This window comes from Cetorhinus maximus, chromosome 16 (genome assembly GCF_964194155.1).
Source record: "Cetorhinus maximus chromosome 16, sCetMax3.hap1.1, whole genome shotgun sequence".
Classification (NCBI taxonomy): Eukaryota; Metazoa; Chordata; class Chondrichthyes; order Lamniformes; family Cetorhinidae; genus Cetorhinus; species Cetorhinus maximus.
In genome coordinates, this window is record NC_135894.1 from 105,654,911 (window position 1) to 105,799,089 (window position 144,179).

Here is a 144,179-nt window from a genome sequence, read left to right on the forward strand (position 1 = left end):
TCCATTCCCCCTCTCTGGTGTATGCCTCAGGCTTAGTCAGATGGTTTTGAACCTTGGTGCCCTATTTCACCGAGCTGAGATTCTGACCCCATATCCTCACCAAATGGCCCACTTCCACTTCCTTAATATTGTCCAAAACTGCCCTACCTCCACTCACCTGCTGCTGACACCCTCTTTAACGCCTTTGTGATCACTAGACTGACTATCCCAATGCACTTCCGCTGGCCTCCTACATTCTATCCTTCAGCTCATCCAAAACTCTACAACCTGAATCCTAACTTGAATTAAATCCTGTTCTTTGCGCTTGCTGATCTACATTAGCTCCTGGTTAAGCAATTTTTCCATTTTAAAATTTTTATCCTCATTTTCAAGTTTGCAAATGGAATGTTGGTGTTTATTGCAAGGGGAATGGAATATAAAAATGGGCATGTTTTACTACAGTTGTACAGGATGTTGGTGAGACCACATCTACAGTGCTCTGTACAGTTTTGGTCTCATTTAAGAAACTATATAAATGCATTAGTAGTTCAGAGAAGGATCACCTGACTGAGACCTGGGATCGGGTGAGGGGGGGGGACACGGGGCGGGTGGGGGGGTTATCTTATGAGGAAAGGTCGGACAAGCTGGGCATGTATCCATTGGAATTTAGAAGAATGAGAGCTGGTCTTATTGAAACATGTAAGGTCCTGAAGGAACTTTACAGGGTGGATGCTGAGAGGGTGTTTCCCCTTGTGGGAAAGACTAGAAGTCGAAGACACTGCTTAAAAATAAGGGGTCTCCTATTTAAGGCGGAGATGAGAAGAAATGTTTTCTCTCAGAGGGTCATGAATCTTTGAACTCCTCAGAGCAGTGGAGGCAGGGTCAATTAATATTTTTAAGGCTGAGGTAGATAGATTCTTGATTAACAAGGGGGAGGGGGGGTTCAAAGGCTATCGAGGGCAGGTGGAATGTGGAGTGGAGGCTACAATCAGATCAGACACAATCTCATTGAATGGCAGAGAAGGCTCAAGGGGTCAGATGGTCTTCTCCTGCTCCTAATTCACATGTTTGTACAAGTCCCTTCCATGGCTTCACCCTATCCCTATCTCTGTAATCTTGTCCTGCTCTCCAAAGTTCTCTGCACTCCCTCCAGTTTTGCTCATGAAATCGGAGTTTTTTCACTTCACCAGTGTTGGCTGTTTTCTGCTGCCTGGACCCCAAGCTCTAGAATTCCCTCCTCAAACTTGTCTCACTTTCCTCCTTGAAACCTACCTCGTTGGCTAAATTTTAGACCACCTATCCATTATGCCACAGTTCAATGTCAATTTTTTAAAATATAATCCTCCTGTGAAGCACCTTGGGATGTTTTACTACATTAAAGGTGTTATATAAATATGGGATATTGCAGGAAATCAGCTAATAACTGGAACCCACAGGATAGAAACTCAAGTTCTAGTGGATTGTGGAGCCATTAGCCAGGGGAACATGTCCTGATTGCATTGGTTCTTTATAACTTGGTGGATTGTTCACCCTGGGTGCTGCTCCCTCACTAAGCATGTGACTAGGATCAATGATACTGAACCAGTGGAGTCACAGGTTCCACCCCCTGTATAACATGAATTTTAAAATCCAGCTGCTGCATTCAAGTTTCCAAGGTCAATTTCCTGCCACCGACCCACATAATTGCCAGATTTATTGAATTCAGTTTCGTAACTTGGCCGGGTGGGATTTGAACCCTCAATCACTGCAATTTCTGTAACCATAGCCAAACCATCTCCACACTGCCAGCAGACCGAGGCCACAACAGAAATATTCCAAAATGAAGAACATGTGAACATAGAAATTCAGTGACAAGTTGCATTACACATTTCGAGTTTGGGGGTAACAATGTGAGTAACCTCGGCCACATACAATGGTGGGCCCAGACTCAAGCCTGCACTCAGCTTAGTCGATGAATGTGAGGATTCTGGAGTTAAAAAGAGCACAAGGAAAATGAGCCAGAGCTCCTGAATTTTCAGAGCTTCTGGGTAGAAATTACACATGGAGTGGGGCAGCATTCAGCTAATTTGTGGCAACTACCAGATTCAAACCTATCTCTGCTCACAAGTAAAAATGGCAAAATATCACAGGCTTCCAACAACTACTTCACTCCATTTCCAAATTATTCCTATTTAGAAAGCAGCATTCTGTTCTGACTTCCAAGAAACAAATTAATTTTAAAGCTACTTAATCAGAATGTACCCTTTACAAGGTCAGAGTTTATCAGTATAGTGTGTATGGTTAACAAAGAATTAATATGTCACCAATTTACCAACAAAACAAACATAACTCAGCATCACAAGCATAATTGAGTAAGCCAAACCCACAAAAGTACAAGAGCTGCTTTATAAATTGTCCAAGTCACTTTGACAAGGAACTCCCAACTCCGGGGTTGGGCAGGGGGGGTTGAAGAGGGAGGGGACAGGGACTCTGACATTTCCCCCCCCACCCCACTGGAGCAAGGTACTCTAACATGAAAAGAGACCTAACCCCCACTCCTGAAAGACACCGTGACTGGGACCATTTATAACTGACAAACACAGGGAGCACCACCTGACAGTGGCACAGCCTGACACCTTTCGTCCAACACCATCAGCACTCTCAGATAATGTATTCAGAGTGGAACAGAACAGGTGAATACACCAAATTAATCTGTATTAAGACCATAAGACGTAGAAGCAGAAGTAGGCCATTTGGCCCATCCAGTCTGCTCCTCAACTCCACTTTCCTGCCTTTTCCCCCATAACCCTTGATTCCCTTACTGATTAAAAACCTGTCTATCTCAGCCTTGAATATACTTAACAACTCAGCCTCTACAGCCCTCTGCGTTAAAGAATTCCACAGGTTGACTACCCTCAGAAGAAATTCCTCATCTGTTTTAAATGGGCGATCCCTTACTCTGAGATTATGCCCTCTAGTCCTAGATTCTCCCACAAGGGGAAACAACCTCTCAGCATCTACCCTGTCAAGCCCCCTAAGTATCTTATATGTTTCAATAAGGTCGGCTCTACAGGCCTAACCTACTCAACCTCTCCTCATGAGAAAATCTCTCCATACCCGGGATCAACCTAATGAACCTTCTCTGGACTGTCTCCAATGCCAGTATGTCTTTCCTTCGATAAGGGGACCAAAACTGTTCACAGTATTCTAGGTGTGGTCTAACTATGCCTTGTATAGTTTTTAGAAGACTTCCCTATTCTTATACTCCATTTCTCCTTTGAAACAAAGGTCAACATTCCATTTGCCTTTCCTATTACTTGTTGAACTTGTATGCTAGCCTTTTGGGATTCATGAATGAGGACCCCCCAAATCCCTCTGTGCTGCAGTTTTCTGCAGTCTTTTTCCATTTAAATAATATTCAGCTCCTCTATTTTTCCTGCCAAAGTGCATAACCTCCCATTTTCACACATTACATTCCATCTGCCAAGTTTTTGCCCCCTCACTTAACCTGTCTATATCCCTCTGTAGACTCCTTGTGTCTTCCTCACCACTTCCCTTCCCACATATTTTTGTCATCCGCAAACTTGTCGATAGTACATTCACTTCCCTCATCCAAGTCAACATATATTGTAAATAATTGTGGCCCCAGCACTGATCCCTGTTGCACTCCACTAGTTGCAGGCTGCCATCCTGAAAATGCTGCCCTTATCCCAACTCTGTCTTCTGTTAATTAGCCAATCCTCTATCCATGTTAATATACTACCCCAACACCATGGGCTCTTATTTTATTAAGTAGCCTTATGTGTGGTATCTTATCGAACGCCTTTTGGAAATCCAAATATATTACTTCTACTGGTTCCCCTTTATCTATCCTGCTTATTAACTCCTCAATGAACTCAAATAAACTTGTCAGGCATGATTTCCCCTTCATGAAGCCATGCTGACTGTTTGATTATATTATGCTAAATGCTCTGCTATTACATCCATTATAATAGACTCCAACATTTTCCCAATGACAGATGTTAAGCTAACTGGTCTATAGTTACCCATTTTTTGTCTCCCTCCCTTCTTGAATAAGGGTGTAACATTGGCAGTTTTCCAATCCTCTGGGACTTCTCCAGAATCTAAGGATACTTGAAAGATTACTACCAGTACCACTATCTCTGTAGCTACTTCCTTTAATATCCTAGGATGCAACCCATCAGGTGCAGGGGACTAATCAGCCTATAGCCCCATTAGTTTCCCTAGTACTTTTTCTCTAGTGATAGTTATTGTATTTATTTCCTCCCCCCACCCCTCCCCTGCCCCTTGATTTAATATTTTTGGGTTGCTGTTGGAGTCTTCTACCATGAAGACCGATGCAAATTATTTATTCAACTCCTCTGCCATTTCCTGGTTCCCCATTATTTCCCCAGCCTCATCCTCTAAGGAACCTATGTTCACTTTGCCTCTCCCTTCCTTTTTATATATTTAAAAAAGCTCTTACTGTCCATTTTTATATTACTTGCTAGTTTACACTCAGAAGTTTATTTTCTCCCTCGTTTTTTTGGTCTTTTGTTGGCTTTTTAAACTTTCCCAAACCTCTGGTTTACCATTAATCTTTGCCACATTGTATGTTTTTGCAGGATAGATGGAGCATTCTTACTGCCTGTCACTGTCCCCCACATCGTCACTGTCCTGCCATTCCTCACCCCTCCCCCGCCATCTGTCGCTACTCCCACCTCTCCTTCACTGTCTGTTCCCATTCCTCACTGCCTGTCACCAGTTTCCCCACCAGTCGCTCACCTCAACGTTGTTCCCTTTTGCTCACCCACTAACCACACATTGCTGTTAACAAGATCTCACACTGGCCTGGCAGCCTCAGCCCAAGCATGCCCATACACCTCTTCTCATTTTACTGTACCTGATTAACAAAATCATTGCTTACAGGTATAATCAGTAGCACATTTACAATTTAGATTAAATTCTGTTGCTGAAATGAGCGTTCAACACAGACCAATTTCACCATCTCTTTAATCTAGAAGCAGTCCGTTAATAAGCAATCCTTCTGAAACAAAGAATCCAGTGAGAGCAGCAAGGTACATTCAACAGAGGTTAAACCCCACATATCAGGCAGCTTTCACTCACCCCAGTTTCAACTTCCAGTCTCAGATTACTACATAACTAAATGCTGCAGAGTTTAGCTACAATTGCATCCCTGTCTCCCTTTAGTTTTGCCTAAAGCACCAGCCAGGCTCCCACACCCTAAACTCAACATTCAGGTGTGGTTTTCCACTAAGTAACTACCCTGGTCATTCAGTTGTGCATTGGAGGCCGGTGTGAAAATTGGCCATCTCATGGTCCTAATTGCCCTTAAATTGCATTAAGTGCAAGAGATGCAGGATAATCTACCTTTAGCTCAAAATACTTATGGATTGCTCCTCAATGAGGAGTTTTCAGAGCAGTAAGCTCACTTTAGCATCACTGAGTAGCACAAGATACTTACTTCAGTAGCAGATCTTTCATTCCAATAGTAAGATTCCAGCAGAATGTGCAGCTGAATCATTCTATAATAGCACATCAAAACAAAGTGTAAAACAGGACATCTCCCTAAATCTACTCAACACTAAACATACTGTAGAGTAAACTGGCCTCATCTCACACACACACACACACAGGAAGAGGTGAGTGAAAACTTGGAACTGGTACTGCAGGTCAGGTAGCATCAGCTCCATTTTTATTTTAAAAAGGTTTATTGAACATCAAAAGGAAAAAAGAGGTTTTATTTTAAACCTGAACATAAAAAGTATTAAATTCCAATTCTATGTTGCATGTGGTACTTCTAAACTAGCTGTCATGTAGACTGATGCCAGACCCTTAGAATCTTCCAGATCGCTCCCGATCCTTGGATCGCCTCCGGTCACGGTCTCTATCGCGCCCTCCACGGCCTCCACGTTCCCGTGACCTAGATCGCTTACGCTCACGAGATCTTGATCTTGACCTGTGTCTGTTAGAAAGCACAAAACCATCATAAAGATTTCACAGCTTGGGCTGCGTCAGCACACAGCCCCAGACCTAGCCCTCCCACCACATATCCCGTAACCCGGGAACGAGGAGGATACTGCTTGGCAGTGCACTAATAAATCCAAGCACGTCATTCCCACCAGAAACCATGAGTCAGTCACAGCCTCTACCCTCTTTCTCCCCAACTCTCATCACCGCTCCCTTCCCACAGTCCTGAATCATTCCCAAACTATCATGGTCTCTTTCCACACTTTAGGAAGTATGTTAAGGGCTTGGAGAGGGTGCAGAGGAGATTTACCAGAATGGCACCAAGGATGAGAGAGTTCAGGTGTGTGGAGAAATTAGTGAAGCTGGAGTTGTTCTCCTTAAAGCAGAGAAGGTCAAGGGGAGGTGTTCAAATTAAGTGGTTAGAGTAAATAACGAGAAACTTTCCAGTGGCAGAAGGGTCAGTAATCAAAGGACAAAGATTTAAGGTGATTGACAAAAGAACCAGAGGTGAAATGAGAATTCAAAAACTGAGTTGCTGAGACCTGGAATGTACTGATGAAAGGGTAGTGGAAGGAGATTCAATAATCACTTTCAAAAGAGAATTGGCTAAATACTAGGGAGGAAAAATTGGACAAGAAAGCAGGGCAGCTGGACTGACTGAACAGCTCTTTCGGAGAGCAGACACGGACACAACTGACCAATGGCCTTCTTCAGTGCTGTATTCTATCAATCGCCCCATAGCACTGTGCCAACCTCCAAAACTAATCCCACTGACCCACTCTCTCCCCAAACCCCATAACTGCAAACTAATCCCTCTACTCCACTCTCCCCAAAGCCCAGTATCAATCCCAAATTAATCCCCCAGCCCCACTCTCCCCAAAGCCACATAATCACAAATTAATCCCACTGTCCCACTCGCATCATGGCCCTGTATCGATCCCCAAAACTAATCCCATTGCACCACTCTCCCCCTCCAAAAACCCATATCACTTCAAAACTAATCCCACTGCACCACACCCCCCCTTGAAAACCCCATATCATATCAAAATTAATCCCACTGCCCCGCTCTCTCCATATAGCACTGTATCGGTCCCAAACTAATCCCACTGCCCCGCTCTCTCCCTAAAGCACTGTATCAATCCCAAACTAATCCCACTGCCCCGCTCTCTCCCTATAGCACTGTATCAATCCCAAACTAATCCCACTGCCAATCCTGTCCCTATAGCACTGTATCAATCCCATTGCCACTCTCTCCCGATAGCACTGTATCAATCCCAAACTAATCCCACTGCCCTGCTCTCTCCCTATAGCACTGTATCAATCCCAAACTAATCCCACTGCCCCGCTCTCTCCCTATAGCACTGTATCAATCCCAAACTAATCCCACTGCCCCGCTCTCTCCCTATAGCCTTGTATCAATCCCAAACTAATCCCACTGCCCCGCTCTCTCCCTATTGCACTGTATCAATCCCAAACTAATCCCACTGCCCCGCTCTCTCCCTATAGCGCTGTATCAATCCCAAACTAATCCCACTGCCCCGCTCTCTCCCTATAGCACTGTATCAATCCCAAACTAATCCCACTGCCCCGCTCTCTCCCTATAGCCCTGTATCAATCCCAAACTAATCCCACTGCCACGCTCTCTCCCTATAGCCCTGCACTTTCCTGTGCTTCAAACGGTTTAAATTGATCTTTTTCCTAAAATTTGCACCCATTTGGCATTTCATAGCATTCAATGCTCCAACATCCTCTGTGCAAGGACACTTCTTTAAGCTTTCCACTCGTGGTGATCATTTTTTTAATGATATCTACCAGTTGCTTATTCTTCCAGAGGAAACTGTCGTTCCCCATTCACTCCATCCAAACTAAAACCTCCATTAAATCTCCTTTTAACCTTCTTGCTCCAGTGGAAACAGTCCTAGTCCTCATAACTCAAATACCTCATTGTGGCATCATCCTGGTAAATCGATGCTGTACTCTCTCTATATAATGGGACCCAAAACTCAAGTCTTCAACTGTGGCCTGTTACTACCTCTCAGGTCCTCAACTTCCCCTCACATTAACAGGGTCTGCAAGGGTAAACCCTCTCACTGGGGCACCCGACTGCTCATCCCTGTTCACACTGACACCTGATCTTGAGGGGGATAGCACCCCATTATGCTCCTTCCCTGGAGCCAACCCCTCAGAGACCAGCACTGCTCAATGTTTAGATGCAAATCACTATAAAGCTGTAGGGCACTGTGTGGCACAGATATGGTGCCATGGTGACGAAGGGCTAGACAGAATCTTTTTAAAACCCGCTACATTCTACAGCTGCAGGCCCCCAGGCACACCGTCACCTCATGCTGTTCAGCTGCTGTTTCAGTGAGTGACTGGGGACAGTCTGCTGCATGGTACTGTGTAGAATGGGGCTGCTTTTTTCAAATTTAAGGCCCTCCCATCACCAAAGGAAACCTTATATCTAGGTTATGCTGGGGGAGGAGTGTGAGAAGCAGAGTGGGAAACAGAACATCAGGTTAGAAGCAATTGCTAATGTGGTCCCTGGTGTGATTTACAGGGCAGTCCTGCCCAGTGCGGGGACCGGTACCGATTACAGGACAGTCCTGCCCAGTGCAGGGACCGGGACCGATTACAGGACAGTCCTGCCCAGTGCGGGGACCGGGACCGATTACAGGACAGTCCTGCCCAGTGCGGGGACCGGGACCGATTACAGGACAGTCCTGCCCAGTGCGGGGACCGGGACCGATTACAGGACAGTCCTGCCCAGTGCGGGGACCGGGACCGATTACAGGACAGTCCTGCCCAGTGTGGGGACCGGGACCGATTACAGGACAGTCCTGCCCAGCGTGGGGGCCGGGACCAATTACAGGACAGTCCTGCCCAGTGTAGGGGCCGGGACCGATTACAGGAGTCCTGCCCAATGTGGGGGCCGGGACCAATTACAGGACAGTCCTGCCCAGTGCGGGGACCGGGACCGATTACAGGACAGTCCTGTCCAGTGTAGGGGCCGGGACCGATTACAGGACAGTCCTGCCCAGTGTAGGGGCCGGGACCGATTACAGGAGTCCTGCCCAGTGTGGGGACCGGGACCGATTACAGGAGTCCTGCCCAATGCGGGGGCCGGGACCAATTACAGGACAGTCCTGTCCAGTGCAGGGACCGATTACAGGACAATCCTGCCCAGTGCGAGGACCGATTACAAGACAGTTCTGCTCACATTGCGGGCACCAGGACCAATTACAAGCCAGTCCTGCCCAGTGCGGGGACCGGGACCGATTGCAGAACAGTCCTGCTCACAGTGCTGAGACCGGGACCGATTACAAGACATTCATGTTCACAGTGCTGGGACTGGGACCGATTACAGGACACTCATGTTCACAGTGCGGGGACCAGGGCTGATCACAGGACAGTCCTGCCCACAGCAGGGACAATAAAAGGAAAAAAAAACAAAGATAAAGACACTACAATCCAAACTGAAGTAAGGAAGGCAATTGGGCTGTCAGCCTATCTCCACCCAGTATATTACTGATTGTTCAATGAGGGACCTCCTGTTCCCCATCACTAAACCCCCTCCTTCTCTCCACCCACTGGCCACTTTCGGGACACTGATCACCCGTCCACCCCGATGCATCTCCAACCACGTGCTTCTCATTAACTAGAATGGAATTAGTCTGATACATGTCACTGACGTTCAGACTGGAGAAGTAGGATTGTACTCACCTGATGGCAGCCATTAAGTGTTTTGGGGTGATGGTTAGCAGCCGTTTGTCACCAGACGAGGTCACACGGCTACCCTGCTGCTGGCTGAAATACATGGGAAACGGTGAGGCATTTTTGGTAAAAAAAAACAGCAGTAATTATACCGGGAATGGAAGTAGGCTCGGTATGTGGGAGAGAAAAAGGACTTGGAGTTACAGGCTCACAGAGCATTTAGGGCACCTCGCCAGGTTGATAAGGCTGTGGAAAAAGCTAATAAAATTCTCAGTCTTATCACATGAGGGACAGAGTAAGAGATAATGCTGAGCCTGTATAACACCTTAATACAAAACCATAACAAGTTAAAATACTACATGCAGTGTTGGGCTCCACCCTATCAGAAGGATTACTGAGATTTGAGAGAGGGTACAGCACAGACTTGCTGGGATGCTGCCTGGTAAGAGCAAAAAAATTACAAAGATAGTCAAAACCTGGGGTCCTTTACATTCAATTCAGATTTTTCAGGTGACGTATTAGAAGTGTCTACAATTTATGGAAGTATGGTACAGGGTAGTTAGAAGCAGACTGTTTCCACTGATTGAGGGGGTCCGAAATGAGGGGCCAAGTTTAAATGCAAGAGGGAGGGAAAAACTGTAGAGTTGTGGCAGGGAATTCTTTTTCCAGGATTAGTCATTGGGCAGGTGAATGAAGGCATATGGCAACAGGATGACTAAATGTGATTCAGACTACTTGTTCAAGTGGGAAGTAACCACAGACTAGGTTAGGCTGGTTGTGCAGTTTGACCCATTTCCATTTATTTCTATATATTTATAGATGGAACAACAAACAGGGTAGGGCTCTTAGTTAAAATTAAACATCAGCAATCCCATACAGTTAAAGACTCGCATTTCTACAGAGCCTTTCACAACCTGGCTGACACAAAGCGTTAAACAACCAATTAGGTTTAAGTTTACTCAGGACTGTAATGTCAGAAACATTGACAGATGTGAGGGGATACAAAGGAATATAAAATGAGTGAAATTTATGCACAGGACAACTGAAGGCACAAGGGCAGGTCACACTGATATCCCCAGTCCTTCCACAGCTGCACTCCTAGAGCTGGTGTGGGAGGAGACAAGGTGGAGAAATGGGGTGAAAACAGATCAATAAAAAGATTTTAAAGCAGTGCACAGGATTTCTGGGCCAACAGGAAGCACTATCCTGATTTAATTGGATGAAAAAAGGCTGCAAATCCAAACTGCATAAACCACTGAGTGTGCAAAAGGGAAAAACCATTTGCATTTGACTGTTCACCAAATTAGCTCAAACCTACACAACCTAATTGAATAAAACATGGGGTCCATGATACACAAGAAACCATTGCCAACACTAGACTAGCTCTAGCAGCTTTCAAACTCCCTAGGCTCCCAGAGCTGAAGACATTTTTTAAAAACAGATTTTAGATACAGTCACAAACAGCCAGAACTGACCTCTTACGACGTCGTCCGTACAGCTCACGACGTAACTCCCGTGATATCGGCTTCAGATGCATGAAGTTGCAAAAGCCTCCTCGTGTACACTCACTGCAGAACAAAGCAAAGAATAAATGGCTTGGCAAAATGGTAAAAAGGCACCAAGTGCCAATAGCTTGAATCCTTTTGCACCCCAGGTCCTGCTCCTCCATCATTCCTGTTCTCACTGCCATACATTAGCTATGAGGTGGCAGAAGCCAAAGTTCTCATTCCTTTACTTGTCCTTGTTCCAACAATTGCTACAAGCCCGATCAAACCGTTTCAGAATGGAATTTCATGCCAGTTCCTCAATCTATTATAGCCGTTGTGAAACCACCTTCTTTAATTAAGGTTCTGGCCCTGCCTCAATTTCTCCTTGGGTTCAGTCTTCCTAAAGCCCCCAAAAGCACCGTGGGGCATTTCATTTCCTGGACAAAATTATAAAAGGGAGAATGTACTTGATAAATAGGTTTGAAGACAGAGTGCACTGATAAGTAAATGAACGTCAAGTCAAGAAACCCCCAATTTTCACCAAGGACAGGAGACATACCTAATCTGTAAGACAACGATGAAGAGGAAGCTGTGATATTGAGTCCAACTCCGGGCACCACACTTTAGGAAGGATGCGAAGGCTTTTGAGAATGTGCAGAAGAGATTTACTGGAATGCTTTCAGGATGAGGGATTACAGTTATGTAGGTAGCGGAGAAGCTCAGTTTGTTCTCCTTAGAGCAGAAAAAGCCAAGAGAAGATTTGAAAATTATGAAGAGTTTTAAACAGTAAAAAGAGAAACTGCTTCTAATGACTCATAACTAATGCACGTAAGATTTAGATGATTGGCAAAGAATCAGAAGTGTCATGTGGAAAAAGTTTTAAGCAAAGAATGATTACGAATTAGAATTTTAAAAAATTTGTTCATGGGATGCGAATGTGCCTTGCAAAGTCAACATTTATAGCCCATCCCTAATTGCCCTCGAGAAGGTGGTGGTGAGCTCCCTCGAACTGCAGACTGTAAGCACACTCTCAGTGCCGTTAGGGAGGGAGCTCCAGGATTTTAACCGCGGCAGTGAAGGAATGGCAATATATTTCCAAGTAAGTAACTTACTGTCAAACAGGGTGCTGCAAACAGATTCATTAATATTCAAAGGGAATTAGGTGAATATTTTGAAAAAAAAATTGCAGGATTATGAGGAAAGGGTGGGGGGGATTAGGACCAACTGCATTGTTCTTTGAAAGAGCCAGTGCAGGCTTGATGCACTCAATAGTCTCCCTTCTGCACTGTACTTTTCTGTGCAGGACATCACTGCAGGAATGCCTCAGGGTTGTGTCGTCAGCCCAATAATCGTCAGCTAGCTCGTCAATGACCTTCCCTCCATCCTAAGGTCAGAAGCAGGGATGTTCACTGACGATTATACAGTGTTCAGTATCATTCACAACCCCTCAGATACTGAAGCAGTCTGTGCCTGCAGCAAGACCTGGATAATATCCAGGCTTGGGCTGATTAGTGGCAAGTAACATTCATGCCACACAAATGCCAGGCAACGACCATTCCAACAAGAGAGAGTCTAACCATCTCTCCTTGACATTCAATGGCATTACCGTCGCTGAATCCCTCCACTGCCAACATCCCGGGGTTATCATTGACTAGAAACCTAACTGGACGATCCACATAAATGCTGTGACGACAAGAGCAGGTCAGAGGCTGGGAATTCTATGAGAACTCACCTCTGCTTCCCAAAAGCCTGTCCACCAAGGCACAAGTCAGGAGTGTGATAGAACACCCTCCGCTTGCCTGGCTGAGTGCATCTCCAGCAACACTTGAAAAGCTTGACACCATCCAGGACAAAGCAGCTGCTTGATGGCACTTCATTAAACATTCAGTCCTCCACCACTGACGCACAGGGGCAGCAGTGTGTGCCATCTACAAGGTGCACCACGGCAACTTACCAAGCCTCCTTAGACAGCATCTTCCAACAAAATAGCATAATTTAAAAAATGAAATGTCACAAGGAGCTTCACAGGAGAATTATAAAATAAAGTATGATATCGAGTCACATCATGACAAATTAGGTTGATAGCCAAAAGCTTGATCAAAGTGGTGGGTTTTAAAGAAGTGTCTTAAAGGGGGAAAGCGCGGACAAGAGATTTAGGGAGAGAACTCCAGGCAGCTGAAGGCATGGTCACCAATGGTGGAGCAATTAAAATTGGGCATGCTCTAGGGGACAGAATTAGAGAAACACATATCTCAATACGCTGCGAGGCTGGAGGTGTTTACAGAGATAATGAATGGAGAAGCCATGGCAGGGGAATTTGAAAACAAGGATGAAAATTTTAAAATTGAGGCATTACTTAACCAGGAGCCAAAATAGGTCAGTGAGCACAAGGGTAGGAGTGATAGGTGGTCAGGACTTGGTGCAAGGTAGGACATGGTCAGCAAAGTTTTGGATGACCTCCAGTTTACGGACGTGAGCGGCCAGCCAGCAGTGCATTGGAATAATTAAGCCTAGAGGTGATAAAGTCAGGAATGAGGGCTTCAGGCACGGTGGTGGCAGTGTCAGGCAATGCTACTGAGCTGGTGTTCTTAATGATGGCACAAATAGGTGGTTGGAATGTCAACTTGGGGTCAAACATGGCCTTCTGAACCCGTGACCACTACCATCTAGAAGGACAAGAGCAGCAGATAGATGGGAACACCACCGCCTGGAAGTTCCCCCCAGGTCACTCACCATCCTGACTTGGAAATATATCACCGTTCCTTCACTGTCGCTGGGTCAAAATCCTGGAACTCCCTCCCTAACAGCACTGTGGGTGTACCTACACCACATGGACTGCAGCGGTTCAAGAAGGCAGCTCACCACCACCTTCTCAAGGGCAGTTAGGGATACTCAATAAATGCTGGCCCAGCCAGTAATGCTCACATCGCCTGATCCAAGCGTCTCTTTTTGAAAAGTACAGAGGGAAGCTGTAAGCTTATCAAAGGAGGAGTCATACCTGAGACACAGCAAAAGTAGGAAGGTCAAAGAGTGCAAAGGGTTGAGGTAGGGAATTGCAGGGCAAAGTATCTGAGAGGGGAGGGATGAAAGGAGGCATAACGAAAGGAGGGGGGAAAGGAGGCTAGGAGGGATAAAGGGGAAAAAAATGGATACTGAAAAGATGGGCTGGTCCAGAGCGATGGCCAAAATGTGCACACAAATGGGTACAGGGAAAAGTCAAGTTACATAGGCCTGGGTACACAGCAATTTATTATGGCACATACATTGTTAATAGGAAATCTAGGGGAGGCGGTGACGTAGTGGTAATGTCATTGGGTAGTAATCCAGAGACCCAAGCTGATGTTTTGGGACATGGGTTCAAATTCCATGGCAGATGGTGGAATTTGAGTTCAATTGATTAACAAAATCTAGAATTAAAAACTAGCCTCAGTAATGGTGACCATAACAACTTATCATCGATTGTTGTAAAAGCCTATTTGGTTCACTAATGGTTCACCAAGGAAATCAGCCATTCTTATCTGATCTGACCTACATGAGACTCCAGCAATACCCTCTGAAATGGCCTAGTAAGCCACCCAACCCAGTACAAGAGCAATTAGGTATGGGCAACAAATGCTGTCCTTGCAGCGACACCCACATCATTGGAAGAATAGAAATAACAGGGAATAAACAGGAGCCAATAGGAAGTTAGAGATGTCATGGTAAAGTTGGTGTAGGTTAGGGTATCAATGAAGTGTGGTCCATGTTTGGAGACAGGTGTGTTAGGTTAATGAAAGCCAGAAGTTGTTTTAAAGGAGGATGCATTGTGAATAAAGATCCAGCAGGTGTGCAGAATTGATTGTAGGTTAAAATGACAATTGGAGAAGTTGAAAGTCATCATAAGACCCAGAAGCAGCAGAGAAACTTACTTCAGCCCAGGAAAATAAATCATTGGCCAGAAACAGTCTGTAGAAGCTGAATAACCAGTACAAGCAGTACTCCAGTTACATATACTCAATAGGAAACAACAATGGAGGGTGAAGGTTTAAGCTGATCATATTTAAAAACATGTAAGCTGAGTCAATCAGAGACAGCAGCTAAAGTCTTGCTCTGCTCCATGACATTTTTAAAATTCATTCACAGGACATGGGCTTCGCTGGCTGGGCCAGCAGTTATTGTCCATGTCAAAAATCATAAGCAACACCGACCATCCATTCAAAGAATTGTAAAACCCACCAAGAAAGTTTCAAATCACATGGCCCATTGAGGCCCCAGCATCACAGGTGTCAGTCTTCAGTCAATTCTACTATAATACCAATTTCACATGATGGGAAAAGTTTATAATGGAATGCCTAATTTGACTCTGTTCAATGGCCTCCAAGTGGGGAAATGAGGTGCCTCCCATCTTAGTGGGCAGGCTGATGTAATGTGTTTCATGGTCTGACATACATGGCCACAAGCACACTTCAGGTCATTACTCATCTCCCCTTGTGGAACCGGACCCATGTTGTTTGTACTCTTCTGCGGACTAGGTTGTGTGCTGACTACAAGGGAGGTTAGATCAGTGCTGAGCTATTAGTTTTTTAATGCAGCATGTGTCTATGATTCCATCCATTTGGATAGTGGTTTGATACCAGCTACACAAATGTAAGCTTTGTCCAAAATTTTTTTTAAAATTTGTTCATGAGATGTGAGCATTGCGGGAGAGCTGCCTTCTTGAGCAGCTGCAGTCCATGTGGTGTAGGTACACCCACAGTGCTGCTAGGGAGGGAGTTCCAGGATTTTGACCCAGTGACAGTAAAGGAATGGCGAAATATTTCCAAGTATTTATGTAAGTCAGGATGGTGAGTGGCTTGGAGGGAACTTACAGCTAGTGCTGTTCCCATCTATCTGCTGCCCTTGTCCTTCTAGATGGGAGAGGTCACGGGTTTGGAAGGTGCTGTCTAAGGTGCCTTGGTGAGTCGCTGCAGTGCATCTTGTAGATGGTACACACTGCTGCTACTGTGCATCGTACTGGATGGAGCGAATGTTTAAGCCAGTGGATGTGGTGCCAATCAAGCGGGCTGCTTTGTCCTGGATGGTGTTGAGCTTCTCATGTGTTGTGGGAGCTGCACTCACCCAGGCAAGTGGAGAGTATTCCATCACACTCCTAACTTGTGCCTTGTAGATGGTGGACAAGCTTTGGGGAGTCAGGAGGTGAGTTACTCACTACAGAGTTCCCAGTCTCTGACCTGCACTTCCAGCCACAGTATTTGTATGGCTAGTCCAGTTCAGTTCCTGGTCAATGGTAACCCCCCCAGGATACTGACAGTGGGGGATTCAATGATAGTAATGCATTGACCGTCAAGGGGCGATGGTTGGATTCTTTCTTGTTGGAGATGGTCATTGCCTGACACTTGTATGGCACGAATGTTACTTGCCGCTTATCAGCCCAAGCCTGGATATTGTCCAGGTTTTGCTGCATTTGGACATGGACTGCTTCAGTAGCTGAGGAGTCGCAAATGGTGCTGAATATTGTGAAATCATCAGCGAACATCCCCACTTCCGACCTTATGTAGCAGGGAAGGTCATCAGGTTGGTAACTAGACAGAAAAAATTTATCATGCCAAAAGAACAAAGGGAAAAGTAAGGAGTGGGCAGAAGATGTGATTCACCCATGGTCACTTGGCACCACAACTGCACCACCAACAATGCTTAGCCAGCTGGGAACTTGGCTCTGGAAAAAATACTAAAAAGGGAGGATGGAAATTGCAGAGGCCCTGGCCACAAATTTCCACAAGTGTCAGGCAATGACCAACTCCAACAAGAGAGAATCTGACCATCAATCCTTGACATTCAATGGCATTACCACCACTGAATCCCCCACTATCAACATCCTGGGGGTTACCATTGACCAGAAACTGAACTGGGCTAGCCATATAAATACCATTAAAAGTAAGGCTACAAGAAAAGTTCAAATACTGGGCATTCTGAAATGGGTATCTCACCTCCCGACTCCCCAAAGCCTGTCTACTGTCTACACGGCAAAACTCAGGAGTGTGATGGAATACTCCTCACTTGCCTGGATGAGTGCAGCTCGTTTTGTACTCATTCACAGGATATGAACTACTGGCTGGGCCAGCATTTATTGCCCATTGCCAGTCACCTTTGAGAAGGTGGTGGTGAGCTGCCTTCTTGAACCGCTGCAGTCCTTGTGGTGTAGGTACACCCACAGTGCTGTTAGGGAGTTCCAGGATTTTGATCCAGTGACAGTGAAGAAACGGCGATATATTTCCAAGTCAGGATGGTGAGTGACTTGGAGTGGACCTTCCAATTGGTCGTATTCCCATCTATCTGCTGCCCTTGTCCTTCAAGATGGTAGCGGTCATGGGTTTGGAAGGTTCAAACCAATTAGAAGGTTCAAATCAATTGATTAATAAAAAATCTGGAATTCAAAGCCAGTCTCAGTAATGGTGTCATGAAATTATCATCGATTGTCATAAAAACCTATCTGGTTCACTAATGTCCTTCAGGGAAGGAAATCTGCTGTCCTTATCTGGTCTGGCCTACATGTGACTCAAGACCCAAAGCAATGTGGTTGACTCTTAAATGCCCTCTGAAATGGCCTAGCCAGACACTCAGTTGTATCAGACTGCTGCTGAAAAGTCAAAAAAGGGAAAAAAAAAACTGGAACTAGAAATTGCAAGGACACACCCAGCCCTGTCGATCCTGCAAAGTCCTCCTTATTAACATCTAGGGGCTAGTGCCAAAATTGGGTGAGCTGTCTCACAGACTAGTCAAGCAATAGCCTGCGTAGTCATACTCATGGGATGATACCTTACAGGCAATGTCCCAGACACCAACATCACTGGGTATGTCCTGTCCCACCGGCAGGACAGACCCAGCAGAGGTGACAGCACTGTGATATACAGTCAGGAGGGAGTTGCCCTGGGAATCCTCAACATTGACTCTGGACCCCAGGAGGCCTCATGGTGTCAGGTCAAACATGGGAAAGGAAACCTCCTGCTGATTACCACGTACCGCCCTTCCTCAACTGATGAGTCAGTGCTCCTCCATGTTGAACATCACTTGGAGGAAGCAGAGTGGCAAGGGCGCAGAATGTTCTCTGGGTGGGGGGGACTTCAATGTCCATCACCAAGAGTAGCTCAGTAGCACCACTACTGACCGAGCTGGCTGAGTCCTAAATGACGTAGCTGCTAGACTGGGTGAGGGAACCAACAAGAGGGAAAAACACACTTAACCTCATGCTGGTTGTGGTTGACCCTTCATTGCCCTCTGAAATGGCCTAGCAAGCCACTCAGTTCTCAAGGGCTATTAGGGATGGGCAATAAATGGCGGCCCAGCCTGCGACACCCACATTCCATGAATGAATAAACAATAAAAGAATTCTGCCTGCCGCAGATGCATCTGTCCATGACAGGATCGGTAGGAGTGACCACCGCACAGTCAGTCATTGTGGAGACGAGGTCCTGCGTTCACATTAATAACCTCCATCCTGTTTTGTGGCACTATCACCATGGTAAATGGGATAGATTTCAGCAGATCTAGCAACTCAAGACTGGGCAACCATTAGCTGTGGGCCATTAGCAGCAACAGATTTGTACTTGATGAAAATTTGTAACCTCATGGCCCGGCCTATAACAAAAATCACAGAATTTTAACGGCACAGGAGGACGCCATTCAGCCCATCGTGTCTGCACTGGCTCTCCAAATGAGCATTATGACCTAGTGCCATTGCCCTGCCTTTTCCCCGAAACCCTGCACATTGTTTCTATTCAAATAATCACCTAATACCCTCTTGAATGCCTCAATTGAACCTGCCTCCACCACACTTCCAGGCAGTGCTTTCCAGACCCGAACCATTCGTTGTGTGAAAAAGCTTTTTCTCACATCACATTTGCTTCTTTTGCAAATCACTTTAAATCTGTGCCCTCTCGTTCTTGATACTTTTACGAGCTTCTCCCTATCTACTCTGTCCAGCCCCCTCATGGTTTTGAATATCTCTATCAAATCTCCTCTTAGCCGCCTTCTCTCCAAGGAGAACATTCCCAACCTCTCCAATCTATCTTCGTAACTGAAGTTTCTCATCCCTGGAACCATTCTTGTAAATCACTTCTGCACTCTCTCCAATGTGTTCACATCCTTCCTATAATGTGGTGCCCAGAACTGTACACAATATTCCAGCTGAGGTCTAATGAGTATCATATAAATTCAGCATAACCTCCCTGCTCTTGCACTCTATGCCCCTATTAATAAAACCCAGGATACTGTATGCTTTATTAACTGCTCTCTCCACCTGTCCTGCCACCTTCAATGATTGGTGCACATATACACCCAGGTCTTATCTGTCCTCTTGAAGTTCCACACCATCCTCCTCGCAGTTTACAACACTCCCAAGCTTTGTATCATCCGCAAACTTTGAAATTGTCCCCTGCACACCTAGATCTAGGTCATTAATATACATCAGGAAAAGCAAAGGTCCCAAGACCAACCCCTGGGGAACTCCACTACAAGCCTCCCTCCAGCCTGAAAAATATCCACTGACCAGTACTCTCTGCTTCCTATGTGACTAATTCTATCCCGATTAATTGTTTCTAGAATCTTGCCCACCACAGAAGTTAAACTGACTGGTCTGTAATTGCTGGGCTTATATTTCGAACCTCTTTTGAACAAGGGCGTAATGTTTGCAATTTTCCAGTCCTCTGGCACCACCCAAGTCCAGGGAAGACCGAGAGGTTATGGCTAGTGCCCCTGCAATTTCTACTCACTTCCTTCAATATCCTTGGATGCATCTCATTCGGTCCCGGTGCCTTGTCAACTTTAAGTATCGACAGTCTATTCAAAACTTCCTCATCAATTTTAAACCCTTCTAGTGACAGAGTTCCCACGTCTGTCACCATGGCCTGGTTAATATCTATCTCCTTGGTAAAGACGGATGCAAAGTATTCATTTAATACCTCAGCTGTGGCCCCTTCGTCCATTTATAAATTCCCTTTTAGGTCCCTAAACGACCCTACGCCTCATTTTACCACATTTTTACTATTTATATGTCTACAGAAGACTTTGAGATTCCCCTTTATATTGGCTGCCAGTCTTTTCTCATAATCCCTCTTCACTTCTCTAATATGCTTTCTCACCTCCCCTCTGAACCTTCTGTATTCCTCTTGGTTCTCAATTGTATTTTCCACCTGACACCTGTCACAAGCACACTTTTTTTTGGATCTTACTTTCAATCTCCTTTTTCATCCAGGGAGCTCTGGATTTGTTTGCCCTGTCTTTCCCTTTCAATGGATTATACCTTGACTGTGCCCGAACCAATTCTTTTTTGAAGGTAGCCGATTATTCAGCTACAGTTCTTCCTGCCAATCTTTTGTTCCAGTCTATCTGGCCCAGCTCCGTTCTTGCCACATCGAAGTCAGCTCTTGTCCAGTTAATTATTCTTATCCTGGATTTCCTATCGTCCTTTTCTATCATAATCCTAAAATATACAATACAATGATCACTGTCTTCTAAATGCTCCCCCACTGACACTTGATCTACTTGGCACACCTCATTTCCAAGAACCAGGTACAACAGTGTATCTTTTCTTGTTGGATTAGACACATACTGTAGAAAATTCTCCTGAACACAATCTAGGAATTTTTGCCCCTGTCCACCCTTTACACTACCACTATCCCAGTATACATTCGGGTAATTAAATTCACCCATTATAATTACTCTATAATACTTGCATCTCTTTGCAATTTCCCTGCACATTTGTTCTTCTACGTCCTTCTCACTAGTTGGCGGTCTATAGACTACACCGAGCAATGGAATCGCATCCTTTTTGTTCCTTAGCTCTAGCCAAATTGATTCTGTCCTTGAACCCTCTGGGACATCCTCTTTCTCCAGCACTGCAATGCTCTCCTTAACCAATACTGTCACCCCTCCTCCTTTCCTATCTTTTCTGAACACTTTGTACCCAGGAATATTTAACACCCAGTTCTGCCCTTCCTTGAGCCAGGTCTCTGTTATCACCACAATTTCCACTTGGCAATCTGCGCCTGTAACTCCCCAATCTTATTTACTAAACTCCATGAATTCATATACACGCATAGTAACCCTAATTTAGATTTTGTTACTTTCTCCCCTACCCCAACTTCAACTATTAGCACTAATATAGAGAATAGTAAGTTATCTGTCCCGCCCAGTATTTTGTGCACCCTCACTAATATTTTCTCTCAATTCCCACAACCTTGCCGAGTTAGCTTAAAGCCCCCCCAACAGCACCAGTAAAACACCCCACAAGGATCCCAGTCCCAGCTCTGTACAGGTGCCATCTCCCCCAGCGCCAGTCCCAGCGTCCAGGGAATCTAAAGCCCATCCTCCTGTACCATCTTTCCAGCCATGCACTCATCTGCCTTATCCCCCTATTTCAATCCTCACTGGCACGTGGTACTGGGAATAATCCGGATATTACTACATTTGAGGTCCTGCTTGCAAATTTTCTACCTATCTCCCTAAATTCTGATTGCAGGACCACATCCCCCTTCCTATCTAGTCATTGGTCCCAATGTGGACCACAACCTCTGGCTGTGGTGAAGCTTATGGCAGATACCAAGGGCTCAATACGGCAGAGTCCATAGAGCAGCATAAAAAGTGCAGAAGGGGGCTTAAAAAGGAAATTAGGAACGCTAAGAGAGTGCATGAGAAAGCATTGGTGGGTAGAATAAAGGAAAACCCAAGAGGGTTTTTTAAATATATAAAGAGCAAGAGAATAACTAGGGAAAGAGAAAGGCCAATTAGGGACCATGGAGGTAGTGTGCGTGGACCCGGAAGACGTGAGTACAGTCCTCAGTGAATACTTTGCGTCAGTCTTCACAACGGAAAAGGATGACACAGGTTTAGACATAAGGGTGGAGGACTGTGAAATATTAAAGGAAATTAACAGAGAGGTTCTAGCGGGTTTAGCGGCCTTAAAAGTGGATAAATCCGTAGGCCCGGAAGAAATGTATCCCAGGCTGTTGAGGGAGGCAAGGGAAGAGATATCAGGGGACCTCGCAGTAATTTTCAAATCCTTTCTGGCCACAGGTGAGGTGCCAGAGGACTGGAGAACTGCTAATGTTGTCCCATTATTAAAAAAGGGAGGAAGGGATAGACCAGGAAATTACAGGCCAGTCAGTCTAACTTCGGTGGTGGGGAAGTTACTGGAAAGAATTCTGAGGGACAGGATATATCTGCATTTGGAGAGACATGGATTAATCAGGGATAGTCAGCATGGATTTGTTAAGGGAAAGTCGCGTTTGACAAATCTGATTGAATTTTTTGAGGAGGTAACCAGGAGTGTTGATGAGGGTAATGCATTTGATGTGGTCTACATGGACTTTAGCAAGGCTTTTGATAAGGTCCCTCCTGGCAGACTGGTCAAGAAAGTAAGAGGCCATGGGATCCAAGGCAAAGTGGCACGTTGGATCCAAAATTGGCTGAGAGGCAGGAAGTAGAGCGTGATGGTAGAGGGATGTTTCTGTGACTGGAAGCCTGTTTCCAGTGGGGTTCCACAGGGCTCGGTGCTGGGGCCCTTGCTGTTTGTGGTGAACATAAATGATTTGGACTTAAATGTAGTGGGTATGATCAAGTTCGCGAATGACACAAGAATTGCTAGGGTGGTAAATAGTGAGGAGGGTAGCCGTAAACTGCAGGAGGATATCAATGGACTGGTCAGGTGGGCAGAACAGTGGCAAATGGAATTCAATCCAGAAAAGTGTGAGGTAATGCACTTGGGGAGGGCTAACAAGGCAAGGGATTACACTATGAATGGTAAGACCCTGGGGAGTACTGAAGATCAGAGAGACCTTGGTGTGCATATCCATAGATCCCTGAAGGTAGCAGTGCAGGTAGATAAGGTGGTTAAGAAGGCATATGGGATATTTGCCTTTATTAGCCGAGGCACTGAATACAAGAGCAGGGAAGTTATGCTGGAACTGTATAAAACACTGGTTAGGCCACAACTGGAGTACTGTGTGCAGTTCTGGTCACCACATTATAGGATGGATGTGATTGCACTGGAGAGGGTGCAGTGGAGATTTACCAGGATGCTGCCTGGGCTGGAGGGTCTGAGCTATAAGGAAAGATTGGATAGACTGGGGTTGTTTTCCTTGGAGCAGCGAAGGTTGAGAGGGGGGGACTTGATAAACGTGTTATAAGATTATGAGGGGCATAGATAGGGTGGATAGGAAGGCACTTTTTCCATTAGTAGTGGGGTCAATGAACAGGGGGCATAGATTTAAGGTAAGAGGTAGAAGGCTAAGAGGAGAGTTGTGGAGAAATTTTTTCACCCGGAGGGTGATGGGAGTCTGGAACTCACTGCCTGAAAGGGTGGTTAAGTCAGAAACTCTCGTGACATTTAAGAAGTATTTCGATATTCACTTACGTTGCCATAGCCTCCAGGGTTAGGGCCAAGCACTAGAAAATGGGATTAGTGTAGTCCGATCTTTGTTGACCGGCGTGGACACGATGGGCTATACGGTCTCCTTTTGTGTAGACATCTATCAGTCTATGAGTGCTCAGACTCCCCCAGAAGAATGTCCTGCAGTCGCTCTGTGACATCCTTAACCCTGGCACCAGGGAGGCAACAAACCATCCTGGAGCCTCGTCTACAGCCACAGAAATGCTTGTCTGCTCCCCTAGCCAATGAATCCCCTATCACTATAGCTCTTTCTTTCTTCTTCCTCCCCTCCTGTACAGCTGAGCCGCTCGTGGTGCCACAAACTTGGCTCTGACTGCGCTCCTCTGAGGAACCAATGCCCTCACCAACTTCCAAAACGGAAAACAGATTTGTGAGCGGGACCCCAGGGGACCCCTGCACTACTTGCCTACTTCTCTTGGATTGCCTGGTGGTCACCCATTCCCTTTCTGTCTCCAGGCCCTTAAGCTGTGGTGTGACCACTTCTCTGAACGTTCTATCCACGTAGCTCTCAGCTTCGCGGAAACGCCACAGTGACTCCAGCTGCCGCTCGAGCTCTGAAACCCAGAGCTCAAGTTTCTGCAGCTGAAAAATTCAAGGTAATCAGGAAGTGTCAACATGGTTTTGAGAAAGGGAAATCATGTTTAACCAATCTGTCATTCGGTAGCACAGAAGGGCAGAGCAGGCTCAAGGGCCCAAGTGGTCGGCTCCTGCTCCTAATTCGTATGTTTGTAAAATCAGAGAGTTGAATGCGTGTATCAAAGGCTGGTGTGGGAGGAATGGGTTTTGATCGATGGGCACAGGCAGCAGCACTGGGACAGAGGGAGCTGAACCGCTGGAACCAGTGTGCTGCAGATCATATAACTAGGGGGGGATTTGGAAATTTAAAGAGAAAATACATGGCAATCGTGTAGGGTAACAGTGCAGGCTTTTTTTAATTCATTCATTGGATGTGGGCATCACTGGCTGGGCCAGCATTTATTGCTCATCTCTAGTTGCCCTTGAGAAGGTGGTGGTGAGCTGCCTTCTTGAACCACTGCAGTCCATGTGGTGCAGGTACACCCACAGTGCTTTTAGGAAGGGAGTTCCAGGATTTTGACCCAGGACAGTGCAGGAACAGCGATATATTTCCAAGTCAGGATGGTGAGTGACTTGGAGGGGAACTTCCAGATGGTGGTGTTCCCATCTAACTGCTGCCCTTGACCTTCTAGATGGTAGTGGTCATGGGTTTGGAAGGTGCTGTCGAAGGAGCCTTGGTGAGTTCCCGCAGTTCATCTTGTAGATGGTACACACTGCTGCTACTGTGCATCGGTGGTGGATGGAGTGAATGTTTGTGGATGTGGTGCCAATCAAGTGGGGCTGCTTTGTCCTGGATCGTGTCCAGCTTCTTCAGTGTTTTTGGGAGTTGCACTCATCCAGGCAAGTGGAGAGTATTGCATTACACTCCTGACTTGTGCCTTGTAGATGGTAGACAAGATTTGGGGAGTCAGGAGGTGAGTTTCTCGTCGCACGATTCCTAGCTTTTGACCTGCTCTTGTAGACACAGTATTTATATGGTTAGTCCAGTTCAGTTTGGTCAATGGTAACCCCTCCCCCCCCCACCAGGATGTTGTTAGTGGGGGATTCAATGAACATCAAGGGGCGATGGTTGGATTCGCTCTTGTTGGAGATGGTCATTGTCTTACACTTGTGTGGTGTGAATGTTACTTGCCACTTGTCAGCCTAAGCCTGGATATTGTCCATGTCTTGCTGCATTTGGACATGGACTGCTTCAGTATCTGAGTCGCGAATGGTGCTGAACATTGTGCAATCATCAGCGAACATCCCCACTTCTGACCTTAAGATGGAAAGAAGGTCATTTATGAAGCAGCTGAAGATGGTTGGGCCTAGGACAATACCCTGAGGAACTCCTGCAGTTATGTCCTGCAGCTGAGATGACTAACCACCAACAACCACAATCATCTTCCTTTGTGCTAGTTATGACTCCAACCAGCAGAGATTTCCCCCTGATTTCCATTGACTCCAGTTTTGCTGGGGCTCCTTGATGCCACACTCGGTCAAATGCTGCCTTGATATCAAGGGCAGTCACTCTCACCTCACCTAGGGAGATCAGCTCTTTTGTCCATCTTTGAACCAAGGCTGTAATGAGGTCAACAGCTGAGTGGCCCTGGCGGAACCCAAACTGAGCATCAGTGAGCAGGTTATTGCTAAGTAAATGCCGCTTGATAGCACTGTTGATGACCCCTTCCATCACTTTACTGATGATCGAGAGTAGACTGATGGGGCGGTAATTGGCTGGGTTGGATTTGTCCTGCTTTTTGTGTACATGACATACCTGGGCAATTTTCCACATAGTCGGGTAGATGCCAGTGTTGTAGCTGTACTGGAACAGCTTGGCTAGGGGCGCGGAAAGTTCTGGAGCACAAGTTTTCAGTGCTATTGCCGGAATTTTGTCAGGGCCCATAGCCTTTGTATTATACAGTGCTTTCAGCCATTTCTTGATATCACGTGAAGCGAATCAAATTGGCTGAAGGCTGGTATCTGTGATGCTGGGGACCTCCAGAGGATACAGGGCAGTGGGACTAGTTATATTGCACTTGGAATCAGCTCAACAGACTGAAAGTCATCCTCCTGAGCTGTAACCATTCTGATTCTCTTCTGTGATTCTATGAAATTCCATGATTTTAGCATAGCTACAACACTTTTAATGAACAGCCTTTGATCTGCTTTTTTAAGGCTTAGACAACATTCAAATGCACTGAAGTGGCAGAATCAGTCATGGAAAAGCCCCAAAGCAGGATTTCTTCCGTTCATTTTACACTGAGCACACTACCACCCAGTGTAGAGACTGTGGAACTTCCACACAAAAATAATTCAGTCCACCAGAGGGCAGGAACAAAGCTGTTCAGAGGTGGAAAGCAGATACAGAATTCCACCCCATGGTACTTTTTGGAAATTATTTACTGTGCAAAAATAGTTATATATAACAATTATGTTTTTAAAATTCCAACAAGTGGTTTTGACAAAAACACACCAAGTAAGAACTCACACCTTCTATTGCACCTTTCACAGCCTCACAACAAATTCCTCTTGAAGTGCAGTCACTTATGTCAGCGATCGAATATCACAGACTTATCCACACATACGTCTCTAAACTAGAAATCAGCAGGTTCTCTTTTGGTTTCCCAATTTCCTTCTGTTACCCTCCTGAGTGTGACTATCCTGGAATACAGGGACTGAAGACACTGACTCTCCCAGGGGTAGTTACTATCAATAACCAGTCTTTTTAAAAAATTATTCATTGACAGGATGCATGTCACTGGAAAGGCCAGTACAGTAAGTCCCCATTTAATGCTGCCTGTTTAACATTGTTTCGCTTTAACATTGGTATGTTAATGGAGCCTGTATTCTTCTTTAGCATCGCGAGATTCGTTTAACGTTATTTCTCGCCGGTTTGATATCGGGCTGCGTGACCCAATGGGCACCTCCCGCCTCTCCCACCACCTGACTCTCTGACTTGTGGCCTCTCCAACTCTCTGACTCTCCATCTCACTGATCCTTCCTCTCTCTGAACCTCTCACTCCCCAACTCATCTGCTCACCACTTCCCTCTCAAACCTGATGGTGTAGAAGTGCTGAGCTGAGGCTGTTATAATCCATTTTTAAAAAATGTATGCAACAGTACAATATGGGAAACCAGGAATTAGTTTACTTTCGCTGCATAGCGCTGTCTGCTGTGCACATTTCTACCACTCCTCACTGCAGTCATGTTCCCAGGGTCGCATCCGCACAGCAGCTACTTATTTCCAGGGTCACATCTCAAAAACTCGCTAGTCCTGTGCAAACAATCTTCCTCCTTTCGATATCAAAGTCTAAACACAGCACAGATTTTTTTTTGGTGATTTGAGTTGAAGACTGAAGCCAAAGCAGCTCCTCTTTTCTCTTGCCTCTCATCTCCAGAGCTCTTGCTCACAACGAGGGTTCAGGAGAGGGAGGCTGCAGCAGGAGCATTTAAAACAAAAACACATGGGTTATAACAGCATCAGCTCAGCACTTCTGCACCATCAGGACTCGCACTTTCACAACTCCAGGGTTCCTGCACAGATCTGGATCTTGAATGGGAACGCAGGTTCCGAATAGGGAAAGCTGGGAAGCAGGAGGTTCGATGAGAAAAATGATCGACGAGACAGAGAGTCTGAGAATGGGCAAGGCTGCAAATCGGAGGTGGCAAGAGGAAGGGTCCACAGCGACCCAGGAGGGCGAGAGAGATGTATGATGATGTATGATGAGGTGGTTTGGGAATCAGACTCGGCAGCGAGCAGGAGGTAAGCAGAAAGCTATTATATTTCCTTCGTGTTTGGCAGAACCCAAAGTGACACCCTGTTTCCGTTCCGCCAGGGCCACTCAGCTCCTGACCTCATTACAGCCTTGGTTCAAACATGAACAAAAGAGCTGAACTCCTGAGGTGAGGTGAGAGTGACTGCCCTTGACATCAAGGCAGCATTTGACGGAGTGTGGCATCAAGGAGCCCTAGCAAAACTGGAGTCAATGGGAATCAGGGGGAAAACTCTCCACTGGTTGGAGTCATACCTAGCACAAAGGAAGATGGTTGTGGTTAGTGACGGAAGTGGGGATGTTCGCTGATGATTGCACAATGTCCAGCACCATTTGCAACTCCTCAGATATTGAAGCAGTCCAGGTCCAAATGCAGCAAGACTTGGGCAATATCCAGGCTTGAGCTGACAAGTGACAAGTAACATTCACACCACACTAGTGCCAGGCAATGATCATCGCCCCTTGACATTCAATGATATTACCATCGCTGAATCCCCCCACTATCAACATCTTGTGGGGTGGAGGCGGGGGGGGGGGGGGGGGGTTTACCATTGACCAGATCAAACTGAACTGGACTAGCCATATAAATACTGTGGCTACAAGAGCAGGTCAGAGGCTAGGAATCCTGTGGCAAGTAACTCACCTCCAGGCTCCCCAAAGTCTGTTCACCATCTACAAGGCACAAGTCAGGATTGAATACTCTCCACTTGCCTGGATGAGTGCAGCTCCCGCAACAAGAAGCTGGACACCATCCAGGATAAAGCAGTCCACTTGATTGACACCACAACCACAAACATTCACTCCATCCACGACTGACGCACAGTAGCAGCAGTGTGTACCATCTACAAGATGCACCGCAGGAACTCACCAAGGGTCCTTAGACAGCACCTTCCAAACCCACGACCACTACCACCTAGAAGGACAAGGGCAGCAGATAGATGGGAACACCACCACCTGGAAGTTCCCCTCCAAGTCACTCACCATCCTGACTTGGAAATATATCACCGTTCCTTCACTGTCGCTGGGTCAAAATCCTGGAACTCGCTCCCTAACAGCACTGTGGGTGTACCTACACCACATGGACCTCAGTGATTCAAGGCAGCAGCTCACCACCACCTCCTCAAGGGCAATGTAGGATGAGCAATAAATGCTAGCCTAACCAGCGATGCCCAGATCCCGTAATGAATAAAAAAAGTTATTTTATTTATCAATATAGAAACTTAACAATGTAAAGAATTTCAACTTACCAGCTGAATGTTCTTTTTCAGACGTGGAATGCCATACTGAACCGAACTACAGCAATCACATTGTTTTTAATTCGCTTAAAGTCGTTTCACTTAAAGCCACAATTTTCAGGAATGCATCTTCAACTTTAAGTGAGGACTTAAAAATGTATTTATTGCCCATTCCTTAACTGCCCTCAAGAGGGTGGTAGTGAATTACCTTCTCGAACTTATGCAGTCCGTGTGGTGTGGGTACACCCACAGTGCTGTTAGGGAGAGAGTTCCAGGATTTTGACCCAGCAACAGTGAAGGAACGGCGATATATTTCCAAGTCAGGATGGTGAGTGATTTGGAGGGGAATTTCCAAGTGGTGGGGTTCCCATGTGTCTGCTACCTTTGTATTTCTAGATGATAGTGGTCATAGGTTTGGAGTGCCAAAGGAGCCTTGGTGACTTGCTGCATCTTGTAGATGGTACACACTGCTGTACCTGTGGGAGGATTGACTGTTTAAGATGGTGAATGGGGACACCAAAGTGGCTTACTTTGTTTTGGATACTCCTGCTGCTTGCCATACTACATGATCGACACACCCACTGAAATCCAGACAAACTGTTGCCGAGGTTCCTGCTGAAGCTATAATTTCCCTTTGGTGTACAGCTCTGGAGTATTGTGCACAGTTCTGGGCGTCACATTATAGTGAACACATTGGAGAGAGTGCAGAAGAGGTTTACAAGGATGGTTCCAGGGATGAGGAACTTCTGTTACGAAGATAAATTGAATAAGTTGGGACTGTTCTTGAAGAGAAGGCGGCCAAGAGGAGATTTGGTAGAGATGTTCAAATTCATGAGGGCAGAGTAGATAGGGAGTTGTTCCCGCTCGTAAAAGGATCAAGAACAAGAGGGCACAGAGTTAAAGTGATTTGCAAAAGCAAATGTGATGCAAGAAAAAGCTTTTTCACACAATGAGTGGTTTAGGTCTGGAATGCACTGTCTGGAAGTGTGGTGGAGGCAGGTTCAATCAAGCCATTCAAGAGGGCATTAGATGATTATTTGAATAGAAACAATGTGCAGGGGTACAGGGAAAAGGCGGGGCAATGGCACTAGGTCATAATGCTCATTTGGAGAGCTGGTGCACATACAATGGGCTAAGTGGCCTCTTTCTGTGCCATTAAAATTCTGTGAACAGCAGGTGACAGGCAGGGGTTGAGTGATGGTACAACATCCTAAGAAGATCGTATGGGAAGCTAAAGAGATGGAAGAGTCAGGAAGATTGGGATTGTTCACTTAAATTATCTGGATGTCATTGGTAGAGGGAAGACAGGGTTTCCATGTTGGCATTTACTGATTGAAATCAGCTTCATGGTAGTCCACTGTATTTGGGCCAGGCTTTCATTTCTCTATTTATTTTTGAAGCTTTTTGGAGGCTAAAGACAGCAGTTCAGTAACTATTGAGAACACTCACCCCATTTCATACTGCCTGCAGCAGGCTTCTCGGAAGTCAGTCACTGGCGAGAGCTCTGCATGGATCGGTTGCCCATTGAACCAGCGATTGTTCAGGTCATTCACAGCCTTTTCTGCATCTTCTTCATGGCGAAACTGAAACAGGAGAAAAGTAGAGTCAGAGAATGCAAACAAGGATAGCTCAGTTCAGATACACTCAGCGACTGAAGATTCCAAAGGCAACATAGAGCAAAACACCCCACCAAAGCGCCAGTTCAATCGCACTCTCAATGCAACCGAGGACAGAAGGGGCAGTGTTTGAAAGTGTCCAAATTCTCACCTTTACATAGACATTTCCAACCAGGTGATCACCCAGATTGTCGCAGACATTCATCTCTTCAATTTCACCATATTTTTCCTCCATTTCCGTGAAGACCTCCTATCGACAAAAGACAACACAGCAGTTAGGCTTTTCATCAATGGGGGAGTTTAATTGCTGAAAAGACAGTCATGCTGTCAGAGCTTTTTGTTTTGCACTTATCAGGACAAACACAAGAATGCCAAATTTCAATGGCAACAACAATTTATACAGCATGATTGGCAAGTCAGCTGTGATTGGTTGAGACGTTGCCATGGCAAATGCACCAAGGAGCTATTGCTTTAGTTTATGCAAAAAAAGGTGCAATGTTTGGACATATTCCTTTTGCTTGCAGAGGACACGTCCCTGCATATCAATATATATAGCTTCCAGCAAGCCTGAGTGAGCTACATTGTGAGTCTGACTGATAATTTTAAATTGGCTGTTAGTGTAATTCTTAGCACTCTGGGGATTGTTCAGCAAGTGCTGTCCAATCACGGAATCACATCTAACATTAGACATTATGTTCTGAGTTTGCAAGCATGGCTTGGTCAGTACTGTGCCTGTTACAAACAGCCCAAAGCATGTGCTGTTTGATACTATCCACCAGTCATTGGGATGTATGGCCGACATACCTGACAACACACTGACACTGAAATTCATATACCAGTTTCGGTTATATTATCATCATCAGGTTCTGAACAATGAAATCAATCAAGTAGATGGGTTAAATGTGAGTGAGCACCTTGGGATTAATGACCACAATAGTTATTTTTTAATTCATTCACGGGATGTGGGCTTCGCTGACTAGGCCAGCATTTATTGCCCATCCCTAGTTGCCCTTGAGAAGTTTGAAGATTCAACTAGAAATGCAAAAAGGAAGTGTAAAAATTAGAACGGCAGATGAGATTAGGGCAGAATTTAAAAAGGTGATGAGCGAGCTAATTGAGGTGGAAAAGGGGATTAGCAAAGGACTGTAGGATAACATTGGGATGTTTTTGAAAAACATGCACACAATGGTACAGAATATACACTGCATTTAAAAATAAAGAAACCGCTAGCAGTTTAAGAATGCCACGGATAAATTAAATAGGATATACAACACAGTCTATTCAGCCCAGCCGGTCCTGCCGAGTGGTAGCATCAAAATCTTTCATAATTTTAGACACCTCTATTAGGGCACCCCTCAGTCATTTTTTTTCCCCCAAGAAAAGAAACTCAGCCTGTCAATCCATCCCCGATATGTATATCCACACATTTCTGGTATCATCCTTGTAAATCTTCTCTGCACCCTCTCCTGTGCCTCTATATCCTTATAACATGGCAATCAGAGCTGCACACAGTACTCAAGGTTCAATACAGGTTTAACGTAACTTCCCTATTTTTCAAATCTATCCCCCTAGAGATAAAACCTAGTGCTTGGTTTTTTTTAAATGGCCTTGATAATCTGTCATGCAACTTTTAGTGATTGATGTATTTGTACTCAGAGGTCCCTTTGTTTCTCTACGCCACCTAGACTTGCACCTTTCAATCATTAAATTAATTCCTCTTCTTCCCACCAAGATATATTACTTCACATTTATTTGTGTTGAACATTTCCCATTCTACAAGTTTATTAATGTCCTATCATTTTTGGAGTCCTCCTCAGTATTGACCATCTCCCCAAATCTGTTGTCATCCACAAGCTTAGAAATTGCTTTTTTGATTCCAAAGTCCAAACTGTTAATATAAATTGTGAACAGCAGTGGTCCCAGCACTGATGCTTGTGGAACACCACTTCCCACCTTGTACCACTCTCAATAACTACCCTTTACTCCCACTCTGGTTTCTGTCTCGAAGCCACCTAGCATAGAAATGTGAGAAACAACTTAAAAATGAGGAATTCCTATAAGAATTAGAGTAAAGAAAAAAGCAATTAAAATGAGAAAACAAGCTGAGCAGAATAAGGAAAGCCAAGGTGGAGTATGAGAAAAATTCAAATAGCAAAAGGAACAGTGAAGTATTTTATAGCAGTAAATAGAATCTTTAAAGACAAGGTTGGACCATCAGAGGGTTGTCTGTAGGCGATAACATTGGCAGCATTTTTTTTTAATTAAACACTAATGCAAAGTAGCTAATTAAAGAGAATATCAGAGAGAAAATGAATCCTGAAGGGGTTGAGAGCGATAAGCCTTATGATGCTAGATAAAAGGAAAATCTTAAATAAATTTCTTTGCTCAAAGTGAGACAATCCACCAAGTCAGGACATATCCAAAGATCCCAAACAGTTGTATATAGTTAGGCTCAGTGCTATGAAAGAACTGGGGTTTTGAGGGGCAGAAAAAAGCCCAGAAAACATTAAAGGCAGCATCTCTGGTTAACGGTGTCTAAAAAAAAAAGTCATGTAATTCATGGTTTTATCTCAAGAGGTATAGTATAAAAACCATGGGTAATTTTAAAAAATTTCTTTCATGGGATGTGGGAGTTGCTAACAAGGCCAGCATTTGTTGCTTATCTCTAATTGCTCTTGAACTCAATGGTTTTTCATAGGCCATTTCATAGGGCAGTTAAGAGTCAACCACATCTGGGCCTGGAGTCAGATTTAGGCCAGGCTAAGTAAGGATGGCAGATTTCCTTCCCCGAAGGACACTAGTGAACCAGATGGGTTTTTCCGACCGTTGATGGTTTCATGGTCACTATTACTCAGACTAGCTTTATATTGCAGATTTATTAATTCATTCAATGAGTCAATTTATTTTAAATTCCACCAGCTGCCGCTGTGGGATTTGAACCTGTGTTCCCAGGGTTTTAGCCACTAGTCCAGTGACATTACCGCCATGCCAGTGTCCCCCCCAGAACAGCCAATAGGAAACCATTAAGTTAAACTAAGTTAGAGTACTGGGAGAAATATTGGGCTGAATACTATTGGAAGAATATTGACGCTTTTGAGAAAAGTAGCACAGATTCACTGGAATGATGCATGGTTTAAGGAAATACAAATAGTCGTTTGGTAGTACAGAACGTGAGAATTGCTGAAAAAAGACATGCTGAAGCTTTTCGTCATGCACTCATCAGGACATTTCGTAAGAATGCCAATATAAAGGGAAAAAACAATTTATACTTTATGAGAAGAGAGTGCTGATTGGCTAGCAAGTGTTCTTTCTGTCTGCAAAGAACAGGGCCCTGTGCAGTAATACATGTAGCTTCCAGTACATGCAAATGCGCCACACTGTGAGCACAACTGATAATCTTAAATTGGTTGTCAGTGTAATTCTTAGCATATTGAGGATTATTTAGAAAATGCTGTCCAATCGCAGAATAACATCTAATGTTGGACACTGTGTTTTGAGTTTTTCAAGCTCGGGCTGGTTGGGTAGGGTAGGGTCTGTGCCCTGCCCGTTGTGAACAGTGGCTGGGACATGCTGTTTGATACAATCCGCCAGTCTTTGGGTTGTACGGCCTACATACCCAGCATCACACTGGCACTGAAATACATATACCACATTACTCATTTATGTGACGGGCAGAACGTCTTTTTAGCTTGACGGCAGCATCCTGTTAGTGGCAGATACCAATCATGTTACTGCTGCATAGTAGCAGCGTGAAACAACTAGCTGCTTGTTGCTCAAAGTTTTGAGATACCTTGCCCTTCCAGAGTAATCTGAGGTAGACTGGGCACTTTTCAGGGCCGAAAGTGATGGCCTTGGGCCCGTTCATGAGTTTGAGAGATATACAGCGTGAAATGATCTGATCAGGGTAGCCATTATCCTGCAGGATGTTTCTGGTGCCCCTATTTCAGCGTCAAACTTGCATGGTGAGCAAATGGCTCAGGCCCTATTTACAAGGTTGCTGATAAGACCCATCTGACGGTGTGTGGAACTGTAAGAATCCCAAAGCGTATATTGACCAGTGAAGGTAGACCGTGGTAGAGAACCCCTGGCAGATTTCTCAACTAGTGCATTAGGAAGGGGAGTCCATTTGACTGTTCCATTTCAAAGGTGAATTTGAGCGCAGGATGGAGCACATTAAGCCATGTAAGGAAATTGTTACATGCAGCTGCAGATTTAAATATAGTGAACATGGGGGAACATTTAGGAGTCAATGATCATTGTATCGTAAGATTTAGGACAACGGTAGAAAAGGACAATGTACAATCTAGAGAAAGAATGATTAACTGGCAGAGAGCAAACTTCAATGGGGCAAGAACAGAGCTGGGCCAGATAGACTGGAACCAAAGGATGGCAGGAAAAATTGTAGCTGAACAATGAGCTACCTTCAAAGAAATGGTTCGGGCTCAGTTAAGGTATATTTCCTCAAAAAGGAAAGGTAGGGCAAACAAATCCAGAGCTCTCTGGATGAAAAAGGCTATAGAAATTAAGATAAAGAAGAAAAAGTGCACTTATGACAGGTGGCAGGTAGAAAATGCAATCGAGAACCAAGTGAAATACAGAAGGTTCAAAGGGAAGATGAAAAAGCAAATAAGAGAAGCAAAGAGGGATTATGAGAAAAGACTGGCAGCCAACATAAAGAGGAATCTCAAAGTCTTCTATAGGCACACAAATAGTATGGTGGTGGTAAACGGAGCAGCAGCACCGATTAGGGGCCAAAAAGGGGATTTACATGGAGGCAGGGGGCATGGCTAAGGTGTTAAATGAATACTTTACATTTGTCTTTACCAAGGAATCAGATGCTACCCAGGCCATGGTGACAGAGGAGGAAACTCTGTCACTAGAAGTGTTCAAAATTGATAAGGAGGAAGTGTTGGATAAAGTGTCAGCACTCAAGTTGTCAAGACACTGGTACTGGATGAGATGCATCCAAGAATATTGAAAGAAATAAGTGAGGAAATTGCAGGGGCACTGGCCATAAGCTTTCAGTCTTCCCTAGACTTAGGGTAGGTGCCAGAGGACTGGAGAATTGCAAATATTATACCCTTTCTCAAAAAAGGTCATAAGGATAAGCCCAGCAATTACAGACCAGAAAGTTTAACTTAGTGGTGGGGAAGCTTCTAGAGACAATTATTCATGATAGAATTATCAGTCACATGGGAAAATATGGCTTGATTACGAAGAGCCAGCATGGATTTCTAAAGGGAAATCATGTTTAACTAATTTGGAGTTTTTTTGAAGAGAGGGTAGATGAGGGTAATGCTGTTGATGTGGTGTACATGGACTTTCAAAAGACATTTGATACAGTGCCACACAACAGACTTGTGAGCAAAGTTATAGCTCATGGAATAAAAGGGGCAGTTGCAACGTGGATACAAAATTAGCTGAGTAATGGGAAACAGAGGGGTAATGGTCAATGGATATTGTTCAGATTTGTAGTGGGGTTCCCCGGGGTCGGTATTGGGACCCTTGCTTTTCCTGATATATATTAATGATCTAGATCTTGGTTTGCAGGGAACAATTTCAAAGTTTGCAGATGACACGAAACTTGGAAGCATTGTAAACTGTGAAGAGGACAGTATAGAAATTCAAAAGGGCATAGACAAGTTAGTGGAGTGGGCAGATAGGTGGCAGATGAAGTTCAATGCGGAGAAGTGAGGGGTGGTGCATTTTGGTAGGAAGAATATGGAGAGACAATATAAAATAAGGGGTACAATTCTTAAGCGGTGCAGGAGCAGAGGAACTTGGGTATATATGTGCATAGATCATTGAAGATGGCAGGACAGGTGGAGACACCAGTTAATAAAGCATATAGTATCCTGGGCTTTATTAATAGGAGCACAGAGTACAGGAGCAGGGAGGTTATGCTGAGCTTATATAAGACACTAGTTAGACCTCAACTGGAGTACTGTGTATAGGTCTGGGATATCAGAAGGATGTGAACACATTGGAGACAGTGCAGAAGAGGTTTACAAGAGGGGTTCCAGGGATGATAAGCTTCTGTTATGAAGATAGACTAAAGAGGTTGGGACTGTTCTCCTTGGAGGGAAAGCGGCTAACAAGAGATGACAGAAGTGTTCAAAATCATGACGGGGCTGGATAGGATAAATAGGGAGAAATTGTTCCCACTTGTAAAAGGATTGACATCGAGATGTCACAGATTTAAAGTGATTTGCAAAAGCAGCAAATGTAATGTGAGAAAAACCTTTCTCACACAGCAAATGGTTCAAGTCTGGAATGCACTGTCTGGAAGTGTGGTGGAGGCAGGTTCAATCGAGGCATTCAAGAGGTCATTAGATGATTATTTGAAAAGAAACAATGTGCAGGGGTACAGGGAAAAGGCAGGGCAACGGCACTGGGTCATAATGCTCATTCGGAGAGCCGGTGCAGACGAGATGCCGAATTGCCTCCTTCTGTGCCATAACATTGTGATTTCAGAAATATGTGAGGGGTAGGAGGTTAGGTGTCATTCCATCAAAGACATGTTTCTCATGGAACCCAACAAAGATGTTTGAGAGAGCTGGGCCTAGAGAGGATCCCATGGCAACACCATCTATTTGGATATACATAGTGTCATTAAAACTGAACTCAACTGTGCAAGTTGCTGAGAACATAAGTTCAATGAATACTGATTCACACAATGGTGGTGGGTCTACATCACCATCATATAGTGCTGCAGCGCAAATATCTATGGCTTTCTCAACTGGAACATTGGTGAATAGGCTAGCAATGTCAAATGAGCACAAGGACACAGCATTGCTATTGCTATGCAAGTCCTGTATGGCCTTCACAAACGTGGAGTCTTTCCCCATGTATGTGGAAAACTTGGTCAAAACTGGTTGTAACAATTCACCCAACCATTTGGCCAATTCATGTTGTGCAGAACTGATCATAGATGGATAGAGTGTAAAGGGGCATCACTTTTGTTTCTTGGGCAGGCCATACATACATGGACGTAGTGAACTGTGAAGACGAACCCTGTCATATATATCATGTGGTAGTTCATCGCTCTTACAGAAGTCCAGTAAGCGTTTTTTTTTAAGCTTACTTTCGAGCAAGGCTGTCCGGTCATGTTGTGCAGCAGGTCCAATGGGTACGATTTTGGACCTATCATTAAGAATGGTGTGCATTTTATTGATATAGTCACACTTGTTAAGGATGACTATTCCTGTCCCTTTGTCAGGTTTACTGTGTATGTCTGGGTTGGTCTTAAGGTCTCACAAAGCTGTAAGACATTCGTGTTGCATGTGAAAGTCAGACAGGTCATTCGGAATCTCGTAACATGCGTACACTGGATTAGCCAGATGCGCTTTCAAGGGTTCAGCATTTTCAGCGGATGCTAGTTTGTGGCGGGACAGTTGGGAGTAGAGGAGTTCAAACTCTTCCCATTCGATCTGGAATGAAGGCACACCTAAATTGAAACCATGCACAAAAACAAATTCCTGGCTTTCTGAGAGTACATGATCAGAGAAATTTGTTATGTGTTTAGTGGCATCATTAATTATGATACCAAACCACTTCTGCGTAAGTGAGTTTATGATGTGGACTTGTTTCAAATGGGTACTGTTTATGGTGCGGTCATCTATTGAAGAATATGTACACACATAGCGCCTGTTTCAGCTAAACAAAATAAGGGGCAGCCACTCGCTGATTCATTCCTCAGAGCAATGCCTTGACCAATCAGGGTCAAGCTGCCTAGTTTAAATTTCAAACAATGCTTGGCAGTTAATTGTCAGTCACCATCACGGGTGCATTCTCCATGGCAACGCTTCTACCAAGCAGAGTCCAACTGCCAACCAATTAGCACTCTCTTCATACACCGTATAAACTGTTGTTTTCCCGAGTTAAGAGTCAACCACATTGCTATGGGTCTGGAGTCAATGTACACCAGACCAGGTAAGGATGGCAGATTTCCTTCCCTCAAAGATATTATTGCAGTTTTCCTCTTATACTGGTATTCTTGCAGTGTCCTGATGAGTGCAAGATGAAAAGCTTTGACATATCTCTTTTTTTTTTAAACAATGCTTAAATACAACTACAAAAAAAAGGCTTGAATGGGTAAAGCTTTTCATTAGAGCACAGATTATGGGGTGATAAAATAGAAATATTTAAAATTATGAAAGGATTGAATGGGGTATATAGAAACAGACTCTTTCCAGTAGTTATGCTGCATCGTGGGAATGTCACTGGGCTAGTAATCCAGAGGCCCAGGCTAATGCTCTGGTACATGGGTTCAAATCCCACCATGGCAGATGATGGAATTTAAATTCAATTAATAAATCTGGAATATAAAGCTAGTCTCTGTAATGGTGACCATGAAACTATCATCAATTGTTGTAAAAACCCACCTGGTTCAATAATGTCTTTTAGAGAAAGAAATGGTCTGGCCTACATTGACTCCAAACCCACAGCAATGTGGTTGACTCAACTGTCCTCTGAAATGGCTCAGCAAGCCACTCAGTTCCAGGGCAATTAGGGATGGGCAACAAATGCTGGCTTTGCCAGTGACACCCACATCCCATGAAAGAAAAAAAAAGTTGAGGAGCCAAGGATGAGAGGATGATATAGAATTAATATTTGATATTTAAAAGGCAAGAGAAACCTCTTTACAGTTGAGGCCTAGGATTTCAGTTTCAAGGTTAGTAACTGCAGCCAGAAGTGTCAACATTCAAGGTTAACTTGGACAGCTACAAGAAATGAAAGAATTTGAAGGTGATATAGGAACAGGGCAGCTAAATACAATTCAAACTCTTTGATCATGAAGGACAAACAATGATATAGACTGGTTGGGGCGAATGGACTCTTTCCATGCTGTAACTTCCACATAAAGGCAAAGTCTTGTCCCAGTTTGTCTTGAATTTATATCTAAAAGGAACAAACAACCTCCTCTCCCAATAATGCATCAATGTGCTTATATTCTGATGTCTTGGCCCAAATTGCAGACATCTTGGCTTTGTCACCCAATAGCTGACATCATGGATGCAAAACACCCACATGGATGAATGAACCAGATCTACTTGTTGCAAGAAAGGAAGATATCAGTTCCATATCATCTACTAGCATGTCACACAAACCCCACCCTCTGCCACTCTGCTGTATATACAGCAAGAGAACACAGATCACTTACCTCAAAGAATTCATCATAATGTTCTTGCATTTCAACATCACCAACAGCACCTAACAAGAGACACAAATTAACAAGCTTTATACAATCGCAGTTAACATCGAACTCAACAAATTAAACAAAGCTGCAGTATCCGATTGACCTTACACAAATCAAACCGAACACACACAAATCTTTAAATGCACTGCTCCACCTCAGATACTGAAACATATGAGCCTTTTTCACCCTAGTATATTCCAAAAACGTCTTAGTGTTTAAAGGCCCACCCTGCACCCATGTACATTTCCAGTTTCAGCTGACTCAGCAGATTATTACTGCACTCATTACAGACACTGATTCTGTATTTAGGGTGCTCGTTTCTGTTTCGCTAAAATGCAAACACGAGGCGCAGCTCACTTTAAATTTACAACTCGGTATCAACTAATTTAAAGGACAAACGAATGGCAGGCATATATGGTATTCATGTCAAACTCTCAATGCCAGATTATTACCAACCAGTTACCCAAAGATACAGGAATCACTTGGTCTGAAATCAGTGTTGAAATTACCGATCCCAAAAAATTCTAATCATGTTTACATGTTGACAATTTTTCTCACTGCTCCTGCTAGTGTGGGGAGGTGTGGACAGTATTTGTCACTGTTCTTATTCATGTGGGGAGGTGTGGACAGTATTTGTCACTGTTCCTGTTTGTGTGGGGAGGTGTGGACAGTATTTGTCACTGTTGCTGTTTGTGTGGGGAGGTGTGGACAGTATTTGTCACTGTTGCTGTTTGTGTGGGGAGGTGTGGACAGTATTTGTCACTGTTGCTGTTTGTGTGGGGAGGTGCGGACAGTATTTGTCACTGTTCCTGTGGGGAGGTGCGGACAGTATTTGTCATTGTTCCTGTGGGGAGGTGCGGACAGTATTTGTCACTGTTCCTGTTTGTGTGGGGAGGTGTGGACAGTATTTGTCATTGTTCCTATTTGTGTGGGGAGGTGCGGACAGTATTTGTCATTGTTCCTGTTTGTGTGGGGAGGTGCGGACAGTATTTGTCATTGTTCCTGTTTGTGTGGGGAGGTGCGGACAGTATTTGTCACTGTTCCTGTGGGGAGGTGCGGACAGTATTTGTCATTGTTCCTGTTTGTGTGGGGAGGTGCGGACAGTATTTGTCATTGTTCCTGTTTGTGTGGGGAGGTGCGGACAGTATTTGTCACTGTTCTTATTCATGTGGGGAGGTGCGGACAGTATTTGTCACTGTTGCTGTTTGTGTGGGGAGGTGTGGACAGTATTTGTCACTGTTCATGTGGGGAGGTGCGGACAGTATTTGTCACTGTTGCTGTTCGTGTGGGGAGGTGTGGACAGTATTTGTCACTGTTCCTGTGGGGAGGTGCGGACAGTATTTGTCAGTGTTCCTGTTGGGAGGTGCGGAGAGTATTTGTCACGGTTGCTGTTTGTGTGGGGAGGTGTGGACAGTATTTGTCACTGTTCTTGTGGGGAGGTGCGGAGACTATTTGTCACGGTTGCTGTTTGTGTGGGGAGGTGTGGACAGTATTTGTCACTGTTGCTGCTTGTGTGGGGTGGTGCGGACAGTATTTGTCACTGTTCCTGTTCCTGTGGGGAGGTGCGGACAGTATTTGTCACTGTTCCTGTTTGTGTGGGGAGTTGCGGACAGTATTTGTCAGTGTTCCTGTGGGGAGGTGTGGACAGTATTTGTCACTGTTCCTGTGGGGAGGTGCGGACAGTATTTGTCACTGTTCCCGTGGGGAGGTGCGGACAGTATTTGTCACGGTTCCTGTGGGGAGGTGCGGACAGTATTTGTCACTGTTCCTGTGGGGAGTTGCGGACAGTATTTGTCACTGTTCCTGTGGGGAGGTGTGGACAGTATTTGTCACTGTTCCTGTGGGGAGATGTGGACAGTATTTGTCACTGTTCCTGTGGGGAGGTGTGGACAGTATTTGTCACTGTTCCTGTGGGGAGGTATGGACAGTATTTGTCAGTGTTGCTGTTTGTGTGGGGAGGTGTGGACAGTATTTGTCATTGTTCCTGTTTGTGTGGGGAGGTGCGGACAGTATTTGTCACTGTTCTTATTCATGTGGGGAGGTGCGGACAGTATTTGTCACTGTTGCTGTTTGTGTGGGGAGGTGTGGACAGTATTTGTCACTGTTCATGTGGGGAGGTGCGGACAGTATTTGTCACTGTTGCTGTTTGTGTGGGGAGGTGTGGACAGTATTTGTCACTGTTCCTGTGGGGAGGTGCGGACAGTATTTGTCACTGTTCCTGTTTGTGTGGGGAGGTGTGGACAGTATTTGTCAGTGTTCCTGTTGGGAGGTGCGGAGAGTATTTGTCACGGTTGCTGTTTGTGTGGGGAGGTGTGGGCAGTATTTGTCACTGTTCTTGTGGGGAGGTGCGGAGACTATTTGTCACGGTTGCTGTTTGTGTGGGGAGGTGTGGACAGTATTTGTCACTGTTGCTGCTTGTGTGGGGTGGTGCGGACAGTATTTGTCACTGTTCCTGTTCCTGTGGGGAGGTGCGGACAGTATTTGTCACTGTTCCTGTTTGTGTGGGGAGTTGCGGACAGTATTTGTCAGTGTTCCTGTGGGGAGGTGTGGACAGTATTTGTCACTGTTCCTGTGGGGAGGTGCGGACAGTATTTGTCATTGTTCCTGTGGGGAGGTGCGGACAGTATTTGTCACTGTTCCTGTGGGGAGGTGCGGACAGTATTTGTCACTGTTCCTGTGGGGAGTTGCGGACAGTATTTGTCACTGTTCCTGTGGGGAGGTGTGGACAGTATTTGTCACTGTTCCTGTGGGGAGATGTGGACAGTATTTGTCACTGTTCCTGTGGGGAGGTGTGGACAGTATTTGTGACTGTTCCTGTGGGGAGGTATGGACAGTATTTGTCAGTGTTCCTGTTTGTGTGGGGAAGTGTGGACAGTATTTGTCACTGTTCCTGTGGGGAGATGTGGACAGTATTTGTCACTGTTCCTGTTTGTGTGGGGAAGTGCGGACAGTATTTGTCATTGCTCCTGTGGGGAGGTGCGGACAGTATTTGTCACTGTTGCTGTTTGTGTGGGGAAGTGCGGACAGTATTTGTCATTGTTCCTGTGGGGAGGTGCGGACAGTATTTGTCACTGTTGCTCTTTGTGTGGGGAAGTGCGGACAGTATTTGTCATTGTTCCTGTGGGGAGGTGCGGAGAGTATTTGTCACTGTTCCTGTTTGTGTGGGGAGGTGCGGACAGTATTTGTCACTGTTGCTGTTCCTGTGGGGAGGTGCGGAGAGTATTTGTCAGTGTTGCTGTTTGTGTGGGGAGTTGCAGACAGTATTTGTCACTGTTCCTGTGGGGAGGTGTGGACAGTATTTGTCACTGTTCCTGTGGGGAGGTGCAGACAGTATTTGTCACTGTTCCTGTGGGGAGGTGCGGACAGTATTTGTCACGGTTCCTGTGGGGAGGTGCGGACAGTATTTGTCACTGTTCCTGTGGGGAGGTGCGGACAGTATTTGTCACTGTTCCTGTTTGTGTGGGGAGTTGCGGACAGTATTTGTCACTGTTCCTGTGGGGAGGTGTGGACAGTGTTTGTCACTGTTCCTGTGGGGAGGTGTGGACAGTATTTGTCACTGTTCCTGTGGGGAGGTATGGACAGTATTTGTCAGTGTTCCTGTTTGTGTGGGGAAGTGTGGACAGTATTTGTCACTGTTCCTGTTTGTGTGGGGAGTTGCGGACAGTATTTGTCACTGTTCCTGTGGGGAGGTGTGGACAGTATTTGTCACTGTTCCTGTGGGGAGGTGTGGACAGTATTTGTCAGTGTTCCTGTTTGTGTGGGGAAGTGTGGACAGTATTTGTCACTGTTCCTGTGGGGAGATGTGGACAGTATTTGTCACTGTTCCTGTTTGTGTGGGGAAGTGCGGACAGTATTTGTCATTGTTCCTGTGGGGAGGTGCGGACAGTATTTGTCACTGTTGCTGTTTGTGTGGGGAAGTGCGGACAGTATTTGTCATTGTTCCTGTGGGGAGGTGCGGACAGTATTTGTCACTGTTGCTCTTTGTGTGGGGAAGTGCGGACAGTATTTGTCATTGTTCCTGTGGGGAGGTGCGGAGAGTATTTGTCACTGTTCCTGTTTGTGTGGGGAGGTGCGGAGAGTATTTGTCACTGTTGCTGTTCCTGTGGGGAGGTGCGGAGAGTATTTGTCAGTGTTGCTGTTTGTGTGGGGAGGTGCGGACAGTATTTGTCAGTGTTCCTGTGGGGAGGTGCGGACAGTATTTGTCAGTGTTCCTGTTTGTGTGGGGAGGTGCGGACAGTATTTGTCACTGTTCCTGTTTGTGTGGGGAGGTGCGGACAGTATTTGTCACTGCTCCTGTTTGTGTGGGGAGGTGCGGACAGTATTTGTCACTGTTCCTGTTTGTGTGGGAAGGTGTGGACCGTATTTGTCACTGTTCCTGTGGGGAGGTGCGGACAGTATTTGTCAGTGTTCCTGTGGGGAGGTGCGGACAGTATTTGTCACTGTTGCTGTTTGTGTGGGGAAGTGCGGACAGTATTTGTCATTGTTCCTGTGGGGAGGTGCGGAGAGTATTTGTCACTGTTCCTGTGGGGAGGTGCGGACAGTATTTGTCACTGTTCCTGTGGGGAGGTGCGGACAGTATTTGTCATGGTTCCTGTGGGGAGGTGCGGACAGTATTTGTCACTGTTCCTGTGGGGAGGTGCGGACAGTATTTGTCACTGTTCCTGTTTGTGTGGGGAGTTGCGGACAGTATTTGTCACTGTATCTGTGGGGAGGTGTGGACAGTATTTGTCACTGTTCCTGTGGGGAGGTGTGGACAGTGTTTGTCACTGTTCCTGTGGGGAGGTGTGGACAGTATTTGTCACTGTTCCTGTGGAGAGGTATGGACAGTATTTGTCAGTGTTCCTGTTTGTGTGGGGAAGTGTGGACAGTATTTGTCACTGTTCCTGTGGGGAGATGTGGACAGTATTTGTCACTGTTCCTGTTTGTGTGGGGAAGTGCGGACAGTATTTGTCATTGTTCCTGTGGGGAGGTGCGGACAGTATTTGTCACTGTTGCTGTTTGTGTGGGGAAGTGCGGACAGTATTTGTCATTGTTCCTGTGGGGAGGTGCGGACAGTATTTGTCACTGTTGCTCTTTGTGTGGGGAAGTGCGGACAGTATTTGTCATTGTTCCTGTGGGGAGGTGCGGAGAGTATTTGTCACTGTTGCTGTTTGTGTGGGGAGGTGCGGAGAGTATTTGTCACTGTTGCTGTTCCTGTGGGGAGGTGCGGAGAGTATTTTTCAGTGTTGCTGTTTGTGTGGGGAGGTGCGGACAGTATTTGTCACTGTTCCTGTGGGGAGGTGCGGACAGTATTTGTCAGTGTTCCTGTTTGTGTGGGGAGGTGCGGACAGTATTTGTCACTGTTCCTGTTTGTGTGGGGAGGTGCGGACAGTATTTGTCACTGTTCCTGTTTGTGTGGGGAGGTGCAGACAGTATTTGTCAGTGTTCCTGTTTGTGTGGGGAGGTGCGGACAGTATTTGTCACTGTTCCCGTTTGTGTGGGGAGATGCGGACAGTATTTGTCACTGTTTCTGTTCCTGTGGGGAGGTGTGGACAGTAATTGTCACTGTTCCTGTTTCTGTGGGGAGTTGCGGACAGTATTTCTCAGTGTTCCTGTTAGCGTGGGGAGTTGCGGACAATATTTGAGCGAGTCTCAGGTTTTTGAACAATTCAGATATAGACGTCCACCTGTTATTTAATTTCAGTCACAGATTCCCTTCTAGTATCCTAAGATCCAATAAAGTATCAGAGTACAGCTCAAATGAAGACATTGCTGAGTCTCTGATCTATGGCTAGATGCTTGTCAGCAGGCAGCCATGACCACTTGGACTCTCCAGCCTGTTTTTGCAAATGTCACAATGGGGACAGGTAATGACACAAATACACCAAGGTTTCTGAATTAAAGAACTTGCACCAAAGTAATGTAAAAGACAATGGAAACACAGAATAGAAGCCTACTACACAAGACCAGTTTGTGTTAAAATCTGCACCTTTATATGATGCAATGGGACATTACCCACCCAATTAATACAAGTCATGCCAAACTGAAATGGACTTGTCAATCCAGGACACTGCAGCTTCTGTATTCATTGGATACTGATCACATCCTGCTTTCAATTGTTAGATTTCACACTCCACATGGATCCAAGTCAAGTCCAGACCAGTTTAGTTATTGTTTGTCTCCAAACTCTTATGCCAATCTTTGGCTTAAAGGTAATCTTATCTAAACCTCAGTCAAACTTGAGGAATGATGTAATTGCATTGGAGGTGGTTCAGAGGAGGTTCACTAGATTGATTCCAGAGATGCGGGGCTTGTCTTATGAGGAGAGATTGAGCAGTTTAGGCCTATACTCACTAGAGTTTAGAAGGATGAGAGGAGACCTAATTGAGGTATATAAGATGCTAAAGGGGATAGACAAAGTAGACGTGGATGGATGTTTTCCCTTGTGGGGCATTCTAGAATGAGAGGCCATATTTTAGTCTATGGGGTGGTAGATTTAAATCAGAGATGAGGAGGAATTACTTTTCCCAAAGGGTCGTGAATCTGTGGAACTCACTACCTCAGAGTGCAGTGGATGCCGGAACACTGAATAAATTTAAGGAGATAGACAGATTTTTAATGAGTAACGGGTTGAAAGGTTATGGGGAGAGGGCGGGAAATTGGAGTTGAGGCCGAAATGAGATCAGCCATGATCGTATTGAAAGGTGGGGCAGGCTCGAGGGGCTAAGTTGCCTCCTCCTGCAACTAGTTCTTATGTAAACTGACCTTCTGAGAAAAGAGCAGTCAGGCATCACCTTTCTGCTCAGTGAAGGGAATAGGCCGGCTGCCCACATACTCCCTTTCCCAGCTCCAGTCAAGATCAAAACCATCACTTCAGAAATTATGGCTGCAAAATGCAGGTCCCTTCATTCCGTGGGATCTAGCACCGAACAGTCCCAAAAGCTGGGGGAGTCAGGAAGAAGATTCACAGGTAGGGGAGTCTTGGTGCTGACAAAGAGGAGATGCTTTTGCCTCAGGGTACAACATTGGACTTTCCAAAGGTCCCTTTTACTTGCAGGACTTTTTTGAACAGACCCATAGGTTTCATTTTACATTTGCTCTGGAACGGATTTTAGTTAATGTACATCTTTCTCTGTCATTAAATCACTATCCTAGAGTCAGACAGTTTGAAGGTCAGGGCACTCACAAACATGAAGAAATAGGTTTTCGGGGGTGGGGGTGGGGGGGGGAGGAGGGGGCAGGGTAACGGAGGGGGCTGTGGAAGGAGAGACCACGAATAGTGGCAGCCCTAATCTGAGCTTCCCTTCGGTCACAACCCCCCCCTTTCCCATCTCCCCTGCTGAGGGATCCATGGTCACTCTGCCTCTTGGTCCATTTAGACGTTTGCACTCAGCAACTGTACTGGCTAGAGATTCGAGTAAGAGACATTTCGTGGTAAAGGACCTCAAAATGCTTCCCAGCCAGAAAGCTTCTGGGTTGAGTGTTTTTCCCCCCCCTTACCTCAAGCCCTCTGACTAATGTGCAGTGTGATTTAACTGTCCAAGGAGAACCGTTGATAAGCCCAGACCCCAGATACTGAGCTGGGCCTTTTCCTGGTGGTGCAGAACAGCTTTTCAGGAAATCCCCAGATCTCTACATCCAGAAACACTGAATGAGGAACATTCAGATTTACTGGTAACTCCTTGTCCATGCTGTGGAAGAACCAAGCCTGACTTCAAGTGAACCAGTGCACCATAAACCACTATGTGAACAGGGTGTAATTTAACTCCGCCTTGAATTTCTGTCTAGTGCAAACACACAATTAGACAATTCTTAAAAGATATACAAAAAGGACATTTAACTCTGGCTCAAGTCAAACTGGCACAGCTACCACAAAGACCTGCCCTCTGGGGGACAATCTGCTAAACTGCGAGAGGAATTCAAATTCAGTTCATTAATTAAACAGCAATAAAAGCAGGTCTTCGTAATGGTGACCAGGAAACTATTGGATTGCCATAGAAACCCATCTAGTTCACTAATGTCCTTCAGGTGACGAAATCTGCCGTTCTTACCCAGTCTGACTTAGATGACTGCAGACCCACAGCAATCTGGCTGACTCTTAACAGCCCTCTGAAATGGCCTGGCAAACCACAAAGTTGTACTCAAGGCAGCGACTCACCTCAAGGACAATTAGGGATGGGCAACAGAAGCTGGCCTTACAAGTGGCATCTATATCCCATAAATTAATTTACTCTCCTACTTATGCACCAAGGCATGGTTAAAAATTGGATGGAACAATTCATGTGGTAACATACACTGAGGCTCAAAAGGGAATAAGAACATAAGGTACAGGAGCAGGGGTAGACCATACGACCCATCAAGCCTGCTCCACTATTCAATATGATCATGGCTAACCATTGGCCTCAAATCAATTTTCCTGCCCGCTCCCCATATCGCCAGTGAACATGCTAAGGACGCAAATATCTCCCAATGTTTCCATGGAACACCAACAAAAGCAAGGGATTGGTGAGCACAACACAACAGTAATTCTATTGTGCTATACATGCATTAACTCTAGGGACCTGACTAGTTATTATTCAACATCAAACTTTGATGAGCAAGAGTTTCAGTTATCTTTCAGCTAAGGGTTTCTGCAGTTTATAAGTCGCATCCTTAGACTTCCTAAACCCCACAGTATTTGTACTGCAGTTGAACACAGCCAAGCTGCACTCAACACAAGAAAACAAAAAGCAAATCTATTTTCAATGTTGCTGTTTACATTGGGAAACAGACTTTGGAAAGTATGAGTTCTGTGCTGCCAAGCTAGAGTGTGGTGCAGCTGGCAAATCAAATAGAGCTCAAATGATGGGATTTTGTAAACTACTACATACTCTTCCAGGGGAATCCCACCTCTACCATCTACCTTTTCATTTTATGCCATCAGTATAGCAGACTGCAATCAGTGAGAGAACCTCCATTACCTGTTCACTTAAAAAAGTTATTGAACCCACTTCCCCAATCAATCCCTCTGCTGCATTTACTTTCCCCTACTCCCCTCCCACCTCCACCAAAACTACAATTCAAGAGAAAAATCCTGACTCATCACTGACATGGGGCTTCCTGCTCCCTACCAAAGGTAACCTCAGAACAGAACACTTTCAGGTGAATAACTAACTAGGCCACTCCTGCATTGGATGCTCTGTTCTGACCTTGGCTCCAAGGTCGAGGCAGCACCACAATCCAAAGATTGTGCAACGCTCTAGCCCCTGGATCAAGCTTAGTAAGAACATGAAACCCCAAGCTAGAAGAGGTTTTCAACTAGCCAGTAAATTTCTGTTCAATATCTGGAGTCTTCTACTCCAACTGCAGCTCCACCCCCTCCTCCCGCACCCCACCGGAACATCCTTACTCTCAGCCTGCTGGTTGAGAAAATTGCAAGTTCACACATATACTAGACTTTTCTCAAACTATATTATTACAAAGTACTGAATAGGATGACAAAACACACATCCTCCTGACTATAAATACAACTCGACAACCTGCAAATGTGTTTGTTAACTTACAGTGGAAACCGTCTGCTGTCTGGGTACAGTTTTGAGGGTTACGGTATAAGTTCAAGAGCGCAATGGTCTGAAATACAAAACGTAACAGGTTTTGACACCACATCTCTAAAAATATTCAACTTAAAACCTACTTCACGCCCTTTGACTTGAGGGTAGACTGCAAATAGGGAGCTGAAAAGAAAAAGTTAATCCCTTCAGAGTGATGAGTCTTCATTTTCATCAGAACCCATCTGACAAAGCTGTGAAGATATGGAGATATCATGATATAACAGCAGCAGGACCACCAGGTCACATCTCAGAATCATAAATTTGCCTAAGATGGAAGCTCACAAATATGCATTATAGTGAGCACCATCTACAAAATCATTTGCTTTTCTGGTGCATTTTGTTTTAAACACGTCAGGAAGTGCAGCCACAGGACCACTGAAATTAACAACAGCTTTACCACAGCAGCCCTAGCCCCAGACTCCAGGGCCTCAAGTTCAGTCAATACGGGAAAGACTGTCCTACTTGTAATTTTATACCATGAGATCCCCACAAATTTAAGGAGAATTGAGGTTATTCGGAGTCAGAATACTGGTCTTGAGTTGTTGGCATATCTCAGCAATGCATGGTACTGAAAAGCCTCTACTTACCCAATGCAAGCTCACATTACTGAACCATCTACAGCACCAAACCTGGTGCCTAGAAGCCAACACTTTTAGCACTCACTAGCCAGGGTTTGATGTTTTCTGAGACATTCTCTTTAACGTCAAATTAATTACGTGCAGCCTTCCCAACTCTGGATACTGGGATAGGACTTACTGGTGTCCATGAAGACTGTGCCAACCTATGTGCACACTTAGAGATTTGAATAGTAGTGCTTGTTGGGAAATGAACATCAAGCCCTGGATCAATGCCAACATTATAGTTACACCTCATCTTTGCTTGAACTGGCCTCAAATCAGGTGAGACCAACAGATACTGCTCTACAAAACGGCCAAACCCCCAGATCTCCAATGGTGGGACTTACAGTGTGAGCCGTCTGCCGTCTGCGCACTATTTTGGGGATTACGGTAGATGTTTTGAATCAAGATGGTCTGCAGAAGAAAAAAAGGAAATCCCATTGACTGCTGCACATAATGGAGAGGACTGCGGAGTGGAGAGAACTCTGACATGATCATAAACAATGCTACATTCATGAGGCTACCCTGCATACAGCTCAATGTAACATGGCAGCCTAGAGGTAGAGACGCAGCAAGAGTCAATGATGTGGAAAGAAACTCTTCATTGGACTGGAAATACAAGTTACTTTGTGTCAGTGTTCCTTGGTTTGGCTAGTTTTACAACCCGATCCTGCAGATTGCGCCTTGTTCCCCTCCCCAGGGTGGGCAAGTTTAAGTACTTATATGGAAATCTCCATCCCACTCTCCTACCCCCAAAAAGTTGAAATTAAAAGCAGCTGCAATTGCCTTTATCACTAGCAGCAGCACATGGGGGGGAGATGATGTTAATGTCCCTGCAGCCCAAACCTGAACCTGAGCAGGCATGCTACAGTCACCATGTTTAGTAAACATGGACATGTTGGAGAAGTTGCTTGCAGTCATGGTCTTAAAATGGATGCGGATGGGATCACGCCAAGAGCAAAAAGCAATAAATTTCCAAAACTCAACTCAATCTGCAATCATAGGGAATGCACATTAAAAAGCAGCTGCTGGGTGGGATAGGAGAGAGGTTTTGAGGACTTTGATGGAATTGACAAGCGAAGGTGACCACGACATACTCTTCCTTGCTGTAGGTAGAGCTCAGTGCAACTTCTTTTCAAAAGCAGAATTCCCATCTCACCCGGAGATTGAAGTGAAACTTGTGCTGTCCAGTTCACTTGGAAACTTCTTACACCCACAAGAGTCAATCCTGTACCCAAATGTTTCACAAGGACAAGTCACTGCAGGGATTCATCTGTTGCCACAAAGACTTTGGCTTACTTCAGGAGTGCAGTTCTCATCCTCATGCACAGTTCGACTGCAGCAACCTTCTGCTACCTTGTAGTAGTCAGAACCGTCAGTAGCACCGGGCTAATAGTGCAAAGTCAGCATAGCCAAGCCTTTATGGCCACCCGACGTTCATGCACTTTTGAGAAAGGGCCACTGGAAAATGACACCGATTCCTCTTTGAAAGATTCTGCAGTATTTAATTAGGGAACTTTTACCAGGATGCAAAAAAAATTGATACAAAAAATTCAAAACCCCATTTTTTAAATGTTCTTAAAGCTCCCAGTAATAGAAGCTGCAATGTGAATGGAAGGTTTTAGCAGATTTTTAACAGGGCTAAGTTATTTTAAAAGGGGAAATAACTTGGTAGTAGGGGCAGTTACAAGCAGCTGGTATGATAGGAAAGCTGTGTGCAAGTGGCCACCATCTCAAAACAAGCACAAGGGTGCCACACAGATGTTAATATAGGATAGAAAAGTACAACTTTAGCCAGGGGCTTCCCTATCTGTTCTCATTACAAAGCCAGAATGCCCTGGACACAGACAGTGATGCATATTTTAATGCAGCGTATCGAAAAGCAAGCAGCACATCACAAGCAGCACCCGAGATGAAAGGGCAGACAAAAATGTTTCGAGGTAGAGGTGCATAAGAGGTTCCCATTAATTCCACATGCACCCCATGAAATTGCAGAAGTCACCTCTGATAGTTCAGCAATAGATGCATCATCTGATGTAGTATCTAAGCAGGGGCAGGAAACAGGCCAGGACCTTTGTGGTATCAACTCGTGTGCCTAGTTTTCTGATGTGAGCAGGGACAGCTCATCAACATCGGTCAGTGGCTCCTGCTACAAAATATACATGCACACAATATTGGATTCACACTGCTGTCCCTCACAGTTAATCAGTCTAATGACAGTCAAAGACTGGTTAACTGAATCCCATCTGGTTCACTAATGTCCTTTAGGGAAGGAAATCTGCCATTCTTACCTGGCTTGGCCTACATGCGACTCCAGACCCACAGTAACGTGGCTAACTCATGAATGCCCTCTAAATAAGGGCAATTAGGGATGGGTAATAAACGCTGGATTAGCCAGCGACGCCCACATCCCCTAACCAATGAAATAAAAGACCGTCATGGCCAAGGATTGCAAATAAAAACAGGCCAGCTTGGTAGAGACCAGCAGTGGCTGGCAGCAGCAAAACTGTACACAAGGAAGAGGGGAAAAAGAAAAATGGTTGCAAATCTCATGTGCTTGGTTGTACGATAACTCAACTGTAACAGAAAGGGAGCTCAGCAAATGCGAAATGCTTCTCAAAGTTAACTCAAAGGATTAACAGGCTGCTGGGACAGAATCAGGCAAACTGATGGTCTTTACTGCAGTCATTTGCAAAATTAAACTGCGATAAAGGCAAAAGGTCCATGCAACAGTTCAGACAGGAGGTGTGGAGAAGCCATGAGAGAAGAAATCCAAACAAGTTCCATCACTTCATTTAATGACAAATTTGAAAGGCACTCTGACTGATGAGTCTGCGATCAAGAGTAACCTCATGGATGTTGCAGGAATCAACATAGTACCAACTTGAACCATACTCCTAAATCCGTGAGGTGCAGCTTTCAACCCAAAAGAGACTAATAAGGCAGTGCCCCAGGGTTGATGCACTCAATTTGCATTCTTCTTAAAACTGTAGTCTGGGGACAAAAGCATTTCCACAGTTAACTCCATCACAGTAAAATCTACAACAGGAAAAACATTCTGCCAGTTCCAACAGTTGTTGTAACAGATTTTGTAACAATGCAGTTATGATGATGTAGAGATGCACTCTAACCATGTAGCTTCAATGGGGCAGAGATGCACTTGAACAGTGTAGAGATACGTGGGGCAGAGATGTGCTCTAACAGTTGCACAGTTACAATGGGACAGAGATGCGCTCTAACAGTGCACAGTTACAATGAGACAGAGATGCGCTCTATCAGTGCACAGTTACAATGGGACAGAGATGCGCTCTAACAGTGCACAGTTACAATGAGACAGAGATGCGCGCCATCAGTGCACAGTTACAATGGGACAGAGATGCGCTCTATCAGTGCACAGTTACAATGGGACAGAGATGCGCTCTATCAGTGCACAGTTACAATGGGACAGAGATGCGCGCTATCAGTGCACAGTTACAATGGGACAGAGATGCGCTCTAACAATTGCACAGTTACAATGGGACAGAGATGCGCTCTAACAATTGCACAGTTACAATGGGACAGAGATGCGCGCTATCAGTGCACAGTTACAATGGGACAGAGATGCGTGCTATCAGTGCACAGTTACAATGGGACAGAGATGCGCTCTAACAATTGCACAGTTACAATGGGACAGAGATGCGCTATATCAGTGCACAGTTACAATGGGACAGAGATGCGCTCTATCAGGGCACAGTTACAATGGGACAGAGATGCGCTCTAACAATTGCACAGTTACAATGGGACAGAGATGCGCTCTAACAATTGCACAGTTACAATGGGACAGAGATGCGCTCTAACAATTGCACAGTTACAATGGGACAGAGATGCGCTCTAACAATTGCACAGTTACAGTGGGACAGAGATGCGCTCTAACAATTGCACAGTTACAATGGGACAGAGATGCGCTCTAACAATTGCACAGTTACAATGGGATAGAGATGCGCTCTAACAATTGCACAGTTCCAATGGGACAGAGATGCGCTCTAACAGTGCACAGTTACAATGGGACAGAGATGCGTGCTATCAGTGCACAGTTACAATGGGACAGAGATGCGCTCTAACAATTGCACAGTTACAATGGGACAGAGATGCGCTATATCAGTGCACAGTTACAATGGGACAGAGATGTGATCTATCAGTGCACAGTTACAATGGGACAGAGATGCGCTCTATCAGGGCACAGTTACATTGGGACAGAGATGCGCTCTAACAATTGCACAGTTACAATGGGACAGAGATGCGCTCTATCAGTGCACAGTTACAATGGGACAGAGATGCGCTCTATCAGTGCACAGTTACAATGGGACAGAGATGCGCTCTATCAGTGCACAGTTACAATGGGACAGAGATGCGCGCTATCAGTGCACAGTTACAATGGGATAGAGATGCGCTCTAACAATTGCACAGTTACAATGGGACAGAGATGCGCTCTAACAATTGCACAGTTACAATGGGACAGAGATGCGCTCTAACAATTGCATAGTTACAATGGGACAGAGATGCGCTTTAACAATTGCACAGTTACAATGGGACAGAGATGTGCTCTAACAGTGCACAGTTACAATGGGACAGAGATGCGCTCTAACAGTGCACAGTTACAATGGGACAGAGATGCGCGCTATCAGTGCACAGTTACAATGGGACAGAGATGCGCTCTAACAATTGCACAGTTACAATGGGACAGAGATGCGCTATATCAGTGCACAGTTACAATGGGACAGAGATGCGATCTATCAGTGCACAGTTACAATGGGACAGAGATGCACTCTATCAGGGCACAGTTACAATGGGACAGAGATGCGCTCTAACAATTGCACAGTTACAATGGGACAGAGATGCGCTATATCAGTGCACAGTTACAATGGGACAGAGATGCGCTCTATCAGTGCACAGTTACAATGGGACAGAGATGCGCTCTAACAATTGCACAGTTACAATGGGACAGAGATGCGATCTATCAGTGCACAGTTACAATGGGACAGAGATGCGCTCTATCCGTGCACAGTTACAATGGGACAGAGATGCACTTTATCAGTGCACAGTTACAATGGGACAGAGATGCGCTCTATCAGTGCACAGTTACAATGGGACAGAGATGCGCTCTATCAGTGCACAGTTACAATGGGACAGAGATGCGCTCTATCAGTGCAGTGTTACAATGGGACAGAGATGCGCTCTAACAGTGCACAGTTACAATGGGACAGAGATGCGCTCTAACAATTGCACAGTTCCAATGGGACAGAGATGCGCTCTATCAGTGCACAGTTACAATGGGACAGAGATGTGCTCTATCTGTTGCCCAGTTACAATGGGACAGAGATGCGCTCTATCAGTGCACAGTTACAATGGGATAGAGATGCGCTCTAACGGTTGCACAGTTACAATGGGACAGAGATGCGCTCTATCAGTGCAGCGTTACAATGAGACAGAGATGCACTCTAACAGTGCACAGTTACAATGGGACAGGGATGCGCTCTAACAGTGCACAGTTAAAATGGGACAAGGATGCGCTCTAACAGTGCACAGTTACAATGGGACAGAGATACGCCGTATCAGTGCACAGTTACAATGGGACAAGGATGCGCTCTAACAGTGCACAGTTAAAATGGGACAAGGATGCGCTCTAACAGTGCACAGTTACAATGGGACAGAGATGCGCCCTATCAGTGCACAGTTACAATGGGACAGAGATGCGCTCTAACAGTGCACAGTTACAATGGGACAGAGATGCGCTCTAACAATGCAGTTACAATGGGACAGAGATGCGCTCTATCAGTGCACAGTTACAATGGGCCAGAGATGCGCTCTATCAGTGCACAGTTACAATGGGACAGAGATGCGATCTATCAGTGCACAGTTACAATGGGATAGAGATGCGCTCTAACAGTGCACAGTTACAATGGGACAGAGACGCGCTCTAACAATTGCACAGTTCCAATGGGACAGAGATGCGCTCTAACAGTTGCACAGTTACAATGGGATAGAGATGCGCTTTAACAATTGCACAGTTACAGTGGGACAGAGATGTGCTCTAACAGTGCACAGTTACAATGGGACAGAGATGCGCTCTAACAATTGCACAGTTACAATGGGACAGAGATGCGCTCTAACAGTGCACAGTTACAATGGGACAGAGATGCGCGCTATCAGTGCACAGTTACAATGGGACCGAGATGCGCTCTAACAATTGCACAGTTACAATGGGACAGAGATGCGCTATATCAGTGCACAGTTACAATGGGACAGAGATGCGATCTATCAGTGCACAGTTACAATGGGACAGAGATGCGCTCTATCAGGGCACAGTTACAATGGGACAGAGATGCGCTCTAACAATTGCACAGTTACAATGGGACAGAGATGCGCTCTATCAGTGCACAGTTACAATGGGACAGAGATGCGATCTATCAGTGCACAGTTACAATGGGACAGAGATGCGCTCTATCAGTGCACAGTTACAATGGGACAGAGATGCGCTCTAACAATTGCACAGTTACAATGGGACAGAGATGCGCTCTATCAGTGCACAGTTACAATGGGACAGAGATGCGCTCTATCAGTGCACAGTTACAATGGGACAGAGATGAGCTCTATCCGTGCACAGTTACAATGGGACAGAGATGCGCTTTATCAGTGCACAGTTACAATGGGACAGAGATGCGCTCTATCAGTGCACAGTTACAATGGGACAGAGATGCGCTCTAACAGTTGCATAGTTACAATGGGACAGAGATGCGCTCTATCAGTGCACAGTTACAATGGGACAGAGATGCGCTCTATCAGTGCACAGTTACAATGGGACAGAGATGCGCTCTAACAGTGCACAGTTACAATGGGACAGAGATGCGCTCTATCAGTGCAGTGTTACAATGGGACAGAGATGCGCTCTAACAGTGCACAGTTACAATGGGACAGAGATGCGCTCTAACAATTGCACAGTTCCAATGGGACAGAGATGCGCTCTATCAGTGCACAGTTACAATGGGACAGAGATGTGCTCTATCTGTTGCCCAGTTACAATGGGACAGAGATGCGCTCTATCAGTGCACAGTTACAATGGGATAGAGATGCGCTCTAACGGTTGCACAGTTACAATGGGACAGAGATGCGCTGTATCAGTGCAGCGTTACAATGAGACAGAGATGCACTCTAACAGTGCACAGTTACAATGGGACAGGGATGCGCTCTATCAGTGCACAGTTAAAATGGGACAAGGATGCGCTCTAACAGTGCACAGTTACAATGGGACAGAGATACGCCGTATTAGTGCACAGTTACAATGGGACAAGGATGCGCTCTAACAGTGCACAGTTAAAATGGGACAAGGATGCGCTCTAACAGTGCACAGTTACAATGGGACAGAGATGCGCCCTATCAGTGCACAGTTACAATGGGACAGAGATGCGCTCTAACAGTGCACAGTTACAATGGGACAGAGATGCGCTCTAACAATGCAGTTACAATGGGACAGAGATGCGCTCTGTCAGTGCACAGTTACAATGGGCCAGAGATGCGCTCTATCAGTGCACAGTTACAATGGGACAGAGATGCGATCTATCAGTGCACAGTTACAATGGGATAGAGATGCGCTCTAACAGTGCACAGTTACAATGGGACAGAGACGCGCTCTAACAATTGCACAGTTCCAATGGGACAGAGATGCGCTCTAACAGTTGCACAGTTACAATGGGATAGAGATGCGCTCTAACGGTTGCACAGTTACAATGGGACAGAGATGCGCTCTATCAGTGCAGTGTTACAATGGGACAGAGATGCGCTCTAACAGTGCACAGTTACAATGGGACAGAGATGCGCTCTAACAATTGCACAGTTCCAATGGGACAGAGATGCGCTCTATCAGTGCACAGTTACAATGGGACAGAGATGTGCTCTATCTGTTGCCCAGTTACAATGGGACAGAGATGCGCTCTATCAGTGCACAGTTACAATGGGATAGAGATGCGCTCTAACGGTTGCACAGTTACAATGGGACAGAGATGCGCTCTATCAGTGCAGCGTTACAATGAGACAGAGATGCGCTCTATCAGTGCACAGTTACAATGGGCCAGAGATGCGCTCTATCAGTGCACAGTTACAATGGGACAGGGATGCGCTCTAACTGTGCACAGTTAAAATGGGACAAGGATGCGCTCTAACAGTGCACAGTTACAATGGGACAGAGATGCGCCCTATCAGTGCAGTTACAATGGGACAGAGATGCGCCCTATCAGTGCAGTTACAATGGGACAGAGATGCGCTCTAACAGTGCACAGTTTTAATGGGACAGACATCTGCTCTAACAAGTGTAGAGTTACAATCAGTTGGTACATGCCATACAGTACTTAGTGGCTCCATTTTGAGACTTCAGCTGTCACTAAATTCATGATGTAGCATTGCAAAAAGGGAATGTGGAGGAAGCAGAAAAAATTATGAATTGAAACAACGTTATTTACAGATGGAATTAGTCTCTGGTAAAATGTAAAACTTTCAATCAGGTATTTGGGGCTTTTAAGTATATCAGCTGGTGACCAAGAAGCATCACAGGAAATGAAAGGAAACACCAAGGGTTAGTCTGTGCTTGAATTCAAAGGATGTTCTTCATTGATAACTTAGCTGAATCCCAGTATAAATAGACCTTTTGAGGTCTGTTTGGGCAATTCAGATGTTTCTCAACTATTCACATTTTCCTCTTTACCCGGAGTCAAATACCGAGCATTAGCATTTGCCATTCACCGTCTTACAGCATCAAGCCCTCAGTTGGTCCACCACACAAACTTGCCCGATGACCATGTCTTTTAAAGCAGGAAAAGAGTCAGCCTGCAGAGAGGGCGGACTGCAGATTAATTCTATACTGCTCAAGACAGTAGGGAAAAAGTCAATCCAGCACTAGCTCATTGGCAGCAGCTATACCACTGTGAATTCTGCCACATAACAATGACCCCTCTATAAGGACAGGGGAAGGCCATTCAGCCCCTTGAACATATTCTGCCACCCAGCTTGTGGTGGCTACAGGCAGTATCTGCTTGGTAGTTTTGGGAGCTTAGAAATGATCCTATGTTGATTTGAGCTCTAGAGCTCAGGACCATTTAAACATTAGGGTCAAGACTGGCTGACCCAAGAATATTGTAACCTCATGAGCAGGTTTATGTCTTTAACCTAGAGGCGTTGTTTCTTTAAGAAGGAAACTTGCACTGCACGCCAAATCCTAATTTCATTCAATCATATGGAAACATTTCCTGATCAAAAGCAGGCACTAAAAAGCCCCAGCCCCAAGCAGGTTTCTGTTCTCAAAAGTTAAATAACATAACATTCAGCTGTTCAAAATCAATGGGGCTGCTCTTCCCAACATATGAGAATCTCCACAACATGAGTAGAGACAGTAACCTCCAGGGCAGGTTTGGGTCAATTTCGCTTTGTCAAGACCCTTTACCAGAGATAGCTTTGAAATCAAAATGAGATTTAAAATCAAATTATAAGCACAATTACATATGATAAACAGAATCTGAACAAGTAGTTAGTAGCCAGTTCAACAACCTCTGGAGACAAGAAACATTGGCACTCTCAAAGTACTGCTCAGGTGCTCCCTGGGTACAGCTTGGGCAGGATTGCGGATTTAAGTACCCATTACAGAACTAAAAATCAACTTCACTCCTCATCACTCCTGCCTTTGGCAGTTGTGGGGGGGTAGAAGAGGAGAGGGGAACAGTCTGATCATAGATGATCATTCACCAGACTATGGTTGAGGAAAGTGCTGCATTTAATTATGGGAAACTGCACGTGGATTCAAAAATAAAAGGCAGACTGGCAGAGTAATCAGCAGTACTGAATCCAATAAGTTACTGCAATCTAAAGGTCATTATGTGACTTTAAAGATTGATGTAATATCACACTGTACAAATGTGTCAGTTCACTCAAACAGTGGCATGTACATTCAGGGCTGAAAACTATTGAAATGAACTATTTCCCCAGTCATCAGAATTGAAAAGCAGTTCAAATATACAGGAGGGGACATGTCAGCACCAGCTAATCTACTCATGTTGCAAGATGGATGCAAGTCCCTGGAAAGCAGGCAGAGCAAAGGGGGCATAGCTGATTCTGTGCAATCGCAGCTTTTTCTGCATCAATGGATATGCTGTGGACCAAATTGCAGTCACTTGATGGATTCATACTAGTTAAAAAGGAAAGCCCAAGAGCTGGAAATGACATGAACAGCTCTCAGCACTGGCATAGCACAATTTTAGAAGTCAGAAAGCAAATGAGGAGTCTGGCTGCTCCTCCTAAGGCGTTTCTTTTTTGAGTTTCACAAAAGGAGGGTGGATTGGCCACTGGTACCCAAGTTCTCAGGAAAAACCATAAGCTGGACACTTCACAGGCCAGCTCAGCACTCCGACTAACAGTCAGCCGGCTTCCAGAACTGCACTCAGAGCCGTGATTCCAGCATTTCAAAAGGAGACAGACAAAAGACAAGAATGGTCCTCCAAAACTGAACAGATTCACAGCAGAAAGCAACAATCTTAGCAACAGGAGATCATGAAAGAGCTTTAAAGCAATGTATACCACCTTTGGTTAGTGATATGTATGAATGGCAGTTCTCAGTGAGCTATTGAATATATATATAATATTCACATTATGAACACACTGCAATCTCACCTGACTGAAAGTTGGCTTGTTGTGCAAACGAGAACATCTATCTCCATGACGACAGGCTCCAATTTTAAAATAAAACGAACAGTTGACCCTGTTATAAAAGGACACATTTATTCAGTACAGCGTTCCAATTATAGCATTAACACAATCTCACTATTTCCAAACATTTCATATTGCGTTTTGATATTTGTGCTCCATATGACCCCAGAACCCTCATACTCTGCTTTCAGTCAAGGACTCCTGCAGACAACACCACAAAGTTAGAAACTGTTTGAAGTAATATTTGGGGCAATCAAACCAAAAATCCCCAAGGGTCTGCCCCGCTGACGTAAATGCAATGAGTACAACTCTCACCCACAGGCCTCAGGTCCCTCGTCCAAGGGGTGGGTCACCTGCCTCATGAAAACATGAGAAAGTGACTATGAGAAGCAGTTCAGTCGCTGCAGCTCTGACAGGTTGGAGACAACCGCAGAGCTTTTAATATTTGGTGTGACAGAGCTGGTGGGGGGAACGTGATGGGAGGCGAGGTCGTTACACATCACTGCTCACTCTGAAGTTGCTAATTTAAAAGTGTAATTTATCACCTGACAGAGCTCTGAGGCACTGAAAAGAAAATTCCACGTTCCAGATTTAATACAGACTCCAAGATAAGTAGGGGATAAAATATGATCAGAGTGTAATTCTTGTACTTGACAAGTCAGGAATGTTGATCAAATCCTACTCACAAAATGTCAAGCCCTTCATAAATCTGTGCTGTGTTACCTTAATTCACACCTGTCCAAGTAATAGTTAATTTTACCCAGGATTACTGAGTTTAAGGTGATTGGCTTGTGTTTGCTAGCTTAATTCTTGTACCCTTTTTTGAACAGGGTGCAACATTTGCAATTCTCAAGTCCTCAGGCACAAACCTCTATGAAGAATGACTGGAAGGTTATGAGATCAGTTCCCCCATAATTTCCACCCTTAATTCCCTCAGTATTCTTGGATGCATCTCATCCTGACCTGGTGATTTATCAACTAAGTACAGCCAGCCTATCTAATGCTGGCTTAAATTGACTTAAGGACAGAAAACAGCAAATTGTGGTAACTGGTTGTTTATCAGGCTGAGGATGGTGTTAGGATTGCTGCTTTTTTTGTTATATGTAAAAGACTTGGACATTGGAAACAGAGTAGAATTTCAATTGTTTGATGATACCAAACTTGAGGAATGGCAAACGATGAGGATTATATGAATTGCCAGCAACAGGAAATAGACAGGTTAGCAGAATGGACACACCAGTGGCAGCTGGAATTTTATACAGAGAAGTGTGAGGTGATGTATTTTGGTAGAAGGTATAGGGAGAGGAAATATGGACTTATTGGCACAGTTCTAAAAGACGTGCAGGAGCAGAGGGACCTGGGAATTCGTATGTATAGATCTTTGAAGCTGACAGGACATACTGAGGGAGTGGTTACAAAGCAGATGGGATCTTGGGCTTCATAAATAGAGGTATTGAGTACAAAAATGGAAGTTATGCTAAACATTTATAAATCTCCGGTTAGGCCACAACTCAAGTATTCCATCCTATTCTGTTTATCACAGAGAATATTTTAATCACTTTTTAATATTCATTCATGGGGTGTGGGCATCGCTGGTTAGGCCAGCACTTATTGCCCATTCCCAAATGCCCTTGAGAAGGTGGTGGTGAACTGCCTTCTTCAACCATTGCAGTCCCTGTGGTGTAGATACACCCATAGTTTGCAGAGCCAATTTAACAGAGTGGTCCAGGGCTGAGGAATTTTAGCTACAAAGTTAAGCTGGAGAAGCTGGGGCTGTTCTCCTTGGAGCAAAGGGGGCTGGGGGGAAATTTTATAGACGTGTACATGAATATGATAGGTTTGGATAAGATAGTCCCCATTAGCTGATGGTGCAAGGACTAAGGCACATATTTAAGGTTTTCAACAAGAGATGCAAGTGGAATGTGAGCATAGAAACTTATGAATTAGGAGAGGTGTAGGCCACTCGGTCCATAAAATCTGCCCCACCATTCAATAAAATCACAGCTGATCTGATTTCTCCACATTCCTGCCTACCTCCTATAACCTTTCACCCCCTTATCAAGCATCTATCTACCTCTGCCTTAAAAAAAATTAAAGATCCTGCTTCCACCGCCTTTTGAGGAAGAGTTCCAAATAGTGACGACCCTCAGAAAAAAAGTTCTCATCTATCTCTGTTTTAAATGGGCGACTCCTTATTTTTAAAGAGTGACCCCCTGGTTCTAAATTCTCCCACAAGAGGAAACACCCTTTCCACAGCCCCCCTGTCGAAGCCCCTCAGGATCTTATATGTTTCAATGAAATCACGTCTTACTCTTCTAAACAACAGACGATACAAGCCTAGCCTGTACAATCTTCCCTCATAAGCAAACCTGCCCATTCCAGGTATTAGTCTACTAAACTTTCTCTGAACTGCTTCCAACGTGTTTACATCCTTCCTTAAGGAGACTAATACTGTACACAGTATTCCAGGTGTGGTCTCACCAACACCCTGTATAACTGAAGCATAACCTTCCTACTTTTGTATTCAATTCCCCTCACAATAAATGATAACATTCTATTAGCTTTCCTAATTACCTGCTGTACCTGCATACTAACCTTTTGTGATTCAAGCACCAGGACACCCAGATCCCTCTGCACCTGAGCTCTGAATCTCTCGCCATTTAGATAATATGCTTCTTTTTAACTCTTTCTGCCAAAATGGACATTTTCCCACATTATACTCCACTTGCCAGATCTTTGCCTACTCACTTAACCAGCCTATATTCCTTTGTAGTCTCCTAATCTCCTCTTCACAGCCTACTTTCTTACCTATCTATTTGATGTGGCACCTTATCAAATGACTCTGGTGATCTAAGTACAGTACATCCACCGGTTCCCCTGTATCCACAGGACATATTACTTCCTCAAAGAACTCCAATAAATTGGTTAAACATGATTTCCCTTTCACAAAACCATGATGACTCTGCCTGATTACTTTGAATTTTTCTAAGTGCCCTGCTATAACATCTTTAATAATAGCTTCTAAAGTTTCCCTATGGCAGATGTTAAGCTAACTGATCTGTAGTTTCCTACTTTCTGCCTCCCTCCCTTTTTGCTATTTTCCAATTTGATGGAACCTTCTCCAGATCTTGGGAATTTTGGAAAATTAAAACCAATGCATCAAATATCTTACTAGCCACTTCTTTTAAGGCCCTAAGATGAAGTCCATCAGGATCTGGGGATTTGTCAGCCCGCAGCTCCAACGATTTGCTCAGTACCACTTCCCTGGTGACTATAATTTTCCTGAGTTTCTCCTTCCCTTCCAGTTCCTGATTTACAGCTATTTCTGGGATGTAACTTGTATCCTCTATAGTGAAGACCAAGACAAAATACCTGTTCAATTCCTCTGCCATCTCCTCCTTTTCCATTCTTATTTCCCAGCCTCACTTATCAGAACGCTCAATTTGTTAATACATCTCTTTTTAAAACATCTACAGAAACTCTTACTCTCATTGTATTTCTAGCTAGCCTTCTCCCGTACTCTAAATTTTTCCCTCCTTATTAATCTTTTAGTCAAAATGTTAGTGTCTATTATAAAGGATATAATAGCAGAGCATTTAGAAATGCATAATATAATCAAGCAGAGTTCAGCATGGCTCAATGAAGGGGAAATCATGCCTGATAAATTGATTAGAATTCTTTGTGGTGGTAACAAGCAGGATAGATAAAGGGGAACCAGTAGACGTAATATATTTGGATTTCCAAAAGACATTCGATAAGGTACCGCACATAAGGCCACTTAATAAGATAAGAGCCCACGGTGTTGGGGGTAGCATATTAGCATGGATAGAGGATTAGCTAGCTAAGCGAAGACAGAGTTGGGATAAGGGGGGCATTTTCATGATGGCAACCTGTAACTAGTGGAGTGCCACAGGGATCAGTGCTGGGGCTGCAATTATTTACAATATATATTAATGACTTGGATGAGGGGAATGAATGTACTATCGCCAAGTTTGCCAATGACACAAAAACAGGCGGGGAGGCAAGTGGTTAGGGTGACACAGAGTCTACAGAGGGATATAGACAGGTTAATTGAGTGGGCAAAAACTTGGCAGATGGAATATAATGTGGGAAAATGAGAGGTTATGCACTTTGGCAGGAAGAAGAGAGGAGCTGAATATTATTTAAATGGAGAAAGACTGCAGAAAGCTGCAGCACAGAGGGATTTGGAAGTCCTTGTGCATGAATCCCAAAAAGCTAGCATACAAGTTCAACAGGTAATAAGAAAGGCAAATGGAATGTTGGCCTTTATTTCAAAGGGAATGGAGTATAAAAATAGGGAAGTCTTGCTAAAACTATACAAGGCACTAGTTAGACCACACCAAGAACAGTTTTGGCCCCCTTATCTAAGGAAAGATGTACTAGCATTGAAGGCAGTCCAGAGAAGGTTCACTATGTTGATCCCTGATATGGAGGGGTTTTCTTTTGAGGAGAGGTTGAGTAGGTTGGGCCTGTACTTATTGGAGTTTAGAAGAATCAGAGGCGAAATTATTGAGACATAAAAGATTCTTAGGGGGTTTGACAGGGTAGGTGCTGAGAGGTTGTTTCCCCTTGTGGGAGAGTCTAGGGACAGAGGGCATAATCTCAGAGTAAGGGGTCACCCATTTAAGACAGAGATGAGGAAGAATTTCTTCTCTGAGGGTAGTTAATCTGTGGAATTCTTTATCACAGAGGGCTATAGAGGTTGGGTCATTAAGTGTATTCAAGGCTGAGATAGATTTTAATCAGTAAGGGAGTCAAGGGTTATGGGGAAAAGGCAGGAAAGTAGAGTTGAGGATTATCAGATCAGCCATGATCTCATTGAATGGTGGAGCAGACTCGATGGGCTGAATGGCCAACTTCTGTTCCTACATCTTTTGGTTATTCTTTGCTGTTTTTTATATTCTGCCCAATCTTCAGGCCTGCCACCCATCTTTGCACAATTATATGTTTTTTCTTAAAGTTTGATACTAACTTTTTTAGTTAACCAGAGATGGTAAGCCCTCCCCTTGGAATTCTTCTTTCTCGTTGGAATGTATCTATTACATACTCTAAAATATCCTCTTAAATGTCTACCATTGCATCTCTATTGACCTATCCTGTAACCTCATTTGCCAGGAAGAACTTTTTTACGCAGCAAGTGGTAATGATAGTAGCCGGGGAATGGCTAGCATTTAAATAAATATTACAGTCTACAATAGGAAAATATTCCTCTAAGCCACAAACACCCAAAGGGAAAGGTATATCAACTGCGGTTAATGAGGTTAATGAAAGAAGTTTAAGGTTGCCTTAAATCAAAGGAAGTGGCCTATAAGGTTGCCAGAAAGTGGTAAGCCTAAGGATTGGGAGCAATTTAGAATCCAGCAAAGGAGGACCAAGAAACAGTTTCAGGAAGGGAGAATAGCGCATAATAGGCTGGGGTCAGAGTCCTGATGCCCTCCAGATCAGAGACGAGGGATCCGTCATCAGCCAACAGCGTAAGAAGCTGCTTATGGACTTCCTGCCTTTTATCCAGTGAGAAGAAGTGAGAGCCACAGTCCAGGTCCTGAAGGAACTGGATCCACAACCTCAGGGGCATGCCCCAGGAACCGACAAGCTGCTGCTCCCTCAGCACACCCTTCTCTCTGTACAATTTCTGTAAAGCCATGTCCTTAACAACATGACCGAGATGGCACTCAGGTCAAGTACCTCCTGTCCAGCCTCTTGACCCTCCATTTCCACCGCATAGTCGACCCCCTCGCGTACTCCTGAAAGAAAACGTGGATGTGAGCCTTGCCACTTCTACCATAGCCTCAAGGAAGGGATGCCTCTCTGCTTCCTTCTCCAGCTGCCCAGAAGCAATGGAGCTGCTCATCCTCCAGCAGTAGGTTGTTAAAGTGCCAGTATGTGAAGCTCATCTGAGCGCGGAACGGAATGAGTTCGACCCACACCAGGTGGTGGTCCAAACATGGCACTGGCTGCACAGAGGCTACTGAAATGCAGGAGATATATGCCTGAGAAACGTAAAGATGGTTGTTTCTGGACCCTTCTCCACCAGACGACAGATCACCAGATGATCCACCTAGGCCTGCTCCTCCAGAGGTCCCCAGCATCACAGATGCCAGGCTGTAGTCAATTCAATTCACACCATGTGATATCAAGAAATGACTGAAGGCACTGGATACTGCAAAGGCTATGGGCCCTGACAATATTATGGCAATAGTACTGAAGACTTGTGCTCCAGAACTTGCCACGCCCCTAGCCAAGTTGTTCCAATACAGCTACAACACTTGCATCTACCTGGCTATGTGGGAAATTGCCCAGGTATGTCCTGTACACAAAAAGCAGGACAAATCCAACCCAGCCAATTACCGCCCCATCAGTCTACTCTCCATCATCAGTAAAGTGATGGAAGGGGTCATCAACAGTGCTATCAAGCGCCACTTGCTTAGCAATAACTTAAGAACTAGGAGCAGGAGTCAGCAATTCAGCCCCTCGAGCCTGCCCCGCTATTCAATACGATCATGGCTGATCTCATTTCGGCCTCAACTCCAATTTCCCACCCTCTCCCCATAACCTTTCAACTCGTTACTAATTTAAAATCTATCTATCTCCTCCTTAAATTTATTCAGTGTCCCGGCATCCACTGCACTCTGAGGTAGTGAATTCCACAGATTCACGACCCTTTGAGAAAAGTAACTCCTCATCTTTGATTTAAATCTACCACCCCTTAGCCTAAAACTATGGCCTCTCGTTCTAGAATGCCCCACAAGGGGAAACATCCGCTCCACATCTACTTTGTCCATCCCTTTTAGCATCTTACATACCTCAATTAGGTCTCCTCTCATTCTTCTAAACTCTAGCGAGTATAGGCCTAAACTGCTCAATCTCTCCTCATAAGACAAGCCCCGCATCTCTGGAATCAATCTAGTGAACCTCCTCTAAACCACCTCCAGTGCAACTACATCCTTCCTCAAGTAAGGGGACCAAAACTATGCACAGTACTCCCGGTGTGGCCTCACCAATGCCTTGTACAGTTGCAACATTTCCCTATTTTTATACTCTATTCCTTTAGCAATAAATGCAAAAATTCCATTTGCCTTCCTTATTACCTGCTGTACCTGCATACTAACTTTCAGCGATTCATGCACGAGTACACCCAGATCCCTCTGCACTGAAGCATTCTGAAGTTTCTCTCCATTTAAATAATAAGTCGCCTTTTTATTCTTCCGACCAAAATGGATAACCTCACACTTATCCACGTTAAATCCCATCTGCCAAATTTTGGCCCATTCACCTAACCTGTCCATAACCATTTGTAAATTTCTTATTTCTTCATTGCAACTTATTTTCCCACCTATTTTGGTGTCACCTGCAAATTTAGCTATAGTACCTTCTATCCCTGAATCCAAGTCATTAATATAGATTGTAAATAGTTGGGGCCCCAAGGACCGAACCCTGTGGCACCTCACTAGTTACAGCTTGCCATCTAGAAAAAGACCCATTTATTCCAAACCTCTACTTTCTGTTGGTTAGCCAATCTTCTACACAAGCTAATATATTACCCCTAACTCCGTGTGATCTTATCTTGTGTATTAATCTTTTGTGTGACACCTTATCAAAGGCCTTCTGGAAGTCCAGATATACTACATCTACAGGATCCCCATTACTTGCTCACTGAAGCTCAGTTTGGCTTCCGCCAGGGCCACTCAGCTCCTGAACTCTTTACAGCCTTGGCTCAAACATGGACAAAAGAGCTGAACTACTGAGGTGAGGTGAGAGTGACTGCCCTTGACATCAAGGCAGCATTTGACTGAGTGTGGCATCAAGGAGCCCAAGCAAAACTGGAGTCAATGGGTATCAGGGGGAAAACTCTCTGTTGGTTGGAGTCATACCTAGCACAAAGGAAGATGGTTGTGGTTGTTGGAGGTCAGTCACCTCAACTCCTGGACATCACTGCAGGAGTTCCTCAGAGTAGTGTCCTCGGCCTAACCATCTTCAGCTGCTTCATCAATGACCTTCCCCCCCATCAAAAGGTCAGAAGTGGGGATGTTCGCTGATGATTGCACAATGGTCAGCACCATTCGCAACTCCTCAGATACTGAAACATTCCATGTCCAAATGCAGCAAGACCTGGACAACATCCAGGCTTGGGCTGACAAGTGGCAAATAACATTCACAAAACACATGTGCCAGGCAACGATCATCTCCAAGTAGAGAGAATTTAACCATTGTCCCTTGATGTTCAATGGCATTACCATCACTGAATGCCCCACGATCAACATCTTGGGGGTTACCATTGACCAGAAACTGAACTGGACTAGCCATATAAATACTGTGCCTACAAGAGCAGGTCAGAGGCTAGGAATCCTGTGGCAAGTAATTCACCTCCTGACTCCCCAAAGCCTGTCCACCATCTACAAGGCACAAGTCAGGAGTGTGATGGAATACTCCCCACTTGCCTGGATGAGTGCAACTCTAACAACACCTAAGAAGCTTGACACCATCCAGAACAAAGCAGTCCACTTGATTGGCACCACATCCACAAACTTCACTCCCTCCACCACCGACGCACAGTAGCAGCAGTGTGTACCATCTACAAGATGCACTGCAGGAACTCACCAAGGCTCCTTAGACAACACCTTCCAAAACCACGACCACTACCATCTAGAAGGACAAGGGCAGCAGATAAATGGGAACACCACCACCTGCAAGTTCCCTCCAAGCCACTCAGCAACCTGACTTGGAAATATATCGCCGTTCCTTCACTGTCACTGGGTCAAAATCCTGGAGGCCAGACCAGGTAAGGACGGCAGATTTCCTTCCATAAAGGGCATTAGTGAACCAGATGGGTTTTTACAATCATCGACAATGGTTTCATGGTCATCGTTAGACTTTTAATTCCAGATTTTTATTGAATTCAAATTCCACCATCTGCTTTGGTGGGATTCGAACCCGGGTCCCCAGAGCATTACCCTGGGTCTCTGGATTACTAGCCCAGTGACAATACCACCATGCCATCGCCACCCATGGTCTGCAAGATATTGCTGCCCTACTGTGGGGTGACAGGAAGTGGGTGCAAGTGTTTCACTACTAAGAGTGAGAGGTCCAAAATTCAATGGCTCTGGTTAACTGGCTTTCTCTCACCAAAGGTTTAAATGTTCTGATGCCCATGTGACTTAGGCAACAAAAATCAAATGGAAAGTGGTTTTGCCTCCTTACAGCTAGAGTTACATCAGAAGGAGAAAGTTCCCTTTGTATTGAAGAGATAAGAGCAGTTTGTCCTGTCCTAGTCATGGTTACATTGTTTAAACTGAGCTATAAAAGGCAGAAGCATTGATGGAACTTTCAATTTGCAGAATAAGTTCATAGATTAGATTTAAAAAACTAATTTCACTATGCTTCAAAAACACCATGGAGAGATTCAGGATGTCCTCAGGCTGTAAGAATTGCTTCATAAATGCATTGGAAACAATTGCCATCTGATCGAACAAGAGTTAAAGACAGCTCTCCATGTCTTTTTCAATCCTACTGACCCTACACCACCTATGATTTGTCATACTGCTTCCCTGGCATGCAGTACCAGAACAGCAGAAATTTCCTCAATTAAATACGGGAAAGACTGAAGCCATTGTCTTCAGTCTGCCTCTATTACCAGCCACGGACTCCATCCCTCTTCCTGGATGCATCTGGCTGTTCACAATCATTACATTCGATTTGAACCTGAGCTGAACTTCCAGTCACATAGGAACAGGAGGAGGCCATTGTGCCCATTTCTCCATTCAGTGAGATCATTGCTGATCTGTGACTTAATTCCACATACCAGCCTTCACCCCATATACATTAACACTTTTGTTTAACAAGGGTCAACAAACATTTACATACATACATACGAATTAGGAGCAGGAGGAGGCCACTCGGCCCCTCAAGCCTACTCCGCCATTCAATAAGATCATGGCTGATCTGATTGTAATCTCAACCCCACATTCCTGCCTATCCCCGATAACCTTTCACCCCCTTGTTAATCAAGAATCTATCTAGCTCGGCCTATAAACATTCAAAGACTCTGCATCACCGCCTTCTGAGGAAGAGAGTTTTAAAGACTCACAACCCTCAGAAAAAATTTCCCCTAATCTTTGTCTTAAATGGGTGATCACTTATTTTTAAACAGTGACCCATAGTTCCAGATTCTCCCACAAGAGGAAACATCCTCTTCACATCCACCCTGTCAAGACCCCTCAGAATCTCAAAGGTTTAAATTAAGTCACCTCTTATCCTTCTCATTCCAGTGGATACAAGCCTAACCTGTCCAGCCTTTCCTCAGAAGACAACCTGCCCATTCCTGGTATTAGTCCAGTAAGCCTTCGCTCAACTGCTAACACATTTACTTTAAATAAGGAGACCAGTACTGTACACAATACTCCAGATGCCCTGTACAACTGAAGCATAGCCTCCCTAACATTCTATTAGATTTCCTAATTACCTGCTGTACCTGCTTATTAACCTTTTGTGCTTCATGCACCATGACTCCCAGTTCCCTCTGAATCTCAGAGCTCTGTAATTTCTCACCATTTACATAATAAGCTTCTTTTTCATTCTTCCTGCCAAAATGAACGATTATACATTTGCCCACATTATACTCCATTTGCCAGATCTTTGCCCATTCGCTTATCCTATGAAACTTTGTAGTCTCCTTACGTCCTCTTCACAATTTACTTTCCTACCTATCTTTGTGCTCTCAGCAAATTTAGCAACCATTCCTTCCGTCCCTTCGTCCAAGTCATTTATATAAATTGTAAAAAGTTGAGGCCCGACACTGATCCCTGTGGCACACCACTCGTCACATCCTGCCAACCAGAAAAAGACCCATTTATGCCAACTCTCTGCTTCCTGTTAGCCAGCCAATCTTCTATCCATGCCAATATGTTACCCCACTACACCACGAGCTTTTATTTTCTGCAATAACCTTTGATATGGCACTTCATCAAATGCCTTCTGGAAATCTAAGTACAGTACATACACCTTTATCCACACCACGTGACTCCTCCAAAGAACTCCAATAAATTGGTTAAACGTGATTCCCTTTTACATAACCATGTTGACTCTGCCTGATTGTCTTGAATTTTTCTAAGTGCCCTGTATAACATCTTAAATAATAGCTTCTAACATTTTCCCTATGACAGATGTTAGGCTAACTGGCCTGTAATTTCCTGCTTTTTGTCTCCCTCCCTTTTTGAATAAAGTGGGTATATTTGCTATTTCCGATCTAATGAAACCTTCCCGAATCTAGGGAATTTTGAAAAATTGAAATCAACTATCTCACTAGTCACTTCTTTCAAAACCTTAGGGTGAAGTCTATCCGGATCTGGGGATTTGTCAGCTGCCAGCCCCAACAATTTGCTCAGTACCACTTCCCTGGTGATTGAATTTTTCTGAGTACTTCCCTCCCTTCCAATTTCTGATTTACAGCTATTTCCGGGATGTTACTTGTGTCATGAACAGTGCAGACCAAAGCAAAATACCTGTTTAATTTGTCCGCCATCTCCCTACTTTCCATTATCAATTCCCCAGACACACAATCTATAGGACCAACGCTCACGTTAACTCTTTTCTTATTTAAACATCTACAGAAACTCTTACTATCCGTCTTTATATTACCTAGCTAGCTTTCTCTCATACTCTAATTTTTCCCTCCTTATTAACCTTTTTGTCATTCTTTGCTGTTCTTTATATTCTTTCCAATCTTCTGACCTGCCACTTGTCTTTGTGTAATTATATGCTTTTTTTTTAAGTTTGATACCGTCTTTAACTTTTTTAGTTAACCATGGATGGTGGGCCCTCTCCTTGGAATTATTCTCTCTCACTGGAATGTATATATTCTGTGTATTCTGAAATATCCCTTTAAATATCTGCCACTGAACCTCTATTGACCTACCCCTTAACCTTATTTGCCAGTTCACTTTAGCTAGCTCTGTTTTCATGCCCTCATAACTCGTTTCTTCCTCAAAATGAATATAAAATTCAATCATATTATGATCACTGCTACCTGGGGGGCCTTCACTAGGTGGTCATCAATTAATCATCTCGTTGTACATTACTAGGTCTAGTATAGCCTGCTCTCTGGTTGGCTCCAGAACGCACTGTTCTAAGAAGCTATCCCGGAAACATTCTATGAACTCATCTAGGCTACCTTTGCCCATCTAATTTTTCCAGTCTATATGTAGATTAAAATCCCCCATGATTATTGCTGTTAACTTTCTGACAACCTCCCATAGATCTCTTCTTTCTCCTCTGTCCTACTGTTACAATTAGGGGGCCTGTACACCACTCCCCCAAGTGACTTCTTGCCTTTATCGTTCCTCATCTCAACACAAACCGCTTCTACATCCTGGTTTCCTGAACTTAGGACATCCCTCTCTAATATGCCAATCCCATCATTAATTATCAGAGCCAGCTCTCCATCTTTTCTAACTTCCCGTCCTTCCTAAATGTTACGTACCCTTCAATATTTGGTCCCAATCTATGTCATCCTGTAACCGTGTCTCTGTAATGGCTATCAGATTGTACTTATTTATTTCTATTGGTGCTCTCAGTTCATCTGTTTTGTTTCAAATGTTACGTGCATTTAGATAGAGAGTCTTTAGTTTTGTCCTTTTATTATTTCTGTAGCATGTAGCCTTATCTGATTTACTCTTCAAATTGTACTCTCTGTCCCTTCCTTTCAGTCTATCATTTCCCATATTAATACCTTTCACTCTTGCCTTGTCTCTACCACATCAATTTCATATTTGAAATTAACTGATCTAACTTGCCATTGGCAAAAGAGAGTTATTACCCTATGTGTGATGGAAGTTCGTCACTTCACTCCTAAAAGATGCTACTCTAATTTTTACACTATGGCCCCTAGTCCTGAACTCCCCAGCCAGCAGAAATAGTTTCTATCTACCCTTAATTGCATAAAATCTTCAATCAAACCACCTCTTAAACCATCTAAATTCCAAGAAATACAATGACAGTTTTGCTTCTCATCGGGGGAGCCCTTTCATTGTTGTATTGCCAGTTCAAACAGCAGTTGGTGGTTGGCGTGCAGGACCAGGAAAAGCGAGTTGGAGGTAAACGGTGCAGGGTTAGCTTCTCTTCCTACAACACTGGGATATGCTGCCAGAGATATTGCTTCAATTACTGTTGGTTACGGCCTGTATTCTGCCTATTACAAAACAGCTGGAGGAATATGCTTTTATTTATTCATTCTTGGGATGTAGGCATTGCTGGCTGGGCCAGCATTTATTGTCCATCCTTAATTGCCCTCAAGGTGGTGGTGGTGAGCTACATTCTTGAATCGCTGCAGTCCATATGGTCTAGGTACACCCACAGTGCTTTTCGGAAGGGATTTCCAGGATTTTGACCCAGCAACAATGAAGGAACGGCGATATATTTCCAAGTCAGGATGGTGAGTGTCTAGCAGGGGAACTTGCAGGTAGTGGTGTTCCCATGTGTGTGCTGCCCTTGTACTTCTAGATGGTAGTGGTCATGGGTTTGGAAGATGCTGTCTAAGGAGCCTTGGTGAGTTGCTGCAGTGCATCTTGTAGATGGTACACATTACTGCCACTAAGCATCGGTGGTATAGGGAGTGAATGTTTGTGGATGGGGTGCCAAACAAGTGGGCTGCTTTGTCCTGGATGGTGTTGAGCTTCTATAGTGTTGTGGCAGCTGCACTCATCCAGGCAAGTGGAGAGTATTCCATCATAATCCTGACTTGTGCCTTGTAGATGGTGGACAGGCTTTGGAGAGTCAGGAGGTGAGTTTATTCCCAGCCTCTGACTTGCTCTTGTAGCCACAGTGGAGGATTCAGCAATGTTAAAGCCATTGAATGTCATGGGGCGATGGTTAGATTCTCTCTTGTTGGATGGTGGGTCAGGCCATATCCAGGGATGGTGACGCCCAGCCCTATGATTTGGTAAGTATGAATATGTCAGGCTATTGCTTGACTAGTCCATGTTACAGTTCTACCAATTCTAATCAAGCCCCAGCTATTAGTAAGGAGGACTTTGCAGGGTCTGGCGCTGTCATTTCCCATGCCTAGGTTGATGCTGGGCAGTCCAACAGGTTCCATTCCATATTTTAGGATTTGGAATAGTTTGAAATAACTGAATGGCTTGCTAAGTCATTGCAGAGGGTGTGAAGAGTTAACCACATTGCTGTGGCTCTAGTCACATGGAGACCAGACCAGGTAAGGACGGCAGATTTCCTTCCCAAAAGGACATTAGTGAACCAGGTGTGCTTTTACAACAATCAGCAATGGTTTCATGGTCACCGTTACTGAAACTAGTTTTTAAAAAATGTTTAATTGCATTTAAATTCCACCAGCTACTATGATGGGATTTGAACCCAGAGCATTCGTTTCGGCCCCTGGATTACTAGTCCACTGACATTACACCACCACCTTCCCCAATCATTGGGATGTGCGGCCTATGTACTAAACCTTTGGACCTGACAAGTGCCCAGTCTACCTCAAATTACCCTGGAAAGGCAAAGTATCTCAAAAATGTTAACAACAGGCAAGCTACTGGTGAGTATTTCGAGCATTTTGTTTTTATGTCAATCTATACTGATTTATATTTGAACAAAATAGTAACACATGAGTTTAATACTAATAGCCTTGATTCTCGCTCAATTCATGGGAGAGTAGGGTTTGCATGTTTGCAACTGAATCACTTTCTAGGCCACTTCAGAGGACAATCGAGAGTCAACTACATTGTTGTGGGTCTGAGGCCACACACAGGCCAGGTCATAGAAGAGCAGCAGATTCCCTTACCAAAGGGACATTAGTAATCAGATTGGTTTTTACAAATAGTAGTTCAATGGTGACCGTTATTCATACTAGTTTATTAACTGAATTTAAAATTCCCCAGTTGCCCTGCTGGGATTTGAACACATCTCTAGATAATTAGTTCAGGCTTCTAGATGTTTGTACTTGCGAAGTGACAATATGATACTGTACCCAACACTGCACAAACATTAAGCCCACAATATTCAAAAGAAAGGATTGTTTAACATGGTTTATTATGGGACATTATTAAGCACTAATTGGCTGCTGTGATTCCTTCTAAGTGATTAGTCAGTACTGTAACATTGTCTCAAACATAAAGGATCTTGCTTCTAGAAACGCCAGTTACAGAATCGTACAGCACAGTGAGAGGCTTTTGGCCCATTGTGGCAATGCTAGTTTTCTGAATGACCTTCCCAATTCATCTCACACTCCTGCTCTATTCACATAGGCCTGTAATTTATTCTCCTTGATGTATTTATCCAATTCTTTTGCAAGTTACTGAATGTTTCCACCATCATTTCAGACAATATATTCCAGATCACAACAACAGTGGAAGAAAACACTTTCCCCACTGAGAATTCTCAATAAATCGAAACCCTCAAGAGAGGCAGGAGGCCACCCAGCCCCCTCACCCACAACCCACCCCATCACCACTCAACCCCCCCACCCACCCACCCCTCAACCCACCCCCACCCCATCCCCCCTCCCCTCAACCCACCCCCACCCCATCCCCCCTCACCTCAACCCACCCCCACCCCATCCCCCCTCACCTCAACCCACCCCCACCCCATCCCCCCTCCCCTCAACCCACCCCCACCCCATCCCCCCTCCCCTCAACCCACCCCCACCCCATCCCCCCTCCCCTCAACCCACCCCCACCCCATCCCCCCTCCCCTCAACCCACCCCCACCCCATCCCCCCTCCCCTCAACCCACCCCCACCCCATCCCCCCTCCCCTCAACCCACCCCCACCCCATCCCCCCTCCCCTCAACCCACCCCCACCCCATCCCCCCTCCCCTCAACCCACCCCCACCCCATCCCCCCTCCCCTCAACCCACCCCCACCCCATCCCCCCTCCCCTCAACCCACCCCCACCCCATCCCCCCTCCCCTCAACCCACCCCCACCCCATCCCCCCTCCCCTCAACCCCCATCCCCATCCCGACCCCCCCCACTCCATCCCGACCACCCCCCCCACTCCATCCCGACCCCCCCCCCACTCCATCCCGACCCCCCCCCCCCACCCCCCACTCCATCCCGACCCCCCCCCCCCACCCCCCACTCCATCCCGACCCCCCCCCAACTCCATCCCGACCCCCCCCCAACTCCATCCCGACCCCCCCCCCACTCCATCCCGACCCCCCCCCCACTCCATCCCGACCCCCCCCCCACTCCATCCCGACCACCCCCCCCCACTCCATCCCGACCACCCCCCCCCCCCACTCCATCCCGACCACCCCCCCCCACTCCATCCCGACCCCCCCCCCCCACTCCATCCCGACCCCCCCCCCCCACTCCATCCCGACCCCCCCCCCCACTCCATCCCGACCCCCCCCCCCCACTCCATCCCGACCCCCCCCCCCACTCCATCCCGACCCCCCCCCCCCACTCCATCCCGACCCCCCCCCCACTCCATCCCGACCATCCCACCACCGCCCCGAGCCACTGGAGCCCCCTTCTGAGCCCATCCTCCCCCGCTCCATCCCCCTGCCTAGTTGTGCCCGGGACCGCGAGCGAAACCCCGCGCGATCAGAGGCCGGGCGTGTTGAGTTGTGAGAGGCCGGCCCAGAGCGGGTGGAGGCGGCCGTCAAGGCCCAGGCCTGGGATCCATTGTGCCCGAGATATGAGCCCCCGAGCAGCCGCTGCACCATGTCGGATAGGCCCCGAGATTCTGCGCCCATCTCTCTCCCGCCCGGCCCTCCTCCCGGGTGTAAAGCAGGCAGACGGGCGGCCTTCCCATCGCCGCTTCCCAGCCGCACTCACTTGTCCTTTTCGGTGCCGAAAATCGAGGCCAGATACTCCGCCATCTTCAGTCCCACTCGGCCCGCGCGTCACGTCACCGCTTCCTGTGTACACGTCACCGCTTCCTGTGTATACGTCACACACAAAACCCCAGCAGGCGGTTGCGGGTCACATGCTCGCTGGCGGCGAGGCGGGAAGATTGCACGTGACCTGGCAGCGTCTCCATAGCGACTAAGGTGGCCCCATCTCTGGGCTGATTGTCCAGAGAGGAGGTGATTGGTCAGTAATGGTCAGTAATGCTGGTCCTGGGGGCCTGGGTCCTGGGGGTTTAGGTCCAGGGGTCTGGGTCCATAAGACCATAAGACATAGGAGCAGAAATTAGGCCATTCGGCCCATCGAGTCTGCTCTGCTGTTCAATCATGGCTGATAAGTTTCTCAATCCCATTCTCCCGCCTTCTGCCCGTAACCTTTGATCCCCTTACCAATCAAGACCTATCTATCTCGGTCTTAAATACACTCAATGACCTGGCCTCCACAGCCTTCTGTGGCAATGAATTCCATAGATTCTCCACTCTCTGGCTAAAGAAGTTTCTCCTCATCTCTGTTCTAAAAGGTCTTCCCTTTACTCTGAGGCTGTGCCCTCGGGTCCTAGTCTCTCCTACTAATGGAAACATCTTCCCCACGTCCACTCTATCCAGGCCTTTCAGTATTCTGTAAGTTTCAATCAGATCCCCCCTCATCCTTCTAAACTCCATCGAGTTTAGACCCAGAGTCCTCAAACGTTCCTCATATGTTAAGCCTTTCATTCCTTGGATCGTTCTCGTGAACCTCCTCTGGACCCTCTCCAGGGCCAGCACATCCTTCCTGAGATACGGGGCCCAAAATTGCTCACAATATTCTAAATGTGGTCGGACCAGAGCCTTATAAAGCCTCAGCAGCACATCCCTGCTTTTATATTCTAGTCCTCTTGAAATAAATGCCAACATTGCATTTGCCTTCCTAACTACCGACTCAACCTGCAAGTTAGCCTTAAGAGAATCCAGGACTAGGACTCCCAAGTCCCTTTGCACTCCAGATTTCTGAATTCTCTCCCCATTTAGAAAATAGTCTATGCCTCTATTCTTCCTACCAAGGTCCCAGGGTTCTGGGGGTTTAGGTCCTGGGGTCTGGGTCCCGGGGGTCTGGGACCTGAGGCCTGGTGTGGTAACCTGAGCTGCAATGGACCTTTAAGAGAATGTGGGCAGATTGACCACCTGACTGTATTACCCAGTTGCTGTGTAGTGCGGGCTACTTTGTTAATCAGTAGTTTAGAATAGGGGCTGGTTGGAGAAGCACACATTGTGTTAGTGCTCTGTTACTTGTGTTAATAAACAGCATGTGCTTCATCTTACACTGGCCTCTGCATCTGCAGTATCTTGTTTACCAACTCACTTACCAGTAGATAGGCTTGCAACCGTGTTCCCAAGCAAAGCGACCCGATAGAAGGAACCTAACACCTGGTGACGAGACAAAACACGACCAGTGGACGACACAAAAGAAAGCTGCAAAATTCAACAGAAGTAAACCAGCTGTACCTTGCAAGGCAATTGTAAGTACAGCCTTCACCATAGTCGTCAGAGTTATCTCCTTCCAGTATGCTACAGTTTGGCTGCATTCAACTGTTTTATCAGATCACCGATGACTGGTCACATTATATTGAACGCCTCACGTTGTTCTTTTTAGCCAACGACATATCGGGGGAAGAGAAGAGGCAAGCAGTCCTCTTATTGACATGTGGCAGTAAAACATAAGACCTAATTCGTAGTCTAACAGCACCCAACGCCCCAGATTCCAGAGCATTGATGAGTTGGTAAATCTTGTAAAAAACCACTTTCAGCCGAAAGCCTCGGTAACAACGCGTTTTAAATTTATTCGAAGTGTCGTGTCCCTGGAGAGACAGTTGCTTGCTATGTAGCGGCCTTAAAACAACTGACAGAGCACTGTGAGTTCAGGACGTTGATAAACGACATGTTAGACCGATTAGTGTGTGGGATTAATGAAGACGCCATTCAAAAAGGATTGTTGTCAGAAACAAATTTAGACTTCAGCAAGGCACTGGAGTTGGTGCTCGCAATGGAGACGCAGTCAGGGATTCAGAAACAATCCAGGAAGCACAAAATGGCGCCGTCCATCGTGTCAGGAGGGAAGCACCCGTTAGAAATGGCGCTGAAGCGCAGGGCTCCACCCAGAGGCAGGAATCAGCCGCATTATTAGCCCAGCAAAAAGCAATGGTTTAATAGAGAAAACCCATAAATATAACGACAGAAATGGAACCAGACAGCCTGCAAGCAAATGACAATTTAAAAGAATCAACTGTTTCGACTGCCATCGTTACATTATGGGATATTGTAAAGACAGATTAAGACAAAACTTTAAGCAAAAAGGTAGAAATCATGAAATCCACATAATAGAGGAACCAGAAGAAACAAAGGCAGATATTTACTCACTATACAACTTAAAAATGGGTAAAACAGAGCCAATCTATGTGACAGTTAAAGTCAACAGGAAACCCATCCGAATGGAGGTGGATTCAGGGGCATCCACAACAGGTTACAGGGGAACATACGTTCAAATATCTGAATGGAGGAGACCACCCATTAAATCTGGAAAATTCAGATGCAAAGTTAAAGACGTATCTTGATGAAGATAGACGAGTAAGAGGTATATGCAAGGTTCCAGTATAGTATGGAAATCAGTCCGTTAATTCGCCCCTGACCCAGGGGAGGGTCCAAATCTACATGGTTGGAACTGGCTTAAGGAAATAAGGTTGGAGTGGACCGAGATTTTTCAACTCAGGATGAAAGATCCGCAAGAATTATTACAGAAATATGCTTCCGTTTTCAGGGAAGAGCTCGGGAAGATTCAGGGGCTGCAAGCTAAAATCTACATGGATCCTGAGGCATCCCCCAGATTAATGAAGGTGAGGCCAGTCCCCTTTGCATTGCGAGAAAAAGTTGATGTCGAATTAGCCAGGCTGGAAAGGTTGGGACTCTTACAACCCGTACAATTTTCGGAATGGGCAGCACCCATAGTTCCCCTACTAAAGCCTGACCAGAGTGTGCGAATATGCAGGGACTGCAAGTTGACTGTTAACAAAGTGACCAGACTTGACTGTACCAAAAATTGATGAATTGTTGGCAGGGGAACCGCATACAAGAAACTCAACATGAGCCACGTACCAGCAAGTGGAGCTAGAAAAGGCCTCTCGGGATTTTGTGACTATCAACACACATAGGGGGTTATACCAGGTAACCCTTCGGTGTCTCATCAGCTTGTGCCATTTTGCAACGGGCAATGGAAAATTTACTTCAAGCTTTGCACCATGTGGTTTATCTGAATGATGCCCTAGTAACAGGACTAACTGGTGAAGAACACCTGGTTAACCTGGAAGAGGTATTGAAGTGTTTCTCACAAGCCGGAGTACGTTTGAAAAGAGAAAAATGTATCTTCCAAGCAAAAAAAATAGTTTACCTGGGTCATAGGGTCGACTCGCAGGGCCTTCACCCAGTAGAAGACCAGGTGAGAGCTATTCGTGAGGCACCAGTACTGAGAAACGCCACAGAACTCAAGTCCTTCTTGGGAATGATTAACTATTATGGCCATTTTCTCCCAAATTTGTCAACAGTACTGGCTCTATTATAAGATTTGTTTAAGAAAAACCACAGGTGGACTTGGCAAGCTCCACAACAACAGGATTTTACAGCAGTAAAGCAGTTGCTACATTTATCGGCCCTGTTGGTACATTTCGACTCATAGAATTAATTTTAACCTGCGATGCATCTCCTTACGGAGTAAGGGCAGTACTCTCCCACCGGATGGCAGATGGCTCCAAACGGCCCATTGCTTACGTCTCAAGAACACTCTGTTGCAGAATGAAGATACTCACAAATAGAGAAAGAAGGCTTATCCATCGTATTTGGCGTTAAGAAGTTCCACCAATACATCCATGGTCACCACTTCACCATTGTATCCGATCACAAGCCACTAATAGGCTTGTTCAGGGAAGATAAGGCAATACCCACAATTCCCTCTGCATGCATCCAAAGGTGGGCACTGATTCTAGCTGCTTATGAATATACTTTAACCCACCAGCCGGGAAGCCTGATTGCAAATGCTGACACACTGAGCCGATTACCTCTAAAAGACAGCAATGTGAGTGTCCCAATTCCTCGAGAACTTGTCTTGTTATTAAACTTTCTGGATTCATCACCAGTACATGCCAAACAAATTAGGGAATGGACAGACCACGATCCAGTAAGGGAACATGACTTACAGGGATGGGTCTAATGAGCTAAAGTCTGATGAAGTGAAGCTCTATCTTAATAAGAGATAGAGGCTCACCTGCCAGGATGGCATCTAGCTGTGAGGAGCGAGAGTCATTGTGCCTCCCAGAGGAAGAAAGCCATTATTGACTGAATTGCATAGTAATCATCCCAGCAGCTCTAGAATGAAAATGTTGCGCACAGCTACTTAAGGTGACCAGGGATGGATACAGGAATCAAAACCTTAGTCAAGAACTGTGTATAGTGCTAATAGGTACAGAAATTGACCCCTTCTGCCCCACTGGATCACTGGGAATGGCCAGGAAGGTCATTGGTCCGCCTGCCTGTTGATCATGTGGGGCCTTTTTAATTCATTCACGGGATGTGGGCATCGCTGGCTGGGCCAGCATTTATAGCACATCTCTAATTGCCCTTGAGAGGTGGTGAGCTGCCTTCTTGAACCGCTGTAGTCCATGTGGTGTAGGTACACCTACAGTGCTGTTAGGAAGGGAGTTCCAAGGATTTGACCCAGTGACAGTGAAGGAACGGTGATATATTTCCAAGATAGGATGGTGAGTGACTTGGAGGAGAACTTCCAGGCGGTGGTGTTCCCATCTATCCGCTGCCCTTGTCCTTCTAGATGGTAGTGGTCATGGGTTTCGAAGGTGCTGTCTAAGGAGCCTTGGTGAATTCCTGCAGTGCATCTTGTGCGTCGGTGGGGGAGGGTGTGAATGTTTGTGGATGTGGTGCCAATCAAGCCGGCTGCTTTGTCCTGGATGGTCTCAAGCTTCTTGAGTGTTGTGGGAGCTGCACTCATCCAGGTAAGTGGGGAGTATTCCATCACACTCCTGACTTGTGCCTTGTAGATGGCGGACAGGCTTTGGGGAGTCAGGAGGTGAGTTACTCGCCGCAGGATTCCTAGCCTCTCTGACCTGCTATTGTAACCACAGTATTTATATGGCTGGTCCAGTTCAGTTTCTGGTCAATGGTAACCCCCAGGATGTTGATAGTGGGGATTCAGTGATGGTAGTGCCATTGGACATCAAAGGGGCAATGGTTGGATTCTCTCTTGTTGGAGATGGTCATTGCCTGACACTTGTAGTGGCACGAATGTTAATTGCTACTTGTCAGCCCAAGCCTGGATATTGTCCAGGTCTTGCTGCATTTGGACATCGACTACTTCAGTACCTGAGGAGTCGCGAATGTTGTTGAACATTGTGCAATCATCAGCCAAAATCCCCACTTCTGACCTTTTGGTGGAAGGAAGGTCATTGATGAAGCAGCTGAAGATGGTTGGGCCGAGGACACTACCCTGAGGAACTCCTGCAGTGATGTCCTGGAGCTGAGATGACTGACCTCCAACAACCACAACCAACTTCCTTTGTGCTAGGTATGACTCCAACCAGCAGAGAGTTTTCCCCCTGATTCCCATTGACTCCAGTTTTGCTGGGGATCCTTGATGCCACACTCAGTCAAATGCTGCCTTGATGTCAAGGGCAGTCACTCTCACCTCACCTCGGGAGTTCAGCTCTTGTGTCCATGTTTGAACCAAGGCTGTAATGAGGTCTGGAGCTGAGTGGCCCTAGCGGAACCCAAACTGAGCGTCAGTGAGCAGGTTATTTCTAAGCAAATGCCGCTTGATAGCACTGTTGATGACCCCTTCCATTACTTTACTGATGATCGAGAGTAGACTGATGGGGAGGTAATTGGCCGGGTTGGATTTGTCCTGCTATTTGTGTACAGGAAATAACTGGGTGATTTTCCACATAGCCGGATAGATGCCAGTGTTGTAGCTGCACTGGAACAGCTTGGCTAGGGGAGCAGCAAATTCTGGAGCACAAGTCTTCAGTACTATTGCTGGAATATTGTCAGGGCCCATAGCCTTTGCAGTATCCAGTGCTTTCAGCCGTTTCTTGATATCACGTGGAGTGAATCGAATTGGCTGAAGACTGGCATCTGTGACGCTGGCGACCTCCGGAGGAGGCCGAGATGGATCATCCACTTGGAACTTCTGGCTGAAGATTGTAGCAAATGCTTCAGCTTTATCTTTTGCACTGATGTGCTGGGCTCCTCCATCATTGAGGATGGGGATATTTGTGGAGCCTCCTCCTCCAGTGAGTTGTTTAATTGTCCATCACCATTGACGACTGGATGTGGCAGGACTGCAGAGATTAGATCTGGTCCGTTGGTTGTGGGATCGCTTAGCTCTGTCTATCACTTGCTGCTTATGCTGTTTGGCATGCAAATAGTCCCGTGTTATAGCTTCACCAGGTTGACATCTCATTTTTAGGTATGCCTGGTGCTGCTCCTGGCATGCCCTCCTGTACTCTTCATTGAACCACGGTTGATCCCCTGGCTTGAAAGTAATAGTAGAGTGGGGGATATGCTGGGCAATGAGGTTACAGATTGTGTTCAATTACAATTCTGCTGCACCTCATAGATGCCCGGTCTTGAGTTTCTAGATCTGTCCAAGATCTATCCCATTTAGCACGGTGGTAGTACCACACAACACGATGGAGGGTATCCTCAATGTAAAGGTGGGATTTCGTCTCCACAATCACTGTGCAGTGATCACTCCTACCGATACTGTCATGGACAGATGCATCTGCAGCAGGCAAGTTGGTGAGGATGAGGTCAAGTATGTTTTTCCCTCTTGTTGGTTCCCTCACCACCTGCTGCAGACCAAGCTATGTCCTTTAGGACTCAACTAGCTCAGTCAGTAGTGGTGCTACCGAGCCACTCTTGGTGATGGACATTGAAGTCCCCCACCCAGAGAACATTCTGCACCCTTGCCACCCTCAGTGCTTCCTCCAAATGGCATTCAACATGGAGGAGCACTGATTCATCAGCTGAGGGAGGGCAGTACGTGGTAATCAGTAGGAGGTTTCCTTACCCATGTTTGACCTGATGCCATGGGACTTCATGGAGTCCAGAGCGATGATGAGGACTCCCAGGGCAATTCCCTCCCGAATGTATACCACTGTGCCACCACCTCTGCTGGGCCTGTCCTGCCGGTGGGACAAGAATTCAAACCCATTTCCACAGGGCTTTACCCTGGGTCTCTGGATTACTAATGCAGCGACAATACCACTAAGCCATCGCCTCCCCTGTGTTTTAGGACACAATTTCCTCTTGATTGTTGACACTCAGTCGAAGTGGATGGATGTATACGAGGTGAGATCACCCACATCTACCGCTACCAAAGACACATTGCATCAGAGTCTTGCGATACACGGGTTAGAAGAGGTTATGGCTGATAATGGAACTGCATTCACCAGTGGGGAATTCCAAAGATTTACATTTCTCAATGGCATGGCACATGGTAAGACCTCGCATAGCACCCTGCATCCAATGATATGGCCGAGAGGGCAGTCCAGACCTCAAGGCCGGAATGAAAAGTCTAGGACGGAGACTCTGTTGAAACTAGATAATCACGTTTCCTACTCAGCTATAGGACTACGCCACACACGAGCACCGGTATTGCCCCTGCAGCATTATTGATAAAGACACGTCTCAGGACAAGTTTGAGTCTCATAAGGCCGAATTTACGGGGGAGGGTAGAGAGAAGTCAGGAGGCTCAGAAAAATGAACATGCTTCCCACGTTCATGGAAGAAACTTCACTGTTGGAGACACAGTTTTTGCAAAGAACTTTGGAGATGGGCCCAAATGGCTATCAGGTGAAGTTAGTGCAGTGACAGGAATCCCTTTCCTATCACATATCGGTCAAAGGTTGGATAATTAGGAGACATGTAAATCACCTCAGGAAAAGGGAAACAGATCTACAAGAAAGGATGCGCCAAGCATTCCTGTTGGAATCTACACCTTATGTGGGAGGAACTCCATTTGGTTTGGAAGTGCCTGTAGGATCCATTGAGCCTGAGAGAGTCGAAGAGACAAATTTACAGGTTCCTACAGGAGAACTGAGTGGACAGATAACTCCTGAGAGGGAGGCCTCGGATAAACCATCCGAAGTCGTAGAACTACGATATTTGACACGTTTGAAGAAGCCTCCAGCAAGACTGAATTTATAAATAGTTTATTTATGTCAATAGTTGACATATTGTAAAGTTTGTAAATTGTACTTTTGAGTAAAGGGGGAGGGATGTGGTAACCTGAGCTGCAATGGACCTTTAGGAGAATGTGGGCAGATGGACCACATGACTGTATTACCCAATTGCTGTGTAGTGCGGGCTACATTGTTAATCAGTAGTTTAGAATTGGGACTGGTTGGAGAAGCACACATTGTGTTAGTGCTCTGTTACTTGTGTTAATAAACAGCATGTGCTTCATCTTACACTGGCCTCTGCATCTGCAGTATCTTGTTTACCAACTCACTTACCAGTAGATGGGCGTGCAACCGTGTTCCCAAGCAAAGCGACCCGATAGAAGGAACCTAACACCTGGGTCTGGGGTTAGGCCAGTGAGCTTGGGATAGCAGTAATTGACTTGTGTCAGGGCAGCTGCTGCTGAAGTTGATAGTAATGGCGACCTGGGCCCTGTGACCTTTTGTAGTCACCAGTGGGAACCATCCGCACAGAGAGGCCACACCATCCCACTGCATTCTAGGGTAGGAGCAACATCCGACCATAGTGCTGAAGGCTTGTCCTCCAGAACTTGCTGCGTCCCTAGCCAAGCTGTTCTAGTACAGCTATAATACTGGCATCTACCTGACAATGTGGAAGACTTGTTCATGTATGTTTTGCCCACAAAGAGCAGGACAAATCCAATCTTGCCAATTATTCCCACATCAGCTTACTCTCAAACATCAGCAAAATTATCAAAGATGTTGCTGACAGTGTTATGTAGTAGTACTTACACAGCAATAACCTACCGATGTTCAAATTTTGGCTTTCTCCAGGGTCACCTGAGTCCAGACCTCATTACTGCCTTGGTCTGAACAGGATTCAAGAGATGAGGTGAGAGTGACTGCCATTGACATCAAGACAGTAATTTGACCAAATGTAGTATCAATGAGTTCTACCAAAACCGCTTTTACCAAAGTCACAAACAACATTTTAAAGGTAAACTTTCCCTTCTCATCCTTCTCAACCTGTCTGCTGCCTTTGACACGTACAAACATATGAAATAGGAACAGAAGTAGGCCATTCAGCCCCTTTAGCTTACTCTACCATTCAATAAGATCATAGCTGATCTGGTTATGTTTTGAGTCCCACGTTCCCATCCCATCCCGATAACCTTTGATTCCCTTGCCTAACAAAAATCTAACCACCTCTGCCTTAAAAATATTCAGTGACACCACTTACATTGCCTTCTGAGGCAGTGTTCCAAAGTCACAAAACCCTCTGAGAGAAAAAAATTCTCCTTATCTCTGTACTATAAGGGTGACCCCTAATTTTAAAACACTGCCCCTAGTCTGGACTCACCCACAAGAGGAACCATCCTTTCCACATCCACCTTGTCAAGACCATTCAGGATCTTATATACTTCAATCAAATCACCCCTCACTCTTCTAAACTCCAGTGGAAACAAGCCCAGTCTGTCTAACCTTTCCTCATAAGACAACCCACTCATTCCAGGTATCAATCTAGTAAACCTCCTCTGAACCACCTCCAACATCCTTTACATTCTTCCTTAAATAAGGAGACCAAAACTGTACACAGTATTCAAGATGCGGTCTCACCAATGCCCTGTATAACTGAAGCATAACATCCTTACTTTTATGTTCAATCCCTCTCGTAATATAGGATAGCATTCCATTAGCCTTCTTAATTACTTGCTATACCTGCATACTAACTTTTTGTGACTCATGCACTAGAACACCTAAATCCCTCTGCACCTCAGAATTCTGCAGTCATTGTCTGATTAAGTAATACTCTGCCTTTTTATTCTTCCTGCCAAAGTGAACAACTTCACATTTTTCCATATTATACCCCACCTGCCAGATTTTTGCCCATTCACTAACTTATCTATATCCATCTGCAAACTCCTTATGTCTTCTTCACAACATACTTTCCTACCTATCTTTGTGCCATCTGCAAATTTAGCTACCATGTCTTCACTGCCCTCATCTAAGTCATTGATGTAAATTCTAAAAAGTTGAGGCCCCAGCACAGACCCCTGTGGGACTCCACTCATCACATCCTGCCAATCAGAAAAAGACCCGTTGATGCATACTCTGTTTTCTGCCAGCCAGCCAACCTTCTATCCAGACTAATATGTTGCCCCCTACATGATGAGCTTTTATTTTCCGCAATAATCTTTGATGTGGCATCTTATCAAATGCTTTCTGGAAATTCAAGTATTGTACATCTACAGGCTCCCCTTTATCCACAGTGCATGTTACTCCTTCATAGAACTCTAATAAATTGGTTAAACATGATTTTCCTTTCACAAGACCGATTACCTTGTGTTTTTCTAAGTGCCCAACTATAACCTTTTATATGATCAATTCCAACACCTTCCCCACAACAGATATCAAGCTAATTGGCCTATAGTTTCCTGTTTTTTGCTTCCCTTTTTGAATAGAGGGGTTATACTTCCTACTTTCCATGTGAAGAAACCTTTCCAGAATCTAACGAATTTTGGGAAATTAACACCAACGCACGTGCATTCAGATACAGAGGCTTTAGTTTTGTCTTTTACTTGTCTTTGTAACATCTAGTCTTAATTCTTGGTGAATTATTAGGTTTTTTGTCTGTACCTTCCTGCCATTCTCTGACCCACATTTTCTATATCACTATTTTCCTCTCTCACCTTGTCTCTACTCTTTGATATTTCACATCTTTCCACATTTGATCCCTTGCCCCCAATATTTCATTTAAAACCCTGTCTACTTCCCTAGTTAAGTGGTTCGCAAGAAAATTGGTCCCAGCCCGGTTCAGGTGTAGACCGCCCCAACAGTACAGCCCCCACTTTCCCCAGTAATGGAGCCAGTATCCCACGAACTGGAACCCACTTCTCCCACACCAGTCTTTGAGGCACGTATTCATCTCTAATTTTAGGTACGCGATGCCAATTTACACACGGTTCTGGTAATGATTCAGAGATTATAAGAGGTTTTGCTTGTCAGTTTGGTGCCTAGCTCCTCGTATTCTCCATGCAGAACTTCTTTCCTAGTTTCACCTATGTTGTTGACACCTACATGGACCACAACAACCAGATCCTCCCCCTTCCACTGCAAGTTCCTCTCCAGCCCTGTGCAGATGTCCCGAACATTGACACTGGGCAGGCAACATAGCCGTCTGGACTCTCACAGACAACAGTGTCAATCCCCCTTACATTACTGTTCCGTACTATAACTACATTCCTTTTTACTCCCCCCTACCCCCACTTGGAGGCTTCCTGTCCCACGGGGCCATGGTCAGTTAGCCCATCCACCCTGCAGCCCCACTCTCATCCAGACAAACTGAGACACCCTCAAACCTGTTGGACAATTGCACAGGCTCACACTCCTGTCCTCTGGGTCCCCTTACCTGCCTCACTCACAGTCACACTCTCATGTCCCTGGCCACTGAACGAACCAGAAGACCCTGTCCTAATGGTGTGACTGCCTCCTGGTACAAAGCATCCAGGTAACTTTCTCCCTCCCTGATGTGTCACAGTGTCTGCAGCTCAGCCTCCAGCTCAATGACTCTGAGCTGAAGTTCCTCGAGCCACAAACACTTACTGCAGACGTGTTTGCCCTGGATCACAATGTTACCCAGGAGCTCCCACATGCTGCAGCCTTGACACATCACCTGTCCTGCCATCCTTAATGTGTTTTAAATAATTACTTAATTTTATTATTCACTTATTTATGTTGCTTTTTTATATATTTTATTAATTGTACCACCAATTTGTGTACTAATTTAAAGGTTTAAGATTAGATTTTAAGAGCAAAATTTAAGAACAAAATTAACGCTTTAAACTCCCCCTTTCACCAAACTCCAAATCTGCACTCGGTTTCCTCAGCTGCACTCCACTTGTCTTAGCTGCACTAAAGAGGCCTGGGGCTATAGTAACCAGATTCAACCAGTTATCTAACTAACTACTCAGCTCTCACAGCAGAGACTGAGTTTACCCTGTCTAAGCTGTAAGAAAAAGGCTTGACTACATCGCCATGCACCAACACCTCTCCATCGTTGGTCAGCTGGATTGGATTGCTCTCACTTAGTTCTATTCTTATCTAAACCTAGACAGAGAATCATTTGCAATAGTTTCTCTCCCAGATCCTGCACTGTTACCTCTGAGTCCAGAAAGGATGGATCCTTGCCCCCCTCCTATTTTTCATCCATATGTTGTCCCTTGGCGACATCATCCGAAAGCACACAGTTTTTAAAAATTCATTAATAGGATGTGGGCTTCGCTGGCTGGGCCAGCATTTATTGCCTATCCCTAGTTGCCCTAGAGAAGGTGGTGGTGAGCTGCCTTCTTGAACCGCTGCAGTCCATGTGGTGTAGGTACACCCACAGTGCTGTTAGGGAGGGAGTTCCAGGATTTTGACCCAGCGACAGTGAAGGAACGGTGATATATTTCCAAGTCAGGATGGTGTGTGGCTTGGAGGGGAACTTCCAGGTGGTGGTGTTCCCATCTATCTGCTGCCCTTGTCCTTCTAGATGGTAGTGGTCATGGGTTTGGAAGGTGCTGTCTAAGGAGCCTTGGTGAGTTCCTGCAGTGCATCTTGTAGATGTTACACACTGCTGCTACTGTGCATCGGTGGTGGAGGGAGTGAATGTTTGTAGATGTGGTGCCAATCAAGTGGGCTGCTTTGTCCTGGATGGTGTCAAGCTTCTTGAATGTTGTGGGAGCTGCACTCATCCAGGCAAGTGGGGAGTATTCCATCACACTCCTGACTTGTGTCTTATAAATGGTGGACAGGCTTTGGGGAGTTAGGAGGTGAGTTACTCAGCACAGGATTCCTAGCCTCTGACCTGCCCTTGTAGCCACAGTATTTATATGGCTAGTCCAGTTCAGTTTCTGGTCAATGGTAACCCCCAGGATGTTGAACATTGTGCAATCACCAGTGAATATCCCCAATTCTGACCTTATGATGGAAGGAAGGTCATTGATGAAGCAGCTGAAGATGACACTGCCCTGAGGAACTCCTGCGGTGATGTCCTGGAGCTGAGATGACTGACCTCCAACAACCACAACCATCTTCCTTTGTGCTAGGTCTGATTCGAACCAGCGGAGAGCTTTCCCCTGATTCCCATTGACTCCAGTTTTGCTCGGGCTCCTTGATGCCACACTCGGTCAAATGCAGCCTTGATGTCAAAGGCAGTCGCTCTCTCCTCAGGAGTTCAGCTCTTTCCTCCATGTTTGAACCAAGGCTGTAATGAGGTCAGGAGCTGAGTGGCCCTGGCGGAACCCAAACTAAGCATCAGTGAGGAGGCCATTCGGCCCATGGTGTCCTCGCTGGTCAACAAAGATCTGACTACACTAATGCGATTTTCCAGCGCTTGGCCCATAGCCCTGGAGGCTATGGCAACACAAGTGAATATCTAAATACTTCTTAAATGTTACGAGAGTTTCTGACTCAACCACTCTTTCAGGCAGTGAGTTCCAGACTCCACCACCCTCTGGGTGAAAAGATTTCTCCTCAACTCCTCTCTACCCTTCTACCTCTTACCTTAAATCTATGATCCTGGGTTATTGACCCCTCTGCTAATGGAAAAAGTGCCTTCTTACCCACCCTATCTATGCCCCTCATAATCTCATACACCTCTATGAGTTCCCTCTCAACCTTCGGTGCTCCAAGGAAAACAACCCCAGCCTATCCAATCTTTCCTCATAGCTCAGACCCTCCAGCCCAGGCAGCATCCTGGTAAATCTCCTCTGGACCCTCTCCAGTGCAATCACATCCTTCCTATAATGTGGTGACCGCAACTGCACACAGTACTCCAGTTGTGGCCTAACCAGTGTTTTATACAGTTCCAGCATAACCTCCCTGCTCTTGTATTCTATGCCTCGGCTAATAAAGGCAAGTATCCCATATGCCTTCTTAACCACCTGCCCTGCTACCTTCAGGGATCTATGGATATGCACACCAAGGTCTCTCTGATCTTAAGTACTTCCCAGGGTCCTGGTATAATCCTTTGCCTTGTTAGCCCTCCCCAAGTGCATTACCTCACACTTTTCCACGTTGAATTCCATTTGCCACTGCTCTGCCCCCCTGACCAGTCCATTGATATCCTCCTGCAGTTTACGGCTATCCTCCTCACTATTTACCACCCTAGCAATTTTCGTGTCATTCGTGAACTTCTTGATCATACCCCCTACATTTAAGTCCAAATCATTTATGTTCACCACAAACAGCAAGGGCCCCAGCACCGAGCCCTGTGGAACCCCACTGGAAACAGACTTCCAGTCACAGAAACATTCCTCTACCGTCACCCTCTGCTTCCTGCCTGTCAGCCAATTTTGGATCCAACGTGCCACTTTGCCTTGGATCTCATGGGCTCTTACTTTCATGACCAGTCTGCCAGGAGGGACCTTATCAAAAGCCTTGCTAAAGTCCATGTAGACCACATCAAATGCATTACCCTCATCAACACTCCAGGTTACCTCCGCAAAAGATTTGATCAAATTTGTCAAACACGACCTTCCCTTAACAAATCCATGCTGACTATCCCTGATTAATCCGTGTCTCTCCAAGTGCAGATATATTCTGTGCCTCAGAATTCCTTCCAGTAACTTCCCCACCACCGAGGTTAGACTGACTGGCCTGTAATTTCCTGGTCTATCCCTTCCTCCCTTTTTTAATAATGGGACAATGTCAGCAGTCCTCCAGTCCTCTGGCACCTCACCTATGGCCAGAGAGGATTTGAAAATTATTGCCAGGGCCCCTGATATCTCCTCCCTTGCCTCCCTCAACAGCCTGGGATACATTTCATCCGACCTTTGGATTTATCCACTTTTAAGGCCGCTAACCCCACTAGTAACTCCTCTCTCTCCATGTTAATTTCCTCTAATATTTTACATCCTCCACCCTGTGTCTTCCTTTTCCATTGTGAAGACCAAAGCAAGGTATTCATTGAAGACCCATGTCCACACACGGATTACCTCTGTGGTCCCTAATTAACCATACTCTTTCCCTAATTATTCTCTAGCTCTTTATATATTAAAGAAACACCCCTTTGGGATTTCCTTTATTCTACTCACTTGCTAGGTCATTTCAGAGGGCATGTAAGAGTCAACCACGTTACTGTGGGTCTGGAGTCACATGTAGGCAGACCAGGTAAGGACAACAGATTTCTTTCCCTAAAAGGACATTAGTGAACCAGATGGGTTTTTACAACAATGGTTTCATGATTATCATCAGACTTTTAATTCCAGATTTTTATTGGATTCAAATTCCACCATTTGCTGTGGCAGGATTCCAACCCGGGTCCCCAGAGCATTACCCTGGGTCTCTGGAATACTAGTCTAGCAACAATATCACTACACCATCACCTCCCCTCATTGACAATATCATGTTCTACACCACCGCCTCTCTTGACTCCTCCACTGTTGCTAAATTATCATCCATCCCTCTCCCTAGCAACTGTCTGTGGCCGACTCAGAATGTTCTCAACCTCAGTGTCATATTTGACCCCAAAATGAAATTCTAACTACATATTCACACCATCACTAAAACCATTATTTCCACCTCTGTAACGTTGCCCCTCTCCACTCCAGTCTCAGCTCATCTGCTGCTGAAATCCTCATCCATGCTTTTGTTACTTCTACATTGGCTATTCCAACACACTCCTGGTTAGTCTTCCGCATTCTACCTTTTGTAAACTAGAGATCATCCAATACTCTGCTTCCCCTGTCTTAACTGGCACTAAGTCCTCTTCCCCTATCACTCCTGTGCTCGCTGACCTACAATGGTTCCCAGTCAAGCAACTTTTCAATTTTAAAATTCTCATCCTTGTTTTCAAGTTCCCCTGTGGCTCTCCCCTCACTATCTCTGTAATCTCCACCATTTCCAAAACCCTCCGAAATGTCTGTGCCCCTCTAATTCTAGCCTTTTGACCACCCCCAATTTAATTGCTCCACCATTGGTGGCCCCACCTTCAGCTATTGCGACCCCAAACTCTGTAATTCTCTCCTTACACCTCTTTGCCTTTCAACCTCACTTTCCTCTTTTTAAGACACTCCTTAAAATCTACCATTTTAACCAAGTCTTTGTATGTAATATCTCTGAATGTGGCTTGGTATTACACTTTGTTTTATAATGCCTCTGAAGCACCTTGGGATATTCTATTACATTAAAGGTGTTATATAAATACAAGTTGTTGTTGTAAAATTAAAGTTAATGGAAATCCACAGGAAAACCCTCCACTAGAGAGCACAAAGGAAGATGGTTGTGGCTGTTGGAGGCCAATCAGACACAGGACATCACTGCAGGAGTTCCTCAGGGTGGTGTCCTAGACGCAACCATTTTCAGCTGCTTGATCAATGACCTTCACTCCATGTAGTGGAAATATTTTGCCATTTTTTCATCTTCGCTGCGTCAAAATCTTGGAACATAAGAAGATAAGAAACAGGAGCTGTAGTGGGCCATTTGGCCCTTTGAGCCTGATCTACAATTCAACAGGATCATGGCTGATCTTCTACCCCAACTCCACCTTTCCGCATTATCCCCATTTCCCTTAATTCCCTTCATAACTAAAAATCAATCAGCTTCCATCTTGAATATGTTTAGTGAAGGGTTAGAGAATTCAAAAAACATTCACAATTCTTTAAGTGAAGAAATTTCTCCTTATCTCAGTCTTAAATGGCTGACTCCTTATTTTGAGACTGTGACCCCTCATTCTAGACTGCCCAACCAGAGGAAATATTTTCTCAGCATCTACCCTGAAAAGCCCCTTAAGAATTTTAAATGTTGCAGTTAGACCATCTCTCATTCTTCTAAACCCCAGAGAATATCGGCCTAGTCTCCTCAGTCCCTCCTCTAAAGATGATGCCTTCATTCCAGGAATCAGTCTAGTGAACCTTTGTTGCACTCCCTCTGGGGCAAGTATATCATTCCTTAGTTAAGAAGGCCAAAATTGTGTTCCAGGTGTGGTCTCACCAACGTCCTGTATAATTGTAGTAAAACTTCTTTACTCTCATACTCCAATCCCTTTGTAACAAAAGTTAACATACCATTTGCTTTCCTAATCACTTGCTCTACCTGCATGCTAGCTTTCTGTGATTCATGTAAAAGGACCCCCAAGATGAATGCAAACATCTCCCAATCTCTTTGCATTTAAAAAAATTATTTTTATTTTTCTACCAAAGTGGGGGAGGATACAGGTTGTCAGATCCAGTGGAGTTGTCACCACTTAGGAATGGGGGAGGGGAGAGGCAGTATAAATCATTGTTTAGAAAGGCATGGATTAATGAAGGTTATGACATGGCACATGAAGTGTGCCAGGTGGACCAAATCCACAAGCAACTTGGCCACGCTATCACAACGGTTTTGCAATTTGTATTTATTATGAGAAGATTTGCAATTCAGAAGTAATGAGTCCACTAACACCCTTTAGAGATTTTAAAAATTAAATTAAAACATTTATTAACAAAAGAAAAGATTTCAAGCACATACATAAGATTACAGTTACTTAGTACTATAACAAATCCTAAAATTCTTAATTAATCTAACTCCTAACCATATACCCCCTTTAAGACAACAGTCCAAAATAGATTTTAAATTTAAAAGCAAGCCAGCAGGTTACCTCAGCACCCACTTGACTGTGTAATTCCAAAAGCTTTTCTCCAACTTTCGTTACTGGACACAGCAGACTTTTGCAAAAATGGCTGGAGGCTTCTTTAAGGCTGTTTCACACACTCAGAGAAGTCACTTCTCTTACATGGCCACACCCCTCCCCCCAAACAAAGCCTTTCTTCCTTCTTTATATATGTTTCTCTCTCTTTAATCTGTAAATTCCATTGTTCCATATGTCTTTGGAAATTTACTTTTCCCATAATATAAAAATCTTTCGTGTTGCCAATATGACCTCTTTCCTTTTGGGAAAAATAAATACACTGATTGGCCTTGCTTATCTTGCCAGTTATAAACATCCAACCATCCCTTTGAAATCCAAACAACTCCTTCATTTATCTAAAAATGCAAATTTCCTTCACACTTTATATGCTGAGACCTCATCCATGTTTATCATTCGTATTTCAAGTAGCCTACAACTAACTCCTTTTGATAATTTCAAGCTTCAAGTCTAGCTGACTCTAATTCAATTGACTCAGACAGAATCATCCATACTCACCCCTATAAACCTACTTTACAATAACCCACAGTAATATGATGAAAATGATTATAGTTTCATAACACAAGGGCAGTCAGCATTGGCTTGTTCAGGTAAGATTGCGTGTGACCAACTTGATTGAATTTTTTGAGGAAATAACAAGGAGGCTCAATGAAGGGAGCACGTTTGATGTAATCTACGTAAATGTTAATAAGAGTTTGACAAGGTCCCACATGGCAGTCTAGTCAGTAAATTAAAAGCTCATGTGATCCAAGGGAAAGTGGCAAGTTGTATCCAAAATCGGATCAGTAGCAGAAAGTGAAGTGTAATGGTCTCTGGGTGTTTTTGTGACCAGAAGGCTGTTTCCAGTGGAATTCTCTAGGGCTCAGTACTGTGTTCCTTGCTCTTCATGGTATATATCAATGATTTAAACTTGAATGCAGACGACTTGATTCAGAAGTTTCCAGATGATACAAAAATTGGCTGTGTAGTTGATTCTCTCTCACACCCACTTTTACATCTTCGTCTATTGTCACATCCTGCACAAGTCATGTCTTCAGCCTTTACATAGTTCCACTTAGCACCCACAGAAGGCAGGCAAGCTGATCATCTGCTTTAGCATCTGTCCTGCTCACAGTGTGTCCATGTGTCGTTATGCAGGAAAAGATCATTCTCAACAACAGGGAGAGATCCCAGACCGGAAGAGGGATGCCAGAGCTCAGGCCACTCACCCCTACTGAAGAGCAGGCAGCAGAGCTGGCTGGTGAGGAGCGGGATTGTGCCTGCACTGAAGGCAAGCTGGGCGTTCCCCCAACAAGCCAGTGAGGCCCCATCCACTGGTCTTTGCCCACCTGCCGAAACTGTGAGTGCTCTTTAATGTAGGTGACTGTCCAGGCAATCACTAATTTTCTCTACTCTCTATTACAGACATCAGCAAGAAAAGGATGAGACACACCACCAGCCAGCCCTTCAGCCCCAGGCCACTTTGGATGAGGATCCTGAGGGCCCACTAGATGTAGGACCCATCACTGCGTTCACCCACACCCTCCACCAGCGCAGAGACTCACACCTCGGAGTGATCTAGTTTCAGAGCAGCCTCGGGGTCACCATCTGGTGAGCAAGGCACAGATTCAGGTCCATGGCAGGCAGAGGCATTGACAGCCAAAGGTCACTGACACTTGGAGGACTGCTGGAGGCCAGGCTCCTGCTGAGTCTGAGTCCGATGACGAGCCTCTGGAATCGGCCACCAGAGAGATGTTGGAGCTGCAAAGACAGGCAGGGTAGTCCAAGGCCGTCAGCAGATTAGAACAGAGGATGGAGGAGTCCATGCACCTTCTGTCTAATGTTATGGCACCGACATGCCAGTGCACTGAGGTCACCACTGGAAGGGTGGTGACTGCCATGGGGAGCTTGGTCCAGCAGAACATTCAGTTTCTGCCTGCACACTATAGCCATGAGTGGGATCCATCAGTGGCTATGCGAGAGGGGCACGGGCATCTCGATCTCCCTCCAGAAGCCCCTTCTCCTCAAGCAGTCAGGGAGCGGCCCTTGGGAGCCCACAGGAAGGAGGAGTGTGAGCCGGACAACCCAGGCCAATCCACCCAGGATTCTCCTGGGCTGTCCAGCCACTTCAAGTCCCTTCTCCCTGTGACCCCAGCAATTCCAGCTGCTCGGGCCAAGGAGGATGCACCTGCCCGACAGCAGGAGGCCCAAAGCAGGCTGGGGCCCTCCAGGCCTCGGCTCTCCTGAGGGCATCTGCCAAGGTCATCACATACAATAGGGCATAGCAGTCAGCAGGCTGCCTCTACCTCTGCTGTGGATGTCAGGGAAGAAATTAGACATAGTGGTAGGGTATGAAAAACTAAGAAATATTGAGAGCGCAAAGGTGACACGGATGTTCACTCGCTGTTTATACTTAGCACTTCTGTAAATATATTTTGCTTATCTGAAATTCTAATCTAGTGAATAGCTCTTCTATCTGATGCAATGCTCCAGGGTCATCCAAGTGTAACAGATGCCCCCACCCTCCAACTTATCTCCCATTGTGTGCCTCAGGTCTATGGTGTCTCGCAAATTCTCAGAAGAGTGAGTCACCTTTCTGTCCACAGCAGCGACATTAGCAAAGCCTCTTGCTCTATCGACATGGTGTTTGGGCAATGCATATCTTAGACTGGTGTCAGATGATCATATCATGTGGCTCCATGAGTATAGATTTTGCGGTTTAGTTATTTTCCTGATGTTGTTGCACTGGAGACTGGTCTATGTTGATCTGATAGGGTTTAATGGTGACCCTCATTGGGAGTCAATCTACCTCAGTGCATCTTTAAATGGCCTCCATGTAATGTCCGTCAGGTTCGAGTGTGGGTTACTTTTCAAGTAATAGTCGGGTATCTTAGGTGCTCATGGTGGCCTGTAGTGTGACTTTGTGACCGCATGTGCAGCTAGACATCACCCTAAAGTGGTTCCCATTCTCCACCTGCATGATGCAGAGCTTTGCACCTAACTAGTGCTTGGTAGTGCTTACTGAAGTGTCTGCTAGACAGCCATGACTATGCAAGACCAGAGGTGTGTGTCTGCACCCCAGATGCCGGACTATTGAATGGGAGGACGCTGCTCTGGACCTGAAGGTCTGGCCAGCGTGATGTAATCCCTGGGCTGGCTCTCGAATGGGCAATCGGCATGGTGATCTGATCATCAAAATTCCATCAGCGTGCCACGTTTCATTGTGTCAATCTGAAACTGCTCGAATGAAAATGTGGAGGTCTCAAGCGAGATTAGAGCAAAGCTCCACTATATCTGATGTGAGCTCTTTATGATCAACAAAGTTACGAATTAATGCCTATATGCAGTGTCAACATTTTCTGGGCCTCAGATTCCAAGGCAATGCTGGACAGGAACTTGGGAACCTCCCGATGAAGGTTGGGTCATGAGTGCTTGCCAATGATCAGACGACAATGCTCTCTCTGTCCACACAAAGGTTTGACTCACAGGCTCGCATCCATGACTGAGAGTGACAGATCACTGTGTCCTAAAGGACAAACTCATGCTGGGGACTGAGTATGAGGATGAGGCCGGAACATTATTCTTGTATGAGGATAACATTCTATGAGCTTTCCTAATTACTTGCTGTACCTGCATACTAACTTTTTACAATTCATGCACTAGGACACCCACATGCCTCTGCATCTCAGAGCTCTGCAGTCTCTCACCATTTAAATGATAAGAAACAAAAACAGAAAATGAGTTAATGTTTCGAGTCCATATGATGCTTCTTCACAGCTCTGAAGATGTCATACGGACTCGAAACATTAACTCTGTTTCTCTCTCCACAGATGCTGTCAGACCTGCTGAGTTTTTCCAGCATTTTCTGTTTTTGTTTTATTTTCCATTTTTTGTTTTTGTTTCAGATTTCCAGCATCTGCAGTATTTTGCCTTTATTTAGATAATAAGATTCTTTTTTATTGTTCCTACCAAAATGGACAATTTCACATTTTCCCACATTATACTCCATTTGACAAATCTTCGCCCACTCACTTACTCTATCTGTGTCCCTTTGTACCCCCTCCCTGTGACGGTCCAAGTCCCACCTATCGTCCTGGAAGAGCATCTTGTGCAAGTTTCCCTCCCTCTGATCACTCTTCTGTCTCTCTCTAATCCTGGAGTCCACCCTGATTCTTGTGGATATCCCTGTCCTCCCCCCCGCCACCATTTTCTGTTGATGTCCCAATGCCCCATGATACCATCATGTGCCCCACTCTTAGTTACCAGTTCCCCATTTACAGGCTGCAGATGCTTCCCCTGACTGTGACCATGCCACCTGCAGCCCAGTACCAAGCTACCAACCCCTAGCACTGAGATGTGTGAGGACTGACCACTTCTGCACACAATGCTGTGCACGACCAACACAGGACAGACAGGCCTTCCCCCTCCCTGACTAGGACCAGGACATGCCAGGCTTGGCCTCGTAGCCTGGTGCAGGCAGCCCCAGGACAGCCTCAGAGTTATGCGTCGTCTTCCTTCCCCACCCCCACCCCCAGCAATGTCTCCATGGAATGGTGCCCCAGTCATGTGTTTCTGTCCATCTGTCCACCTCTTCCCTCCTATGCTCCAGTCAACAACCCCCCCCCCTCCACAGTCATGTGTCCCTATCCACCCCTTCCCTTGCCTCTTGTGTAGTGTCACCCTCACCCGCCCCAAGTCAAGCGTCTGCCTTACAAACCCTCCCCCCAGCCTTCCCATTGATCTTGCCTGAGCAGCCTTGGCACAGCTCAGTGAAAGGTAAGCAATCGCTGCAGGCACAAACCTGGAAGTCACAAGTGAAGTTCAGTTTGCCAGGTGTACGTCTGTTATATCCAGGCGGGATTCACACTGGTAAAAACAAAAAGCTCATCTCCACAATCACCACACCCTCAATGTCTCTCTCTCCCCCCACCCACCTTAAACCAATTTATATTTCTCCCTTCTTCTAGCTATGCTTCAGTTCTGCCGAAGGGCCATGAAGGCTCGAAACGTTAACTGATTTCTTCTCCGCCGATGCTGCCAGACCTGCTGAGTTTTTCCAGGTAATTCTGTTTTTGTTTGGGATTCACACTGGTCTCTTTAGCTGCCACCTGGGCCATTTGTTTCATATTGGAGTGTGATTCCTGCGAGTTTTTAAATCAGCATTCATGAGATGCAAATGTGGTTCCCCACATGGCGAAACAGCCAACCTGAGCCACCATGAAAATCGGCAGCGGAAAATTGTGAACATTTTCATGACAGCAGGAAATTGACTTGATGGATAGAGGATTGGCTAACTAATAGAAGACAGAGAGTTGGGATAAGAGGGGCATTTTCAGGATGGCAACCTGTAACTAGTGGAATGCCACAGGGATCAGTGCTGGGGCCACAATTATTTACAATATATATTAATGACTTGGATGTGGGAAGTGAATGTACTATCGCCAAGTTTGCAGATGACACAAAAATAGGTGGGAAGGCAAGTGGTGAGGATGACACAAGGAGTCTACAGAGGGATATAGACAGGTTAAGTGAGTGGGCAAAAACTTGGCAGCTGGGATACAATGTGGAAAAATTGAGATTATGCACTTTGGCAGGAAAAATAGAGGAGCTGAATATTTTTTAAATGCAGAAAGCTGTGGCGCAGAGGGATTTGGGGGTCCTCGAGCATGAATCCCAAAAAGTTAACATACAAGTTCAGCAGGTAATAGGAAAGGCAAATGGAATGTTGGCCTTTGTTTCAAAGGGAATGAGGTATAAAAATAGGGAAGTCTTGCTAAAACTATACAAGGCACTAGTTAGACCACACCTAGAATACTGTGAACAGTTTTGGTCCCTTTATTTAAAGAAAGATATACTGGCTTTGGAGGCAGTCCAGAGGAGGTTCACTAGGTTGAACCTGGATATGGAGGGATTTTCTTATGAGGAGAGGTTGAATAGGTTTGGCCTGTACTCATTGGAGTAAAAGTATCAAGAACGAGAGGGCACAGATTTAAAGTGATTTGCAAAAGAAGCAAATGTGACGTGAGAAAAAGCTCTTTCACACAACAAGTGGTTCAGATCTGGAATGCACTGTCTGGAAGTGTGGTGGAGGCAGGTTCAACTGTGGCATTCAAGGGGGTATTAGATAATTATTTGAATAGAAACAATGTGCAGGGGTACAGGGAAAAGGCAGGACAACGGCACGAGGTCATAATACTCATTTTGTGAGTCGGTGCAGACACGATGGGCTGAATGGCCTCCTTCTGTGCTGTTAATATTCTGTGATTCATCCGGTCCGGTGCTTTATCAATTTCAAGTATAGGTATCCTATCCGCTACCTCCTCCTTTTCAATTTTAATCCTATCCAGTGCCTGAATTACCTCCTCTGTCACCAGGGCCTGGGCAGCATCTTCTTCCTTGGTAAAGACAGATGCAAAATATTAATACCTCAGCCATGCCCCCGGCCTCCATGCGTAAATCCCCTTTTTGGTGCCTAATCAGCCCTACTCCTCCTATTACCACTCATTTATATTTATATAAATGGCTGTTAGGAAATAGTTTAAGTAAGTTATCTTGGTATTTGTATGTGTTAGGAATGAGTTTTAGCTTTAAAGTTTAAGTTTGATTTGTGTTTCTGTATCTGTGTGTTAAGAAAGGTCAAATGGAGTTTTAGTTTCACTTTAAAAAGGTGCTTGCATTTCTAATGAGGAGTTTTACGACCCCTAAAGAGAAAGTAAACATACAAGGGTAGAAGGATTGTACTGTTGCCTAGCAACAGGGCCCAGAGAGGCAGGTCACTCCCACAGACACATACACAGAAGAGAAACAGCAGGGGTTTTGGAAGCTGTTTGAGTTCAGTTGCTTTGAAATCAGCTGTGAAGCAGAAGCAGCCTAAAAGGGGACAGATAGCAAGTCCCAAGCTAAGAAAGATCCCACAAATGCAGGGGAGTGGAAGAAGAGAAAGTCCAAAGAAGACCTTCTAGTTAAAGGAAGGACAGGAACCTGGGAAAAGGTCCTGTTAAGTGAAGTTAAGAGTCAGGGGCAGAGAGAAAGGCTCCAAGCTTCAGATTTAAAGAGACAAAAGCTGCAGAAAGCAGATTTAAAGTGAAAACAGCTTGCAAGAGGCCAGAAGGTCCAAAGAGGGAACTGAAGGTCTGTAACTCTGTCATGGGCATGTGAAGCAGTTGTGTACTGTTGACGGCTGAGTCAGAAAGACAGAGTGTGTGGAAGACAGCTTGAACGCATGTGGTTACCCAGGGAAGAGGAACATCAGAAGGAGATTTTGAAACCCTGGAGGTGAACCCTTGCAGAAGGCGCCTGAGAGAAAGTGTCGGTTTGGGAGAAGATTCCAAGGTGATGTCTTGGAGAGTGGGGATTGGAAACCCTTGTGTGAAAGGTGGAGTTCAGTGAGGCCGGTTGGCTCACAGTGTGACAAGCGTCTGGGGGGAGTTGATGAGAGACCCATAGCATCTGGTTGAGGTGGCATCTGTCACTATGTTTCAGAGTGTGGTGTGTCTGACCACAGGTCACCTATTGGTTTATATGGACTGTGTACTTACTGTGTACATTAGAGTATAAGATTGCTTTTGTAACTTGTTATCCTTACAAATCTGTATATATCTGTTAAGGTATAGTTGTGGGTGAAGGAGCATTGTAAAATAGTTCATCTTGTTGAATAAATGTTTTATTCTTTTGTTAAAAGTTCATCAGCTGACCCCTGTGACCCTGTTCAGTAGCTCCTCTCCACGTATCTAAACAAACATAAGTTAGGATCTATCAAGCTGGGTTCCACCCTGAGATCAGGCTTGTCCAGGTTAAGCAACCTCAGCTGGGATCATAGCAATGGCCTACTTCTGCTCCTATGTCTTATGGTCTTATAGACAGATTTTTAATCAGTAAGGGAATCAAGGGCTATGGGGAAAAGGCAGGAAATTGGAGTTGAGGATTATCAGATCAGCCACAATTTCAACGGGCCGAATGGCCTACTTCTGCTCCTACGTCTTATGATATTATGGTCTTATATGCCTATTGAAGACTTTGGGATTTCCTTTTATGTTGGCTGCCAATCTCTTTTCATACTCCCTCTTTGCTTCTCTTATTTGCTTCTTAACCTCTCCTCGGAATCTTCTATATTCAGTCTAGTTTTCAATTGTATTTTCTACCTGACACCTGTCATAAGCACTTTTTCTTCATTATCTTAATTCCTACCTCCTTTGTCATCCAGGGAGCTCTGGATTTGTTTACCCTACCTTTCTCTTTCCAGGGAATATACCTTGACTGTGCCAGAATCACCTCTTCTTTGAAGGTAGCTCATTGTTCAGCTCCTGTTTTTCCTGCCAGCCTTTGACTCCAATTAATTCAGCTCAGATCCGTTCTTACCCCATTGAAGCTGGATTTTAAAAATTGCCTTAAGAGCAGAAGACAGCGAGTTCTGGTAAATGGTTGTTTTTCAAACTAGAGGATGGGAGACAGTGCTGTTCCCCAAGGGTCAGTACTAGGACCACTGCTTTTTAAATGATTTGGATATTGCAATGCAGAGTAAAATTTTGAAATTTGCCACTGCTATCAAATTTTGATAAGTGGCAAACCGTGACTGCAACAAGACTAGCAGATTGGGCAGACAAGTGACAGATGGAACTTAATACAAAAAAATGTGAGGTGATGCATTTTGGCAGAGGGGTAGGGAGAGGCAATATAGACTTAATGGCACAGTTTGAAAAAGTGTGCAGGAACAGAGGGTCCTGGTGGTGCATATGAATTGATGTTTCAAGGTGGTAGGACATATTGAGAGACTGATTAGCAAAGCATATGGGATTATCGACTTCATAAAAAGAAAAGCAGGGAAGTTATGCTGAACTTTAATAAAGCTCTGGTTAGGCTCCAACTGCTTCCAGCTCTGGTCACCACACTTTAGGAAGGATATGCTAGTCCTTGAGGGGGTGCAAAGGAGATTCACCAGAATGGTCCTTGGGATTTTAGTCATAAAGTTAGGTTGTAAAAGTTGGGGTTGTTTTCCTTGCAGCAAAGGAGATTGAGGGGAAATTTGATAAAGGTTGCCAAGATTATGATGTAGGAACATAGGACTTAGAAGCAGGAGTAGGCCACTTGGCTGTTCGAGCTTCCTCCACTATTTGATACGATCATGGTTGATCTGGTTGTGGTCTCAGCTCCACTTTGCCATCTACCCCCCCCCGCCCCCCCATAACCCTTGACCCCCTTGTCCATCAAAAATCTGTCTAACTCAGTCTTGAATAAATTCAATGACCCAGCCTCCAGTGCTCTCTGGGGAAGAGATTTCCACAGACTAATGGTCCTCTGAGAGAGAAAAAATGCTCCTCATCCCCATATTAAAAAGGAGACCTCTTATTCTTAAACTTTATCCCATTGTTCTAGTCTCTCCCATAAGGGGAAACATCCTCTCAGTATCCACTTGTCAAGTCACTCCAGAATTTTAAACGTTTCAATAAGATCACCTTTCATTCTTCTAAACTCCAATGGATACAGGCCCAGCCTGTCCAACCTTTCCTCATGAGATAACCACTTCATCCCAGGAATGAGTCGAATGAACCTTCTCTGAACTGCTTCTAACACAGTTATATTCTTTTTCAAATAAGGAGACCAAAACTGCACACAGACTCCAGATGTGGTCTCACCCAGGTCCTGTACAGCTGCAGTAAAACTTCCTTACTTTTATATTCCATTCCCCTTGCAATAAACACCAAGGGCAAAATTTTTATTTTGGAAGGTGGGTGCGTGCCCAATGCACTCGAGCATGAAATGATGCGTGTTGACATTGGGCGAGCATCTCAACGTCAACGCGCAGTCGCGTGATATTTTGGTTGGCGGGCAGCAATCTGCAGGGCGCCCGCCGACAATTGAAAGGCCTGTTAAGACCATTAAAGTCTCAATTAACTTACATTTTTTGCTGCCCATCCAACACAACAGTTGACGGGCAGGCGAAAAGGCCAAGCGACCTTTGCAATTTTTGGAAACCTCATCCAGGGGTGGGATGAGGCTTCCAAAAGCAAATAAAAATAAAATAAGAATTAAAAAATTTAATTAATAACATATCCCTGCTCATGTGATAGTCACGTGAGGGGACATGTTTTATTACATTTTTCAATTCTTCCTTTTTTTGAAAACTCTTCAGCTCCCTGAGGCAGCTCTGTGCCTCAAGGAGATTCTCAAGTGCACACTAGCACGCATGTGAAATGTTCGCGCTTGCCCCACTCACCCTTCCCCCACCCGCACAGGTAGCGCTGAGCGCTGCCACTTGCGTTTCACGCTGGGCGAGCCTTAATTGGCCCCTCAGTGTAAAATTGCCTTCTGGCCTCGATCGCGGGTGGCTTCCTGACCGCCCCAGCCCCACCCTGGCCAAGCCTGCCCGACACGGGCTAAATTCTGATCCAACATTCCCTTTTCCTTCCTGATCACTTGCTGTACCTGCATACTAACTTTTTGTAATTCACGAACCAGGACGAATGAATGACCTGCCAACATGAACAGGGTCACATTTTCCCACTTTATACTCCATCTGCCAAATCTTTGCCAACTCACTTAATAGAACCATAGAACACAGAAAAATAGAAACTAAGAGCAGGGGTAGGCCATTCGGCCCTTTGAGCCTGCTCCACCATTCAATATGATCATGGCTGATCCTCTATCTCAACGCCATATTCCCGATTTCTCTCCATAATTCTTGATGCTGCTAGTATCTAAAAAATCATCAATTTCTTTCTTGAATATACTCAGTGGCCTCCACAGCTTCTGTGGTAGAGAATTCCACAGGTTGACCACCAGTGAAGAAACTTTTCCTCATCTCAGTCCTAAATGGCCTGCCCCGTAACCTGAGACTATGGCCCCCGGTATCAGCCTAGTGAACCTTCACAGCACTCCCTCTATGGCAATTATATCCTTTCTTAAGTAGGGAGACCAAAACTGCAAACAATACTCCAGGTGTGGTCTCACCAAGGCCCTGTATAACTGCAGTGAGATATCCCTACTTCTGAACTCGAATCCTGTTGCAATGAAGGCCAACATACCATTTGCCTTCCTAATTGCTAGCTGCACCTGCCTGTTTATTTCCATTGACTGGTGTACAAGGACACCCAGATCCCTTTGTACATCCACGTTTCCCAATATATCACCATTTAAATAATACTCTGCCTTTCTGTTTTTCACACCAAAGCGTATAACTTCACATTTATCCACGTTATACTGCATCTGCCATGTGTTTGCCCATACACACAACTTGTCTAAATCGCCCTGAAGCCTCCTTGCATCCTCCTCACAACTCACAACCCTGCCCAGTTTTGTGTGACCAGCAAATTTGGAAACATTGCATCCAAGTCATTTATATATATTGTGAATAGCTGGGGCCCAAGCACTGATCCCTGCGGTACCCCACTAGTCACCGCCTGCCACCCGGAAAAAGACCCATTTATTCCCACTCTCTGTTTCCTGTCTGTTAACCAATTCTCAATCCATGCCGGTATATTACCCCCAATCCCATGTGCTTTGATTTTGCCCACTAGCCCCTTATGTGGACCTTATCAAAAGCCTTCTTGAAATCCAAATACACCACATCCACTGGTTCTCCCTCATCTATTCTAGTTACATCCTCACAAAAACTCCAGTAGATTAGTTAAGCATGATTTCCCTTCTATAAACCCATGCTGACTTTATCTAATCCCGTTAATGCTTTCCAAGTGTTCTGTTACCACATCTTTTAAAATAGATTCCAGCATTTTTCCCACTACTGATGTTAGGCTAACTGGTCTGTAATTCTCTGTTTCTTTCTCTCCCTCCTTTTTTAAATAGTGCGGTTACATTTGACACCTTCCATAGAACCATAGAAAAGTTACAGCACAGAAGGAGGCCTTTTGCCCCATCTTGTCCGTGCCAGCCCGAGGACATCCAGGTGCCCTTTCTAATCCCACCTTCCTGCACCCGACCCATAGTCCTGCAGCTTACAGCACTTTAGGTGCAGATTCAGGTACTTTTTAAAAGAGTTTACAGTTTCTGCCTCTACCACCAACTTGGGCAGCGAATTCCAGACACCCACTACCCTCTGCGTAAAAAAGTTCTCCCTCATGTCCCCCCATACACCTTCTGCCACTTATCTTGAATCTATGTCCCCTGGTTCTAGAATTCTCCATCAAGGGAAACAATTTTATCCTGTCCACTCTATCTGTTCCCCTCATAATTTTGTACACCTCAATCAAGTCACCTCTCAGCCTTCTTTGTTCTAAGGAAAATAACCCCAACCTATCCAATCTCTCCTCGCAGCTACACTTTTCTAACCCTGCCAACATTCTTGTAAACCTCCTCTGCACTCTCTCCAGAGCTATTACGTCCTTCCTGTAATGTGGTGCCCAGAATTGCACACAATACTCCAGTTGTGGTCTCACCAGTGTTTTATACAATTCCAACATTATATCCTTATTTTTATATTCTATACCTCTGCCAATGAAGGAGAGCATTCCATATGCCTTCTTTACAACCTTTCTACTTGAACTGCTGCCTTCAGGGACCTGCGTACTTGTACGCCAAGATCTCTCACTTCATCTACCCCTCTTAGTATATTCCCATTTATTTTGTAATCCCTGTAACTGTTTGACCTCCCTAAATGTACGACCTCACACTTCTCTATGTTAAAATCCATCTGCCACTTTACCGCCCACTCCACCAACCCATCTATATCGTTTTGGAGATTATGGCTATCCTCTACACTATCCACTACTCGGCCAATCTTTGTGTCATCTGCAAATTTCCCAATCGTGTCCCCCACATTCACGTCCAAATCGTTAATATATAACACAAACAGCAAGGGTCCCAACACCGAGCCCTGTGGAACACCACTTGAGACAACTTCCCATTCGCAAGGGCATCCATCGAACAATACCCTTTGTTTCCTGTTACAAAGCCAACCTTTTATCCAGTTTGCCACATTACCCTGAATCCCATGGGCTTTTACTTTCCTGACCAATCTGCCATGTGGGACCTTGTCAAATGCCTTGCTAAAATCCATGTGCACAACATCCATTACAGTACCTTCATCAACCCTTCTTGTCACTTCCTCAGAGAATTCAATCAAATTTGTGAGGCAAGACCTTCCTTTAACAAATCCATGCTGAACATCCCTGACTAGTCCATGCCTTTCCACATGACAGTTATTCCTATCTCTCAGGATTGATTCTACTAATTTGTTCACCACCGATGTAAGGCTAACTGGCCTATAATTGTTTGGCATTTCCTTTGATCCCTTTTTAAACAATGGAACTACGTTTGCATTTCTCCAGTCCTCCGGTACCTCCCCTGTATCTAGTGAAGATTGGAAAATCATCCTCAGAGCATCTGCTATCTCCTCCCTGACTTCCTTCAGCAGCCTCGGAAACAATCCATCTGGCCCTGGTGATTTATCAACTTTCATGGATTTCAACCCTTCGATTACTTCCTCTCTCTTTATGACTATCCCGTCCAATATCTCACAGTGTTCTTCCTGGACTACTATACCTACATCCTCCCTTTCCATTGTAAACACAGAGACAAAATATTCATTCAAAACCCTTCCCACAGCCTCTGCATCTACACACAAGTTTCCATCTTCATCTATGATAGGTCCCACTTTTTCCTTAACTAACCTTTTAGCATTAATGTATTGGTAAAACATCTTTGGGTTATCTTTAACTTTACTTGCTAATCTTTTTTCATGCCCTCTCTTTGATTTCCTTATTTCCTTTTTTAATTCGTCCCTGCACTTCCTATATTCGTCTAGGCTATCTGCAGTGCTTAGTTCTTTGTGCCTATCGTACGCTTTCTTTTTCTGTTTGATCTTCCCCTGTATTCCTCTAGACAACCAGGGAGGTCTAGATTTGGCAGTACCACTCTTCTTTTTGTAGGGAACATGTCTACTTTGTACAATTAGGATCTCGCTTTTTAGTGCTTCCCACTGGTTTTCCACAGTTTTATCCTCCAGCAGTGCTGTCCAGTCCACCTCAGCCAAGTCCCTTCTCATTTCTGCAAAATTTGTCTTCCCCCAGTTCAAGACTTTTCCTCCTGCCTTATCTCTGTCCTTTTCCATGGTAATGCTAAATCTAACTGAATTGTGATCACTGTCCCCGATATGGTCGCCAACTGTCACTTCACCCACTTGCCCTTCTTCGTTCCCCAAGACTAGGTCTAGAATTGCATCTCCTCTCGTTGCATTTGTCACTAATTGGTTGAAAAAATTTTCCTGGACACACTGCATGAATTTTTCTCCCTCAGTGCCCCTTATATTGTTTGAATCCCAGTTGATATTAGGATAGTTGAAGTCTCCTACCATTATTGCCCTCTTGTTCTTACAAGCAGAAATTTGCCTACATATTTGTTCTTCTATCTCCCTTTCACTATTTGGGGGTCTGTAGTATACTCCCAGTAGTGTGACTGCCCCTTTTTTATTTCTAAGCTCAATCCATAAAGCCTTGTTTGTTGACCCATTTAGTATATCATCCCTTCTCACAACTGGGATTGATTCTTTAACCATTAGTGCTACCCCCCCCCCGCCTCCTTTTTTTATCTCCTATTCTATCGTGTCTGAAGACTCTATAACCAGGGATATTTAGCTGCCAGTTTTGTCCCTCCTTTAGCCAGGTCTCTGTTATAGCAATGACATCCTGCTGCCATGTGTCTACCTGTGCCCTTAACTCATCTACCTTGTTTGTAATACTCCTGGCATTGAAGTATAAACAGTTTAACCCCGTCAATTTCCCTTGCTGGACACTTTGTGAACTTTGTTTCTCTTGTAACTCCATGTCTATCACAATGTCCCTAGCTAATGTTCTACCTCCATTTTTCTGATCTGAATCTGACTTATCTGATCCTACTCCTGGGATCCCATCCCCCTGCCACATGAGTTTAAATACTCTCCAACAGAACAAGCAAAAGCCCCCACAAGGACACTGGGTACAGCCTGTCTGCTTTGTACAGGTCCCACCTTCCCCAGAACCGGTCCCAGTGCCTCAAGAATCTGAACCCCTCTCGGCTACACCTTCTCTCCAGCCACGTGTTCATTTGGTCTATCCTCTTATTCCTGCTCTCGCTAGCAAATGGAACTGGGAGTAATCCTGAGATTACTACATTTGAGGTCCTGCATTTTAATTTATCTCCTAACTTCCTGTACTGAGCTTGCAGGTCCTCATCCCTTAGTTTACTTGTGTCGTTGGTACCAATGTGTACCACGACCACTGGCTGTTTACCTTCCCTCCCCAGAATGTCCTGCAGCTGCTCCGTGACATCCCGGACCCTGGCACCAGGGAGGCAACATACCATCCTTGATTTACGTTTGCGGCCACAGAAGTGTCTGTCTGTGCCCCTAACTATTGAATCCCCTATCACTATAGCCCTGACACTTGTTTTCCTCCTGCCCCTCTGAGCAGCAGAGCCACCCACGGTGCCGTGAACTTGGCTGTTGCTGCTTTCCCCTGAGAGGCCATCACCCCCGACAGTATCCAAAGCGGTATATCTGTTAGAGAGGGGGATGACCACAGGGGACTCCTGCACTACCTTCCTGAGTCTTTTACTGTTCCTGATGGTCACCCATTCCCTTTCTGCCTGTGTAATCTTCACCTGCGTTGTGACCACCTCGCTAAACGTGCTATCCACAACTTGCTCAGCATCGCAGATGCTCCACAACAAGTCCACCTGCAGCTCCAGCTCCGAAATCCGGTTAGCTAGAAGCTGCATTTGGACACACCTTCCGCACACATGGTCACCAGGGACGCTGGAAGCATCCCTCATTTCCCACATCCTGCAGGAGGAGCATATCATGGGTCTGAGATCTCCTGCCATAATGCCCCTCTCGATTTAGCTAGTTACTCCCTTAAAAAAAAATACACTAGCTCGGGGCCTTATTTATGTTAGCTAGGAACCTTGTTTCTTGATTAATTATACTTGTACAGTACTACTCTATACTTTTTTTTAGCTCCTACCTCAGTATTAAACAATGAATAACTTTAATAGATTGAAAAAATAACTCAGCAGGATTTACTCACCAATCAGCTGCTTTTTCTTTAAAATCCACTTTCAGAAGAGTGTCCCTCGCAGGTCTGGTGCACTCCTGAAGGCACTGCCTCTTCCTCTCTCTTTTTTTGGTTTGAGGAGGAGGGAGGGATGGAAACACTACAGCAATGTAATGTTTGGGGCTATTTCGTTCTTTGACAGTGGGTCCTCCTCGATTTCCTAGAGGTGGCTGCGATGACTTCTCCCAGAATGCTTCAGTCACTTCTCACCAGCGCCCTCTGTTGGATGCTCTTCCTCCTGTTGAGTGCAAGAGTCTTTCTCCTCGATTCCCTCCTGAGTTGTGGTGTCTGCGGTGACCTCTCCCAGAATTTTTTTTTGGAAAAATATACTTTATTCATAAAATATCTGGAAGAAAATTCCAAAACATTTCAAAATCATCATCACAAAAGTACAATCAGATTCAACTTTTACACATGGATCACGAGGTGCATCAATACAATCAATGAATATTACAATCATTTCAATATGGTCATTGCAATCAGACAATGGTATTGGAGTTATCAACATACATCATGTTGCACTCTGAGGTGCTTTAATACAATTATAATACAATTAGTATTCCATGCATACATTCATAATGAGCTGTACAGCCCGAGGGGCTCTCAAGAGTTCCCAGCCCCTCGGTGCACTGTGGCAGTAAGGTCTTAGACAGCAACCTTTCCCCATTGCGCCTTTGTGGTGGCTGCCCCAAGCTTTAGTGCGTCCCTCAGCACGTAGTCCTGGACCTTGGAATGTGCCAGTCTGCAATACTCGGTCGGGGACAACTCTTTACACTGGAAGACCAACAAGTTTCGGGCAGACCAAAGAGCGTCTTTCACCGAGGTGATGATCCTCCAGCTGCAGTTGATGTTTGTCTCGGTGTGTGTCCCTGGGAACAGCCTGTAGAGCACAGAGTCCGGTGTCAAAGAACTGCTCGGGATGAATCTTGACAGAAACCACTGCAAAGATCTTCTTTGCAAAAGCACAATCCATAAGGAGGTGAACCACAGTCTCGTCCCCACCACAACCACCTCAAGGGCAACGTGCAGAGGGGGTGAGACTCCTGGCATGTTGGAAGGATCTGACAGGGAGGGCCTTTCTCACCACCGACCAAGTTACATCTTGGTGCTTGTTGGAAAGTTCTGGCGATGAGGCATTCTGCCAAATGACTTTGACAGTCTGCTCGGGGAACCATCCCACAGGATCCACCCTCTCCTTTTCCCGCAAGGCCTCTAAGATGTTACATGCCAACCACTGACTGATGGACTTGTGGTCAAAGGTGTTTCTCTGCATAAATTTTTCCACGAGGGACCGGTGGAATGGCACAGTCCAACTACTCGGAGCGTTCCGCAGCAGCGTGGCCAGACCCATCCTTCGCAACACCGGGAACAGGTAAAACCTCAGCACGTAGTGACACTTGGTGTTTGCTTGATGCAGCCGCACACAAAGGTGGCCATCAGTATGAGGGTGATGTTGGGCATGTCTTTTCCCCCTTTATCTAGAGGCTTGTACATCGCGTCCCTGTGGACAAGATCCATTTTCGACCTCCAGATAAAGCGGAAGATGGCTCGGGTGATCGCCACCACGCAGGAGTCTGGAATGGGCCAGACCTGCGCCACGTATAGCAACAGCGAGAGTGCCTCACACCTGATGACCAGGTTCTTACCCGCAATGGAGAGGGAGTGTCGCACCCACATGCCCAGTTTTCTTTGCACTATAGACACTCGCTCCCTCCAGTTTCTAACGCATGTCCCGGTCCCTCCGAACCATATCCCCAGCACCTTCAGGCTGTCAGCCCTGACGGTGAAGGGCACAAAGGATCGGTCAGCCCAGTTCCCAAAGAACATGGCTTCACTCTTCCCACGATTTACCTTGGCTCCCGAGGACAGTTCGAACTGCTCGCAGATGTGGACCCTTGCTTTTATTTTACCCTTACTCCTAGTTGAGTATAGACTAGATCCTCTAGGTGCTGCTGACTGCCTGTCCCAGGGTCCTCCTCTCACACTCTCCTCATAACCTTTCCTCATAAGGTAACACCCCCATTCTAGGTATTACTCTAGTAAACTTCCTCTGAACTGCTTACAATGCATTTACATCTTTCATTAAATAAGGAGACTAATACTGTCCACAATAATCCAGATGTGGTCTCACTAATACCCTGTATAACTGAAGAATAACCTCCCTACTTTTGTGTTCAAAACTCCTCACAGTAAATGATAACATTCTATTAGCTTTCCTAATTATTTGTTGTACCTTGTTATGGCCGATGCAGTTGGTAAAGCTGAGCTATTTAAAAATCCCAGAGGGAAACTTTAAACAACTGTCATAACCTATAATTTTAAGTGTTATGTTTGAGATGCGACTCTAAATTCAGGAATGAGACCAGTTCGAGGTTTTACATTAGACTAACATTTTATTACTTTATACAGGTTAAAAAATATATATATACACACATGCCTTCAAATTCTACTATCATAACTTTTAACCAATTCCCAAACTAGTCTCCATTAAGGCAACAGCAACCCATAGACTTAACCAAACACAAGGCAAAGCATTTTCACCTTACAAATTCAAAATGAGGTTCTTTTCACTTTGGTTGCTGTGGAGACAGTTGGAGGCTTACAGCTGCCTTTTGATCTCACATTGACTCTGCCCTGCACACCCGAAAACTACTGAAATTATACCTACCACCACTGATTGAATTCAAATTCTCATTGCCTCACCAGCATCTTTGAACTTTACCTTTTAACAATGAAACCCCTTTCATAGTACCAATTTTATTAGTAATATAAACATATTGCTTGGTAGTTGCTGGTAGACACATCCATTATTGTTAATAAATACTGATTTCCACTTTTAGTCCTAGGGAGTGTCCTACACAATCAGTCATGACCCTGGTAAAAGATTCTTCAAATGCTGGTATTGGGATTAAAGGTGCCAGATTAATCCCTGTTTGTGGCTTTCCTGTTACTTGACATGTATGACAGGTTCTACAGAATTTGACTCCATCCCTATGCAATCCTGGCCAAAAAAAACCTCTATCTTTTCCTGTGTTTTCCTAATTCCTAAATGTCCCCCCATTGGAATTTCATGAGCAATCCTCAGAATCTCATTTCTATACCCTAATGGGTAACAATCTGATGCACCTCCCTCCAGATTTCATTTGCTGAGACATGATCCGACCTCCACTTTCTCATTTAAACACCTTCCCAAGTATAATAATATACTGGAATACATTTTGCTTCTGTTTCTGAACAAGCTTTCTGATATAACAGTTTTAATTGCAAATCATTTTTCTGTAACTCCACTAACCTCACTGAGTTAAACATTTCAGCTGAATTGTTCTGTATTCATTCCTCCTGAACAATGTTATCAAATACAGTGCCAGATAATTGGATTTCAACACCATCTTCTTGTCTTTAAACTGTCTGCTTATCTTGTTTATTTTGTTCTTCCCTATGGGCTTTTGATCTCCTAACACAATAAGGAAACAATCCAGGATGTTCCTTCTGTTGCATACACTTCTACAGGTTGATCAACTAGCACAGGCATCACCCAATTTTGCAATCCAGCTGTAACATTACCCAGAGTAAATTGAACCCCTGCAATGGGCAATTTTTCCACTACTCCAACTATAACTTCACCCGACTTCCATCTGCTCTTTAAACTTACCTTCCACAACGGAATAGATTTAACATCTCCATGAACCCCACTTATTACCTTCTCCTGTAACACTCCCTCTGAACAACAAATATCACTAACCCACAGCATCAAAGATTGACTAGCCCCGTGTCTCAAAATTTTAACATCTTTACCTACTCCACCCTGTACACATGGAAAGACTTTCCCTTCACACACAAAGCCTTTAAACATTTCTGCAACCTGCCCCTTAGAGTAAACTGTGAACATAATCTCACTTGTTTAGCTTTCACTGATTCTCCTTTCACCTGTACACAAACCACTGGTTTCTCCTGTGCCTGAACCTCAGAACCCACAGTACTTTTACCCCCAGAGCCTTTTGTACCCCAATAATTCCTACAGATTTTTTCTACAACGTCCAACACACTGACTTCGTGTGAAAACACCTCAATTTTTCAATGTCACTTCTCCCTTCAGCACCTTCCTTTTTATTTTGAGAAAACAACTTCCTGGGAACTTCAGCTACTCCTCTTCTCTGACTACCTACCTTCCTTTCACCTTCCCGCTTTTTATCCTTTTCCAATTTGAAAGAGTGACAGAAAAAAGGTTTAGCTCTATGAACTAACTCATAATCAGCAGCTATCTCTGCTGCTTACCTTACAGAATCAACCCTCTGTTCCTCCACGAGTTCTCACTACCAAAGGGATTGAATCTTTAAATTCTTCCAAAAGAGTTACTTCCCTAAGAGCTGCATACATTGTCTCTATTTTTAATGCCCATATCCATCGGTCAAAATTACTTTGCTTTATTCTTTCAAACTGAATATAAGTTTGCCCAGGCTGTTTTCTCATATTGCTGAATTTCAGCCTGTTTGCTTCAGGAACCAACTCATATGCACTCAAAATAGCCTTTTTCACCACATCATAACTCAGACATTTCTTCTGATAGTGAAACATATACCTCATGTGCCCTACCTAACAACTTAGACTATGATAATAATGTCCGTTTTTCCTGTGGCCATTTCATCTGTTTCACTAGCTTCTCAAATGAAATAAACAATGTTTCAATATCTTTTCCTCCCACTTTGGAAGAGTTTGTGCAAATTTAAACATCTCCCCACTGGGTTCTACTCTAGAGATAAATCCTTCCTCACCTACTGGCATCTCTTTTCCAACTGCAAACATTTTCAGTTGGAATTCTCTCTTTCCTCCTTCTTCATCTTCACAATTTCTAATTCCCTTGCTTCAAATTTAAGCTTTTTCAGTTCCTTTGCTTGTTCAAATTCAAGCATCTTCAATTGTAACTGAAGCCTCACTACCTCCAGCTGTGACTCACTAGTGTCAGGTTTCACTTACAACTGTAGATGCTGTGCTACACTTTTAACTATATCTGATTTCCTAGCCTCCGCAGGTAACCCCAATTTTAACTTATCTGCCAACTCTGTTAACTTAATTTTGGTTATTCTCTCCAATCTAATCAGAGTTCTCTTCTACTCCCAGACAAGTCTCAGCAATTGCCAATCTTGCAGTCTCATCACTTCTAAAATACCTCACCAACTCCTGAATTCAAAGAGCCTCTCGTACTCATAAGCTTAAGATTCACCAATTCCTAACTAATCCAGGAGTTAGAAATATAATTCATCCCAGATGATCCTCCAATTGTTACGGATGCAGTTGGTAAAGCGGAGGTATTTAAAAATTCCAGAGGGAAACTTTATAAAATTATAGGTTATGACAGTTGTTTAAGTGTTATGTTTGAGGTGCGACTCTACATTCAGATACATACACACACGGCTTCAAATTGCTACTATCATGACTTAACAAATTCCCAAACTAGTCTCCATTAAGGCAACAGCAATCCATAGACTTAACCAAACACAAGGCAAAGCATTTTCACCTTACAAATTCAAAATGAGGTTCTTTTCACTTTGGTTGCTGTGGAGACAGTTGGAGGCTTACAGCTGCCTTTTGATCTCACATTGCCTCTGCCCTGCACACCCGAAAACTACTGAAATTATACCTACCACCACTGATTGAATTCAAATTCTCATTGTATCACCAGCCTCTTTGAACTTTACCTTTTAACAATGAAACCCCTTTCATAGTACCAATTTTATTAGTAATATAAACATATTGCTTGGTAGCTGCTAGAAAGGTGTCAGTTTTCACCCAACTTCTTGAATGCTCTATTCAGAAAAAAAAGCAAATGCACATTATCTCCCTTACATATCAAAACTAGTGCACATCACAGCACCCTGACTAGCTGGCTTTAATCCAATTAAGACACACTCACAGACTAAACCTCTATTTTAAAAGAAAAATATTTTCCAATAATATTATATACATTAATAGTTTCAGGACAGCCTCCATACTAGCCTTTTGCGATTCATGCACTAGGACACCCAAACCCCTCTGCGTGTCAGAGCTCTGCTATCTCTCACCATTTAGATAACATGCTGTTTTTTTTTATTCTCCCTGCATTATGCTCTTTTCCCACATTATACTCCATTTGCCAGATCTTTGCCCACTCACTTTACCTATCTATATCCCCATGTAGCCTCCTTACGTCCTCTTCACAACTTACCTATCTTTGTGTCATCAGCACGCTTAGCCACCATTCCATCTGTCCCTTCATCCAGGTCACTTTTATAAATTGTAAAAAGTTGAGGCCCCAGCACTGATCCTGGATTGAATTTAATGGTGGGACAGGCTCTAGGCGCTGAATGATTCCTCTTGTTCCTATGTTTCTGGAAGAGATAAAAGAGCATTTATGACAATCTAACCTTATGGTTCCTACTATCAAAGTGTTTCCTTTTATAATGAGTGCGTAGCTTCATTTTGAAACTTTGTTTTAACTAAAATGGGGGGGGCTCTCCAGACTTATACTGTCATCGTGCTGTGAACGCCATCTTTCCATTCAACTGTCTGATTCCACACCTTCATGGGCAAGTATGTTCTAACTGCAACATCCAGAGTAACTCGTCCCTGTTTGGGTTTCGTATCTTGCAGTTATGCTGATTAATATTTCTGGCCTCAATTTTGTTCCAGTTATGCTGATTGGCTGTGGGGCGTTAGTAAATGGACCATATGCATTAATCACAACTGCAGTATCTGCTGATTTGGTGAGTACTGTAAGCTTTTTCACTACAGCAGCACAAAGTTAATGGCCAAGGGTGCTTCTCAGGACCGTAATTATACAAAGATTTAACACTGACCTAAAGGATGTGACGTTGGGACAGGCAACCAAAAACTTGGCCAAAGAGTTAAGTTTTAAAGGAGCATCTTAAAAAGAATGGAGAGAGGTGAAAAGGTTTAGCAAGGAGTTTCCTCAGCTTGGGGTTGGGGTCTCGATGGGTAATGGAAAAGCTGCTAATGGTGGGGTGGACAGAGTGGGGGCTGGACAAGAGCCAGAGTTGCAGGAACGCAGAGATCCTGATGGGTTGTAGGACTGGAGGTGTTCCTCCAACTTCAGTCTCATGTACATCCACCCACTCCCTTCAGTCCACCATGACAGCCATGCCTTCAGTAATCTGGGTTCTCTGGAATTTTCCCCTTCAACATCTCTGCCTTCTCCTTTAAGACTAAGCTGTTCCCTTCCTAATATCCCCTTCTCTGGCTCATCATTCATTTTTGTCAGGTGCTTCAGTGAAGCATCATGTTATTTTTTTCTGTTAAATACACAACAGGAATACAAGCCGTATAATCCACCTTTATCTTTTGAGTAGTTTCCAGACTGACTCCCGGGCATTTCTTATTTTGTAAGTAATATGTTAATTATTACTGGTTTTTATAAAGGGAGATTTTGGGAAGTTTCCTGTTTGCCTGACTTCATCAGGGCTGTGGATTGGATGTATTGGAAGGGTCAGATCACCCTGAAGGTCGTCAATGGTAATTCTGTTAAATTTCTAAATGACTTCTGATTTCAGGGCACACACAAGAGTTTAATGGGGAATTCCAAAGCCCTGTCCACTGTGACTGCAATCATCGATGGCACAGGCTCTATAGGTAGGTCTCCGAAAAACTCCACGACAACACATTAGACAGGAAGGAACTTTTCCCCTTGGTGGAGGGATCAATAACCAGGGGGCATAGATTTAAGGAAAGGGGCAGGAGGTTTAACAACAAAATAAGAACAAAGAAAAGTACAGCACAGAAACAGGCCCTTTGGCCCGCCAAGCCTGCGCCGATCATATTGCCCGTCAACTAAAACATTTTGCACTTCCGGGGTCCGTATCCCTCTATTCCCATCCTATTCATGTGTTTGTCAAGCTGCCTCTTAAACACCAGTCTCGTACCTGCTTCCACCACCTCCTCTGGCAGCGAATTCCAGACACTCACTACCCTCTGCGTAAAAAACTTGCCCCGCACATATCCTCTATAGTTTTCTCCTCTCACCTTAAATCTCTGTCCCCTAGTAATTGACTCTTCCACCCTGGGAAAAAGCTTCTGACTATCTTCTCTGTCCATGCCACTCATAATTTTGTAAACTTCTATCAAGTCGCCCCTCAATCTCTGTCGCTCTAGTGAGAACAATCCGAATTTCTCCAACCTCTCCTCATAGCTAATAACCTCCAGACCAGGCAGCATCCTGGTAAACCTCCTCTGCACCCTCTCCAATGCCTCCATATCCTTCTGATAATGTGGTGACCAGAATTGCACGCAATGTTCCAAGTGTGGCCTAACCAAGGTTCTATACAGCTGCAGCATGACTTCCCAGCTTTTATACTCAATACCCCTGCCGATGAAGGCAAGCATGCCATATGCCTTCCTGACTATCTTATCCACCTGCGTTGCCACTTTCAGTGACCTGTGGACCTGTACACCCAGATCCCTCTGCCCGTCGATGCGCTTAAGGGTTCTGCCATTTACTGTATAATTCCTGCCTGTATTAGACCTTCCAAAATGCATTACCTCGCATTTGTCTGGATTAAACTCCATCTGCCATTTCTCCGCCCAAGTCTCCAACCGATCTATATCCCGTTGTATCCTTTGACAATCCTCTTCACTATCTGCAACTCCTCCAACCTTAGTGTCGTCTGCAAACTTACTAATTAGCCCAGTTACATTTTCCTCCAAATCATTTACGTATACCACAAACAGTAAAGGTCCCAGCACTGATCCCTGCAGAACTCCACTAGTCACAGCTCTCCATTCAGAAAAGCACCCTTCCACTGCTACCCTCTGTCTTCTATGACCAAGCCAATTCTGTATCCATCTTGCCAGCTCAACTCTGATCCCATGTGACTTTACCTTCTGTACCAGTCTGCCATGAGGGACCTTGTCAAAGGCCTTACTGAAATCCATGTAGATAACATCCACTGCCCTTCCATCGTTGATCATCTTTGTCACTTCCTCGAAAAACTCAATCAAGTTAGTGAGACACAACCTCCCCTTCACAAAACCATGCTGTCTCTCACTAATACGCCCATTTGCTTCCAAATGGTAGTAAATCCTGTCACGAAGAATCTTCTCCAATAATTTCCCTACCACTGACGTAAGGCTCACTGGCCTGTAATTTCCTGGATTATCCCTGCTACCCTTCTTAAACAATGGAACAACATTGGCCATTCTCCAGTCCTCTGGGACCTCACCCGTAGCCAGTGAGGATACAAAGATTTCTATCAAGGCCCCAGCAATCTCCTCCCTTGCCTCCCTCAGTACTCTGGGGTAGATCCCATCTGGCCCTGGGGACTTATCCACCTTAATATTCTTCAAGACGCCTAACACCTCCTCTTTTTTGATCTCAACATGATCCAGGTTATGTACACACTCTTCCCTAGACAAATCGACCGCTAAGTCCTTCTCTTTGGTGAATACTGATGAGAAGTATTCATTCAGTATCTCTCCCATTTCTTCTGGCTCCACACACAGATTCCCACCTCTGTCCCTGAGTGGGCCTACCCTTTCCCTGGCTACCCTCTTGCTTTTTACATATGTATAAAAGGCCTTGGGATTTTTCTTAATCCTGGTTGCCAGTGACTTTTCATAACCCCTTTTAGCCCTCCTGACTCCTTGCTTAAGTTTCTTCCTACTTTCTTTATATTCTCCATGGGCTTCATCTGTTCCCAGCCTTCTAGCCCTTACAAATGCTTCCCTTTTCTTTTTGACTAATCTCACAATATCCTTCGTTATCCAAGGTTCCTGAAACTTGCCATGATTATCCTTCATCCTCGCAGAAACATGCCTGTCCTGAATTCTTATCAACTGACGTTTGAAAGCCCCCCACATGTCAGTTGTTAATTTGCCCTCAAACATCCGCCTCCAGTCTAGATTCCTCAGTTCCTGCCTAATATTGTTATAATTAGCTTTCCCCTAATTAAGCACCTTAACCCGAGGACTCCTGTTATCGTTATCCACCAGTACCTTTAAACTTACTGACTTATGGTCACTTTTCCCGAAATGCTCCCCTACTGAAACTTCGACCACCTGGCCGGGTTCATTCCCTAATACCAGGTCCAGTATTGCCCCTTCCCTAGTTGGACTATCTGCATATTGTCTCAGGAAGCCATCCTGGATGCACCTTACAAATTCTGCACCATCCAAACCCCTAGCACTAAGTGACTCCCAGTCAATATAGGGAAAGTTAAAATCACCCACCACAACAACCCTATTGCTTTTACATCTTCCCAAAATCTGCTGACATAACTGTTTCTCAATCTCCCGTCGGTAATTGGGAGGCCTATAGTAAACCCCCAATATTGTGACTGCACCCTTCCTATTCCGGAGCACTACCCATATTGCCTTGCTGCATGAGCCCACCGAGGTGTCCTCCTGCCCTTCAGCTGTGATATTCCCCTTAACCAGCAGTGCAACTCCCCCACCTCTTCTACATCCCTCTCTATCCTGCCTGAAACATCTAAATCCTGGAACGTTTATCTGCCAATCCTGTCCATCCTTCAACCAAGTCTCTAATAGCAATAACATCATAGTCCCAAGTACTAATCCAAGCTCTAAGCTCATCTGCCTTGCCTGTTATACTTCTCGCATTGAAACAAATGCATTTCACACCCCCAGTCCCACTGTGTTCAGTGATTTCTCCCTGCCTGCTCTTCCTCTTAGTCCTACTGGTCATATTCACTAGTTCCCAGTCATTTATTTCACCTGCTGACCTATTGCTCTGGTTCCCACCCCCCTGCCATACTAGTTTAAACCCTCCCGAGTGACACTAGCAAACCTCGCAGCCAGGATATTGGTGCCCCTCCAGTTTAGATGCAACCCGTCCTTCTTGTACAGGTCTCACCTGCCCCGGAAGAGATCCCACTGATCCAGATATCGGAAACCCTCCCTCCTACACCATCTGTTCAGCCACGTGTTCAGCTGCACTATCTTCTTATTTCTAGCCTCACTGACACATGGCACAGGGAGTAATCCTGAGATTACAACCCTAGAGGTCCTGTTTTTTTAACTTTCTGCCTAACTCCCTGAACTCCCACTGCAGGACCTCGTCACTCTTCCTGCCTATGTCGTTAGTACCAATGTGAACCACGACCTCTGACTGTTCTCCCCCGCCACTTCAGAGTGTCCCATACCCGACCAGAGACATCCTGGACCCTGGCACCAGGGAGGCAACATACCATCCTGGTGTCTCTTTCACGACAACAGAAGCGCCTATCTGAGCCCCTGACTATAGAGTCCCCTATGACAATTGCTCTTCTGTGCTTTGACCCCCCCCTGCTGAACAACAGAGACAGCCATGGTGCCACTGCTCTGGCTACTGCTGTTGTTTTCCCCTGATAGGCCATTCCCCCCAACAGTATCCAAAACGGTATACCTGTTAGAGAGGGGGACAGCCACAGGGATTTCTGCACTGACTGCCTGCCCCTTCTAGCGGTCACCCATCTATCTGTCTGTACCTTGAGTGTGACCACGTCTGTAAAACTCCTGTCAATGACGCTTTCCGCCACCTGAATGCTCCTAAGTGCATCCAACTGCTGCTCCAACCGATCCATGTGGTTTGTGAGGAGCTGCAATTGGGTACACTTCCTGCAGATGTAGTTGTCCGGGACACTTGAAGCGTCACAGATTTCCCACATCCCACAGGTGAAGGACTTCACCCCAGCAACTGCCACTTCTAGAACTATTTAATAAATCAATTTAAATCTAATAACTACTTATTGACTCCTTATTAACTATATGTTCCCTAGGGCTAGATTTCTACTATAAATGCTAAATTCTAAGAACAGTAATCCCCTGCTTCTGGTCTAGATACCCTCTACTTATTAATTAAGTGATTAATTTATTTGGTTTAATTAGTTTAACAATGTTTTAGTTTCAAATTCAGTGTAGATTCCCTACCAGCCAGTCAGGTCACAGATTCACCGTGACGCCACTTTTAGTTTTTTTTTAAGACCCGAGGTCCACGAATCCCCGAGGTAAGGTTTTTATACTCACCGCTCTGGAACTCCGCCCTCCGACTCTGCTCCCTGGAACTAGGCTGCGAATCCCCGAGGTAAGGCTTTTATACTCACCTCTCTGGAACTCCGCGTTCCGACTCTGCTCCCTGGAACTACCAGGAGGGGATGTGAGGAAGAATCTTTTCACCCAGAGGGTGGTGGGAATCTGGAACTCACTGCCTGAAAGGGTGGCAGAGGCAGAAATCCTCATAACATTGAAGAATTATTTGGATGTGCACTTGCAATGCCATGGCATACAAGGCTATGGGGCTAGTGCTGGAAAATGGGATTAGAATTGTTAGGTACTTGTTTGACCAGCGCAGACTCGATGGGCTGAAGGGCCTTTTTCTGTGCTGTGGACCTCTATGACATCACCACTCTCCTTGGCTGGACAAGTGATATCCTGGTCAGTTAACTCAGATAGTCCACTCTCCTTCATGCGCAGGTTCATGTCGTTCTTTGCAGAGTGCTTACTCTGGTCCTGCTATTACCACATTCTGCTTTCTGACCTTAATGCCACCATCAGTGCCTCCTTTAGCCTTTACCACCACCATTAACACCCCCTTTTTCCTTTTGTCCATGACATCTTTGTCAATCTCTCCTTTGCCTCCACCTATCTCTGGCCTTCTATCCAGCTTCACCTGCTCCACCCCACTTAAACAGCATAAATTTCATCACATTTTTACATCTCTTTAGCTCTGAAGAATCATACGGACTCGAAACGTTAACACTGAAGTTAAACTGACTGGTCTGTAATTGCTGGATTTATCTTTACAACCTTTTTTGAACAAGGGCGTAATGTTTGCAATTCTCCAGTCCATTGGCACCTACCCTGACTCTAGGGAAAACTGAAAGATTGTGGCCAATGCCTCTGCAATTTCTACTCTCACTTCTTTCAATATCCTTGGATGCATCTCATCCGGTCCTGGTGTCTTGTCAACTTTAAGTACCGACAGTCTATTCAACAATTCCTCCTTATTAATTTTGAACCCTTCTAGTGACAGAGTTTCCTCATCTGTCACCCTGGCCTGAGTAACATCTATATTCTTGGTAAAGACAGATGCAAAGTATTCATTTAATACCTCAGACATGGACCCTTCATCCATGTGTAAATTCCCTTTAGGTCCCTAATCTGCCCTACTCCTCCTTTTACTGCCCTTATACTATTTATATGTCTATAGAAGACTTTGGGATTCCCCTTTATATTGGCTGCCAGTCTTTCACAGAATCACAGAATCACACAGTGCAGAAAAGACCCTTCGGCCCATCGAGTCTGCACCGACACGTGAGAAACACCTGACCTACCTACCTAATCCCATTTACCAGCACTTGGCCCATAGCCTTGAATGTTATGATGTGCCAAGTGCTCATCCAGGTACTTTTTAAAGGATGTGAGGCAACCCGCCTCCACCACCCTCCCAGGCAATGCATTCCAGACCATCACCACCCTCTGGGTAAAAACGTTTTTCCTCACATCCCCCCAAACCTCCTGCCACTCACCTTGAACTTATGCCCCCTTGTGACTGACCCTTCAACTAAGGGGAACAGCTGCTCCCTATCCACTCTGTCCATGCCCCTCATAAACTTGTACACCTCGATCAGGTCGCCCCTCAGTCTTCTCTGCTCCAACGAAAACAACCAAAGTCTATCCAACCTCTCTTCATAACTTAAATGTTTCATCCCAGGCAACGTCCTGGTGAATCTCCTCTGTACCCCCTCCAGTGCAATCACATCCTTCCTAGAATGTGGCGACCAGAACTGCACACAGTACTCCAACTGTGGCCTCATCAAGGTCCTATACAACTCCAACATGACCTCCCTACTTTTGTAATCTATACCTAATGTAGTGGGCATCACGGAGACATGACTGCAAGGGGATCAGGACTGGGAGCTAAATATACAAGGATATACATCCTATCGAAAAGATAGGCAGGTTGGCAGAGGGGGTGGGGTTGCTTTGTTAGTAAGAAATGAAATTAAATCAATAGCAAGAAATGACATAGGGTCAGATGATGTAGAATCTGTGTGGGTAGAGTTGACAAACCGCAAAGGTAAAAAAACCATAATGGGAGTTATGTACAGGCCTCCGAACAGTAGTCAGGATGTGGGGCACAAGATACACCAGGAGATAGAAAAGGTGTGTAAGAAAGGCAAGGTTACAGTGATCATGGGGGATTTCAATATGCAGGTAGACTGGGAAAATCAGGCTGGTAGTGGATCCCAAGAAAAGGGATTTGTGGAATGTCTACGAGATGGCTTTTTGGAGCAGCTTGTCGTGGAGCCCACTAGGGAACAGGCAATTCTAGATTTAATGATGTGTAATGAGGCAGATTTGATTAGGGAGCTTAAGGTGAAGAAACCCTTAGGAGGAAGTGACCATGATATGATAGAATTTACCCTGCAATTTGAGAGGAAAAAGCTGGAATCAGATGTAACGGTATTACGGTTGAATAAAGGCAACTACAGGGACATGAGGGAGGAGCTGGCCAGAATTGACTGGGAGGTGAGCCTAGCAGGAAAGACAGTGGAACAGCAATGGCAGGAGTTTCTGGGAGTACTTTGGGAGACACAGCAAAAATTCATCCCTAGGAAGAAGAAGCATACTAAAGGAAGGACGAGGCAACCATGGCTGACAAGGGAAGTCAGAGACAGCATAAAAGCTAAAGAGAAAGCATACAATGCGGCGAAGAGCAGTGGGAAACCAGGGGATTGGGAAGCCTACAAAGACCAACAGAGGACAACTAAAAAAGAAATAAGGAGGGAGAAGATTAAATATGAGGGTAAACTAGCCAGTAATATAAAAGAAGATTGCAAGAGTTTTTTTAGATATATAAAGGGTAAGAGAGAGGCAAAAGTGGACATTGGGCCACTGGAAAATGACGCTGGAGAAGTAGTAGTGGGGAGCAAAGAAATGGTGGAGGAACTGAATAGGTACTTTGCGTCAGTCTTCACGGTGGAAGACACAAGTAACATCCCCAAAGTTCAAGAGAGTCAGGGGGCAGAGGTGAGTATGATGGCCATTACCAAGGAGAAGGTGCTAGGAAAACTGAAAGGTCTGAAGGTGGATAAATCACCTGGACCAGATGGATTACACCCCAGAGTTCTGAAGGAGATAGCTGAAGAGATAGTGGAAGTGTTAGTGGTGATCTTTCAGGAATCACTGGAGTCAGGGAGTGTCCCAGAGGACTGGAAAATCGCTAACGTAACTCCCCTGTTTAAGAAAGAAGTGAGGCAAAAGACGGGAAATTACAGGCCGATTAGCCTGACCTCAGTCGTTGGTAAGATTTTAGAGTCCATTATTAAGGATGAAATTTCAGAATACTTGGAAGTGCATGGTAAAATAGGGCAAAGTCAGCATGGTTTCATCAAGGGGAGGTCATGCCTGACAAATCTGTTAGAATTCTTTGAGGAGGTAACGAGTAGGTTAGACAAAGGAGAGCCAATGGATGTTATCTACTTGGACTTCCAGAAGGCCTTTGACAAGGTGCCGCACAGGAGGCTGCTCAGTAAGATAAGAGCCCATGGTGTTAGAGGCAAGGTACTAGCATGGATAGAAGATTGGCTTTCTGGCAGGAGGCAGAAGGGGGTCCTTCTCAGGATGGCGGCCGGTGACTAGTGGAGTTCCGCAGGGGTCAGTGTTGGGACCACAACTTTTCACTTTATGCATTAATGATCTAGATGAAGGAACTGAGGGAATTCTGGCTAAGTTTGCAGATGATACAAAGATAGGTGGAGGGACAGGTAGTATTGAGGAGGTGGGGAGGCTGCAGAAGGATGTGGACAGGTTAGGAGAATGGGCAAAGAAGTGGCAAATGGAATACATGTGGGGAAGTGTGAGGTCATGCACTTTGGTAGGAAGAATAGAGGCATAGACTATTTTCTAAATGGGGAGAGAATTCAGAAATCTGGAGTGCAAAGGGACTTGGGAGTCCTAGTCCAGGATTCTCTTCAGGTTAACTTGCAGGTTGAGTCAGTAGTTAGGAAGGCAAGTGCAAGGTTGGCATTTATTTCGAGAGGACTAGAATATAAAAGCAGGGATGTGCTGCTGAGGCTTTATAAAGCTCTGGTCAGACCACATTTAGAATATTGTGAGCAATTTTGGGCCCCGTATCTCAGGAAGAATGTTCTGGCCCTGGAGAGGGTCCAGAGGAGGTTCATGAGAACGATCCCAGGAATGAAAGGCTTAACATATGAGGAACGTTTGAGGACTCTGGGTCTATACTCGATGGAGTTTAGAAGGATGATGGGGGATCTGATTGAAACTTACAGATACTGAAAGACCTGGATAGAGTGGACGTGGGGAAGATGTTTCCATTAGTAGGAGAGACTAGGACCCGAGGGCACAGCCTCAAAGGGAAGACCTTTTAGTACATAGATGAGGAGAAACTTCTTTAGCCAGAGAGTGGTGAATGTATGGAATTCATTGCCACAGAAAGCTGTGGAGGCCAGGTCATTGAGTGTATTTAAGACCGAGATAGATAGGTTCTTGATTGGTAAGGGGATCAAAGGTTACGGGGCGAAGGCGGGAGAATGGGGTTGAGAAACTTATCAGCCATGATTGAATGGCGGAGCAGACTCGATGGGCCGAATGGCCTAATTTCTGATCCTATGTCTTATGGTCTTATGGTCTTATGGCCTCGATTGATAAAGGCAAGTGTCCCATATGCCTTTCTCACCACCCCACTAACATGCCCCTCTGCCTTCAGAGATCTATGGACACACACGCCAAGATCCCTTTGTTCCTCAGAACTTCCTAGTGCCATGCCGTTCATTGAATACTTCCTTGTCAAATTAATCCTTCCAAAGTGTATCACCTCACACTTTTCAGGGTTAAATTCCATCTGCCACTTATCTGCCCATTTGACCATCCCGTCTATATCTTCCTGTAGCCCAAGACACTCAACCTCACTGTTAACCACCTGGCCAATCTTTGTGTCATCTGCAAACTTACTAATCCTACTCCCCACATAGTCATCTATGTCGTTTATATAAATGACGAATAATAGGGGACCCAGCACAGATCCCTGTGTTACGCCACTGGACACTGGCTTCCAGTCACTAAAGCTCATAATCCCTCTTCGCTTCTCTAATATGCTTTTTCGCCTCCCCTCTGAACCTTCTGTATTCCTCTTGGCTCTCAATTGTATTTTCCACCTGACACCTGTCATAAACACACTTTTTCTTTTTTTATTTTACTTTCTATCTCCTTTTTCATCCAGGGAGCTCTGGATTTGTTTGCCCTGCCTTTCCCTTTCAATGGATTATACCTTGACTGTGCCCAAACCAATCCTTTTTTGGAAGTAGCCCATTGTTCAGCTACAGTTTTTCCCGTCAACCTTTCGTTCCAGTCTATTTATCCCAGCTCCATTCTTGCCCCATTAAGTTGGCTCTTGTCCAGTTAATTATTTTTACTCTGGATTTCCTACTGTCCTTTTCTATCATAATCCTAAAACGTACAATACAATGATCACTGTCTCCTAAATGTTCCCCCACTGACACTTGATCTACTTGGCTCAGCCTATTTCCAAGAACCAGGTCTAACAGTGTGCCTTTTCTTGTTGAATTGGACACATACTGCTGTAGAAAATTCTCCTCAACACAATCTGGGAGCTTTTGCCCCTCTCTGCCCTTTACACTATCACTGTCCCAGTCTACATTCGGGTAATTAAAGTGCTTCATTATAACTACTCTATAACGTTTGCATCTCTCTGTAATTTCCCTGCAGATTTGTTCTTCTACATCCTTCCCACTAGTTGGCGATCTATAGACAACACCGAGCAATGTAATTTAACCCTTTTTGTTCCTTAGCTCCAGCCAAATTGATTCTGTCCTTGAACCCTCTGGGACATCCTCTTTCTCCAGCACTGCAATGCTCTCCTTAACCAATACCGCCACCCCTCCTCCTTTTCTTCCTTTCCTATCTTTTTTGAACACCTTGTACCCAGGAATATTTTACACACATTTCAGCCCTTCCTTGAGCCAGGTCTCTGTTATCGCCACAACATCATATTTCCACATGGCAATCTGCACCTGTAACTCCCCAATCTTATTTACTATACTCCGTACATTCACATGCATGTACAGTAACCCTGATTTAAACTTCATGATTTTCTCCCTTACTCCACCTATTAACTTACTATTCTCTATACTAGTGCTATCTGTCGCTCCCAGTATTTTGTGCACCCTGGTATTCCTGTCTAATATTCTCTCCTGGTTCTCACTCCCCTGCCAAGTTAGTTTAAATTTAAACCATCCCCAACAGCACTAGTAAAATGCCCCGCAAGGAACTCAGTCCCAGCTCTGTTAAGGTGCAATCCGTCTGGCTTGTACAGGTGCCATCTCCCCCAGAGCCAGTCCCAGTGTCCCAGGAATCTAAAGCCCCCCCTCCTGTACCATCTAATTGCCCTTGAGAAGGTTGTGGTGAGCTACATTCTTGAACCGCTGCAGTCCCTGTGGTGTAGGTACACCCACAGTGCTGTTAGGAAGGGAGTTCCAGGATTTTGACCCAGCGACAGTGAAGGAATGGCGATATATTTCCAAGTCAGGATGGTGAGTGACTTGGAGGGGAATTTCCAGGCGGTGGTTTTCCCATCTATCTGCTGCCCTTGTCCTTCTAGATGGTAGTGGTCGTGGGTTTGGAAGGTGCTGTCTAAGGAGCCTTGGTGAGTTCCTGCAGTGCACCTTGTAGATGGTACACACTGCTGCTACTGTGCGTCGATGGTGGAGGGAGTGAATGTTTGTGGATGTGATGCCAATCAAGTGGCTGCTTTGTCCTGGATAGTGTTGAGCTTCTTGAGTGTTGTTGGAGCTGCACTCATCCAGGCAAGTAGAGGGTATTCCATCACACTCCTGACTTGTGCCTTGTAGATGGTGGACAGGCTTTGGGGAGTCAGGAGGTGAGTTACTCGTCGCACGATTCCCAGCCTCTGACATGTTCTTGTAGCCACAGTATTTATGTGGTTAGTCCAGTTCAGTTTCTGGTCAATGGTAACCCCCAGGATGTTGATAGTGGGGGATTCAGTGATGATAATGCCATTGAATGTTAAGGGGCGATGATTAGATTCTCTTTTGTTGGAGATGGTCATTGCCTGACACTTGTGTGGCACGAATGTTGTCAGCCCAAGCCTGGATATTGTCCAGGTCTTGCTGCATTTGGACATGGACTGCTTCAATTTCTGAGGAGTTGTGAATGGTGCTGAACATTGTGAAATGATCAGCGAACATCCCCACTCCTGACCTTATGATGGAATGAAGGTCATTAATGAAGCAGCTGAAGATGGTCAGGCCGAGGGCACTACCCTGAGGAACTCCTGCAGTGATGTCCTGGAATGTAGGACACCGAGATGGATCATCCACTTGGCGCTTCTGGCTGAAGATTGTGGCAAATGCCTCAGCCTTATCTTTTGCACTGATGTGCCGGGCTCCCTATCATTGAAGATGGGGATATTTGTGGAGCCTCCTCCTCCGGTGAGTTTTTAATTGTCCACCACCATTCACAACTGGATATGGCAGGGTTGCAGAGCTTAGATCTGATCTGTTGGTTCTGGAATCGCTTTGCTTGTCTACCTCTTGCTGCTTATGCTGTTTGGCACGCAAGTAGTCTTGTGTTATAGCTTCCCCAGGTTGACACCTCATTTTTACGAATGCCTGGTGCTGCTCCTGGCATGCTCTCCTGCACTCTTCATTGAACCAGGGCTGATCCCCTGGCTTGATGGTAATGGTAGAGTGGGGAATATGCTGGGCCCTGAGGTTACAGATTGTGTTCGAGTACAATTCTGCTGCTGCTGATGGCCCACAGCAACTCATGGCTGCCCAATCTTGAGTTGCAAGATCTGTTCAAAATCTATCCCATTTAGCATGGTGGTAGTGCCACACAACACGATGGAGGGTATCCTCAATGTGAAGACGGGACTTGGTCTCCACAATGATTGTGCAGTGGTCACTCCTACCGATACTGTCATGGACAGATGCATCTGCAACAGGCAGGTTGGTGAGGATGAGGTCAAGTATGTTTTTCCCTCTTGTTGGTTCCCTCACCACCTGCTGCAGACCCAGTCTAGCAGCTATGTCATTTAGGACTCGGCCAGCTCGGTCAGTAGTGGTGCTACCGAGCCAATCTTGGCGATGGACATTGAAGTCCCCCACCCAGAGTACATTATGCACCATTGCCACCCTCAGTGCTTCCTCCAAGTGATGTTCAACATGGAGGAGCACTGATTCATCAGCTGAGGGAGGGCGGTACATGGTAATCAGCAGGAGGTTTCCTTGCCCATGTTTGACCTGATGCCATGAGACTTCATGGGGTCCGGAGTTGATGTTGAGGACTCCCAGGGCAACTCCCTCCCGACTGTATACCACTGTGCTACCACCTCTGCTGGGCCTGTCCTGCCGGTGGGACAGGACATACCCAGGGATGGTGATGGTGGTGTCTGGGACATTATCTGTAAGGTTTGATTCCATGAGGATGACTATGTAAGACTGTTGCCTGACTAGTCTGTGAGACAGTTCTAATTTTGGCACTAGCCCCCAGATGTCAGTCAGGAGGACTTGGCAGGGTTGACAGGGCTGAGGTGCCATTATCATTTCCGGTGCCTAGGTCGATGCCGGGTGGTCCGTCTGGTTTCTTTATTTTTAATAGCTTGTTACAACTGAGTAAATACAAACAGAAAATGCTGCAAAATCTCAGCAGGTCTGACAGCTTCTGTGCAGAGTGAAACAGGGTGAAAGTTTTGAGTTCACATGACTCTTCTTCAGAGCCAAACAGAAGTAGAAAGGTGATGGATTTTATACTGTTTCAGCTGGGTGGAGCAGGTAAAGCTGGATAGAAGGTCAGCAATAAGTAGGTCGGGGCTAAGGAGAGGTTGTTACAACTGAGTGGCTTGCTAGGCCAGTTCAGAGGGCATTTAAGAGTCACATGTAGGCCAGACCTGGTAAGGATGACACATTTACTTTCCGAAAGGGAAGATGGATTTTTCTGACAATTGACATGATTAGACTTTTAATTCCAGGGGCAGGATTTTACATCCCACAGGTGGGCGCAACCTGATTGAGTGTAAAACAGTATGTGATGACGTTGGGCGAGCGTCCCAATATCACTGTGCGATATTTCGCTAGGTGGGCGTGCGCGGGTGCCAGAGTCGCGCCTGCCATTAATTAAAAGGCCAGTTAAAGCCATTAAAAAGTCAATTGACGGTGATTTTTTGTTGCCCGTGTGATTTCGCGCTCGTCGCACAGGCTGAACGGGCAGGTGGTCAGCCGACAATTTCAAAAGCCTCATCCACAGGTGGGATAAAAAGGGTCAGCAGCATTGCCAGTGTGAGTAGTGAGGGGTTTGGTAAATAGTTTGCTGCTGGTGACTTATTGGTATATGGCAGCTTCACCTCTGTTTGGGGCTTCATTGTTAGCATTTCCAGGCTTCATTTCAGGACTCCTTGGTGTCTCCAAGGACCCTGGAGAATTCAGACTGTGTGGGCCCTTCCAGGTATCAGACAGCCTTCGGTGACCCTGGGAATGGGGATTGTGGTCTCCATTGGAAGCACCTCTTCTGAGGAGGAAGAGAGGGGCAGAAGGGAGAGGAGGCCAAGTGGCCCAATGCAGCCTCCAAGGGAGGGACCTGTGACAGGAGAGGCACAGGTACAAGGGACCCAGGGCCAGCTGGCAGTCCAAGGCTGAAAGGGCCACAGAAGCTGCCACTATCCGGTTGCCAGGGTTTACAGGCGGCGAAGCAGCTACCTCAATATGTCTGAGGTGCAGTGCCGAAGGAGGCTCCACCTCTCCCCTCCATCTGTCAGATGATCGGGCCTGAGATCAGTTCCGATTGTGTGGGTGGACACCCCATGCCAGCAGCTCTGAACGTCACAGTGACCCTCAACTTCTAAGCCTCTGGCTCTTTCCAGGGCTCAGTGGGTGATCTTTGCGATGTCTCCCAATCAGCTGTCCACACTTGTGTCAAGCTGGTGACAGACGCTCTGTTCAGGCGGGTACTGACCTTTATTCTTTACCGTACGGACGAGGCCAGTCAGACACAGCGAGCCAGAGGCTTCGCGGCCATTGCTGGCTTCCCTCGTGTCCAGGGTGCCATCGACATCACACATGTGGCCATCAAGTCACCAGCGGGTCAGCCCGATGCCTTTATCAACAGGAAGGGCTTCCACTCCATGAACGTGTAGATAGTGTGTGATCACAGGATGCTGATTCTACAAGTCTGTGCAAGGTACCCAGGCAGCTCCCACGACACCTACATCCTCAGACACTCCCAGGTGCCGGGGCTCTTCAGTGCTCCAGCCCGGCTGGATGGATGGCTGGTGAGTGACAAGGGCTATCCATTGAAAAGGTGGCTTATGACACCTCTCCGCTATCCAAGAACAGAGGCAAAGCAGCGGTATAACAGGGGCTGTGCCTCCACAAGGGCATTGATAGAGAGAACCATAGGTCTTCTGAAGATTTGCTTCCGATGCCTGGTCCAGAGGGGGCACTGCAATACCCCCCAGAGCGTGTGTCACTGATAGTGGTTGCCTGCTGCACTCTCCACAATCTGGCACTGGCAAGGGGGGACCCACAGGAGGAAGAGGATGTTGTCGCAGCTGCACAGGCCACAGAGGATGAATCCAGTAGTGAGTCAGAAGAGGAGCACAGTGAGGAGAACGCTGATGGTGTAGAGGCAGACCTCTGTATCCCCCAGGGAGGCAGGGACACCAGGGATGCCTTGATCCGATGCTCCTTCAGCTGGGCTACTAAAGATCTGCTTCCCCCTCATGCCAGGGCTGCCACCTCCATCCCGGATGTCTGAAATGACCCCAAAGTCCACTCAGTGCCTGTGCAATAAAGTTTAGAGCCACCCACGTCCAGCGTTACATACTGGCGTATCTGCACGTACCAAACAAGTGAAACATACTCAGGCCATTATGACAATAGAAAATTCATCTCATGTTGACAGTCAAAACAAATTAACAGAACCTTCTCTGGTCTTCAACCCCAGACCAGTTAACTAAACAAAACCTTGCACAACAGAAGATCACCCGTGACCAGCCCCTCTTGTGCTCATGGTGCCTTAAACTTACGTTTACGGGTGCTACGTCTAGGTGCTCCCCCCTCGCTGGCACCGGCATTGGAGACAGCGGCTGCCTCTGCTGTCCTGTTGACCTTGATGACCTTGATGGTCGTCCTCTGGCCAGTGGAGCCTGTGCTGGCCCCGCCTGGGAGGGAGCGGCCAGTGCCATGGCTGGCATCTCCCCAGCCAACGCAGCTTCATCAGATGCCACGGTCACTGGCAGAGGGGCGGAGGAGCTGTTCCCATCATCCAGAGCGCCCTGAGAGGAGTCCGCAGAGACGACAGGCAGCTCATGCACCAACGTGAGGTCGCTGTGGACCTCTTTGCTCACTGTTGATGGACAAGCACCTAGCTGGGATACTGGGTGCCTCATCCATCTCCCACACGGACACTGACCACCTGAGGTCATTGCCTGTGTGAGAGCTGCAGGTCTGAGCACAATTCCAGGAACCCCTGATTCTGTCCCTGGAGCTGCCTCTCCATGAGAGTCACCACTCTCTCCATGGAGGGGGCAGTGCGCTCAGCCATGAGGGTCAACGCAGTCCTTGTGCTCCGCATGGACTCCTCCACAACAGAGACCAAGACACACAGACCCTCATGGATCTCCGCCAGATCCTCCCATACACCCCGCTGGATATCCAGTATCTGCTGCCTAATGGACGACTCCAGAGGCTCATCACCTGCCTTCGACCGAGCACAATCCTGGTCCCCAGCAGTCCCCTGACTGCCGGTACCCTGGGCACTCTCTGCCCATGCCTATACCTCAAGAGAGTGTGAAGTGCCCTCACTGCTCTGCACTGACATTCTAGCCAAAGATCTAACACCCACTGAGGTGCTGGTATCTGCGCTGGTGCCTGGTTCAGAGAGCGGGTGTGACGCAGGTGCAACTGGAGCCTGGCGGTCCTCTGGCATCTTTGGAGTCCTGCGATTGGGTGCGTGGTGGCAAACCTAAGGGAGAACAAGGACGTATCATTAGTTAAAGTCATCACCTGTCACTGTACATGCCAGGCACCCTGGTGAGACCTTAGAGATCTGCATCATGGTGCCATCATCTTTTAATGATCAATGGGGAATCCATTGATTTGAGGTTTTGAGGCTCCCATTGATGATGAGACTACAAAGGAATGTTTGCACCATCCGAAACTCTCACCTCTGTGCACTGCACTCTGACCTTCATCTGACACCCCAGCCTCTCCACGGCCGGGTGACCGAGGTGTGTGGTGCGTCTCCAGGTCCAAGGCATCCTGCTCATATCTGGAAAGAAATAGGAGGCTAGCGAGGCCTCCGCAGGTCCGTGACCTTTCAATGCTGTTATGGGCCATCTTCTCCTGAAAGGACAGAGGAGCATTGATTAGTCCACTCTCTACCTGCAGCACCATTGCAGCCTGGCCACCCCACCTGAGGAACACCTTTCAGGTCACATTCGAGTAGTGGCCCTCGAGCCGCAAGGCACTCAGTCCAAGCAGCCAGGGCTCGCCCCCTTGGCCAGCTCCGGCATCATTGACAATTGGCACTCAGACTCTATCACCCCTGAGCTCCACACTGACCCATGCCAACACGGTACTTACCCTTCCTGAGCACAGCAGGCCATTAAATCTCTTGTGGCACCGGACCCAGGTGCACTGCACAACATCATGGCTGCTGACCAGCACTGACCCCTCCTCCCAAGCTCTTTTTGTAGGGCTTGGTGACCTCCTTCTTCCACCTCTGAGGACAAGGGTGTCTGTCCTGGCAGCCACGTCCTCCAGGAGGACCACGAGGCACTTATCGGAAAACTGACAGGCCGAGTGCCCACCCAACCTGCCCCCCACCCCCTGCCCCCCACCCCCCCACCCCGCCTGGCATCTCCAGCCACATTACTCTCCATAATTTATACTCGCCTGCTCCCAACACTAGTGTTCTCCTCATTCCCGACAGCCTTCCAGGGCCTGACTGTGTCCGTTTTCATTCCTGGGGATGATCAATTACTATGGATGCTTCTTGCCTAATTAGTCGACAGAACTGGCTCCCCTGTATTAATTGCTGAAGAAAAACCAGCGATGGTCTTGGTAAACACCACAGGAAGAAGATTTCACAGAAGTGAAATAGCAGTTCTACTCATTTACACTTCTAGTACATTCTGATCCAAAGAAAAAGTTGCTATTAATGTGTGATGCATCTCGTTATGGAGTGGGAGCAGTGCTTTCACATCGAATGGATGATAGATCAGAACGACCTATAAGATATGTATCGAGAACACTGGATATTGCTGGAAAAGGGTTCTCTCAAACAGAAAAAGGCCTGTCAATCATTTTCGGTGTTAAGAAGTTTCACCAACATGCACACGGCCATCATTTTACTATTATATCGGATCACAGGCCATTATTGGGATTATTCAGCGAAGACAAGGCTATAGCCTCTATAGCCTCAGCAAGAGTACAAAGATGGTTACTGATCTTGGCAGCGTATGAGTATACTTTCATTCATAAACCTGGAAGTCAAATTGCAAACGCAGATGCACTTAGTTATTTATCCTTGTAGGTAAACGATGAGGACGTTCCAATCCCTCAGGAATTTGTTTTATTATTGAACTTCCTGGATTCATCACCGATATGTGCCAGACAGATTAAAGACTGGACAAACCGAGACCCAGTCTTATCCAAAGTGCGAAATCAAGTTCTTCACGGTCGGTCACAAGAATAGGAATCTGATGAAATGAAACTGTAATTCCAGAGAAGATACAAGTTAACCAGCCAGGAAGGTATTTTATTGTGGGGAGCTCGAGTGATTGTTCCTCCAAAAGGACGAAAGCCATTGTTATCTGAGCTTCACAGTGCACATCCCGGAATTTCCCGAATGAAGCCTAAAGCACGCAGCTACCTATGGTGGCCTGGGATGGATGGAGAAATAGAAAACTTAGTGAGAAGCTGTATGCAGTGTCAGCAAGTGCAAAAATTACCTTCAACAGCTTCATTACACCCCTGGGAGTGGCCAGGAAGGCCATGGGTGTGAGCACACATTGATTATGTGGGGCCTTATATGGGAACAATGTTTCTATTTATCGGCGATGCTCATTCAAAATGGATGGACATATATGAAGTGAGGTTGTTGTCATCTTCCTCTACAGTAGACAAGCTACAACAAAATTTCCCAATCAACCGACTACCTGAAGTGGTCGTATCAGACAATGGAACGGTATTTACGAGTGCCTAATTTCACCGATTTATCAGCCTCAATGGTATTACCTATGTAAAAACTTCACCATACTGAACTTCTTCAAATGGACTGGCCAAGAGAGCAGTTCAGACATTCAAATCTGGTATGAAGAAATTGTCTGGAGATTCTATAGTGATTAAATTAGCACGATTTCTTTTCCATTATAGAACCACCCCTCGTACAACAACGGCTGTCACACCTGCGGAGCTGTTGATGAAGCGCCGTCTCAGGGCGAGACTGAGCCTAATTATACCAAACTTGGGGGTGAAGGTGGAAAGGAGTCAGGGAAGTAACAAAATTAGACATGACTGTCACAGTCGTGACAGGACTTTTAACGTAGGAGAGAAAGTATTTGTGAAGAATTTTAGAGAAGGACCAACACGGTTATTGGTGAGATAAGTGCAGTAACGAGACCTACTTCCTACTATGTGAAGGTGAAAGGTCGAGTCATACAGAGACATGTGGATCAGATAAGAAGAGGAGAAACAAAACACCCAGGAATGATTCCATCAGTGTTTGAGACTGAATCAATGTCTCCTGTTGAAAGAATTCAACCGAGTACAGATTTGTCTGAAGAGCCGACTGTACCTGAAAGAGTTGGTGAAACAGATTTACAGGTTCCTACTGAAGAACCAGATGCTCAGACGACGAAAGTGAGAGAGGTTCCGGATCAAACATCAGAAGCCGTAGAGCTGAGACGTTCTACACGCAGAAGGAAACCCCCAGAAAGACAGACTTTGTAAATTAATTATCTGTGTGAATAATTTGATATTTTAAGAAAAATTGTAAAATATATTTCTGAGTAAAGGGGGAGGGATGTAGTAATCTGATGTGTAACATACGTTTAAGACAAATGTTGTAATGTAAGATCACATGATCTTGGTACCCAATAGCAGAATGATGCGGGCTACCTCTGTGCTCAGTAGTCTTGTGTGAAGAGTATGAAGAGAAAAGAAAGAGTTTTGAGTTGTATGCACACAGGTGTAGCTGCTGAGTTCCTTTTGTAAATAAACAGAATGTGTTTCTCCGAAGAATGGCCGACAGATCTTCGCTGTCTTGGTACGTGCTCAGTCACCCCGAAACAAATGTACAACGCACATACTTTATCTCCAACAAACCAGGGCACTGGATCCAACAGCCATGCTGGAGGTGATAAAAGGAATAGTATGTACCCCAGGAGGGACATTCTCATCCTACCTGTGTGGTTCTCACACTGTCACGCTGTGTGTGTCTCTGATGATCTCAGATCATAGAAACATAAACATAGAAACATAGAAACTAGGAGCAGGAGGAGGCCATTCGGCCCTTCAAGCCTGCTCCGCCATTCATTATGATCATGGCTGATCATCCAACTCAATAGCCTGCTCCCGCTTTCTCCCCATACCCTTTGATCCCTTTCGCCCCAAGAGCTATATCTAACTCCTTCTTGAAAACATACAATGTTTTGGTCTCAACTACTTTCTGTGGTAGTGAATTCCACAGGCTCACCACTCTCTGGGTGAAGAAATTTCTCCTCATCTCAGTCCTAAATGGTCTACCCTATATCCTGACTATGACCCCTGGTTCTGGACTCCCCCAACATCGGGAACATCCTTCCTGCATTTATCCTGTCTAGTCCTGTTAGAATTTTATAGGTTTCTAGGAGATCCCCCCCTCATTCTTCTGAATTCCAGTGAATATAATCCTAACCGACTCAATCTCTCCTCATATGTCAGTCCCGCCATCCCAGGCATCAGTCGGGTAAGCCTTCACTTCACTCCCTCTATAGCAAGTACATCCTTCCTCAGATAAGGAGACCAAACCTGCACACAATATTCCAGGTGTGGTCTCACCAAGGCCCTGTACAATTGCAGCAGGACATCTCTGTTCCTGTGCTCAAATCCTCTGGCTATGAAGGCCAACAAACCATTTGCCTTCTTTACCGCCTGCTGCACCTGCATGCTCACCTTCAGCGACTGGTGTACAAGGACACCCAGGTCTCGTTGCACATTCCCCTCTCAATTTATAGCCATTTAGGTAATAATCTGCCTTCCTGTTTTTGCTACCAAAATGGATAACCTCACATTTATCCACATTATACTGCATCTGCCATGCATTTGCCCATCACCTGCTGTGAGCTCAGAATTCTGGGTGAAAACAAAGCCCAAAGTTGGTCTAGAAAGGTTAATGCTGCAGCCAGTTATAGTCACAGAATCATAGTGCAGAAGAGGCCCTTCGGCCCATCGAGTCTGCACCGACACGTGAGAAACACCTGACCTACCTACCTAATCCCATTTACCAGCACTTGGCCCATAGCCTTGAATGTTATGACGTGCCAAGTGCTCATCCAGGTACTTTTTAAAGGATGTGAGGCAACCCACCTCCACCACCCTCCCAGGCAGCGCATTCCAGACTGTCACCACCCTCTGGGTAAAAAGGTTTTTCCTCACATCCCCCCTAAACCTCCTGCCCCTCACCTTGAACTTATGACCCTCGTGACTCACCATTCAGCTAAGGGGAACAGCTGCTCCCTATCCACCCTGTCCATGCCCCTCATAATCTTGTACACCTCAATCAGGTCGCCCCTCAGTCTTCTCTGCTCCAACGAAAACAATCCAAGTCGATCCAACCTCTCTTCATAACTTAAATGTTTCATCCCAGGCAACATCCTGGTGAATCTCCTCTGCACCCCCTCCAATGCAATCACATCCTTCCTATAATGTGGTGACCAGAACTGCACACAGTACTCCAGCTGTGGCCTCACTAAGGTTCTATACAGCTCCAACATGATCTCCCTACTTTTGTAATCTATGCCTTGATTGATAAAGGCAAGTGTCCCATATGCCTTTTTCACCACCCCACCAACATGCCCCTCCACCTTCAGAGATCTATGGACACACACGCCAAGGTCCCTTTGTTCCTCAGAACCTCCAAGTGTCATGCTGTTCATTGAATACTTCCTTGTCAAATTACTCCTTCCAAAGTGTATCACCTCACACTTTTCAGGGTTAAATTCCATCTGCCACTTATCTGCCCATTTGACCATCCCGTCTATATCTTCCTGTAGCCCAAGACACTCAACCTCACTGTTAACCACCCAGCCAATCTTTGTATCATCCGCAAACTTACTAATCCTACTCCCCACATGGTCATCTATGTCGTTTATTTAAATGACAAATAATAGGGGACCCAGCACAGATCCCTGTGGTACGCCACTGGACACTGGCTTCCAGTCACTAAAGCATCCTTCTGTCATTACCCTCTGTCTCCTACAACTAAGCCAATTTTGAATCCACCTTATCAAATTACCCAGTATCCCATGTGCATTTGCCTTCTTTATAAGTCTCCCATTTGGGACCTTGTCAAAGGCTTTGCTGAAATCCATATAAACTACATAACTGCACTACCCTCATCTACACACCTGGCCATCTCCTCTAAAAATTAAATCAAACTTGTTAGACATGACCTCCCTCTGACAAAGCCATGCTGACTATCCCTGATCAAACTTTGCCTCTCCAAGTGGAGATAGATTCTCTCCTTCAGAAATTTCTCCAATAGTTTCCCTACCACTGACGTGAGACTCACTGGCCTGTAGTTCCCTGGCTTATCTCTACAACCCTTCTTAAATAGCAGAACCACATTAGCTGTTCTCCAGTCCTCTGGCACCTCCCCCGTGGCCAGAGAGGAGTTAAAAACTTGGGTCAGAGCCCCTGCGATCTCCTCCCTTGCCTCCCTCAACAGTCTGGGACACAAATCATCCAGACCTGGAGATTTGTCCACTTTTAAGCCTGCCAACACCTCCAATATCTTGTCACTCCCTATATCAATTTGCTCAAGAACGTCGCAGTCTCTCCCCACCGAGTTCGATACCTTCATCCTCATTCTCTTGGGTGAAGACAGACGTGAAGTATTCAGTCAACACTCTAGCGATGTCCCCTGGCTCCACCCATAGATTGCCCCCATGGTCCCTTGTGGGCCCTACTCTTTACCTGGTTATCCTCTTCCCATTGATATACTTAGAGAATATCTTGGGATTTTCTCTACTTTTACCAGCCAGAGCTTTCTTATCTCCCCTCTTTGCTCTCCTTATTGCTTTCTCAAGCTCTACCCTGCACTGTCTGTATTCCACTAATGCCTCCGCTGATTTGCTGACTTCCCTTGTACCTGCTAAAAGCCTCTCTTTTCCTTCTCATCGTAACCTGAATATCTCTGGTCATTCATGGTTCTCTGGGCTTGTTACTCCTTCCTATCACCCTAGAGGGAACATGTTGAGCCTGTACCCTCCCCATTTCCTTTCTGAACACCCCCCACTGTCCCTCTGTGGATTTCCCCACAAGTAACTGTTCCCAGTCTACCTTGGCCAGATCCTGCCTTATTTTACTACAATCTACTCTCCACCAATCCAAAACATTATTTTGCAACTTGTCGATTTCTTTGTCCATAACAAACTTAAACTGTACCATGTTGTGGTCACTATTGCTAAAATGCTCCCCCACCACCACCTCAGCAACCTGTCCGGCTTCATTCCCCAGAATTGGGTCCAGCAATGCACCGTCCCTTGTTGGACCCTCTACATATTGACCTAAAAAGTTCTCCTGTACACATTTCAAGGAATCCACTCCTTCCGAGCCTTTAACACTATGTCTATCCCAATTAATGTTGGGAAAGTTGAAATCACCTAATATAATTACCCTATTGTTATTGCTTTTACACACCTCCACAAATTGTGCACATATTTGCTCCTCAATTTCCCGCTGACTATCTGGGGGTCTATAATAAACACCTAATAATGTGGTTGCCCCTTTTTTATTCCTAATTTCTTCCCACAAAGCTTCATTCGATGCCCTCTCCAAGATATCATCTCTCCTTACTGCAGTAACTGACTCCTTAACTAATAATGCAACGCCTCTTCCTCTTTTACCCCCTCCCCTGTCTCGCCTGAAGATTCTATATCCCGGAATGTTGAGCTGCCAATCCTGCCCTTCCCTCAACCACGTCTCAGTGATGGCTACTATATCACAATTCCACGTGTCAATCCTCACCCTTAACTCATCCGTTTTGCCTGTAATACTCCTGGCATTATAGTAGAGGCCATCCAGCCTTGCCTTACTCCCTTGAAACTTAATGCAGCTGTGTTCCCTCTGATTTGATTGTTTTACTGTATTATGATGTGTCCCTATTCTGCTAACATTCTGTGTCCCCTCCCCCTGCTGAATTAGTTTAAACTCCTCCCAACAGCACCAGCAAACCCGCCCGCAAGGATGTTAGTCCCGCTCTGGTTAAGATGTAGACTGTCCCGCTTGTACAGGTCCCACCTTCCCCAGAAACGGTCCCAGTGATCCAGGAATCTAAAACCCTCCCTCCTGCACCAACTCTTAAGCCACGTATTCATCGGCGCTATTCTCCTATTTCTGAGCTTGCTAGTCAGACTTCCCCTATTGAATTGTCTGTTGTACTTTACCACTAACGGAGCACATTCAGAAATTTCCCAACATACTGACCTGCCTGTTGAATCTAGAAATGGAGCCATGTTAGAATGTGTCTCTGATCGCAGAGCCTATGTTGACCCAATATCTACCCTGAGATCATGGACAGGAGGATTTACTCAATTATACTGTAACTGCCGTCACTCAAAAGGCAGTCAGCTGAAGTTGCTGAGCTTGTCTTGAGTTCTGGCCAACATTTCTCCTAAATGACATTCCTTGCTGTTGCACAATGGGGTGTGCTTTGGAGGGATTTGCTGCCTGCTTGTTCTTTGGCTGTGAGCTGGAAAATGGATCCACTGTTTGATAGATTAAACCCTCATCAGGAACCTGAGATGCCTGGCAAACAAACTGCAGGGATTGTGGAATCAGCTTGCAAACTATCTGCTTACCTTGCATCAGAACACCAGCCAGTGTCTGGGCACACTGGGTAGATGCCAGCAGACTGCCTAGCTTGGACCAGCATGGATTACAGATTGACTGAGAGCTGAATGGGAACTGGATAACCCCTGAAATCAGCAGGCCCACAATACTTTGCGTCTCTTTTGGGGACAGTGCAGCCACACTTACTCACTAATATAACCAGGAGCGGTAAACCTGTCAGAAGCTGCGATATGACCTGCTCAGCTCTCGATAAATCTGCAATTCCTGCTTACTGTGTGCTGGTCCCAGCTGGGCAGGCAGGGTGCCCAGTATGCTGTGAACCCCCACCACCAACCCCAAGTCTTGGAGCTCCACAGTTCTCCAGTGAGTCCCCTCAGTATGCCATGGGTGCCCAGTGCTAACAGTCTGTGTGG

General features: G+C 45.5%; 1 protein-coding gene across 2 annotated transcripts; it reads right to left on the reverse strand.

Annotated features, from left to right (window-relative positions):
- Positions 1 to 5,646: 5,646 nt before the first annotated feature.
- On the reverse strand, positions 5,647 to 77,791 carry u2af1 (U2 small nuclear RNA auxiliary factor 1). 2 transcript variants are annotated; one of them, XM_078560422.1, is made up of 9 exons: positions 77,674 to 77,791; positions 60,828 to 60,915; positions 49,474 to 49,540; positions 39,917 to 39,966; positions 30,905 to 31,003; positions 30,587 to 30,720; positions 11,136 to 11,228; positions 9,670 to 9,753; positions 5,647 to 5,944 (listed from the first exon to the last, which is right to left on the reverse strand). In XM_078560422.1, exons 1-9 carry the CDS (start codon positions 77,715 to 77,717, stop codon positions 5,815 to 5,817), a joined length of 789 nt encoding a protein of 262 aa, XP_078416548.1. In that variant the 5' UTR covers positions 77,718 to 77,791; the 3' UTR covers positions 5,647 to 5,814. The 2 variants fall into 2 exon arrangements, with proteins under 2 accessions (XP_078416548.1, XP_078416549.1); XM_078560423.1 differs by lacking the exon at positions 9,670 to 9,753.
- Between the last annotated feature and the right edge of the window lie 66,388 nt (positions 77,792 to 144,179).

Coding starts and splice junctions, on each gene's coding strand:
- u2af1 (XM_078560422.1), bottom strand. CDS start 77,717: ATGGCGGAGTATCTGGCCTCGATTTTCGGCACCGAAAAGGACAA. Junction 31,004..39,916: donor ATTATGATGAATTCTTTGAG/GTAAGTGATCTG, acceptor TTTTGTCGATAG/GAGGTCTTCACGGAAATGGA. Junction 11,229..30,586: donor TGCAGGCAGTATGAAATGGG/GTGAGTGTTCTC, acceptor TTTGTTCTGCAG/TGAGTGTACACGAGGAGGCT.